General features: G+C 38.6%; 1 protein-coding gene across 1 annotated transcript; it reads right to left on the bottom strand.

Annotated features, from left to right (window-relative positions):
* Positions 1 to 8,364: 8,364 nt before the first annotated feature.
* On the bottom strand, positions 8,365 to 101,646 carry DPY19L1 (dpy-19 like C-mannosyltransferase 1). The gene is made up of 23 exons (XM_043463224.1): positions 101,108 to 101,646; positions 84,154 to 84,178; positions 83,441 to 83,528; positions 80,827 to 80,964; positions 77,972 to 78,092; positions 77,181 to 77,274; positions 63,075 to 63,132; positions 52,396 to 52,487; positions 50,095 to 50,194; positions 47,760 to 47,837; positions 42,544 to 42,630; positions 40,358 to 40,417; positions 39,737 to 39,817; positions 33,648 to 33,749; positions 29,493 to 29,564; positions 28,095 to 28,144; positions 23,810 to 23,834; positions 22,321 to 22,440; positions 21,463 to 21,637; positions 20,619 to 20,718; positions 19,117 to 19,242; positions 10,983 to 11,164; positions 8,365 to 9,638 (listed from the first exon to the last, which is right to left on the bottom strand). The coding sequence occupies exons 1-22, from the start codon at positions 101,403 to 101,405 to the stop codon at positions 11,008 to 11,010; spliced, it is 2,247 nt and encodes a 748-aa protein (XP_043319159.1). The 5' UTR covers positions 101,406 to 101,646; the 3' UTR covers positions 8,365 to 9,638; positions 10,983 to 11,007.
* Positions 101,647 to 121,896: the final 20,250 nt, after the last annotated feature.

The raw sequence follows: 121,896 nt of genomic DNA, 5'->3' as shown, positions 1-121,896 counted from the left end.
TGTTTGTAGAGCTGAGTGTCTGAGTCTCGATTCCAAACTGATTAACTGTTCCCGAGGCCGTGTTCTTTCCACCACACCAAGGTGAATGGGGTGGCTTGGGCTAGGACCTGGAGAGCAACTTTCTAATTTCAGCTTTATTACTGAGTACTGGGCTTCCCAGGTGGCGCTAGTGATAAAGAACCTGCCTGCCAATGCAGGAGACATCAGACACCAGACTTCGATCCCTAGGTCTGAAAGATCCCCTGGAGGAAGGCATGGCAATCCACTCCAGAATTCTCGCCCGAGACTCCCATGGACAGAAGAGCCTGGCAGGCTGCAGTCCATAGGGTCACTAAGAGTTGGACATGACTGAAGTGACTTAGCATGCACACGCATGCCCGGAGTACTAGCATGAACTTGAGCAAGTTGCTTCCCCTTTCAAAGCCTCAGTTTTTCCATTTATATTAAAAAAAAAAAAAAAAATGTTGATTTCAGCCTTGTCAGCAAACCCTTTCTTCTAAAAGCCTGTGGTTTTGGAACCCAGCAGAACCCTGCGCCCCAACCCTCTGCAAGTAAGTACAAAGACCCCTCTATGTTTCCTGCCTCTTGTTTGTAGAAAAGCTGCAATCTCCCAGGCCTCCTTGAGTCAAAAAAGAGCAGCCTTAAGCAATTAAGGATTAGTACAACAGAGTCACACTCACTGTCTGATGCAGTTGTTTCACAGATACTATGACTGCCTTCAGAAGAACCCCTTTTGCCTCGTCACTTTAGCAAAGCTTCACTGTAACTAAACGTGGTTTCAGACACCCCTGTGCTCTGCTCACCTCTGCCCCAGCACACTTTTCAAATCTTTTGATCACACAATACTTTGCCTAACCTGTTGGTTCTTTCTGTAGATCAAAGAAATAGAAATGAAGACTACTTAACAGATGACCAGATCTCTTCCCTAGCTTTCCCTTCAGTAATCTTGTGAACAAACTGTGTGAACAACATAATGTCTAGAGAAAGATTACAAGAAGTTGAGAAGTCTGCATGCAATGGGTTGGTGGCGGGGATGGCCCTGGCCCCTATCTCAAAGACTAAATGAGATGACTTCCTCCTTTACCCTTAAAAGGTTCATGGCCAGGTACAATCTTCAGAGTTGGTTTTGGGGGAACATAAGTCCACCTTCTCCCAAGATCGCTGACTCTCTGATTAAAAGCAACTTTCCTTTCCTCCAACAACTGCCTCTAGGATATTGAGTTCTGAGTGGTGAGCATCTAGACCTGGGATCGGTAACAGATTTTATCAACCTAACTGACTGCTTCTGACCTTTTAAATGAGACGCCTGTCTCCCTACTCCCTCTGTTCCCTTCACATTGAACTGAGGGCCCATCGTGTGCCAGGCACCAAGGGAAGTACCACTTACAAATCATGATTACTGGAGAAATTGAGGATTTTCTCTCAGCCACCTGCCACATCTATGGTGGGTCCTTCTTTACATGTGTATTAGTATCTGAGAGTGTCTATTTTTTTTTCAATATTGAATGGAGAATAATTATAATATATGCATAAAGTATAAATAATTATAGTTAAGTCACACCTTTATACCCACTACCCAATTTCAAAGAACACATAACCTTCAACTGTGAAGACCCTTGTGTATCTCCCATCCTCTGAAAGTCCCTAATTTTACTTAAAATTTACTTGTTTTTCTTCATATTTTACCACATTTTAGTCCCTTAAAAATGTGTTTAACTTTACATCTTATTGAACTTTTCTCTATATGAACTCATATCACATATATTCTACAAATTAGAGGGTTTTTTTTTTTTTTTTTGGCTTAGCAATATTTCCCCAAGAGTCATGCATGTTATTGCCTGTAACTGTTTTACAGTTTTACATACTCAACGGGACGTTGCAGGATGACTATACCTCAATGTCTTTATTCATTCTATGGTTGACTCCAGACACACAGGCAGGTGATCTGGTTGTCTGCTGTTAAGAACACTTGGCAGTGAACTTTGTAGATATGTCTTCTGCTGCACTTGTTTGTTTTTTTCTGGGGTATAAACCTAAGGAGTGGAGAAACTAGGTCATAGTATGTATAATCTCAAATTCATCAGGTAGTGCCATATATTTCCAAAAGTTACCCTCCAGAGGGGGTGAAGAAGACTTCCTGTTGTCCCACCCTTTTCCCAGTACTTTAAAAATCTAATCAATATTGTGAATTATAAATGTTGTCTTATGGTTTCATTTTGCCTTTCTCTGATTATAAGCAGGTCGGATTTTTTTTTTCAAAGATTATGAGCCATCTGCATTTCTTTTTCAGGAAATGTGATGCTTTGGGCCAATTTTCTTTGTATTTTTTTCCTCTTTGTAGGATTTCTTTATTCTGGATGCTGATCTTTATTGTCAGGTAGACAAGTTGAAAATACCTTCCTCACATCATGGATTGCTTCACTTGTTTCATCGTCTTTTGGTGAACAGAAGTTATTAACCACAACAGTGAATCATTCACTCCTTTCCTTTTACAGTTAGTTTTAGAGTTTTAGGAAGTCCTTCTTCGAGGAAATCCTACCTGAGGACATAAAGATAGTATCCTATATTGTCTTCTAGACTTTGTAGTATACTCTTTAGGTTTTCAGTCTATCTGGGATTTTTTTATGTATGATGTGAGGTATGGAAATAATGTTTTTCATATAGATAACCAATTGTCAACTTCATTTATTAAATATATGCACATGCTTGTTTTTGGCTATTAGTCAATTTTGATATTCCTGTGCTAATACTTATATAGCTGTTGTGGTAAATCTTTCTAGATAGTAGGGGGAAATGCCCCTATTTCATGTCCTTCTTCAGATTTGTCTTGATTATTCACCCATGAAAATTTTACATTCAGCTTCTCAAGCTCTACAAAAAGCCCTACTGGTATATTAAAATATAGGTCAATTTAAGGTGAACTAGTATTTTTATATCTTAAGTTCAGTTTATTGCTAGATTCTTGTTTGCATCTTTGTTCATGAATGTAATAGACCTGTGATTTTCCTATCCTGACTTCATCCTACTCTGCTCTTGTTATTTAATGTTACAGTTGCCCAAAAACTGGGGTTCTCTTATTTCCTATTCTCTAGGTGTCTATATGGATTGACATTATCTGTACCTTAAATGTTTGGTAGAAGTCTGCAAAACTCTCTGGATTTATTGTTTTCTTTAAAGAGAGATCTTTAAAAATTATTAATTTGATTTCTTTGCTGGGGATAAGACTACTCCTAATTTCTATTTTTTTCTTGGATTAGTTGCATTTCTCTAGAAATTTAACCATTTATCTAAGTGTTCAAATTTATTGATAAAAAACTTCTCCTCCACCTATTCTCTGCAGCTTCTGTAATTCACCACTCATAATTTTTATGTCTTGTTCTCCTTTCCATTGAGAATTTTTTCAAATAACCAATTTTGGCTTTTTTGATATTTTTATTTCATCAAGTTCTACTTGTATTTCCTTCAGTTTGGGGATGGGGTATTCTGCTGTTGTCTATATGCCTGTCATTGATATTTGAATTCATTTTTAGTTTAATATGTGCATTTTGTACTATATAGGAAAAAAAATATTCCTAGATTTGCTTTAAATATACCCCACAAGCAGTCTGTAGTATATCATTGCTCTATTTTTTCCTCAAAGTTTCATCATAGATTCTTCATTGACTTATGGATTATTTAACACTGTTTTTTAAATATTATATTGATTTCTCACATTAAGGGGTTTTAATCATTACTTCTTTTGATGATTGCCATGCAATCCCATTTAGGACCACTTTTTTCATTTAACCAATATTGAGCACCCATATATGCCAGGTATTGTTCTAGGTGCCTGGGTTACATCAGTGAAATAAACAGATTGAAAATGTTTGACTTCCTGGAGTTCATGCTTTGTCAGTTCTTGGAAATATCCCACATGCTGGAATAGAAGGTGTATTCTTCATTTGTATAGTGTAGTTGTACTATATAGGATCATTACATTAAGATTCCTTTATTACTAAAACCATATATCCCTAGTGACTTTTTTGCCTGCTTATTACATCAATTTCTAAGTCACATTTGTTATACTTTGCTGTTGTGTTTGTGGATTTGTCTACTTCTCGTTTTTAATTACCACCCTAGGAGGCATATCCTTTTTAAAGGTAAGAAGAATAAGTCTCAAATAATAACATGTCTTATCTTATAAAGTTTGCAAAGAATGGATCTAGGATTCTAATTTAGTTGTCTCAATTATGGTAATATGAATTGTATGACTGCTGTCATATGTTTTGCCTAATATCCTTATCTAGTGACAACATGAATCTCTCCCCATCCTATGGGAATCTCCTCCTCCCAGACTTTAATTGAACTCCTAATCAGAGTTCCCAGCTTCCTGGTCAGCAGTAAATGTACACAGCACTGGCCATCATAGTATCCTGGGCCACACAAACCAAATGAGGCCAAAGACAGTGCTTCCTTTGGAGACAGACATAGCCATCTTTGTCATATTGCTTCCCAACAGTTATTGGATTACCAGCCATTTCTGAATGTATCAAGGTAGCTAGCTAGGATATGGAGAAGGCAAGGGCAACCCACTCCAGTACTCTTGCCTGGAAAATCCCATGGACGGAGGAGCCTGGTAGGCTGCACTCCATGGGGTTGCTAAGAATCGAACACGACTGAGCGACTTCACTTTCACTTTCCCTTTCATGCACTGGAGAAGGAAATGGCAACCCACTCCAGTGTTCTTGCCTGGAGAATCCCAGGGATGGGGGAGCCTGGTGGGCTGCCATCTATGGGGTTGCACAGAGTCGGACATGACTGAAGTAACTTAGCAGCAGCAGCAGCTAGGATATGTTAATGATGTTAATTTTTGTTTAATTATTTATGAAAGAAATTTTTCTTCTACGTATGATATTAATCTAATCTGAAGAGATCCTGCCTTTCCTTATCATTTCATCTCCACAGTTAGGATACATAATCTTCCATTTCTTTTAGTTTAAAAAGTAAATTACAGTGCCACCTAGAATTTACTGCAACATTGAATAAAGCATGTTTTATTTTAAAAAAACTATTAAGTATTACCACTTCCTAGGCACTGTGTTAGGAGGAACTGTGGATTTGGAATGGAATAAGACACAGGTCCAGTCTGAAAGGACACAGTACAGTACAAGTCATATTAAATGTGTGGAATTTAGGAGTGATAGGAATGTGGACAGTGGGGACAGTTCACTCTGCCAAGGGGAAGGCAGTTAGGAAAGTCTTCACAGAGGAGTTGACATTTGAGTTAAACTACATCTTGAAATAAAAACTGATCAAGAAAGTATATTCCAGGAAAATGAAAAAATAATCAGTAAAGAGAAGAAACAAGATCCTCCACAACAAATATTAAATTGTCAAAGTGAACTTTAGTTTATTTTTATTATTTTTTTGCTTTTGGCTGTTATATTCCATTTCTCATTGGCACTCAAATCAGGGTTTATAAATATGTGGCATCTATGCTGTCACTATCCCACCTCTCATACCCACCATGGCAATTACCTCTAACTGAACACAAATCTTTCCTCAGAGAGTCTACTCAACACTAAGTTCCATGATTAATAAAGTATCAATAGAAACAGTCAATCGTTATTAATAAAAGAGTATATATGAAAGAAACTTGCTTTCCATTTCTAATTCAATTGGGCAGAGACATGGGAAGAATGGACATCCAGATGTAAGGCAGGGAGGCCTGCATTTTTTAAAGGTCCAAATCTTAGGACTCCTCCCAGGTTGATTAAATTCTAATTTGTGGAGATGGGGGAAAGGCGTCAGTATTTTTCAAGCTTCACAAATAATTTCCAATGTATTGACAAGTTTGAGGATGACTGCCATATAGGGTCTGTGTTAGAAAAAGTCAAATTCATCACAGATTTAAAAGAGCTGGGAGGATTACTGAATTACAACTCCTAGGAAGAGAATGTTCTAGGGCAAGAGGGAGGTCTCTGAATCTGGACTCTGGTTAATAAGGAAATACCAAGAGTGAAGATCCAGGGCGACAGGGCCAGAGATGTGGGCTGTGTCTATAAAGTTGAGCCTGCAGGTATCTTTTTTTAAAGATCAGCTTTTATGGTCTGATGCCAAATCTTAGAAATTGTCACTTATTTTCATTTCTTTTTTTTTTTTTTTTAGAAATGAGTAAGCACTAAAGCTCTAAGAGCAGTCAGCGTCACAACTGAATGAGCTGAATTTTGCTACATTAAACTTTCTTTCAAGGTATTAAATTTGCATATGGGGGAGCCCAGATACTTAAAAAAATCAAGGAAATTACATTATGCTGAATTTAAAAGAACATGCCTGCGTAAACAGAATACTCCATACTGCTACTATTTATTTGAAAGTTCTTTTGACAACTCATTGTTTATTTAAAGTAATTACAATTTTGGGCTAGGTAAAAAGAGTGTAGAAAGCATTGCTTTCAAAGCAGAGCCAATATCAATACTATCTGAATCTCTTACCTTTAATTATAGTACAATGACTCAAAATCTTAAGAGAGAAAGTCTTCAACTCTCAAGTTCATTCAGAATTTTAAAATCGCTCTCATGGGAGGACAGGTAAGATGAAAGAGTTTTCAAGACTTTTCTACACCTTAATGTCCTTTTTAACATTGAATGTAAAAGCGTGTTTGTACTGATACAGTACTGTGAAATAAAGATCAAGTATGTAATGAAGTTCATCCTCTTTTTCTGCACAGGTAGCAATTTTACTGCTTTAAATTAGAAACTTCTAGTTGTGGGGAAAGAGAATGGGAAGGCAGAAGAGAGAAAACAGGTGATCTGTGGACCACAGCTGATCCTTAACTGCTCCCTAATAGAGAGAAGACTGAGGATTTCTGGAGCCAAACAAAAGTAATGAAGTGGAAAATGAAGTTTTAAAATACACACACATCACTGAATTTATCTATTCTCTTTTAGGCAATGTAATTTTACAAAAGTAAATCTGATCTCACATGATTTCACTCTTTTTCAATCTCTGAAAAGAAACAGGTCTAAACCTATAGTATACAAGTTCAAAATACTTAAATGGTCCATACTACCTGTTCAGCACAGTGCAAGTGAGCTATATTAATGTCTGATTAAAAATTACCTTATCTGTTCTTGGTTAAAAAGCACATTATCTGTTCTTTGCTCCTTGCAAGTTCCACTGAAGCATGCTCCCTAAGAGACAAAGAAAGAACTCCATAAAATTCAGTTCCCAATATAGGGACCCTCTAGCCTGTCCTGGTGGGATAAGTACTGTCAGGAATGAAGCGCCCCCTAGAGGCCAGTATTCCAGACAGTCTCTTCCCATCCATTAGAACAGCTTTTCTCAAGAATACTCCCTGCAGGAACAGCCTAGCATTATTTAAGAACTAGTTAGAATGCAAATTCTGGGGTCCTATCTGGCTTACTACTTTTGGGCTACTATAACAAGATACCACAAACTAGGTGTCTTAAAAAGAACAGAAATTTATTTCTTATAGAGGCTGGAAGTCTAAGAGCAAGGTGCCAGCTGATTGAGTATTTGGTGGGAGCCTACTTCCTAGTTCATAGATTGCATCTTGTAGCTGTGATCTCACATGGAGGCAGCAAGGGAGTTTTCTTGGGCCTCTTTTATAAGGGCACTAATCCCATTTATGAGAGCTCCATCCTCATGACCTAATCACCCCAAGTGCCCCACCTCCTAGTATTATCACCTTGGGGATTAGGGTTTTAACATATGAATTTTGGGGACACAAACATTCAGATCATAGCACCACCTTAGGCCAACCTTTGTTATGAATCAGAAACCTTTGTGGTGAGGTGCAGTAGTCTGTTTTAACAAGCCCTCCAGCTGATTCTGATTCTCACACTACCTTTGAGAATCACTCTTCTCAAACATGTCAGAGAATGAAGGTATTACTGTGTAAAAACTTACAGAGGCATGAATTAAGCTAACCTGTCTTGCCTCCTAGCAGATTAAAAAAAAAAAAAAACTAAGTTGATGCTTGTATCAAACTAATACAAGGAGTTATAATTTAGAAAATGTCATGAGGCCAATCTGTGGTTTAAACTACGAAAAGAAGCTTTCAGCAACTCTGGAATTACCCTGAAAATATGACTTTAAAAAATGATTGTGTCCCTTGACATAAACAATAAAGTAATGTAAGTGTATATAATGCCATAAATACGAGAAGAGTGTGGGGAACCTTAACAGCTATTCCACCACTGAGAAAGAGGTTTGAGTAGCTCCATGGACCTTTAATCCTTCCTCTTTATCAGGACTGCAATCTGCCACAGACCAGTTCATGGTTATCTGACTACAGAATAAGGCTAAACATATGTACAGCTAAGAAGGAAATGAAAATAAGAATAAAAAAAAAACACTCTCCATATTTTCATGATCTTTTTTATTTAACATACATAGTACATGTAAACAACTGGCATAAAATTCATAAAAATACGATTCCCGTATGCATTATCAATTTACTCCTGATAACATTCTTTCATTTTCTCCTTAGTATCATTGTCCTATTTTAACACTACACTGTTTCTACTAAGCACTTTTAAGAGGCTTATCTTTTTTTAGGAATACTGTCCCAACTTTTTTTTCCCTTTCCTAATGTCATAGCAATAGCTATTTTTGTCACTGCCCTGCCCATCCTAACCTTCCTCACACTAAAGCAAAAATATTTTTAAATGCTAAAAATGCATAAAATACTGAGCTCTAATACTGTTTATCATGTATATCGAACCTACTACTACTCTGTGTTGCCATAAAAGATATTTATAACCTTCAGCACCGCCTGCTACAGATGTGACCAAGGCCGAGTGTGCAGCGTAGCCCAGGGCGTCTGTTCTAAACTGACTGGCCTAAAACATAATCATAGCTTGCTGGTGGAGCTACATGAATAAATACTGCTATGAAAGGAGTCTTCTGAAAATAATAATTAAAAAAAAAACCCTAATTTGACTACTTTTATCTTTTCCCAGCATATAAGACAGTTATAACACTATTTTAATGTTTTTCCTATGTGGAATTTCAAATAATTACATGTAAACTTACTGGGAAGGGGATTATTTAAAGGTGGGGAAAAATAGAGAATGACTTTAAAAGTAAAGTTAAAAAAAATAGGAACTGCTGGATGTACAAAACACACTTCTGTGAGAAACAGTGGGAAATAGAGCAGATCACACACTTCTCCTCTCCCACCCATGCTGGCTTTCATCCTCTCAGGCCTCAAGTGCCCGCTTCCCTTTTTTCTGCATTGCTGCATCACTGCTTAAATTCTACTCCTAATCCAAACTCCCCAGATGCTTCCTTGTTTTCTAAAACTGGCTGAAGACCAAGACCAAGAAATTAGTCACCCAGTGAGCAAGAAAGAGGGAGAGGCACCTGAAGTCACTGACCATCTCGGCCAGCAGGAGGCTCCCTGGGAAAGGCGGGCTCTGGGGCAGGCTGGGGGCTGCACGTGCCTCCGCCTGGGCTGTCTTGGCAGCTGTCTGTTCTAAGCAAGCTAGTGCTTCCCCCAGACCAGGCTTGTCCTTGGGCTCTGGAGAGAAGGCAGAAAGAGAAGAGCTCTTCAGTGGCTCCCCGGAGCGGGCACCGGAAACCAGCCCCGAGGACTCAGGTCTCAAGGACAATCCACAATGAGGTTAATCTGCCTGCGGTTAATAAAGAGAACACTGTGTAATTAAACGTGTCGTCTGCCAGAGTCATGGTTTGCTAAGAACGTTAAATCTTAAAACCATTTCTCAGAACTATGAGGGTTCACTGTTTTGTAGAATCTCATTTCACACAAATTAACTTCTAAGAAACAAAAATTCATACTAGGAATTTAAAGCAGGTTGGAAAAGTTTCAAGATACAAATAAACAGATAAGAAAAAAGTAAAGAGGAAGACTGAATATATTAGTCCCTCTTACTGAAATGATGGTTTTTGAAACAAAAATTATAACATAAGGTTTAAGGCTTCGTCTTATTAAAGACAGGCAATTTTAAAAGTAAAATATAAAAACTCCATTCATTTATCATTATTTATTTACTGTGTGACCAAAAAACTAGTCATATTTTATGGTATCTTAATAATAAAAGAAAAATTACCATATACTACAGTCTTCCACTATAAATTATATCTACTCACATATACATTAGTTGCTAGATGCATCTGTGGTTGTTCAAAATAGCTTTTCTTAAAACAATTATACATGAAAATTTTTAAGTGGTTTAAAGTTATTAAAATATAAACATTCGAATACTACTAAAAATGAGAAAAATACACAATTGTCATTAAACTTTTTAAACCAAGAATAAGTAACTGATAAGCAATTAAATGAGTAAATAGCACTTATTTGACACAGAATATTGAAAAGAAACAGACAGGCCAACGTACACTAATGCCACATGGTTGGCAGTTATAGGAATCTGGTCCTAATGACTAGGTCCAAGAACTTGGGTTTATAACGGGCAGGAAATGCTTTATTAACAGAGCAACAGAGAACAAAGAATGTGAAGAAGGGAAATAAATTATAGGTCTACATAGCAAATATCCATGTCTGCCCCAGCTATTCTTACTGAAATTGATGACAGGGGCTGACATGACTGAGGAGATTACAATAATCACTGAAATGTTTGAAAGACAAGAGCAAAAGGCAGAGAACAAAGCAAGGGGCATTAATAGTCCACAAACTGTAAAATCAGCCCCTATACAGTTGAGAAGTGACTATATTTTCACATCACCCTTGTTATGACCCATCATATTTTTTTTATATAGGTAGCTTTGCTCACTTTAGGACAAATATTTAAGTCAAATACAAGCATATACTCATTTGCATAGCAAATTTTAAGGGGTGCATTGAAATAGTAACCAACTGATAAAAGTATAAGTATTTTTACATTCAGACTGACCAAATAAGACGTTTTCTATTTGAAAACAGTTACCTATAAAAGTTTTGGGAATCTGAATTAAAAACAAGGCATGAGTTATTAGCAAAACATGGAAACCATTACTGGTGGAATTCTCTGTAGGCAGCAGTCACTCCTCTATAACTTCTAAGACTTTGTAAACACTGTTCTGGAATACAGTGGTGAAGTGAGGCTTGGACTCCTTTACTAAGAGGTTACATAAGGGAGGTTTCCCAGCATTAGCAGGATCTTCCACATCCCAGATTTCAGGCATACTGCATCCAGGCCTAGAAAAATTAAAGTGTAGATTTAAAGAAAATCACTGTACGTTACATAATGGAAGATAAAGGAACACACTTTTTATGTTCCTACCCTCATTTCTTTTTCCACTTAAAATAAATTAGCTTTCTTTAAAAAAAAAAAAAAAAACCCTATCACAGTTATTTTTATTTAAGCTACCATAAATCCTTTCTAGAACAAGGTGAACACAGCAAAGGTGATGATAAAGAAAGAAAAAGGCATATAATATACGTGAATTAAGGCGGTGGGGTAAGAGATCTCAGTTGAATTCTGCCTCAGCTACTTACCAAAAATGTGGTGTTGCGTAGTTCACTCAATGTCACTCTCCGCATTGGTAAAATGGGACATACCCATGACGTAAGGGACTAAGGGGGAGATTGTACCAGCATGATGCCCAGCACAAAGTAAGAGGAATACTGATGCAGATTATATACTGCATATACTGATGCAGGAAATTATACAGGATACCTCCAAGAGATCCCAGCTTTGGTTCCATACCACCACAATAAAGCAAATATTACAATAAAGTGAGTACCCAAATTTTTTAGTTGTATTGCCAAGTGCATGTAAATGTTTTGTTTATGCTGAATTCTATTAAGCGTGCAATAGAATTACATATCTTAATTTAAAAATTCTTTAATGCTAAAAAGTATGTTAACCATCATCTGAGTCTTCAGTGAAAGGCTTCATAATCTTTTTGCTGATGGAGGCTCTTGCCTCAATGTTGATGGCTACTGATCAATCAGGGTGATGGTTGCAGATAGCTGGGGTGGCTATGGAAATTTCTTAAAATAAGACAATATAATGATGCTTGCCACCTTAATGGACTCTCTTTCATGAACGATTTCTCTGTAGCACACAATGCTGTTTTTAGCATTTTACCCACATTAGAATTTTTTTCAAAATTGGAATCAATATTCTCAAACCCTGCCGCTGCTTTATCAACTAAGTTTATGTAATATTCTAAATCCTTTGTTGTTATTTTAACAATCTTCACAGCATCTTCACCAGGAGTAGAGTCTATCTCAAAAAACCACTTTCTGTGCTCATCCATAAGAAGTAACTTCTCATCTGCTAGTTTCATCATGAGATGGTAGAAATTCAGTTACATCTTCAGGCTCTACTTCTAAAGCTAACTGTCTTGCTACTTCCACCACATCTGCAGTCCCTTACTCCACCACAGTCTTGAACCCCTCAAAGTCATCCAGGAGGGGTGGAGTCAGCTTCTCCCAAGCTCCTGCTAACTCTGAGACTTTGACCTCTTCCCAGGAATCCTTCCCAAAATGGTTTTCAATTGACTTTGCCCAGATCCAACAGAAGAATACTGGCTATGGCAGCTATAGCCTTACAAAGTGTATTTCTTAAATTACAAGACATCGAAATGGAAATTAGTTGAACTATGGGGCTGCAGAATGGATGCTGCGTTAGAAGGCATGAAAACAACATTAATCTCATTGTACATGCGTTCGAGCTTTTGGGTGATCAGGTGCGTTGTCAACAAGCAGTCATGTTTTGAAATGCATCTTTTTTTCCCTTAGTAACAGCTTATCATAGTCAGAAACCATATTGTAAACAGTTGTGCTGTCATCCAGGCTTGAAGCACAGGCAAAGTAGGTTTATCATAGTTCAGTAGGGCCCTAGGGTTTTCAGAATGATAAATGGAGCACTGGCTTCAGCTTCAAGTCACCAGCGGCTTTAGCCTCTAATAAGAGAGATCAAGCTCCAGGAGTTGGGTACCGACAGGGAAGCATGGCGTGCTACAGTCCATGGGGTTGCAAAGAGTTGGACACAACTGAGAACTGAACTAACTACAGAGAGACAGCCCATTCTTGGAAGATCTGAAGCCAGGTACTGACTTGTCCTCTCTAGTTATGGAAGCCTAGATGGCATCTTCTTCCAATAGAAGGCTGTTTCATCACTGAGAATCTGTTGCTTAGTGTAGCCACCTTCAATAATGATCTTAGCTAGACCTGAATAATTTGCTCCAGCTTCTACATCAGCACTTGCTGCTTCACCTTGTCCTCTGATATTACGGAGATGGATTTTCCCTTAAACCTCATGAACCAACCTCTGCTGGTTTCAAACTTTACCACTGTGGCTTCCTCACCTTTTCGACCTTTACAGAACTAAAGAGAGTTATGGCCTCACTCTGAATTAGTCATTGGCTTAAGGGGATGTTGTGGCTGGTTTGATCTTTCATCCAGACCACTAAAACTTTCTCCATATTAGCAATAAGGCTGTTTCACTTTCTTATAATTCATGTACTAACTGGCGTAGCACTTTCTTTCAAAAACTTTTCCTTTGTATTCACTATGTGGCTAACTGTTTGGCACAAGAGGCCTAGCTTTTGACCCATCTTGGCCTTTGATATGCCTTCCTTACTAAATTTAGTCATTTATAATTTTTGTTTCAAAGTGAGAGACATGCAACTCTTCCTTTCACTTGAACACTTAGAAGCCACTGAAAAATTATTAGTTGGCCTGTGTTTCACAGAATAGGAAGGCCCAAGGAGAAGGAGAGAGATAGGGGAACAGCTGGTTGGTGGAACAGTCAGGACACACACAACATTCACCCATCAAGTTTGCCATCTTACATGGGTACAGTACAAGGTGCCCCCAAAACAATTACAATAGTAACAGCAAAGATCACTGGTCACAGGTCACCATGATAAATATAAGAATGAAAAAAGTTGAAATATTTTGAGAATTACCAAAATGTGACATGAAAGAGATGGGAATACCAGACCACCTGATCTGCCTCTTGAGAAATCTGTATGCAGGCCAGGAAGCAACAGTTAGAACTGGACATGGAACAACAGACTGGTTCCAAATAGGAAAAGGAGTATGTCAAGGCTATATATTGTCACCCTGCTTATTTAGCCTATATGCAGAGTACATCATGAGAAATGCTGGGCTGGAGGAAGCACAAGCTGGAATCAAGATTGCCGGGAGAAATATCAATAACCTCAGATATGCAGATGACACCACCCTTATGGCAGAAAGTGAAGAGGAACTAAAGAGCCTCTTGATGAAAGTGAAAGAGAAGAGTGAAAAAGTTGGCTTAAAGCTCAACATTCAGAAAACTAAGATCATGGCATCCGGTCCCATCACTTCATGGCAAATAGACGGGGAAACAGTGGAAACAGTGGCTGACTTTATTTTTCTGGGCTCCAAAATCACTGCAGATGGTGATTGCAGCCATGAAATTAAAAGACGCTTACTCCTTGGAAGGAAAGTTATGACCAACTTAGACAGGATACTAAAAAGCAGAGACATTACTTTGCCAACAAAGGTCCATCTAGTCAAGGCTATGGTTTTTCCAGTGGTCATGTATGGATGTGAGAGTTGGACCATAAAGAAACCTAAGCACCGAAGAATTGATGCTTTTGAACTGTGGTGTTGGAGAAGACTCTTGAGAGTCCCTTGGACTGCAAGGAGATCCAACCAGTCCATCCTAAAGATCAGTCCTGGGTGTTCACTGGAAAGACTGATGTTGAAGCTGAAACTCCAATACTTTGGCCACCTGATGCAAAGAGCTGACTCATTTGAAAAGACCCTGATGCTGGGAAAGATTGAGGGCAGGTAGAGAAGGGGATGAGATGGTTGGATGGCATCACTGACTCAATGGACATGAGTTTGAGTAGACTCCAGGAGTTGGTGATGGATAGGGAGGCCTGGCGTGCTGCAGTCCATGGCGTTGCAAAGAGTCGGACACGACTGAGCGACTAAACTGAACTAATCTGACATGGAGACACAAAGTGACCCTTTATTATTTACCAAATCCATTCTTACCTCCACTAAACAGTAACTGATATATTATTTTCAAATCTATTATGTTTCCTGTTTTATAATCACCAATGTATTAATAATAACTGATTCAGGAAAGCATAAGAAGTGGATGAGTGGATGTAAGAACTATCTGGTGAAAGGCTTTGATTATAAAGGACATTTGTCTCCTTAAAATGGAGAGAGTTGGGGACATTCTTTAATCAAGTTACCAAACTTACCAATAACAGAACAAAGTGACAGGTATCTCCCAAAGTGACATAATGGAAAGTACACAACACCATCTATGCAGTGTTCTTGCCAAATTTTGCCAGACTGAATCTAATAATGTGGAATAAGTTAGACAAATTCAAATGTGGGACATTCTTGCAAGACAACTGGCCTGGACTCTTCCAAATATCAATCAAAAACAAAAAAAGTGAAAGGGATTTCACAAATTTTACATTTTTAAAATGTTAAAAAACAGAAAAACCAAGGAAAAATTATAGAGATTGACAACAGCTTGTGTTTTATCATAGTTGCTTCACTTTTCTTTATATGAGAAAACACCATTTCCAACAAGTCCCTTTAATTCCCACTGGCAGCCCCATGACCCTGCTCTTTACCATGAGGCAAGTACTAGACAGGAATGCACATGCTTTCTCTTTTTCAATAACATCTTTAACTTAAAAGGAACCTTCACTCAAAAGGTGTCAAAATATGAACATGTCAAAATAAATAAGTAGAAGCCACTGTCACCTCCAAAGCCCTTCCTCAGAGGTGCTTCTGTAAACAATCCAGCATGCTTTCTGCTCGACCTTTTTTATTCATGTTCAGACATACAAGCACACAAAAACATAGCACAGACATTTATATTCACAGGTGCTCCTGGGTTGCTTTTACAAAACTGAGATTAATCTGGGCCTCCTCACTTAGCAATAAAAAGTGGTCACAGTCTCATTTCATAAAGACCTACTTTATTCTTTTTCATAGGTGTAGTACTTTTATGTATTATTTAATCACTCTTTCATGGAGAGATATCTTAATTGTTTCTCATTTTTGTCATTATAAAACAATGCTGATATAAATAATTTTGTGCCTTTATCTTTCTATAAGCTAAGTTTCTGTTTCTAGAAGCAGTGCTATCACCATGTCAAAACGCTATTCAACTTTCACTATGCGTCTATCAAATTATCTTCCAAAAAGGTATTACCAGTGAGTATTCCCACAAAAGAGTGTTCAGTGCACACTTTTCTTCACACCCTCGCTGATATAAGATTCTACTAACCTATGAAAATATGACTGGGCTTGGGTTTTCTATCTTTTAATTTTCTCACACATACCAAGGCCAAACTGTTATTATACTGCAGGCCAATGATAGTAGAGAATGAAACACACATGAAGCACCAGCTATTGAGTTCAACTGCTTTCAGGAAAAGAAGAGGGCAAAGAGCCGCCTTTGTGAGCTCTAAGTATAATATCCTTCAGTCCTTGTCTGGGTTTTCTAAAGTTTCCTGAGGCCAGTCAGCTATGTCTTTAAAACAGTATTAGTGAAATCTCAATAATTTTCTTCTGAATTAATGTATTTTAATTTTATGTCAACTCTATTATGGGAATTAATGAGAAAGAGCAGAGAACGGACAATAAAAAAGGAGCTAATTAAAAACTGAATCTATAACTTGTATTTGAGTATATTTTCTTACTTGTATTTGAACACAGGGTATCAAGTATTTCAAGAATAATCAAGCACACAATTAAGCCACTTTGTAAATGAGAGTACATATATATAGTGCCCACCATGGCAGATATTAGTTTAAGCTCCAGGTGGATATTAGTCCCTCTTCCTTTTCTTCTCCTATACTATTTCCCTATTTGCTCCCCCTGTTTGGGCATATTTTTCTCTTCCAATCACATACAACTGCCTTAGGCTGGCGTGACAGAATTGGAGAGTGAGGGCCAAGGCAGGAAGGAAGGTTCCAATTCTGGTTGACAGCTCTGGCCTACTGTCTTCTACTGTGACAGTAAGAGTACTGAGTATTAGTCCTTCTCCCCTTTCCTCTCCTGAACCCTCCATTTGCTTCTCTGTCAGAACAGAGAGCACAGCTGGGTTTTGTTTCAAGCTTTGAGCAGAGTGCGCCTGCCTAAGATTTCCTGATACTTATAATCCTGTAGAAGATGGAGAGTCTCGTTACTGAGGGGGAAACCAGATGAGAGGAAGCCACTTCTTCTTTTTCCTCTCCCTCCACTCCTGCTGCCCCAAACAAAACAAGGGTAATCAGTGCAACTGGGGAAGCCCAGCACAATCCTCCACCCCACCCAACTCTCAGCCTTGTGCCTGGAGGTGAGCTCCAAATGCAGATGATCAGAAGTCAGTTAACTCACTGCTGACTTTGTGCAGTGTGCGAGATTTATTGCCATACTTCCTAAATTTGTCTTTTGATCCTTTCTTGTGTACAAAAACCAGTGCTCTGCCCATCAGAACATGAGACTACTACAATTATGCAAATCCAAGGAGGTCCCTCAACATCTTAGAATAAAGAACGCCAGCCTCTGCAATTTTCACATATTCAAATATGCATGGATCTAGGGAAAAATGAAGACTCTTGAATCAAGGTTCATCACTTGCTTGGGGAAGAGAGCTCACAAAACAATTTTTATGTTCCAGTAACTTGCAGGTGTTTCAGGTTGGCATCACTGAACTTGAGAGTCAGAAAGTAAACCCTGAGACAGTAAAGATCCCAATGCTGGCAGAAATCTCTGCCAAGAAACTGAGTCCTTCTGATGGTAAATGTCATTTATTACAATGTCTTCATCCAATTGTTATGAGAGACGCTTACAACTTTTTGTCCTAAACTTATACAACAAAGTTAAAGGTTATGTATATAAGTTTAATACATATCCTTATGTTCATAAAGAGATGGAGCATTTTCTCAGTTATGACTCAGTAACATTTTCTGTAGATCTTGATTAAATTCCAGTCACTTGGGATATATTCACTGGAAAATCATTCAACAATAAACAATTATTTGAGTTTCCTTGTGGGCAACACTTGATAGATACTGCCTCAGAACTATTTTTACTCCTGAGTCAATATTTAATCATTTTATCTTAACACCTTCGTGTATCACTGAAATACACGGTGAATGAGATTGATTAAGCCACAGATACAGCAATCTCCTGAAGATTTGTTTACTTAAAGAGTAATGAAAATTAAAAAAAAAAAATAATAGTGTTCCATAAAATATCCTTGATTTCTGATAAAAACTACTTTCTATATTCCTTATGGGATGATGCTTCAGTATTTTAATAGCAAGCTATCATTTGCTATCAAGTCACCCAAGTGCAACATTTCTAAATAGTCTACTTTAGAATTCACATTTGCTTTTAAAATCTTACCAACTCTTATTGTTCTAATCTGCTTAGTGAACTTCTCTGTGAAAATAGAAAAAATTTAAAATATAAACCCAGGAGAATAGGGGTTGCTGTAATGTTAATCATTTTGCCACTCAAATAAGATACAAACAGTAAGACAGAAGTTTCACTCTAAGTCAGAAGTTGCCCAACCTTTTTGGCACCAGGGACCAGTTTCATGGAAGATAATTATTCCACAGAAGCAGGGCAGAGGAGGGTTTCAGGATGATTCAAGTGCATTACACTTATTGTGCACTTTACTTCTATTATTACAAAGCTCCAACTCAGATCATCAGGCATTAGACCCAGACGCTGGGGGATCCCTGCTCTCAGGTGAAGCTGGGAGAGGGGCCCCTCTGTCCCAGGATATAAGTTGCAGAGATGCGGCATGGACAAAGCTGCTGGACATCATTACAGTGAGACTCTCCACTACTTGATTTTAACTCTACAAGTCTTTTGAAAGAAAATACATCCAACTTTAAATTAGAGTTTTTCAAAAAAACATCAAAGGCAAGTACGAACAATTTGGGAAATTATCAATAAGTACACATGCAAAGGTAATGTGCACATGCAAATCATTATAAATTAAATAGATAATGATATGAAAAGAAAAAAAACTCCAAATAATTATCAGAAAGGTTTTTCGGCTTATACTTCGCTAAATATTATATATGTTTCACACATATAACAAGTAAAGCACTTGCCATGAGACTGAATTAACTTTAATGTCTTATGAATATAAAGTACTGTTGCTGAGTACTCACTTGGATCTTCTTATACACCACGATTCTTCCAGAATGTAGTAATTCACTTGTAACTTTATCAATTCTCGCTTCACTTCTTCAGCTGCTTTTCGACTATACATTGAATATACTATTTTCGTTCTGGCTCTTTAAAGAAAAATAATTGGGCAGAAGATTTTCAAGATCAAAAGAATGCAATCAACCTATTTGGACAGAAGTACGGAATGGAACTAGAAGAAAGACTCTATAGAAAAATCAGGTCAAGAGAACATTCCTCACAAGAGGTCCTGGCTCAGGGGCTTTGGGGAGGCCAACCAAAACAGGCACAAGTAGCACAAGAGTCCTGAGAGAAAAAGGTCAATTTAATGAATCCTTTCATCTCCAAACAGTCTTTTGGTTTGTTTGATTGCTTGTTTTAAATCTTCCATCACTCTATCACAGATAAGAGTATGAGCTACACAAAGACAACTACAGGACTACTTTAAAGGTTTGTTGTTAACTTTAAAGGTATGACAGTCTGAACTTTGATAACCAACAATTAATATTAAATGGCTCTCCATTTTATTCAAAATTAAAACAAAAAACTAAATTTATTCAACACAATTGCCCTAGAAACTAGTTTGCTAAAATTTATTTTTTAATGAAAAAGCTTTTTATTTATAAAAGGTATGCCCCACTGTTACATAAAATAACACATATTAATAAGATTCACCAATCACTTAGGAAATGACTAGCGGACCAACCTAGAAATTATATGAAAATTTAATCTTTTTCCTTTTCAGAAAGAACACGGGCTTCCCTGGTGGCTCAGACAGTAAAGAATCTGCCTGCAATGTTGGGAGATGCAGGTTTGATCCCTGGGTTGGGAAGATTCCCTGGAGAAGGAAATGGCAACCCACTTCAATATTCTTGCCTAGAGAATTCCATGGATAGAGGAGCCTCATGGGCTACAGTCCATGGGGTCGCAAAGAGTTGGACATGACTGAGCACCAAACATTTTCAAAGAAAACACAACATTCTAACTTATGAAAAAATAGTAGAAACAAAAAACATGATCATTCCAGTAGGGCTATATTGGTGAAAATTAGAGAATAAAAAATAAAACCTATCCTTGAATTAGATTCCATTTTAACTGACTCCTCAGAATTCAAGAAAAATATCCTATGAGAAAACCTTAATAAAAACTATAAGCTAATGAATTTTCTGGAGGAACTTAAAAGTAATGATAACTAATAAGGACCTGGGTTTTTTGGAGCCCTGTATAACACAGACACTGTGTGACTTCTTTTTGCTTCCAAGGAGAGAAGAGAACCCCAAAGACTGTAGCTTTATTGTCCTATGGGGCCTTAACAGTTTGTACTGAACTTAACCATGTTATCTCAGTATCCTATGTCCCCAACCTCTATATACTCCAGTTCACCATATCCTTTTTGAAACACTTTTTGTTATACTGCTGGTTCCCTCACTCATTTTGCATTTGTATGAAAAACTTGTTTTCAACAATGTGATAACTGTGTACCAACCTTAAACCTGCATCTTCATAATGTGGATGATTCACAATGGGCCGAAGTGCGGAGAGTTTAACACTTGCCATTGTGGGCATGGCACCCGCAAACACTGCATCTGCAAAGCAGGAACCAAGGTCTTAGGAAGACACCTGGGGAACGTGACAAGGAGTCTCCCTCTGGTCAGCTCAGTTACTTCCCAGGTTAAAAAGCTGAGGTCTGAATCGTGACGTAAAGATTCAGTAACAGAACCAGAATGAATTGGGTAGCTGATAAAAGGGTGGTCAGCAACCAAGTCTGGATGAAATATTTTCAAGACAAAGCCTCATCACTGAAGGTTTCTGTTTCTCTTGGTTGGTTGTTTTTAGTGTCTTTTCCTGATTATAAGAAGAAGTAACACATTGACTAGAGAAGTTTTACAGCACCAAGGAATTCTAGAAGATGATTTAATATTCAGTCACTTGATATTCAGATCACAACAAAAAGTTCCCTTTGGATACATGAATCAAGTATCACATTCCTTGAGTTCATTTCAAGAAGGAATGTGAAGGACTGAGATTAAAAATTAATCAGGAAAATAAGCATATCATAAATCATTTTAAACTGTGCCATGCAAAACTTTGGATATATTTTGAAAAAATTAGAATTTATGGAAAACAGAGAAATAAATTATTAAGAAAATATTTACAACATTTCTTTTGCAAATTTCATAAGCAAGATTAACATCTCTCTCTTTCTGGATAATCGAGAAACAGGGTTTCCTAGAAAGATTAAAACCATTGGAAGTAACATGAGTTGAGGATTGTGTAGTTGTATATAAAACCATAGGGAAAACCACAACTAAATAATAAGACTTTTTTACCTGGTTTAGTACTGTATTTAATCCATTCTATAAGTTCTTCTTGTGGCAAATTGCTGAATTCCCCTACAATATTCCACTGGGTTTGTAAATTTGCAGAACCTTGTATTGACATTGCTGCTAACACAGCAAAAACAACAGCACCAGGATGCACTTTGCAAAAGAGCCATCCAAATAGCTGAAATCAAATTAAGGACACACTGACAATGGTTAGTACAAAGCAGGCTGCAGCCTGAAATAAGCAAAAGTTCTTTCCAGAGAAGAATACAGTCTCTGCTAGCATCCCAGATACAGGACTAATAATTCGAAGGGAAAGTTCCAGAAACAATAACCTGAGGGGTCAAAAGAATTCTACCATTAGCTTTATATAGGTGGGACATGATTTAAGAAATTCTTCTCTCAATTTGCTCTCTCTACTTCCAGGTTCCAGTAAGGTCAGGCCTACCTAAATAATGCGCCAAACTCAGTGCAAAATAAAAACATGGTTTCCTTGTCTGACAATTTTTAAGAAGTTCAAAGCAGCGAATAGCAATCCATCAATCTAGGTGCAGAGTCCTTCTGAGTGTGGGCCCCTGTATAATCACTGCTTTCTGTCAATATCTACATAGTTACCATTCATGAATTTAGCCTGCACTGAATCAGTGTTTATTGTATGCCTAGGACCATTTTAGAAGTTAAATGGATAAAGGATCTGCTTTGACCCTTAACCTTTGGAAAGATTATAACAAAACCATGAAGAACTTCAATTATAACAATTTAAAGAACTATGGGCAATTCAATACTATTTTAGAGCCACTTAATAACAAAGGCTGGGGTAAAATTATCACAGCAGCTATAATACCGACATAACAATCACCTCACCTGTCTTGAGCAGATCAAGGAAGCCATAATGCACATGTGGGGTGTCAAGAAGAGTTTTAGTCTCATAATTAAAACACCAAGGACTGTATATGCTAACAGTTGCAATGCATGATAAACCAGCTGAAAGACAGAGAACATACTCCTAATATTTAAGAATATATTGTTAAATTGGTGAATATACTAGACAAATGTACTTTTTCTTAGAAACAATATTTTGATTTCTGAAATAAACAAGTCTTAAAATTCACTTTCAAACTTCTCCATTTTATTAGAGGGCTAAAATAATAAAATCCTTAAGGCAAGTGGACCTATAATTCCACTCAGAATCAAGCCTGGGGTTAACAAAACCCACACTTCTGAACCAGGTGGAAATATGAAATACAGTGTTAGCACCTATAGTCACCATGCCATTGCTAAGAAAGAGTGTCAGGGAATGTCTAACAGTAGGATTCCTGTGTGCTGTTTCCTATCTCTCTTGAGCCCTCAGTTCCTTATCTGTCCATGTCCAGTGAGAGGAACAGGCAAGCCTCTCCCAGGACAGAGATCAAAGAGATGGGATGCTGGCATAGGATTTCCTTCATTAGCTTTTCCATTTGGTGAAAGGGATTATTTACGACCCTCTTTTGATATGGATCGCCTTTTGGCCTTATGGCCTCTATTGCTCCTTGCTTCCTTGGTAACTTGTAAAGTCTGGTCTCTTGATCTTTATCTGAAGTTACCTTGTATTACAGTATATATACTCTTGCAGAATTCAATAAAGCATCCTTGTTCCACCAGAGCTTGGGTCCCCATGTCTTTCTTTCTCTCTCTCTCTCTCTCTATTTCTGGCTGATTCCCTGGAACGCAAAGGCCGGCTGCATAACTCAGGGAATAGTAGCCTCTTTCCTTCTTTCACTTTCTCATCGTGGACTCTGGACCACCAGGTTTCGGTCCATTAAAGGACCTCAACAAAAGAGGTTCCTAAAAGTCTTCATCACAAGAAAAAAATTTTGAGTAACTATGTATGGTAACAATTTTAACTAGACTTACTGTGGTGATCAATCCACAAGGTATGCAAATTCAAATCATTATGTTGTACATCTGAAACTAGCATTATATGTCAATTATACCTCACTTAAAAAGAAACAGGCTGAATCACCAAGAAATGGGAACAGCAACCAGTCACATCTCTGAGGCCTCTGGGCAAGGTGAACAGAGAGGAAAATGATCTCCAATCACATGAAAGATACTCTGCAAAAGTGCCTAAATGGACCCGAGCAGTGAACTGCTATTACCCTGACGATGATCAGAACAGACCAAGTGAGTTTCCTAGCTAGCTATTTTAACAAATGAATGGTCATGTTTGAAGTATTCTCATAAAAACACATACAGGCCTATTTTGAAGATGATTAGTGACTTACCAATAAAGTCAGAAAATGAACTAGAAAGAAAAGTCCAAGCATATATAAACATTAAAACAAGGCACATTTTGGTAATATTAAGTCTTTACCTCTCCATGATCAAACTGGTGTTTTCTGAAATAGAAAAAGAAATACTACCATTGAATCACCATTGAAGCACTTCAATCATGTGCATTTTTACCTGACAAATATGAGTTTTACAACTTCTATAATATTCCCTCAGGACACATACGTGTAAACCAAAACAACTAAAAGTTATAAACCAAACTAGTGCTACAGTCTTTTAAAACAGTTTATTTTGCACATCCCACATATCTGACTACATGGGTATTTTTAGGCCAACAGGACTCGCTGGCTGCCATGTATCACATACCTCACAGGTAATATCCTGACAAAGCAGGGAGTGGAAAGAAACTCTGAAGCCCTCACAGTCCCATAGCCCTGCTTCCTGTCCCCAGCAGCCCCTTGGCTCCCACGTAAACTATAACTGCCACAGACACAATATAGGAAGCCACACACAAGACTTTTGTACAGCAGCAGTTCTGAAACAAAAAATAGCCACAAAATGCCACCTTTAGTTTTGTTTGGTGGTTTTAGTTTCCTAAGAAAGGATACATCTTTATAGGCCCATCCTCCCCACATCTCACTCCAGTCCTCTTCCCAGCACCCCAACCCTGTGTTGAGTCTCATCAAAGCACTGAGAGCAAATTTCAAAAATGGGAATCCAGATATGCCATTCTTAAGACTTTCTAGTTGGCTGTGGGGTTTTTTTTGTTTTTGGTAATTACACATATTCTTCTTTAGATGGTCTCCATCTTTCACCCCTGAAATTCACCTTCTACCGTGTTCCCTCTTGACCAACTGTGCTCCGTTACCCTAGACTCATTTTATGCCTTAAAACATCAGACAGCTCCTTTGACTTCCATATTCAGTGCCTCCCACCTTGATCACTCACACTCTATTTCCCTGTTTTATCTTCTCATAGAAAATAAAATGTTCACTTATAGGTTTACTTGATTATCCTCTGACTCTCCCTACTGAAAAGAATCCTTCAGGAGGACAGGGTACAAATCCATCCATCCACTCAATTTCACTGAACACTGAAGACACAGCAGCAAATAAGATGGGGGAAAAAAAAAACTGTGCCCCAGAGTTTACATATAAGCTGAAGGAGACAAATAGAAAGCAAATAAGCAAACATTCCATGGCAATAAATACTGTGCAGAAAAAAGGAAACCAGGGAAAAGATGCAGGGAGTACTGGGTGTCCAGGGTGGTATATATTAATCCGTGTGGTCACCAACTGAGTGAACTCTGAGCAAAGCCTTGAGGACCCAAGAATTTGAGCCTGAGGATCCCCAATGGAAGAGCACTTCAGGCAGAGAGAACAGACAAGACAAAGCCTCATGGTAGCAGGCTCCCTCCAGGCTGACAGTAAAGACGGCATGATTAGAGAAGAGGGAGCCAGGAGGAAAATGAGATGAAGAAGATCCAGCAGAAGTGTGCTGACAGGGAAGCACATTCAGAGGCTCAGTACTGCATTCACAGAATTTGAGATTCTTACCAGACACCCAAATAGAGATGACAAACAGTGAGTCTATGTATAAATCTTAAGTTCAAGGGAGAAGTCTGGATCAGAGATACAAATATACAACTTGATAACACATGTGTTCTCTATCCTAAACACTGAAATATTTCAAGACCTAGAACAATGCCTAGCAAATACAGTTCAATCTTTTTTTTTTTGAATGAATGAACAAATGATTCAATTAACCCCCAATCTAGGTAATCTGGGTAGCATAAAATCTGATTGGACGATTTGGTTTCAAAATTACTGATGTACTAGCAAAGAGTAAATATATTAGGCAAACGAAGGAAGTGAATAGGTCCTCCTTTATTCTTCTTTCGTTCCAAGTACAAATTATCCATTACCATTTATTAAGTACCTAGAATGTTAATATGACAATTAACATTACATTAACTCTGATCTTACAACTATTTATTATCCCAACTGACAGCTAAGGAAAGCAAGTCACAGAGCTAGTAAGCAGCAAAGCCAGGTCTGTATATTGACTGGTTTCAGAATCAATACATTTTCTACTTCATCATGCTGTCTTTATCCTCCTTGAACCCCAAGGTCCCTGAATAAAGGAGACAGTGGTACTCACATCTTGAGAATTAAAATGTGTATCCTACCCCTTTCCTTCTTATATTGGCATATGACTTTGGTACTTAATGCAAAACGAAATGTCAATGTGCCTTTCTCCTTTCCAAAAAGCTCTGATCCTACCTAGACTGAAAGCCCCATGAAGCTCAGTGTTTTTCTATAATTATTTCTATAGTTGAGTTATTATTGAAAAGACTCTCTTGTTTCTGTGAAATGTTCTACCTTTCTCTTCCAGATGCATATTATAGTTATAACCTTTAGCCCTTTCCTGAGCTCTTAAAAATTTTTCATCTCAATCGAAGATAAATTTTGGCTTTATGTACTAGAAGCTTTTTCCTTTTCCCCAGCCCTCAAAGGTGTCAGGTAGAAGCAAGGGTACAGTTACAATAAATTGCTTCTAAATGAGAACAAGGATTGTCTCAAGAGTGCATGCAGTAATTTATCACTGGGTGTAGGTTAAAGAACAATATATAAGGCTCTGTGTGTTATAAAAGAAAATATATAGACACACAAATTCAACAATCTCTACTGCCCCTGAAAAAATCCCACAAAAGAATGAAACTAGAATTAAAACTTCCTTTACTCCATCCTCTAATCCCATCCCCTACTAATAATTACAAGTTTTATCTTTCCACATCCCTCCTATATACAAATAAACATATAAAATCTTCAAATTTAAAATAAAAGTATAATCATCCTTTATATGTTTTGTAATTTTTAATTCAAGGACATATGATGAAATATCTCTGTAAAGAATTCTACTTTCTGACTGGGTCATAATTAAACCAATCCTGTACTACTGAATACTTTGGTTGTTTTCATTTTCACATTATACACACCACCACAGTGGGCATCTCTATACCATCACCTCTGCATTTTTATGAAAGTTTTTAGGGGACACATTTGCACTGGTGAAACTACTGGGTTAAAGGACAGGCCCACCAAATGTTTTGCTTTATTGCCAAACTGCCCTCCCACCCTTGGAAGCACTGGATTAATTTTTACAAACCTGACAAGTAAAAAGGTTTCCACATTATCATGGGACTGAGCACTTTTTCATGTATCTATTTACTCATGCACAAGTCTTTATCACTCAACTACTATTCTTTCCTCATATGCCAGGCACTGCATATAAACTGCTGAATTGAACAGAAATGGCCATCCCCCTTTCAGGAGATATAGGCAACAACACAGCAGTTTGTAAACACAGGGTGATAAATGCTGAGAGAAAGAAAAAGGGTGTGATGGTGGAGAATAACAAGCCAGGAGACACGGGATCTACTCAGAGATGATAGGCAGAAAAGGCTTCTGATAGGAGGTGACATTTAAGCAAGGATTAGAGAACTGAGTCATGCCAAGACAGGCTGTGGGAAGCAGGGGCACAATTACAGGCTTAGGGCACAACCACTGCAAGGGCAGGAAACCGATTTTCATGATCAAAGAGCACAAAAGAGATGAGTGGGATATGAGGGTAGTGGGAAAGGGAAAATGGGAACGTGTTTTCTCAACTGCCTGTGTGTACCTTTCACTCATTTTTCAAATGGGTTTTTAGTATTTTTCTTGTTAATTTATAGAAGTTCTTTATGTGTCATGGTCATTATTACCTTGTTATGATCTGCAAATATTTCCAAGTTGTACTTGCTTTGAACAATGCTTACAGTATTTTACCAAAGAATTTATCTGGTCAACCATATCAACCTTTCCTTCTAGCTTATCGGTTTTATGCCGTTCTTAACAAGGCCTCTAACCCTAACATTGTAATAAACTCTTGGTTTATTTGGGAATTTAATTTTTCTCTATATTTAAATATTTGATCCATCTGGAATTTATTTTATGTAAAAAGTGAGGTATGAGTCCACTTTTACATTCCCCTCTTTTTCTGTCAAAAGGCTGTCCATTGGTCCTAAAACCATCAGCAGAGTAATTTGCTTTACCTGACAAACTGAAGCACAAAGCTGTGTCCTTCAAGTAGAAGTAAGTGTAGGGCTACTGTCAGAGCATACGGATGGGACTTAAGAGACAAGCAAGTGATGTGCTTGGCTCTGCTCACAGAGGGAATAAGAATAAAAGCAGAGAAGGGGGATGCCAACAACTGAAACATCAGTTATCAAATGTTGTATGCACAACACATAACTATAAAATTAATACATTATAAATACCTAGTTAATAAACTGGAGGAAGTAACAAAGTCATTAATGCCATATTTACCTTATATGTGTCTGTTGTTTAGTTAAGACAACCCACATGTCACTAATGACCTGCAAATAAATTTTTAAACACTTTATAACAGCTGTATTGGAAAAAAATTTTCAAGTAACATATTTTCTAGACTTTCAAACTTTTACTTACTTTAAAATACAGAAGTATGGAGATAAGAAGTAACTCAGAAATAGTAATTATGACAACAAAATCTTACATTTGCATAGTACTTAATCATATCTCTAACCAACCCTGTTCAGATAGGTTTTATTATCATGTTATGAATGAACAACAGGCTCAGAAGGATTAAATAATCTTCCTGACTAAGAAGGGTCTTGAAACCTGACCTTTCAGCTTCTAATTCACCTTTAGTGAATTCCACCATGTTCAGGGTCTTGGTAGTGCCTCTACTTAACTATACACTATATAGGAATAATAACTATGATGCCCAAAGAGGAGGGTAAAGGGGCCATCTGATTCTCACTCTTCCCTTGCTTTTTAATGGAGATGATGTGAGGCCAGTAACAACCTCTCCGACCTTCCAATTTTGCATTTGCCAAAATGGAAATAATAATATCTGTACCCTAGAATGTTATTGAAGAACCAATTGAAATAAGGTATGTGAAATAGTTAGAAAGATTATAAATATATGATGTGAATAATAATTACAATACAGAATATTCCACAAATACATGACGTTGTACTAACACAGAAATAATAGCTCTGAATTGGAAAACCTTTAGGGTGTGTCATTTATTTTTCAATTACAGACTAATCCAAAGTCAATTACTTAAAACATCTGTAGTTATAAAGTTCACTAACTCTTAAGAAGAAAAAAGAATATTACTCCGCTCTTTGATAAAAATTGGAACTTCCTTGGCCTGATTTATATCTGGACTTAAGATTTCATTATCAAAGCCAAGTTGGGAGTCTAACTATTTCATTGAGTTTAGTAATACATTGTTAATATTTTATTTTTCCTTTTGATTAATAATAAACTCTATCCAGAAGTTAATGAATACTGCACAAATGACTTAGAAAGGCATATGTTAAATATTTTAATAAAATATTACATAAAAGTTAAAAGTGAGTAATAATTTACATAAACAGAAACAATTGTATGTGGGTCAATATGATCTCTCTGATCTTATCTTTCAAAATACATGACTATCAAAATATAAGTGTCCTTTTCTTGGGTTTACTTTATGTTGGTAACTAGCACAACATTTTTTAAGATTTATAAATATTCATCAAAGGCTATTAGTAAGAAAACACAGAATGTGTTTCAATAAGTCTATATAAGTATTGTGTTAGGTTAACATGTCGCCTAGTATATGTAACTACTATGAAGAAAAAAGAAAATGTTTTATTATGAGAAAATACTCATAAGGTAAAGGACAGACTTACCTTTCTAATGATTACAACAAACACAACAAGAACAACTGGAAGCAATAATGTCTTTGTATACCTCAAGGGAGTCTGAAATTCAAAGAAGTGTTTCATTAGAGAAAAATGTTATTTCAAATGAAACTGCAAATCATGAACCAAGTGAATTTTAAAACATGTTAAGAAACTGTGCATTCACCAATCTACCCACTGATTCCCATAAAAATGAAGATACATTTCCATATAAATGAATTTCCCCAAAATGCTGAGTTGAAAACACTAACAGATACAGTTCCCAAACACTTCTAAGTGTAAAATGCAACTAGAAAGATTACTATTCACTTTTGTACAGTACTATTCTAACTAGAGAGCCCAATATTCAACAAGGGTCAGCAGAATGGCATGAGCTTTACTGTGCATTTTATCTGGAATAAAAATCACAAGTATGATGTCCAGATACAAACACACACACACAATAATGATCAATGTTTATAAAAGGAGTAAAACATTTTTACATTTTCTTCAGTAACAGGTAAAAAACTACAAAAAAAAAATTTTTTTTTAAACTAAAAAAGCCCTACACATTGCAATCCTATACACCTCTCAATAATTTGAGATCACAGTCTCAAACAATTCTCGGCCTGAAATTTCTAAATTGCAATCAATTTGCTCATTATGAACACATTCCCTCACAAAAGTAATCTTTTATCATTACATGAAATTATGCATGCTTTCCTCAATCTGTTTATAAACAGAAAGCTAGATTTAACCATATTAAAAATACTGGTACATTTTAATCCTACAAAGCATAAGGTAAGTAGCATTTTCTGATTTCCCTCTCCTTAGTCCAATTTTTTCACTTTCTATTCTGTATTAGACAAGCAATTTTGATAATTTATACAAAGTGCAGTCTTTATGAGCTACAAATCCCAATAAAAACAGGATTTTTACATTTTTATTTTACTATTTACCTTTATAAACATTTGTATATTACTATTTTAAAGTATATATATTTCTATTTTGTAATTTTTAAATTGTTTTAACATGCAAAAACATATAACAAACTATTTTATTATTTCAAAAATTAGACATTTGCTAATAATAACTAACAATAAATATAAGAAAAATAGTAAGATTGACGTTTTCTTTAAAAAGGAAGTATTTTTAAAGACTGTGTTAAAAATACTTAACAAAGTTTAATAGAGCTCAAACAATTTTAACATTATATTCCAAAAGTTTATTAGCATGAAGTTAGTCAGAAAGAGAAAAACAAATATCATGTATTAATTCATACATGTGCAATCTAGAAAAATGGTACCCATGAACCCATCTGTAGGGCTGAAATAGAGATGGAGATGTACAGAACAGACCTGTGGACACAGTGGGTGTGAGGAAGGGGGCGTGGGGTGAGTTGGGAGATTAGGACTGACAAATATACACTACTATGCATAAAACAGGCTAGTGGGGCACCTGCTCTAACAGTGGAGAGCTCAGCTCAGCGCTCTGTGGTGATCTCGAGGGGTGGGGTTGTCGGGGGAGGTCCTGGAGGGAGGGGATGTACATATACATAGAGCTGACTCCTTTGCCGCAGAGCAGAAGCCAACACAACGTTGTAAAGCAATAACACCTCAATTAAAAAAAAGAACAAATGCAAAGGGAAAAACCACAGTGACAGACGTGTGCACATGCTTGTTCTACTGGAATTGTAAATTATTTTATTTTAATATTGCTCATAATTATTGATTTTATTCTAAGAATAAAAGTTACATACGCTCATTGTGAACACTAGAAAATGGAGAAAAAATAAAGGAGATGATGAATTTCACATTTTCATCAGTTATCAGTATTTCCTCCCTGATGGACTGTATATGTTCACGTCCTTCGCCCATTTCTGCATAGGTGGGTAGGGGAACAGCGTGCGGCTGTACTTTTGGTGCTGAGAAAGAGTGAGGGTCCTTGATAATTTTTTATTGATTTGAACAATCTCCTCAACTAATTAATCTCTAGCTTCATTGATTTATTGCAAGAATCATCCCAGTTAGTTATTTGATTTTAATTTTTATAACATTTAGTGTATAAAACTGTACATGTAACAGTTTTAAGTTATATGCAGGCAAATCTATTAATCATTCTCATATGCATTTTGTACTAATATGATGCTCATTAAAATATGAAGTTAAGAAATATTTCTCAAATTTTTCAAGCTTCATTTATATTTAACACATCAACTGAAATGAAGTTTGGCATATGATACAAAGCTTTAACCTGATTTCCCACCCCAATTCAATTTTTCAAATAATATTCATGAAACAATGCATCTTTCATCGTTTAGCTGTGGTGCTCTCTGCTCTCTTCATTTCATACCAAGTACATACACAAAAACATAGTTAAGCACATACACATGGGGTCTACCCAGCATTGTCTGTTTTTGGCCATAATGTTCCTGTTTTGATATCTGTGTACTTTAAATACTGTTGCTTTCCATTTTCATATCTAAAATGCAAAGATCTTCCTCACTGGTTTTTATTATCTTTCAACAGTACAGTTCAATTAAAATATGACTACTATAGAAAATTTAGAAGACGCAAATTACAAAATAAAGTTAATCACTAATTACCTCTTCACCAAAAAAAAGAAAACCAGTGTTAAATTTTGCTGACACTTTATGTGTGCTAATTATAGCTCAATAAGATCACAGCATGTTGCTTACCCTATTATACATCTTAAGTGTCTTTCCACACCAGTATGATGCTGTGTTAAATTGTTCCCTCTTCCCACCATGCGACAGACACCCTCTCTCTGAACCTGCACTGTGCTCTGCCTTACAGCACAGTCCCTGTGAAGACACCTATGGAGATGAGGAATGGCAGGCTGGACACAGCTGTGCCACTTTCTTCAAATTGGCTGAAGCCATGCTAGGCCTTAGTGAACTATTTCTTCTGTTACATAACTGATGATTCACACTCTCAAGGCTATGTAGTGGCATGTTTATTTTCAATAATGTTCACACTGAGCCCTAATTTCTCTGTTGATGCCTATACTTTCTTTACCATCTCCTTGTAGGAGTCTTGATCTGCTATAGGCATGCATTTTAATGTTCTGTAAGATACGTTTCCCTATTTTCTTTCAGCAGGCTTAACATTATCACTTGTACACTTTTTATCAGCCATTATGTGTCAAAACCACTTGCCAGAACACAGGAAATGAAGACTGATAAGTCACTGGAGTAGAGAGTCATCTGCCATGTGGCACACTTTCGTCCAACTGGTCTGCAATTCAGTGGCTTGCCCCGTGGGGGTCAGGGAAAATGACTGTGTCAGCAGAGGGCTGCTGGACAGCTATACACACACACACACACACACACACACACACAGAGTTTTCAAGAAAAATGTCTCAGAGATAATTAAATATCCTCATAAATCAGGGCCACATGGGTATGGCCCACAATCACAGTCACAGGGCCCATATATATATATACACACACACACACAAAAGGCACAAATATACAAATGTCTTTGAACCAAACTAGCTCATAAAGTATTACAAAATAGTATTTAATGTGAAACATCTTAAAATATCAAAGGTATTTCCTAAGTATCTCCTTTCATCCTCACAAGATCTGTTTGTAGCATACTACCAGAAACTAGTAAGCTACAGTTCAAAGAATGAGAGTCATTTGCTCAACAACATAAAGAATATTGCAGACTTCTGTCTCACAATCCACTAAACTACTCTCAGATTTCCTTCTAAACACACGAGTACAGTTTTAGAAAGACAAATGTTGTTGGAATGAAAAACTTGTATTCAATGATATTTCAAATCAATGAGATGATTCAAACAATCACAAAGCAAGTGGAAACTGAAAAGCTTGAGAGTTTCACTGAATCAATGCTATCCTTGAAAGGAAGCAACATGAAATGCTTCTGTGTTTACTCATCCTAAAAACTATTGCTAGGCTGAACGCATGTTTCTAAATTATCAAAATGAGAAGAGATCACGTATTTCATGAGGCTGTACTAATGTAAACAGGAACATCTTGGTGTAAGCTGCAAGGTTTTCCTTTTCCTTCAAACTGAGATAAGAGTACAGAAGTAAGAATCTGAATAACAGGAGCACCCTTTATGAAAATTGAATGAACCAAAACCTAAGGAAAGAAAAGGATAAATCCCATCTTACCTCCTTCTCCATAAAGTCAAACTCTGCTGCACATGTATACAGTAAAGTGTCAAAATCCTTGTAACTGAAGAATTTTGATGTTAATAAGTTGCCAATATGAGCCTAGTAAGGAATAAAGGGAGACACCATTAGATTATGCCGTACATTGCTATAACTCATTTCAATCTTAACAGTACCTAAAAACAGCTTCCATTGCTTTGCAGAACTTGCTGTTCTAACACCCGGCTGTTTTTGGACACTCCGACTTCACAGTCTCTGTTTTTTGGCTGACAAGTGATAGCTCCAACAACACCCTGCCTTCCATGCACCATCAACAACATTCCACAGGCTTTTACCCTTGGGTTTTCCCTGCTCAAGGTGTTAAACCTTGTGAAATACACTACAAGGTATCCAGTGGGCTTGGTAACACACACAGGCATCCATCAATCACAAGGGGACATCATGTTTTAGAGTAAAGAAAAACAAACATAATTCAGAATTTCTGAAAGGCAGACTGAAGAGACTTTTTTGAAAGAAGTAGACGCCAGGCAGACCTTGGAATAAAACACACCTTTTGACAGACAGTCAGCATCTGTGTATTCTTCACATATCACCAAGTTCACACTTATATCACCTCACTTACTTCCCACGAGCCAGATGAGGAAGCTGGAATTATTTTCATTTAACAAAGGAGAAAACATTTGCCAAAGTTTCAATTCATTATTGTCTAAAAGAGCAAGAATCGTAGGAAAGGGGATAAATTATATCCAGAGCAAATCATGACTAAAACACTAAACGATACATAAACGCAGTGGGGCGGGGGGCACTCAGGGAGTGAAGAGGAACTCAATGGCGATGGGATATCCTGAAGACTCTCAAATGCTGTGTCTTGTGGGGAAGAAATGTATGCTGATAAGTTTAAGAAACCAATAAGGAGAACACCTTGGCCTAAAAATGCATATGCAAACCACCAATCCAAGGAAAAGGAAAAGAATCTAAAAGGAAAGCAAAATGGTTGGAAAATCTCAATAAAATGAAAGAAAGAAGTCCCAAAATAATGATAACTGCCATAAATGTAAAGACCTTAAGTTCACTAATTAAAGACAGATGCTCAATTAGAGTTAAGGAAAAAAATTCAGTATCATGTTGTCTACAAAAGATATGCTTAAAAGTTTGCAGAAAGGCTAAAAGCAGAAAAAAAGAACAAGATAAATCAGATACAGTGAACCACAGAAACCTGCATTAGCAAATGTAATGTCTCACAAAACTAAATTCAAACAAAAACATATGAAAAAGACAACAAATGACATTATATACTGATAAAACAAACAACAAAGCAAGATTATACATATCATAAACATCTTTTCAGTGAATGGTATAAATTCAAAGTGTATAAAAGCACAATTGAAAAAGTCTCTAGAAAGAAAAAATAAGTTGACAATATTTGTTGGATATGTGAATTTCTACAATGCAAATTATTTTTTTCTAATCACCAATGCAGCAAAACTGGAAAACAATAACTAAGAAAGACGTTAAAAGTCCTCTCAGCCAGAAACTGAATAACATAAAACTTATCTTCGGGTTAAAAAAGAAAATCACAAAATAGTTCACTTGGAAGATGCCAAAAAGGTACTTCTTATAAGGAAATTTATAGATTTAAAATGTGTTTATCATAATATAAGAGAAGTGAATACAAAAAAGCCAAGCACTTTCCCTCAAGCATCAGAAAAAGGTTCAGAGCAATCCCAAAGAAATAAGAATAAAGGAAATGAGGATGACAGATTTCAGTTACAAAGAAAAATACAATAAAATCAAACAGGAGTTTTAAAAAAGTGGTACTTCGGAAATATTAATGTAATAAATAGAAAATAGAAAACATAGCAAGAAATAAAAGCACCTCTTTATTATAATATTGATTCTAAATCCAAAGAAGGAAAAGTAAAGAACATAAAAGACAATTTCACATATATGTAAAAAATTTCAATAAGAATTTTTTCACTAAGTGAATCCTACAATAATTTTTTAAAAACATGACCCATTTGATGACATATATGAAATGGGTGAGTTTCTACTAAAGCTATAAACTACCAGTAACTTCCTAAAGAAAGTGGATTTGTAGTAGAAAATCTTCCCATGAACAAAACTTCAGATCCTGAGGGCTTCATGGTCAAATTCTAACAAACATTTAAGGAAGACATAATATCAATTCTATATAAATTCTCACTGAAAACAAGAGATTGAACAATTTCCAATAACTTTAGCAAGCACAGCATTACCTTGAAATTAAAACCAGGCAAAAGCATTACAAGAAAATAAAACTACAGATTAATATTCTTAAAAATCAACAAAAGTCCTTAAAAATATTAGCCAACCAAATCCAGCAATATTTAGAAAAACTAATACATTGTAAACAAGTGAGGTTATCTGAGAAACACAATGATGGATCAACACTCAAAAATCAATGAATGTGGGGACTTACAGATATAGCAAAGAACAACGTTAGTCAATACCCTCCCTCCAATAACAACTATGAAATTGGACAAAACTGTCAAAAATCATATTAGGTTCAAGAAAATGATCAAAAGGAAAACAAATGTAGAAAATTCATTTATTTTAAAAAAAGAAAAAAAAATGATGACCTCTGTGTGGAAATAGTGGGAGTTTGTGGCACTGTTGCCTTGGCCATTGGTTTAGTGGCTAAGCTGTGTCCAACTCTTGTGAGCCCATGGACTGTAACCCACCAGGCTCCTCTGTCCATGGGATTTTCCAGGCAAGAATACTGGAGTGGGTTGTCATTTCCTTCTCCAGAGGATCTTCCTGACCCAGGAATCAAACCCAAGTCTCCTGCCATGCAAGCAGATTCTTTACCACTAAGCCACCAGGGATTCCCACTTTGGCCACTAACACCCAGCATTATAGCACCACTGCTTCCCTGAGCTCGGTCAGCCCAACGGTCATAACTGGATGGGGCTGACCATGGAAGCAGAACATCTGCTACTGGAAGGAGCTGACTTGTTTGGGGGCAGAAAGCAAAAAAATTTGTGCACTGTCAGTAAAAGCAGCAAAGGGTTACAGGATCAGTTTGGTGAACAGCAGATTTACAGACTAGCTAGAAATTAAATTAGAGACTCTGCAAAAGAGACAACCCATGAGGGGTAGATAAGTTCTCCCATCCCTGGTGACTGGAAAACTGTCCACAGATGCTGAGGGATCTAAGAGAGCCCAAGCTCTCTACAAATCTATGACCGTCTGGGAGGTGGTGTGAACATTCATGGAAGATCCAAGAAGGTGGGCGGTCACGGCAGAGAGGAAAAGAAGAGACAAACCTAACATTCAGATGAGAGTCAACAGAACAGGTCTGAAGGGTATCCTTTGAAAAACCAGCTTGCAAGGTTGACCCCTGGCTGACATCAGGGAATTAGATTCTGCAAGGACCCCACCACCCTAAACAATACTAGTGGCTTATACTGAACACCTACATGGCTTCTGGGAGTTTAGAATTTTGATATGTGTGAGGCAGAGGGTGCCTGTGTTACCAGTCCCCAATAAAAATCTTGGGGACACCAAGTGCTAAACTTCCCTGTTGGACAACATCAGTTTTTACCAAGGATGAGAAATCCAGGATAGGCCAATAAATGCCTCCTTGGATTCCTAAAGGACAGGGAAGTATGTGCCTTATTATCTTAACAGAAAAAAACCAATGTTTCTCAATAGCTATATGGCCTTGCCATTCTCCTTCCTCTGACCAATGTCAAAATTAAGAATTTATAAGCTGATGTTCCTGATCAATGTTACATATTTCCAGAAATACCAACACTGCAACTAAATTATTTCTGATTTAGACATAACTTTTTATAATATTTTTTTTTTACCCTGGTTCAATACCAGGCTGTGGCAGAAATGACAACAGTCACTTTAACCTGAATTAACAATTTAACTGGACTGTCTTCCCCCAGTGAGTAGTCAGATTCCATAAACCTAGGACTTGAGCTATTTCCCATTTCTTCCTGCTCATTCTCTGTATTCCGGCTGACTCAATCACCTTTTAGCACTCATCTTCACAGCTGACTTTTAGGAGCCTTCCTTGACTCCTCCTGTGTATTTGTGCAGCACTCTGTACCTGTTTGTTTGTTTTTTTTAATGAAGTTTTAAAAATACATTTTGCAGTTGTTAAATTTTTACATATTTATTTTTGGCCATGCCACACAGCATGCAGGATCTTTAGTTCTCCAACCAGGGACTGAACCCATGCCCCCTGCAATGAAAGCTCGGAGTCTGGACTGCCATGGAAGTTCCACTCTTTTTATCACAGCTTCTATTACACTGTTTTATAGTTGCTAGAAATTGTCCCTATATCCCACTAGCCTGTGTCTTACTCAGTTCTGTATCTCTAGGATGCATTCTACTGTCAGGCCCAGAGCAGGTACACTGAATGACCCAATAAATGCATTTTAGGTTATGCTTTTAAACTTTAAAAATATCTTCCCACAGGTTGTAGACTACCCCTATAATAGTCCAGAGGTTCTCAATCTTTTTTAAGCAAACAATTCTGTTGTTCATATGAAAACCTGTATAGATGTCCTCTATGTAAGAGATTAAAGCTAGACTATCCTGGATGAAAAGAATCAAAAAGGAGACTGGAAAGTAGATGGACCTCACCAAAGAGCCTGTGAAGTCCCAGAACGTCACAGAACTCAGTTTCAAAACCACTACTTAAATCTATTACAGGAGGAAGAAAGACAGTCAATTAAAATAAATTACAGAAAAAAAAAAATGTGGTTTACTCTTTCCACATTGGTTAGTGTCCTATTTTAATTTAATTAATGTGTTCACCAAAATATCAAAATAAAATAGACAAAGCAAAATTACAGATAGGGTGAATCTTTTGCAATTATAAAACAAAATTCTTCTCATTATCTCTCCTACCCAAATACCAAAGAAAGTAAAACCAATAATAATAAAAATGTCTCTCACAAGACTAACTTGGATTAAATCATCTATAAAAGCTTATAAATAAAACTTTCATAAGCACTGACCAGAAAACTGGAATAAAAAAGGAATGAATCTATAATATAATTTATTATTTAAGAGGCTCTGAAGGTGGTGTCTTTGTCTGTTGCAAAAGGGGATTATAAAGAAACCAGAGGAAAATAACTGCACAGGTCTTAAAATTTGAGCTTAAGTCTCTGGAGCTTTGACCCAGCAATCCCACTTCTGGGCATACACACTGAGGAAACCAGATCTGAAAGAGACACATGCACCCCAATGTTCATCGCAGCACTGTTTATAATAGCCAGGACATGGAAGCAACCTAGATGCCCATCAGCAGATGAATGGATAAGGAAGCTGTGGTACATATACACCATGGAATATTACTCAGCCGTTAAAAAGAATTCATTTGAATCAGTCCTAATGAGATGGATGAAACTGGAGCCCATTATACAGAGTGAAGTAAGCCAGAAAGATAAAGAACATTTACAGCATACTAACACATATATATGGAATTTAGAAAGATGGTAACGATAACCCTATATGCAAAACAGAAAAAGAGACACAGAAATACAGAACAGACTTTTGAACTCTGTGGGAGAAGGTGAGGGTGGGATGTTTCAAAAGAACAGCATGTATACTATCTATGGTGAAACAGATCGCCAGCCCAGGTGGGATGCATGAGACAAGTGCTCGGGCCTGGTGCACTGGGAAGACCCAGAGGAATCGGGTGGAGAGGGAGGTGGGAGGGGGGACCGGGATGGGGAATACATGTAAATCTATGGCTGATTCATATCAATGTATGACAAAACCCACTGAAATGTTGTGAAGTAATTAGCCTCCAACTAATAAAAAAAAAAAAAAAAGAAGAAAAAAATAAAATAAAATTTTAAAACCTTTGTGATATAGAAAGACCAATAAGAGACTGTGTCAAAAATTAATTTTGAAGAATAGACTATATACTTAGTCACATTTACTTTCTATTAGAGTAGATAGACAAAATAACAGGTGAATAGACCCCACCTTGAATTTAGCTTAAACAGTGGTACTTGGCAACTCTAGTAATTTATTCTAAGCCTGTTTATTTCAAGTCTTTCAAGTTAAAGCAAAAATAAACTTACATCATCTGCAATACCAAAGATTTTAGATGTCAAATACTTTAGTATGACAGTTCCAAATAACCAAAAACATCCTTGGATAACCTACAAAAGAAAAATATAGCAAAACAAAACTAAACCAGTGCATCATACAGCCATTGCATAGACATAGCCTAGGAAGAAAAAAATAAATGCTTTAATCACATGTGAAGTAATCATCTCTATAGCCAAGAGAAAATGCTGAAACACATGCACCTTAAAATAAAGAATGTTACTTCAAAATCAAGGGCTGTCACCAGAAAGAAAAATATATACAATCTTCTTATCAAGTTAATATTTTATAGGAGATTTATACAGCAATTGCAGTTAAATTTCCCTTCCACTAAAAGTTTCTTACACATGTACTGCTCCTCAGAAAAAGCATAGGTAATAAAACACAAAAACTGAAATTCTTTAACTACCTATCCAATATTAATCTTGCTTCACGAAAAGAGTAATTTGGTACATTAAAATTGAGCCCTAATATGTTATAAAACTGTTAGACCGCCTGCATTATATAGATCAATTCCTTGAAAGTAAAACATAAAACCAATGATATATTTTAGAGAAGGAAGAATGTATGCATTCAAATAGATTGATTCCTACCCATAAAGTAAGTTCAGATACATTTATTTTCAGGAAATATGGTTTCATTGCCAGTAAACCCTGCATGGAGAAAATAACATAGCATGAAGTTAATAATTACAGACACAAATTCAGGTACCAAAAAAATACTTATAAATAACACGATCCTCAAGAATCTAAAATTCAGCACAATTTTCATTGTTTCACATAGAATCAATACAAGCTCATTTGATTTCAAGGAGCCCTGTTTTGTCCAGAATATTTTAGGTCAATTAGTCACTTTGTAAAGTTGAAAGAAAAATCTCCATACATAAATTTCTATAACTGACTTCTATGACTGGTTCTGATTTACCTAAGAATCAAGAAATATATAATAATTTCAGAATTTTAGATAGGTGTCTTATAAGATTTTCCTTAAGTTAAAATATTACTAACTCCTTGAATAAAGTATAAATGAGTTTTTAATGAACCAACTAAATAGTTCTCAACCAAATCTGATTTCTTTCCAGATATATAACAAACTTCCAAAGCACAGTATCTATAAAGATCTAAATCTACTTCCAACTTGGCAAAAATATGGTTAGAGATCAAAACATAAATACATGAACCCAAATTAAATCTTTTCAGAAGTTTCTGAATATCTGAAAATACAAAATGTGTTACAATTAAGGTTTCAAAGTGATAACTAGAAACAAAAATAGACAAATGTGCATTTATATAGTTAAATATATAAAAATATGCTACATTCTGTACCTGTTGCCATCATTTATTTTCATACATCAAAATACTGATACATGAAATATGCATAATGCTTAATCTATACCTGAGACATACCTCAGCATCAAGCACCTAGTAGGAAGCCTAACACACTGTAGGTGCTCAATAGAACTGAAGAGAATTTCCTGCAAAATGTACTTAAGATTAGATTTTATTGATAGGCAATCTTCCATTCAATGGCTTTCCTGTACACAAGTACCAACAGTCATGTCCTTTACCCTGAGTAATACCAGGACTTCCCCGTACACACATGTAAATACAGAACTGAGTCTATTGTCACATTTCCCAATTACAAACAGAATTTATGATTGTAAGAACTATCACTAATATCAAAGCACAGCAATTCAGTTAATGAGGGGTGTTTTTTAGACATTATTGAAAACAGAGCATCAACCACATGCTAATTGCTAATTTCTGTGCTGGAGTATACTCAAGTCACACAACCTGAAAAGGATGGTGGTCCAGACTGGGAAGAGGTATTTGGGAAACAGAATTTTTAAAAAAATTTACTTGTAAAATCGGACAAAGAAATAGCAGATTCCAAATCTGTTAATGGGTTCTAGAAATCAAGAAAGACAAAATGATCTGACTTACTTAAATGACTATTCAAGAAGTAGAATGTATTTCAGTTAAGACAGTGCAATATGCTTTCATCTCCAAGAAACCAGTCTAAAACTAAAGCATGTATATGTTAAATATAAGGAATAATTTCTTTCCTCTTAGGTATGCAAAACATTGTAATACAGAAACCCATTGGGAAAAAAAAACAGGAGTAACTACCTCTGCAAGTCTTTAAATTTAGAGAGACATATTTTATTTAGAAAGTCATTCTATCGAAAGTGGCAGAAGGTGTTAGATGACCTGTTACCCTAATTCTGTAAGACTGTCTCTCCATAATCTACATCTGCTCTTAGTGATCTAGAAAAATATAACTGAATCATTACCTGATTTAAATTATCTGAATAAGTCATACAAATAGACATGAAGGGAAAAACTAAAAAAAAACAAGTCCTCAAGCCTCTCTCTGATCACAGTGGAACAAGGAGAGACTGCTGTGAGATGCCAAAAGGAGGAAAGGGGGTTACAAAGTGAGGAAAGAAAAGGATAAACACTGAAAGGAGGGGAGGAAACAAGAAAAAGAGGAGAGCATAGAAACCATTCTAAAATAAACCCTGGGCCAAAAGTCGGGTGACATAAAAGATGAGAGAGAAAGGACAGATTGAGAGTACAAAGCAAAGCACTGTGTCTTCAGGCATTAATTTTTGTTGTGCTTCTTTGGAAGCGAGAACTTAAATACATTATCACATTATACGCATTTAGTAAGACACTTGAAACAGTTCTGGAAAGATAATCCCTCATGAATCTCAAGCCAGTGATAAACTGGTAAACCATTAGTTTCAAAAACAGACATTTACTTAAGGAACACTTACCCAAATAATTACCAAAGAGGAAGCATAATAAGAAGTTAATAACATTGAGTTTCCAAACATCAAAACAAAACAAAGTGCAAGAGAAATCTGAAAAAATCCAAGAAAAATATAATTAACATACAGAAAACCAAAAAAGAAAGATTTTTATTCTGAAAACTGCACATGCCCATGATAAACAAAATTTGGACCATTCAATAGGGAATATACAAGGAAAAGAGCCCGCATTCTATGCCCCACTTCAAAACCCCAGAAATCACCACCACCACCAACTCCCTGTGCATCCTTACATTCACATTTACAAATTCTAGTTTATAACTTTTTTAAAACCACAAATGAAAAGCTGGCCCAGAAGCTATGCTATCGCTTGCTTTTACTCTTAGGTTGTTTCAAAGTGCTTTACGTATCAACTTAAAACAATTTAATTCATTCTGTTGAATAACTGAAAAAAGTACTCCACTCTAGAGATATGCTATAATTTATGCAACCAGTACTCTGAACACTTAAGTGCTTTCCAGTTTTGTCTTGCTGTTAGTTTTGTTTTTCCTATTATAAACACTGCTGAGAAAACATCCTTATGTATCTATCTTATATATTAGTACATGTCAACACATTTATGGGATAAATTATTATCATGGGTCAAGGATACAAACATTTTAAAATTTGAGAAAATATTGACAAATTTCCATACAAAATACCATACTCTCCACCAGTAGGGTATGCAAGTTCCTGCCAATATTGTGCATTATTCTTTTTAAATATCTGCCAATCTAACAACAAAAAAAACGGTTGCTTCATTGTTTCATTTTTTTCTATTCATCTTTCCATTCTTAGGGATGAGACATATAGCATCTTTTCTTCTATTCACTACTTACATTGTTTTGTGTGTGTATGAATTGCCTACTCCTAGTGTCCATTTTTCTATTGGGTTTTCATATTTTCCTAAGCACTCCTTCATATATTATACAGCATAGCTCCTTACCAAGCAAACATATTATAAATATTTTCCCAGTTCATTTTTATCTCTGTTTGTGGTATTTATTATAACTGTTTCCTAAATTTTTACATTAGTCAGTTTATCATTCATTTCCTGTAAGAATTTAGAATTTACCTCCATTATAAGAAAAGTCTTTAAAAATAAAATAATCTATGCTTTCTTTCAGTAGTTTTATTGATCCACATATATAAAATTTACATAAGAATTTTATAATCAGCCTAAATTTGAAAAAATGATATTTGTATTAAAATTGCTTTATTCTATAATGTACATTACACTATATTTTAGCTACATCTGCCCACTATCAAATCTTTAAATTTGAAAATAGTACACATTGTTTCCATTTCTTTAAGTCTTCTTTTACATATATCAATGGTGTAAAGTTTTCTTCATATAGATCCTGCCTATTAAGTTTATTTCAAAGTATATTATCTGTGTTGCTATTATATCAGAAATCTTTTCATATTTTCTGATTTTTTTATATTTAGAAAAATTATGTTAAGTATGAAAAAATGAATATAAACTTCTATTGTTTCTAGTAGTAATTACTTTATTAATTTTGGTTTTTTAAGTATTCAGAAGCATATCAATTACAAACAATGATACTTCTATATCTTCCTTTTCTATTTGAGACTCATTTTTAAGTCAGTTGTATTAGTTAATATTTATGCAACAATGTTAAGAGTGGCAGAAGACATATTTCTTAAATTTCTGGCATTAATGGCAATAGTTTTATTGATTCATCCATCATGTTGCATGATACTAGCTTTTGGCTTAAAGTACATGTATGTATCAAAAGTTCAATGAAGCATCCATCTATTTTCATTTAATTAAGATCTTAAAAATCAGAAACAGATGTTGACTTTATCAAATGCTGTTATAGTATCAAAGGAAAAGGTGTTCAATATCACTAATCACTAGTAAACGCAAATCAAAACCACAATGAGACATCACCTCATAATCTCACACCTGTTGGAAAGACCATTATCAAAAAGCCAAGAGATAAGTATTGGTGAGGATGTGGAGAATAAAAAGCCCTTTTTCCCACTACTGGTGGGAAAGTATCAGTAAGTTGGTACACTATGGAAGACAGTATGGAAGTTCCCTAAGAAATTAAAAATAGAACTATCATATGACCCAGAAAATCCACCCCTGGCAGATACTCAAAGGAAACAAAAACAGGATCTCCAAGAGATATGTGCGCTCCCATGTTCACTGCAGCATTGTTCACAATAGCCAAGACACAGAAATAGTCTAAGTTTCCAATGATGGATGAATGGATGTGGAAAATGTGGCATACACACAATAGACCAAAACTCAGCCACAAAAAAGAAGGAAGTCCCTGCCATTTGCATCAGCATGGATGGACCCTGAGAACATTTATGCCAGGTGAATGACCCGTTCAGGAAAAGACAAATACCACAGGATTCCACTTATATGAGGTACCTAGAGTAGTTAAAAGTATAGACGTAGGAAGCAGAATGAGGGTTTCCAGGGCACTGGGGGGGGAGGGGGGGGGCCAGGGGAGGAAGGAGTATAGGGGGTTATAACTTTGCAGGGTATAGAGCTTCATTTTTGCAAGATTAAGAGAGTTGTGGAAATAGATAGTGGTGATGTTTGCCCAACAATAAGAATGTACTTAATATCACTGATGTGTATACCTAAAACAATTAAGATGGTAAAGTTTATGTGTATGATATTATTTTATCATAATAAAAAATGGAAAAAAAATTCATTTTGGAGGCAATTTCATATTTTTTTCCTTTATGTAACTATGGAGATTCAGGCGTTTGTAAAGCAAAGATAGTCCATAGTATGTAACTGATTCCATAGTTAGTCAGTGACATGATCAAGCATATATCATTTACCCAAGATAGGTTCTACTATAAACTAAACCTGTGTCATGTTAGTACTTTTAAAACTATAACTTTATGTCAAAGTCCTCATCCATAGCTGCTTATGTGATGACAGACTAAGGGCTTAACAATTATTCTAATTTTTACTGCAATATAAAAAAGAAAAAACATATTAAACACTTTGCAGGAAAAAAATCAAGTGCGAAAAAGGATAAGTACTGTCCAATTCCAATCATGCACAGATTTGAAACTCTAACAAAATAATAGTAAGTGAATCCAGGAATATATAGTTTTGCTTAGCTCAGAAAAGCAAGGCCGCTTAACGTAGAAAATCAATCAATGTAATTCTTTATAGTAACATATTAAAGAGGGAAATATACACAGGATCTCTAGACAGATGTAGAAAAGCATTTGATGAAACTGAGCCTTTACTGATTTCTTCGAAAAAGTACTCAAAGCATAATGAGAACAAAGGACAAAGAAGCCAGCAGAAAGTAGCTGGTCAAATCAGGAACAATTCAAGCATCAAAATAAATAATGAATGTACTGGATTACACTGCAGTGAATAAAACAAACGACATTTTTTCTTGGTCATAAGAGAAATTGATGAAAATTTTGAATAGGAATAACACAGAAGAGAAAAAGACAAAGGGCCTATAAACATACCAAAACACATTCAACTTTACTGAAAACCAGAGAAAAATGTAAATTAAGGTCATAAGATACCATTTTATATTCTCCAGACTGACAAAATTAAAAAAGAAAAAAAGATACAGAACAACAAGGACTGTTACATGTTACTGGTCAAAGTAGTCTAATCACTTTTGAAAAGCAATGTAATATTAAATTGTGAAATTGAACATGTATTTAATTTACCACCTAAAAATTCTACTACAAGGTAAATAGCTTAGAGAAACTCTATATTTATGTTCCAGGAGGTATGTGGAAAAATGCACAGCATTATTCATAAAAGGAGAGAGAGAGGGAAAAAAAATCTAAACATCTTTCAACAAGAACATGGATAAATAAATTGTGCTTAATTTATACAATAAGAAACATAAAGCAAAGAAAATGTCTGAACTCCAGTAACATACAAATTTCAGAAATCTGAGTGAAAACATATTTTACACAAAAAGGAAACCATTTTATAAACCTCAAAAACAATACAAAAATTTAATTATAAAAATCTATTATCTATGCATAAGTATATGTATATGGTAAAGTCATAAAGGAAAACAATTATAATTTGAAAGGTCAAGCTCATGGTTATCTCCAAGAGAAGTGAGGCAGCTATATTCAGGACACAAGGGCTTCAAAGTAATGATGGTTCCAGTTTTCAGCTGGAGGGTAGGCTCATGATTGTTCATTTTATAACTCTGTTCATAATTTATTTTATAACTGTCCTTTTATATGTACCAATTATTAGACAACAAAAAATATATGGCTGTAGTATAAACCCTGACAGTTGGGATTTTTTTTCTTTTTAGTAATACAAGTGCCTGACTTAAGCTTTTATTGCAATCCACTTCAAATATGGCTATCTCTTGAATAAACATACTGCCAGCCACAGAACTAAAGTCAGGTCACCTACCCTTACAGAGGCTCCTTTGTTTTAGAGATCTTGGTTAATTTCAATACCTGACCTCTGGGCCAGTCTTTTCCCTTCCTGTGATTTAAATTTCCACTCTTATGTTTTAAATCCACCAAAAAGGAGGAGCCCTGAAAACCCTATGCCCTCATCCTAGAAGCCAACAAAGGCAGAATCCCAGATGCACACTTGCTCCCTACCTCTCCCATACCTCCCCTTGTCCCCGTGACATCTCAACCTCCCATCCACTGACAGCTGGCCCTCTCTGACCTCCTCGGGGTATCATGGCTTGTCCTTTTCTATAGTCCATACCACCTTCCAAAATACTATATAAGTTACCAAATTACTATGTTTATTATTTATCTTCTGTCTACTAGGATGTAATCCACATACATGCTGGGATCTTTGCAATTCTACTCACTGATATGTCCCATGTGCCTCAATAGTTGGTGCTCAATAAACGGATATTCCACTTTATTTTAACAGAAGGTTCCTGGATAACATACCATTCCACGGTCTCTTTCACGAATTATCTTTTTTACTGATAACGTACAAGTTGGGCACAAACTCAAATCAGGTAATATGACCCAAAATAAAATTTTCAGGGTGGCCTATTTAAAACAAGATCTGTTAATTATATTACAGTTTTTGAGTAACACTTGTTTTAGTTATGGAACTTTGTTAAAACTAGTTTCAGCCATGAATAAATCAAATATTAATCAGGAGCTTTGTTTTAAGGTCAAGATACATGGGAAAAAACAAATTCAAAAATCATTACCATGTGCATATAAATGATCTTCCGTAACTTGCTTATGTCAATGTATCCCACAACATAGAGTGCAAATAATGATGCAATCTGAAATTTAAAAAGTTATGTGGAAAAAAAAAAGTTATGTGAAAATTTAAAATTATACATATATAATGAATAGATTAAAAAATTAAGAAAGGAATTATCTTTATTTTGCCTCAAATTTATATTTATATAGAAGGTTCTTTAGTTTCCCTCTTACCTGCTAATTTATTATTAAACATGGTGAATACATTAATATAGCAATATCGGTTGACTATTCTCTTCCATTCACTTCTCTCTCAAGTAACCATGTAAATTATCTGCTTTGCAGATTATTCAAAACAATATTCCTTTTAATGTCAGAGTGACTCTACTGCCGACATGTACAATTACAAAGTGCCTTGCTTGAACAATATGAAAATGCAATTATAATGTGACAATTAATACATAATTGGGAAAGATATATTAAAAGCTAAAAAATAATTATTTAATGCATGTGTGTGTGAAAATATATTAAGTTCTGCTTGTTAGTCACACTTAAAAAGTATCTCCATTAGTGTTCTCCTTCATACTTGTACAAATATTCCAGTGTTGGCTATAATCAAATTTATCAAATTTCAAGCTAGAAATACTTGTATTACAAAGGTATTACATTTTTTAACAGTTTTAAAGAAAACTGTGAATGTGTTTTCCAAGAATTCTAAGAGTACTGGAGTTATTCATATGAATTAATTGATTATATGAATAAACTGATTAAACAATGTACCTCTTAGTAAAATGGCTCAGCTGGTAAAGAATCCGCCCGCAATGCGGGAAACCTGGGTTCAATCCCTGGGTTGGGAAGATCCCCTGGAGAAGGGAAAGGCTACCAAGTCCAGTACTCTGGCCTGGAGAATTCCATGGACTGTATAGTCCATGGGGTTGCAAACAGTCGGACACGACCAAGCAACTTTCACTTTCACTTTCACTTTTTTAGTAAAATAGAGAGGTATTCAAACAGTGTCTTTCTATCTTTCTTCATGGAAAAAGCAATTCAAATTAAATTCCATGCTTCTCTTACTACACAAATATGTTTTAAACAAACAGCAAAATAGCTGAATACTTATAAACATATGTCTTAAGTTCTATTCATCAAGTTTTTAATCTCTAAGTAATCTACAATAAATTTTCCTAAAAGCAAGAAAACAATGTTTCCCTTTACCCAGATTTCTCCATGGGGAACACGTCATTGCTGAAGGGTGACTGATATGACACAACAACTGTGGGCAAGTGTGTTGTTACTCAGTGTAAGCCCCACAGAGAAGCATATTACTACCTCCACTCACTCCATGCAACTCCCCCCACTCCCCACTCCCCACTCCCCAGATAAAAAACATAAAGCTGACCATCTCCACTAACTGGAGGGTAGGAACTCTCCCTTTCCATTCCAGGGGCTAAGCAATACACAACAGGCCACTGGGTTTTAAGGAGTGACCCTCACGGACATTTTAAACCAGAAACATTTAATATGTCATCAAACTAAAGAAGACAAGAGAATCTAAAAGGTAAGCTCAAATAAAGAATTAAGTACAAATAGAGCCGCCTGCAATGCAGGAGACCCAGGTCTGATCCTTGGGTTGGGAAGATTCCCTGGAGAAGGAAACAGCTATGCACTCCAGTATGTTTGCCTGGAGAATTCCATGGACAGAGGAGCCCGGCAGGCTACAGTCATGTGTCACAGAGTTAGACACGACTGAGCAACTAACACGCTCACTTTTTCAAAGCGTCTCTTAAAAAAAAATATATATGATAGAAACAGCTAACCTGACATCCTGTTAAGCAGTGGTAATGTGTTAGGAGTCTTATAATACATTCATGACCCCATCTGATCCTAATCACAACCCAATACAGTAGGCTATTTCATTTTCTCTACTTCATATATGAGAAAACAAACTAAGAAAAGTTAGGCTGTCTGTCCAACAGAGTGAACAGAGTTAGGTCTCAAATCCAGGCTTGACTTCATTTCTCAAGCAAGACATTTCAAAGAACATTAAAAAACAACTCAAGTTGCTTTATATGAATAGGAATAAGGCCAGTATAAGAAAGAATCCAAGCAGTGGGGGCAGGGAAAAATAAGCACACATTCTACTCCCCTTTCTCAACACCCATTAATAAATAAATCTTATTTATTGCCCTATCTTGAAACTTCTTTCAAAATATCAACTGAAAAAAACATTTTAGGACTTAGAATCATGTAACATATCAGTTCTATAATTTTAGATAATTAAGTTCTTGTAATCAAATACACTAAACTTAATTCAGTTTAAAAATATAAGCACCTTACCTGAGTAAGAAGTACAAACTGAGCAAACTGCCAGGGAAGCATAAAAAATACATTGGAAATGCAGAGTGCAATCAAGCTTCCTCTGTAAAGTTTCGTAGCCCTTAAAAAGATAAAATAAGTTTAACCAGAAAAGATCCCCTGGAGAAGGAAATGGCAGCCCAGCCCAGTATTACTGCTTGGAGAATTCCGTGGACAGAGGAGCCTGGCAGGCTCTGTAGTCCACGGGGTCGCATAGAGTCAGATACGACTGAGTGATTAACACACAACCAGAAAACATTCTAGCATGGCTCCAAACCACTACAAATTAGAATCTCTAAATATAATCAGTTATAACATATAAAATGAGTCAATGAATTAATAAATTATGCCTACTGACACCCAATTACAACAATTTCCTATGAAAAGTAAATACCCAGTATAACTATAACAAGGGCTTCCCAGGTGGCTCAGTGGTAAAGAATCCACCTGCCAATGAAGGAGACACGGGTTCAATCTTTGGGTTGGGAAGATCCCCTGAAGAAGGAAACAGCAACCCACTCCAGTATTCTTGCCTGGGAAATTCCATGGACAGAAAAGCCTGGTGACTACAGTCCATGGATTTGCAAAAGAGTCAGAAAGACTCAGCAACTAAACAACAGCAATAACTGTAAAAAACAAAGTTGCCGAAGGAGAGAGGGGGAAATCAGAGTCAGTGTATCCACTGAGTTTTTTCAAACTATATTTTGGTGAATTCACAGCCCAACATATATATGTAAAGCTGCATTCAATAGATTAATTTGGAGAGATAGATGATGGCTATGAAAAAAATCACAGAAGTAGCAGATTCTAAGCAATAAGTATTCTGCAGACAAGCAAGCAAGTGTTTAGGGTATGGGCTGAGCAGCTGACAGAGGTTTCCTGGAGGAGTTGAGATAAAAGCTGGGTCCTGCATGAATAGGGCACAGAAAAGAGAAGAGGAGGAAAAGGCAGGGGGCGTTTGGGGCTCTGATCTGAGCAGCTGTGGACAATCAGAGCATATTAGCAAGGGAATGAGAGGAAGAAAAAGTTTGCCAGCACTGGATTTAAGACAGAGGCAGAGAGAGGGAGGTGAAAAGCAGAAAATGGAGACGGATGGGCAGTCTACTGTGTGCACTGTATCAGAGAAAAAAGCCAAGATCAAGACCGTGGTTGTGGAGACACAGCACGTGCGGTGGACAATCAGGTGTTCATACAGCACCTCACTTCTTCCCAAAGTGTGAGAGGGAAACGTCTATCACCGTGCGCCAGAACTAAAGGCTACGAATTCAGAGTTCAGCTTTCTTGAAGATGCTAAAGAAGCTCTAATTTCCATAATAAAAGAGGGATTTAAGGGAGAGCAATCAGGCTGGAGTTGCAAAGACTTTAAAAGCTAATACAAAAGTTACCACCCATCCCATATTCTGTGAAAGGCCTGTCTAAAAACACTACCTAAGAGACAGAGCCCATTGGCTCTATTCCTGCTAAGATCATCATGGGGAAATGGATCACCCAATGGTTTGATGTAACAGATTTCAACCAGTTCTCCTGAATTCTGCATTGAACAGAGTTAGACTAGTCTGAGTCATCTTCAGATTTTCATCACGCTCTGTTCTACTGTTTCCTACACTCCATTTTATCTTCACCCTCTGAAACAAGGCAGCATCCATCTAAATTCTGTATCTGTCAATAGAAGGGGAGGGAACTGTTCTCCTTTAAACTCTCTTTCCACCAGTGTGGTGCCTGCATCTCTATGAGGTCTCTAATTGAAGGCCAGAGAAACAGGGAAGAGCCCAATCCAATCCTAAATGTCTAGGAGGAATTCTCCTAGCGTATCTTTATCTACTCAGGTTTCTTTCTACTCCTGCTATCCAGTTCTCAGGGATGCTAAACAAATGTACAGAAAAGAACTACACATATGCGAGTTCCTGACCACACCTATTCTATGAACTGTTCTTGTGTAGGATACTGCCACCAGCTTTCCCACTTCTTTCTATTTTTGGAAGGCTGCTGTGGTGGCAGAAAATGGAGATGGCAGAAGAAGTGGAAGCAGATTTGTTGCTCCTCCAGCAGTATCTGTGGACCACTAATTAAAGGAAAGAAGACTAAAGGGCAGATAAAGAAAATGTTTTGGGTAGTAATATGTTTTGAAGTTATATTCTTAAAATACCTTTATGAAATCAACCTAGCAACAGCATCATCTTAATTATTTTATTACATTGTTTTTATAGCAGAGGTTTAAAAAATTCCAGCTTAAGTTATTCAATGCAAAACAAACAACAACCTCTAAAGATAAGTCAAAATTACCTGAGAATATGAGTCACAAGCAACATCTGAAGTACAAGGAATGGATATGAGAAGCTTTCACGAAGAGGAGGTGTCCACATCACACGGGTACACTGAAAAAAAAAAAAAAATTCATAGTGTATGGTACCTTTGCTAAATGTGTTGAATAAGACATACCAATTGAAAGTTGCTATTAAGCCTTTCTCACAATGTAATGGCGTGTCAGAAAACAAACTATTGATACTAACATTTTTACCAATAGCCAAATTAGGAGGAAGGCACACAAAGCATAAGACCTAGTGAAACACTAACATCATGAATTGTCAACAGCGAAGTCCTAAAAAGCTTCACCTGCAGCTTAAAAAGAAAAGAGGGAAAGCACCAGCAAGAAAATGTTCTGCCAAAACTAAAAACACTACATTTGAGTTGGCTATGAAAATTAACTATATAGTTTGTCTTCTTTCACATGAATTTCAGCAAAACTATTCATAACTAGTTCAATAACCTCCGATTTATCCTCAGATATGCAGATGACACCACCCTTATGGCAGAAAGCGAAGAGGAACTAAAGTGCCTCTTTATGCAAGTAAGAGGAGAGTGAAACAGCTGGCTTAAAACTCAACATGCAATAAACTAAGATCATGGCATCCGGTCCCATCACCTCAAGGCAAATAGATGGGGAAACAATGCAAACAGTGACAGACTTTATTTTCTGGGGCTCCAAAATCACTGCAGATGGTGACTGCAGCCATGACATTAAAAGACACTTGCTCCTGGGAAGATAAGCTATGACCAACCTAGACAGCACATTAAAAAGCAGAGACATTACTTTACCGACAAAGGTCTGTATATTCAAAGCTATTGTTTTTCCAGTAGTCATGTATAAATGTGAGAGTCGTACCACAAAGAAAGCTGACGCCGAAGAATTGATGCTTTTGAACTGTGGTGCTGGAGAGGACTCTTGAGAGTCCCTTGGACTGCAAGGAGATCAAACCAGTCCATCCTAAAGGAAATCAGTCCTGAGTATTCATTGGGATGACTGATGCTAAAGCTGAAACTCCAATACTTTGGCCACCTGATGCGAAGAACTGACTCATTGGAAAAGACTCTGATGCTGGGAAAGATTGAAGGCAGGAGGAGAAGGGGAAATGATGAGATGGTTGAATGGCATCACTGACTCAATGGACATGAGTTTGAACAAGCTCCGGGAGTTGGTGATGGACAGGGAAGCCTGGCGTGCTACAGTCCATGAGGTCACAAAGAGTCAGACATGACTGAGGGACTGAACTGAACTGATTCATAACTAATATTTCAAAACTCTCTGGGGACATCACTGTTTGTATTTTTATTGGTAATACTGCTTAAAAGGAGCACTCCATTTTTGTTTTTACTTCTTTGACCTGAGCTGCCAAGCATTTATAAAAAGTGGTACAGGAGATCAAATAAAATAACAGAAATTCTAAAATAGTTATCAGTCTTTCTGAAAGCTAACTTTGGATTTGATTAAATAATATAATAGTCCAGTTTTAGCACTCTATCATGTTTCTGCATATATATTTAATATATTAATAAGTCCATGTTTCAGTTTGAAGAAAACAGCACTGGATTAAATGTAAAACAATTAGATATCACTACTACTAAGCTAGTCACACCAGAGGAAATCATTGCATCTTTCAAGTCAAGCAGGGTAAATTTAAGGAATATATAGAATGACAAAGATCATGATGGAAACAAGCCTTTATCTTAGCTCTGCTTTAGACTATTAGACATCTCTACTACCCCTATAGAAAGTTTGAGTCAATTTATTTTTTTTCCTACCAAAACTCACCATTCCCTATGAAATTAACATAAACATATATTTGTAAATGAACTTACATGCAAGAGAATATGAAAAGATTGAAAAAGTCTTTAAAAATGCATGTTTGTTGCTGAGATGCAATTTTTAAAAATCAGTTTATTAAATTAATTAGTTTATTAGAGATTTCAGTATGATTGACAGAGGAAATGTATAACCAAAATTTATAAAGCTACCAATCTCTATGCAAAAACCAGTAAGAAAATACTTAAACTATATAAAACACAATTTGAAAATTTTCCTTAGACTGTTCACCTACATTTATTTCATTACTAAATTCAACAATGTTGTCATCTCTTAGAAATTCATTTCTCTTAATAGCAAAAGTCACTCAGTTTGCTAAAACTCAATTACATCCTCTGTAAAGTATGGATAAGAAAGCTCAATTATAAATTATAACAAAGAGCAAGGTTTTCTCCTTCTAAAATGTTAAGAGTGAATGAATTCAAATGTATGTGAAAGTGCTTCTTATTGTTTCTCCAATAACACAAGGTGCTTTTCTAGATCTGATACAAACATAACTGCTGATCCAAATGATACCATATAACATGAAAATTTAAAAAAAAAAGATTTGTCTTAATCATACCTTAAGTTACAATAAATAAGTATTTTTATTTAACTATAATTCTAAGTGGAAAGTAAAAATCTATAATTCTCTTTATAGGTTGAAATGTAAGAATTAAAGGAGGAAATATACATGTGAACTGCTTCAAAAAGGATCACAGAAATGTATTCTGCACTCTGACAAAGAATAAGAAATTCTTTAATTGTGAAAATAAATTCAATAAAAAAATCTTGCACTGTTTAAACTGTCCTCATCCACTACATAATTTTTAACCTATTTTGGCTTGGTAAGGGCTAAATCTTTTAGTCATGTACTCAAGAATCAAAAACAAAGGAATTTCAGCAACAAACAGCTTCATTTTTCAAACTCTCTTTTCAAATAGTTGACTTACATTACTAGAGATCTGAGCATAATCTAAATGATTTCTTTTCATAATTTAAAAATAGAAATAGAACTGACTACTCAATTACAACTTATAGTTAGTATCAAATAGATTATGTTTAAAGCTTGTTCCAAGAGTTTTAATTAGAGTTAACATATAAGGTTTGGGCTTAAAACAAATGATCCTACCTCTTGACTGAGGCACTGCTGTATTAGCTACAATATTACTTTAAACACTATACAAGTGATTCCAAAATGATTCCTGACCTCCATGGGTTTGGCTACTCCTTTTCTAAGAATGGTACCGGTTTAAGGATTCAACTATTCAGATGTCAACCATAAAAATGCTGGATGCAACAAAAAACGCAACAGCCACACCACATCATCTAGCTGTTACCTGGGCAGCCCCACTGCTTAGGCAGGCCCTTAGCTTGGCACTGGCTTTATGAGGCTGGTGGGACCGCACCTTTATAAGTCAGGGAGGTTTCTTGGAGCTTCTGTCTCTTTCTGTACCATGTACTGATACGCTGCCCAATTAAACCGTCAGTTATTGGTACATACGTCAATTTGAATCCGTAATACAATTCCGGCTCACACAAAAATCAATGCCTCAGTGACACAGAAGTGCTCCGAACAAGCGTTGTGTGCCTGTGTGCTCAGTCGCTCAGTCACGTTCGGCTTTCCAAGGACCTGTGCGCTTCAGCCTGCCAGGCTCCTCTGTGAGATTTTTCAGGTGAAGGTTGCCATTTCCTCCTCCAGGGGATCTTCCCAACCCAGGGATCAAACCCAGGTCTTCCGTGTCTCCTGTACTGCAGGCAGATTCTTTACCCACTGAGCCATCAGGGAAGCCCTTACTCTCTTAATAAAGTATTTCTATTGGTTCTATGGAAAGAAATGTTTATTTTTGTCTCTGATCTTCCAGGATATCAGCATATCCTACCATAAAGTTTGCAAAAAACTTCTGTGAAATGAGTCAGCCTTGTTGGATAAGAAATACCTTACATCTTCAGGACTCCATCCTTTGCAGCAGTAACTCAAACCTGACCTTTCCTTACGTATTTAAACACAGAAAAAATGTCTGACAAGGTGTTATCAACTCCGCCACCTTTACTATGTGGTTGTAAACCAAACTACTCAAGGTTATCAACATGCTCAATATTCTGTATACAGTATGAAAGTATTCGTCATGACACAAAAACAATATAAATCTTAAAATGAAACAAATGATTCCAACTGCATTAAATGGTAACCTAACAGAGAAGCAAAAATAATTTAGGTATATATTGAGCTATTTTACTTTTGAACTCTGTACTCCTTGGCAGATTATGATCTTAGGAAACAAAGAACAGCAAAGAAATCTTAAACTTTACTTAGTAGGTTTATGGTTAGTAATCATGTTAGTGTACTAATTTTGAAATTATTTTGTATATACTACGGAATAAAGCAAATACATAAATATATTTAGATTATGGGGAGGGAGAAGATACAAATATGAAGTAGGGGAAGGCAGAGTTTATAATACTAGATGACTAGATTAGAATTAATGGAGGAATCAGTGTGAATTAATGACTTCTGCTGAAAGAAGCTAAAAGTGATTACATCCAAGCAGTAATAAGCACACCAAGCACCCTGCTTTTGGTCTCTAAATACCATTTTCCACCAGCAGGATCTAAGATTCCTTGGAAAACAGCTGATTCCAAATCTAGGGACAGGAAAGTACTAAGTGATTTTGAAACAGCTTTTTGTGCAAGAGAGTAAGTGTTCAAAGAACACTGAGGGAAATAAAGAACACTGGACATATCCAAAGGGCAGAGAATAGTACCAAAATACACATGCGTGCCTACACACACACATACACAACTTAGGAATTAATCTAACAAAAAACTACAATATATAAAACACTGCTGAAACAACTGAAGATTGATATAAATGAAGAATAGTTATGTTTACAGATGGGAAGATTTGATATATTTAGAATGCCGCTTCTCCCTAAATTGATCTAGAGATCAAGGCAATAACAAAAGTCCCAGCAGGTTGTATATCTGCTGAGGGAAGGAGGAATCATGGAAAACTGATTCTAAAATTCATATGGAAATACAAAGAACCTGGACTAACTAAAACAACACTGGAAAAAAAAAGTTAGAGACTTTTACCACCAGATATCAAACTTTTAAAGCTATAATATTTAAGATAGTATGATACTGACTTAAAGATAAACAGCCAAACTGGAGCAGATTTGAGAGTCTAAAAACCAATCTACCGATATTCAGTCACTTGATTAATGACAAAAGCATCAATACAATTCAATGGAAAAAGAATTGTCTTTGCAACAAACAGTACTAAATTAATTTAATATTCAGATTTAGGGTGACGAAGCAGAGACAAGCAGGAACTTTCCCTGGCAGTTCAGTGGTTAAGACTTCACTTTCCAATGCAAGGGTGCAGATTCTATCCTTGGTTGGGGAACTAAGACCCCACCTGCCTCATGGCCAAAAAACCAAAACAGAAAACAGAAGCAGTATCGTAACAAATTCAATAAAGACTTTAAAATACAGTCAACATCAAAAAAAAAAAAAAAAACCACCTTGAAAAAAGAAGAAGCACTGAAGAACAGTCAAGAGGCAGAGACAAGTCACAATCTCATGTTGTGCTTAGCTTCCAGAAAACTGCTGAAGTTGAATCCAGTGACTGATACTAAAAAGCTAAAAATTAACCTCTTCCAAATTCAATTGCTTGTAAGACCAAAGAGATCATACCTTGGAGTTAGCATCTGAGAAACTGGAGATTGAGCCACAGGGCAGAAATCTCCTTCATTCATTTGAAACTGGAGGAAATCTTAAATTAAAACTACAGCACTGCCCGGCTTAGCAAGACTCATGGTGGGATCCAAGCTCTTGGCCCTTACCCTATATGCCCAACACAGGAAAAGATACTCCCTCTCGGACGGAAAAAAAAAAAACGAAACAAGCAAAAACAATTATTTAGTTCAGGCTTTATCATTCTGTTATACAAAATATCTTGCATTAAATAGAAATGTATGAGACATGTAAAATCAAATATATAACCCACAATCAAAAGTAAATTCTAGTCAGAAAACTTAAATCCACAGAGAACATTAATGTTGAAATTAGCAGACAGGGAATTTAACTGTAGTCATTGGGTTTAAAAATTCACAGAAAAAGATGGATAAAATGGGTGAACAGATAGGAATTTTCAATAGAGAAATAGAAGCTCGGGGAAAAACTGAAATTTATAATATCTAAAATTAAAAAATCACTGGATGGGCATTAAAGCAGACAATGTATCAGAATAAAGTATCAATGAACTCAGGGACACAGCAAAACAATATATCCAAATAGAGACAAAGACAAACAAACAAACAAAGATGAAGAAAGTACCAAAAACCTGTGGGACAACATCAAAAGCTGAACATACATGGAATTGGAATCCTCAAAGACAGTAAGAAAGAGAATGGGGAAGACAAAATATCTGAACAAAAGATATTTGCTAAAGTTTTCTAAAAACTGATTTAAAAAATCAACCCATGGAACAAAGATATTCAGTGAAACCTAAGCAGGATACATACAAAGAAGACCACATTTAAGTTCATCACCATCAAACCAAGAGAAATCAAATACAAAAAGAAAGCTTCAAACCACTATAGAAAACATATTACATTCAGGGAAACAATAGTGTGATAGATGACTTTTCAAACAATGTAAGCCAGAAGACAAAGAATGACATTTAAAGAGCTTAAACATAAAGCTTTCAACCCAGAATTCTTATCCAGCAAAAAAAAAAAAAAAAAGCACTTAAAAAAAAGAAGGAAAATAAGGATGTTTTTAGAAAGGCAAAAGCTAAGCGAACTTATTGGCAGCAGATCTGCACCACAATGCTAAATAAAGTTCTTAACACTGAAGAGAAATTACACCAGATGGAAACCCAGATCTGCAGGAAGAAATGAAGAACGCCACCGAAACCCAAATTGAAACATCCAGCTATGAAAGATGACTAGGAGTTAACCAGGCATAGATTAGGAGACACAGGGAGAGGGAAATATGCAGGACACAGGAAAGAGCATGTGCAAAGGCCCTGAGACAGGAAAAGGAGCAGTCCTTTCTGGGAACTAGAGGAAGGAAGGACAGCAGGACTGAGGCAAAAAGAAAATGCTCTAGAGTGGAGAGACCCAGAAGGGGCCAGGTCATGAAAGATGTTGTGGGCTAGTTTTCTACCACATTAGAAGCTATTACTAGTCTTCAAAATACATCAACAGATTCATCTCCAACTAAGACTAGCACACACTCTGTTTTTGGATTTTTGGAGTTAAGTTTCACAAATACACACAGCACTCAATAGCCTGAATAAATAATACATCTTGCATTTACACTATCTACCAAACTAACATAAAAAATATTTAAATCATGTCACTCATCTGTAGGTAACCCTCCACGGCCTTTCCATCTGCTCCAAATGAACCTTACAATGACTGATAGGACTACAGAATCGGCTCTTTCCACATCCCACCTTCTACCTTTCACTGTCTGGCCTTATACCTTCCACTCTCTGCTCCTCCAAAATGGCCTCCTTGCTTTTCCCCAAATAAATCAGAAGACCCCCCCTCAACCCTCCCCACCTTTAGCAGAAGACTGTTCCACCTTCACATCCACAAAGGACCTTTGCTTTCCTAACTGAAACATTTGCAGCCTCTACAGGTCCTGACAGGGTAGGCCCTCAGTATATGCTGTTGATTTTTCCCTATTTATTTTTTTTGAAGTATAGTTGATTTACAGTGTTGTTAATTCCTATTATACAGCAAAGTGATTTGGCTATATATGTTGTTTTAAATCAGTTGAATAAACAGAAGACCCAGAACAAATGTCCTTACCATCATTAGAAATCAAAGGGAGGAAGGAAGAGGAAAAGAGGAAAGAAAAAGTTCCTTAAATTGGCAAGAAAAAAATCTCATCATAAAAAGCTAAACAAACGTATTTTACATAAAATGAATTTTTAACAGTCAAAAACTGGAGAAAAGTACTGCATTTAGGTTTTTTAATGTACCCATCTAAGTGCTTTTCAATTAACATGCTAAAAATCAACCAATGCTATACACATCTTATAATAAGAAAACATTTTAAAAGCAAAGCAAAATTGTTAGTTTCCATCTTAGCAAAAATTCTCAATAGGAACAAAATTAACATTTAATTAAAAAGTTGGATAAGTAAAACATCTGCATAATTTTTATTATAAAATAAAAATTTTGTATATAGCCTCAATATTACTGATCATTACTATGAGCCACTAACAGCTTCTTTATTGTGTTTTCACATTTTTTCAGATTTGAGGGTTTTAAATTTTCCTTTTAAATAATTTGATTAATCATTTATGTGACACAATTTATAGTTCTTCTATTAAAGCAAAAATTTCCCCTTGTAAAACCATCTGAGAAAGGAATACTTCAGAAAGTACATCATATAAAGAAATGGCAACCCACTCCAGCATTCTCGCCTGGGAAATGCTGTGGACAGACGAGCCCCGTGGGCGACAGTCCACAGAGCTGGGAAAGAGTTGGGCGTGACTTAGCAACTAAACAGCAGCAACAATGAAAACAAAAATACTACCTTAGACTCAATTACAGAGCAAATTAAATAATGGAAATAGAACTTAAAAGCAGGAAAACAATTCACAACTGTTTTTTCACACATAAACCACTCACTCACATGATTTAAATAACTCTTCTAAGAAAGAAGGGTACCACTTAGAAAACAGCCAGATGTTCCAGTGGGACACACACCGTGATTCTCTGGAAAAGTTCACTAAATACATGAGTAGTTGCAACCAGAGTAGATGCTGGGCCCCCCCCACAACACAAAAACTGTGTACTTTAAACAACACTTTTAAAAACCAGAAGAAAACAAGGGTCTGGAAATCTTACAATCTGAAAACCAAACAAAAAATAATAATAAAATAGTTTTCAGTTACTTGTGATCTCACAGTTATTTTACCCAAAACTATAGTTTATGTTCTCAATTAATATCATTACTCAAAATGGTCACTTACACACTTTAAAGCTATAGTCATTGATATAAGTACAATTATTTACTTAACTAATTCAGGAAAACTACAGTTTTAATTCTAATCTCATTTAGTTAATCTTTTCCTAAGTAGAAAGTAAACCCTAGGTATGTTTCAATATATCAAGTAGCTAAAAAGTGTTAAAAAAAAAAATCCACCAACCTGAAAAAGGAACTGAGCTATCTATTTCATCGTTAAAAACTGAAAAGACTTTGCTAAGAAAGATGGTCATGCTACATGAGTATCAAAATTATTAGAAAAACATACAGTCAAAAATTAATAACCCCTAATTTACACTGAGAATAACACAGTAGACCTTTTTGCTTAAGAGATGGTAATATTTAAAACTGTGCCTTGGGTTCAAAATTTTCAACAATCTCTTTCTTCTCAACATCTCACTGTGAACAGCCAATGCTCCTTCTTCCACTGTTAAACAATTATTTCCTATTTCTTAGGGCATTCTCACAGATTTGTGCTTCCAAATGTTTTATGGTCCACACCAAGTCACTAAGCAGCATCGACAGTCAAAAAGTCAAATAATTCTTTTTTTCTTTGTTCAAACTTCAGAGCAAATCAATTAATTGTCATATTGCAATCAATTGTGAAATAACTTTAATCTATAAAGTCACTCTAGCTTTAAATTTCTATGATTTTAAATACTACGCATGTGCTAATTTAAGTTTCATTAGTAATGCACTAAATAATAGGAAAAATAAGTCCAACCCTTAGTCTACAATTTAGTTTTTGTATGACTACCCTCAGAGCTTTGTAACATGTATATATTCAAATATTGTAGGCAGCATGGAAACACTTAAAAGGATTCAGTTACTTCACACAAAGCAACCTGACCTTTTTATATGAGAATTCCCCTCATAGAAAACTTTCATGAAAGAAAACTAGACACACACACACATATATATATATATTACTATACATTCATTTATAATTATAATTAAGTTAGTGGAAGGATTTCATTGGCATCTTGAATTTATATTAAAATTTAACCTAAAATAAGTTACCAATGACAATATAAACAATTACACAAGTTAATAATTACTTAGTAGCAACTATGTGTCAAACATTGTTCAAGACATATTAGAAATATGAGCGTATTTTATCTCCCAATAATCCAGTGAGACGGATCACATCATTACGACCTTACAAAGAGAAAATGAGGGCAGGTGAGATCAAAGGGCTTGCCCAGGTCACTCAGCCACTCAACGGCAGAGTCAGGCTTCGAACACAGGCAGCCTGGATGCAGAGCCTCTTCTTTTTACAACGCTATTCTCTTTAGAAAAGAACTTGGATACACGCACAAGTTTATAGACACAATAAAACATTCTGCAAAGGACACTTAAAAGTATATCAAGATTCAATATAAATGCATTAAAACAGAAACATATGCTATAGCTCCTATATCAAAAAGCTACCCCCCACAAGAAGTTAATGGATACATGGCTAGCTTATTTTTACTACAGTTAAAACAAGAGTTTTCAAAATTTTAAATTATATACAGAATTAACACAGACCCACTATTTCTTTAAGCCACTAAGAGATGTAGCAAAAGATACAATGGTTATAAAATTTAAGATAAATGCTAGTGTTTAAAATTTGAATCAAAATAAGATTAAACATTTAAAGACTGCTACTATAGATTAAATTTAAAGAAATTAAAGAAACTTAAATGCCTATATATTTCTATATTATATATTGGTAAAATTTTGTATTAGCAAAATGTCTCAAAATTTTAAAAAATACTTAAATGAAAATCGTATTTCTAGAAGTAAAAACCACTAAACAGTTTGAAAATATTTGTTTACTACCTACCTCTCCATGATTGAAAAAGAAGCACAACACTGTAACCAAGCCTCCTAAACGGCTGCCGCTGGAAAAGAATATAAGAAAATGTAACTCCAGTAACAGAAACCAGGTCAATCCTAATAAAACCCTGAAATAACATAGCATGATAATCTGCTAGTACTATAGAAAGTTTTAGTTTAGCCACACTAGAACTCTATTGTTTACAAAACAGCTTATTTCCTCTAATGTATCATTAGTTTAAAAAAAAAAGTTTTGTTTTTTAAAAAATCATTTTCCATCCTCAAAATATACAGAAAAACAGAAAATGACAAGGAATAAAAAAATTCTTATTCATCATGTTACTGTGCACCATGCAACCTGATCTTTTTTCATTTTTTAAACTTTTTTAGTACCAACTATTTTTCTTTGCATATAATATACATTCAGGAGAAAGGATGGAAGCTAGTACAGAAAAGTGCTTTATGGTCAGAAAGCTGGAAATCACCACACTGCCTCCTACCCTTGGAAATTCACAAAGTGTGTTAGCATGTTAAAGATTTAACTAATTCAGTACTTCCCAAACCCCATCTCCAAGCTACCTTTATACATGCTTAGGAAACACTAGTTTACAGATTAAGTTTTATCATTCGTTTTCAAAAAATTGGAAAACATAACACAAACATCAAAATATGAGAATCTGGCTTATACCGCTAGCTAAGAAACCACAATGGTATAGCTTGACAGTCCTAACAGTTAAAGCTTCATTTGCTCAGGTAAAGATGAAATACGTCCCCATTCTCCTCTGACCTTGACCAAAAGCATCTGCGCAAGGGAAAGGAAGGCTGTTTTCAACTTTGTTTCATCATTTCTTTCATCTCTACTCTTGAGGTCTTTGAGTTCTCTTTAGCTCATGTTGCTTTCTTGTAATTTTACCCAGATATCCTTCCTTCTTTCTATCCATCCAGAAATACGTGTATATCACAGAAAAGCAACAAAGAATCAGACACAGGTATTCTAGGCCATTATGTTTATTCTTCAGGGTGTACAAATGAGGAAACACAGAGGCGATATGTGAGATGGCAGGGATAATTCATGTACCAAGAACATCTACCCTCCCCAACATCCCCAGAAGGAAACAGGTAGGGCTGGGATCCCCAGCACATAGGGACAGTCAGCCTTGGCTCAAGAGGGAAGTGGAGTCTGCATGTTTAGTGGCAAGGAGTTTACAGAGTTGCTATTTTCCCCAGAGTTAGGGCACAGAGCCACTTGCTGCTCAAGAGAACAGGGAGCAGTGCTAATGGTCTGAGGAACGTGGAGCAGGAGGTGTCTGAATACCACTTGCACTCAGGAGAGAGGTAAAGAGGGAAAACAGAAGGGCTGTAGAGCCCTCTTTAAGGGATCAATAGAAGTTCAAGATCACAAATTGTCACAGAGACACTAACAGTAACAGTAATGCTATGTGATCTTTCTCCACTGGTTATTAATGTGGACCAGCACAAATGAAATATAAAGGGGCAAAGAAACAGCATGCTGGCCAGACAGTAGTGGAGTGATGGATTACAGAAATAAGAAAGGCAGATAAAGGAGCTAGAAAAGGTACAGGACAGGGGTTGGAAGTTTGGGTTCTCTCCTCAAAAGGCATAACATGGCTACTTCAAAAGACCAGTAAACAGGCAAACTCCAGGCTCACTGCAAGTGATGAGACTTTAGGAAGCTTAAGAATGCATTATGGGGACTTCCCTGGTGGTCCAGTGGTTAAGAATCTGCCTGCCAATGCAGGGGACACGGGTTTGATCCCTAATCAAGGAAGATTCCACATGCCACAGGGCAACTGAGCCCGCGCCCCGCAACTACTGAAGCCTGCCCACCCTAGATCCCTGCTCACTGCAACTAGAGAAAGCCTGTGTGTGGCAATGACGCACCACTGAAAATAAACTTTTGAAGAAAAAGAACGAGTTGTGGATTTAAATAATTAGATGTTTAAATACTGGGTATTAAAGAAACAAATATGTTTGAACAATTTGAACATATTCTAACAAGACAAAAAGCCATAGATCTATATATTTTTAAAAAATGGTTTCCTGCCAGCAACCCTCCTCCAATCCTATTCACCAAAGACAATCAGTAACAACATTTGTTCTGTGTCCATCCTTCCAAATCCTTCTCTATAACCATACAAAAACATGTTTTAGTGTTATTATACTATTAACATCCCTCCAAAATGTCCCTTTCCTAATCTGTTATTCCTAATCCATACATTTAACCCAAAGCATTCTTTTCAACAGATGTCATATATTGCACAGTACAAACACTTTGCAATTTGTTCCACCCTTTCCCTGTTATTGGTCATACAGATGTTTTTCAGTTCCTTGTTATAATTTTTAAATGATAAAATAACATCTCTGCACATGTAAAAAATAGTGTTTTTACTTCTATCAGATAGACCTGTGAGACTGTCAAGTCAAAGAATGCAGACGTTCCAAAAAAGCCACTCCAGTCCATACCCTCACCAGTGTATGAGGGGTTGATTTCGATATAACACAGAACCCAATGTGCCCCGACCCTTTTACATTTTGCCCATAGGAAGGGTGGAGATTTTTTCTGTTATTTTGATTTGTTCTTCCTGCCTATTTGTAGAAAGCGTTATGTCGGTGGGTTGTTTCATTTTGCTTTCATTTACTCTTCTGTGAATTGTTCTGTTCACATTCTTATCTGTTTTTCTATTAGATTTTCTGTTTTAGATTATTTATTTAAAGATTCAGTTCAGTTCAGTTCAGTCGCTCGTGTCCGACTCTTTGCGACCCTGTGAATCGTAGCATGCCAGGCCTCCCTGTCCATCACAAACTCCCGGAGTTTACTCAAACCCATGTCCATCGAGTCGGTGATGCCATCCAGCCATTTCATCCTCTGTCGTCTCCTTCTCCTCCTGCCCTCAATCCCTCCCAGCATCAGGGTCTTTTCCAACAAGTCAACTTTTCCTTCACATGAGGTGGCCAAAGTATTGGAGTTTCAGCTTCAGCATCAGTCCTTCCAATGAACACCCAGGACTGATCTCCTTTGGGATGGACTGGTTGGATCTCCTTGCAGTCCAAGGGACTCTCAAGAGCTCCAACACCACAGTTCAAAAGCATCAATTTTTCAGCTTTCTGAAAAAATTTCAGCACTCAGCTTTCTTCACAGTCCAACTCTCACATCCATACATGACCACTGGAAAAACCATAGCCTTGACTAGACGGACCTTTGTTGGCAAAGTAATGTCTCTGCTTTTTAATACAGGGATATACATTTTTTACTGTCATATATGTGACAAAACCTTCTGGTATAACTTATGGTTTACTCTACAATAAAAAATTTAACTTTATGTAGCTAATTTTATAGTAAAAGGTCAATATTTTTTTCTTTTTTCCTTCTGCATTTCCTGGCTTGTCTGTGAAGGTCTTCCCCACCTCAAAATTTTACAACGTTCTCCTATAATAAGATTATAGTGCAGCATCTTTTATGATTACAGACAGCTTTGCTTAACCAGGCAGGAAGGCAGATTTTCTGGTATATTGTGGCTCTGCATAGACAAGACCAGAGAATAAACTTTGCTTATCTACAAGGAATGTTCTAAGTTCCAATCATTAGGAAATGATATGACTTGCAATAAATCCAAAACAGTGTTCCCAGTGTTTAACTTCCTACCCTCTGATGCTTAAAGACTATCACATAGGTCATTTTTATTTTGCTAAACAGAAAAAATGTAGCAATCACTATATTTAAAATTAATTTTTTTTTTCCATTACAGTTGATTAGTTGCTATTTCAGCATTCCCTAGTGGTTAAGAAAAAAAAAGTTTCTTCTGCAATATTACCACCAACTGTCAGAAAATATGAAAGCTCCTATTGTGCAAATTTTAAAGCATTCTAAGCTTGGTAAACATTTACCACAGTTATTCATACATCCCAATTAATCTTCTGGACCTTAATTTCCTTAGATATAAAATAAAAGGATAAGAACATAAAAAATCTTAAAAATATTTATCAATTCTAATGTTTAATAATCTTATAATTTTCTTCTTTCCCAAATCTTTCTGTAAAGTGGATTTAAACCAGTCATCACATTTTGGTAGGCTCAGTTAATCATTGTGGTTTTTACCTCTATATACCAAAGAATTACGAAACATGCAAAGTTCAAAATAAAGAAACAAAAGTAATCATTGTTGTTTAGTCATTAAGTGGTGTCTAACTCTTTTCCGACCCTACGGACTGCAGCCTGCCAGGTTCCTCTGTCCATGCGGCTTCCCAGGCCAGACTACTGGAGTGGGTTCCCATTTCCTTCTCCAGGGGATCTTCCCGACCCAGAGATCAAACCCCCATCTCTTGCATTGCAGGCATATTCTTTACCGCTACGCCACCAGGGAAGCCTGATATTAAATTACACTTGTATAAATGCTTAAGAAAGAGAATATGAAAGAGTAATCTAGAAACAAATCAATCAAGAGGATTTCAAGTCTGGAGTTTGAGAGGCAAGCCTCAGCACCTGCTAACCCGCCAACCTGACTGAGAGCTGAGCATCCTTCCTTGAACTTTTTTATTGTTTAGTCACTAAGTCGTGCATGCCTCTCTGCAGCCCCACGGACTGTAGCCCGCCATGGAATTCTGTCCATGGAATTCTCCAGGCAAGAATACAGGAGTGGGTTGCCATTTCCTCCTCCAGGGGATCTTCCTGATCCAGGGATGGAACCCGCGACTACTGTTTGGCAGGCGGGTTCTCTACCACTGAGCCACCAGGGAAGCCCTCTCTCAGGGGCAGGGATATTTTGAACATTAAGAAAAGAGAAAATAAAAGGTGAGAAAGAGAATGAGAATCAGGAGGGCTGAGAAAAGTTCTCAGCTTGGTCCTGCCAGTCTGTTATAAACAAATAATCAATGCCTTTAATTTAACTCTTTGTCTGCTAGGACCAAGAAAAAGAGTTTTATTTACAAGATTGTGAACTTCTTGATACATCACTGCAACTGTTGCAGTGCCAAATACCGAGCCTCTCCTAAGCAGAGATTCAAAAGGTATCTTTAGAGTAAGTGAAAACATGAAAAGTCTTCAATCAGAACACTGCTGGCATTCATTTTGGGGAACCTTGTGGTTAAACATACATTTCCTGTCACTGGTACTGGGACCTCCACTCCATGATGCACAACTTCCTCCCCATCAGCTCAGCCTCTACCCAGAGGCTTCCTTCCCCTCCTGCCTTGAAACCTCACTCTGCTGGGAAAGGCACTCTGTCAGGCTCCTACATGGCTCCAGGCCCAGAGGTGAGGCCAGCAGCCTCCTCTATTGTTATCTTCATTAAACGCTGCTCATCAGAGCTCATTTCTCTCACATGCTCTCCTCAGAGCTGTCACCTCCCAACAGTCTAGCTCATTCCCGTTATTCACAGCTTTCTCCTACCTCAAAGGCACACCGAGTTTCTTAACCCTCGGCCGAGCACCACTGGAGAATATTATACCAATGTGCAAACCTGTGCTGTCCTAAAATTATAAAACAAAACTTTTAAAACCTGTCAATCACAAATCCTCATGGACTATGCCTCCCAAATATCTCGGAGACTGTCCGCTTCTCTCCATCCCACCCCCACTAAACTAGCTCGGGCCACCACCCCCTTCCCCATGGGCAGCTGCAACACCTTCATGCACAGCTTCATCAGGCTGTGCATCCATGCTCACTCCTCCTACAGTACATTCTCCACATTATGCCATCGTTACAAATAAACGAATACAATGACACTAACTATCCACTCAATCCTTCACTGGCATTCCATTATTCTCCGGAGGAAATTCAAACACCTAAACATGTCTAGGATGCTGTGTGGGATCTGGTTGTGCATATACCTCCAGATCCCTCTCACTATTCTTCCTTCTACCTCAAAACCTGTGCTCCAGTTGCACTGTACTTGTTATAGTCCCTCAGATGAAATCACAGTGACTCAGTGAGTAAAATAGCCTGGCGGGGAACAGGACTGATGGCACAAGAGATTCTAGGAAGCGAGATGCCTAAGAGAGAATACCATGGTATCCTAGTAAGAGTGATGCTGGGGATCCCAGAGAGAGAGAGAGAGAGAATGTCAGACTGTCCCAGGGAGACAGAATGCTGGGGGGAAAAGAAAGAAGTGCAGGGATGCCAGAGATATTCTGAGGAAAGAAACCAATGGGATTTTGTGACTACTTGGATGTCAGAGGTAACAAAAGGGGATAGTTATGGATATCTTCTCAGGCTCAGACTTGGGCAACAAACAGTGTGGTTAGTGTCATTTGCTGAGATAATGACACAAGAGGAGGCAGATTTTGTAGAAAAGACACCAATATTTTCAACTAATAACTTTCATCAATTTATGCATGCTGAAGAGAAATACTTATCTTTTAAATATTCATATACAACTGTTACACCAAATGATTAAAGATGTGCTAGCCCACCAAGCTAACAGAATATTCAAAAAAACAAACACAAAAAAATATGGAACTGGAAAAGTTTGAGCTGATACAATTCACAGTCTATTTAAGACACATTTTTAACCAAAAATTCAGCCTGTGTAAACAGTAAATGCTGACTTATTAATGAAGAACAAAAACCGTCAAGTAAAACAAAGCAAAACTGGCATGAAGGATAAGAAATTCAACTTTTCCTTAAAACAGGTGAAGGGCTAGGGAGGAGTAAAATCTTGATATAAAAACTTAGTTCTGCCACAGAGCCTAAAAAGAAAAAAAACTACTGTGACTTGGGTTGGGTCATTAGAAGGACATGTACAAAAACTGGTTATATTAACTGTGACTATTCACTTCAGGACAGAAAGTAAAAGTGAAAGTCGCTCAGTTGTGTCCAACTCTTTGTGACCCCATGGACTATACAGTTCATGTAATTCTCCAGGCCAGGATACTGGAGTGGGTAGCCGTTCCCTTCTCTGGGGGATCTTCCCAACCCAGGGATTGAGTCCAGGTCTCCCACACTGCAGGCGAATTCTTTACCAGTCAAGCTACCAGGGAAGAAAGGAGGGCATTAAGCAAAATTAAAAGGGAGGTCTGACTACAGACTAATCTTCCAGGTCCTCAAGGTGTCTGGAACCTATTTAGAAATAAATAAAGTAGTTCAAAAAAAAAATTCTAGTATCTAGGAAGCCACTATGAATCTTCAATGGCCAAAGAAGATAACAGAAGAACAGAAAACCAGAAGAGGATTTTCTTTGCACTCTGTGACTGGTTGGTTCCTCATGTGAAAGAAAGGGCATTTTCTGATGATTAGCTATGATCTACAAAAGAATGGCCAGGCTTTTCTCACAATACAAATTGAAGGAGGATCTGCAGGTGAGAGGCAGTGGAAAAAAACAAAATAAAACTTCAAGCTCAGAACTCTTTAGAAGAGCTGGAAATTTCATAGAAAGTACAGTAAAACATAAAAGGTAAAATAAGGGAGGGGAGAAAAAAACAGAAAATTTTATTTCAATCCAAGAGTCCCCTATCCAAACAATAGGATTTTGAGGAAAAGAGACAATGGAGAAGAGAAAGTCATCAAAGAAATAATATACAAAGTTTCCCCCAGAAGAATGCATATGTGCAGAGGAAAAAAGCCTTTAGAATTTAGAGTATCTGATATAAAGAATGAAACAAAATCTACTACATCATGACCTTTATTTAAGACATGGAAAAAAGAACCCAAAAGCTGCCAGAGAGAAAAAATGAACCAGGTACAAAAGGAACTGATGTCAGAACAGCACCTAACTTTTGAAAAGCCACAGGGAATCTTAGAAGACAGTGGAATAAAGTCTGAAGAAAACTAAAGTACTGAGTTGGCCAAAAAGTTTATTCAGGTTTTTTAGGAAAAACCCAAATGAACTTTTCTAAAACCAGTGATTAAACTAATGACCAGTATAGTGTGGAACCAAAAGACACAGGGGTCCAGGAGAGAGGCCCCAAGGTTTAGGAGTGGGAGAACTGAAATGGTAAATTTTATATATTTGGCAACATATAAATTGTTTTACAGTTTACTTATGGTTTATAATTAATCGGTATACAAAAAGTGAAGGAAAACAAAGTAACAGATGACTCTTAATTACAAGAAAAAAAATGTTTCCACGTAAACAATTATTTAACCTACCAGACTCAGGGCTTCCCAGGAGGGACAGCAGTAAAGAATCTGCCTGCCAATGTAAGAGACACAAGAGAGGCAGGTTTGATCCCTGGGTTGGGAAGATCCCCTGGAGGAGGAAATGGCATCCCACTCCAGTATTCTTGCCTGGAAAATTTCATGGACAGAAGAGCCTGGCGGGCTGCGCTCCATGGGGTCACAGAGAGTCAGACACCACTTAGTGGGCCAAGCACAGAGCCGAACACGTAACTAAGCAGCGTGCGATATTTATATGGTCATAACAACATAAATATGGACTACTGTCTGAAAGTGATTTCTCTGGACAAAAAAATGGATGGGCAATGGGGACAGACAGGGCAAGGGACTGGTGCTTCATTTCATCACAAAAGCCAACACAGAAAATAACGACAATTAACTTTAAAAATCACACTAATAAGTCTCATACCCAGCTATAGAATAGAATAAAAAAAAAAATAGCTCAATAAACTTATTTAGGAACTTGCTGATTTTCACTGGACAAAGAACTAAAAGTAAAACAATCATAAAAATTTCCCAGGTAACATGAAAACAGACATTCTTACTCATCACCAAAGGAAATAAAATACTACATCTTATTACTTTTTTAAGTGGGTACTAGAGTAGATAATCACAGAGATGCATGAAACATAAAATAAGGGGTTTCATATAGCTGTTTCTTATAAAACCCTAAAAGTAAAGTTCAGTAAAAGTATTTTCCATGGAGAACAACAAACAAAAGCCCAGGGTGACAGCAGGGTCTGGAGAGGTAACAGGCAGCACAGGTGGCCTCAAAATCAGCTTTACTCACTGCTCACTGTTTTCTCAGAGGAGGCAATGGCACCCCACTCCAGGACTCTCGCCTGGAAAATCCCATGGACGGAGGAGCCTGGTGGGCTGCAGTCCATGGGGTCGCTAAGAGTCGGACATGACTGAGAGACTTCGCTTTCACTTTTCACTTTCATGCATTGGAGAAGGAAATGGCAACCCACTCCAGTGTTCTTGCCTGGAGAATCCCAGGGACGGGGGAGCCTGGTGGGCTGCCGTCTATGGGGTCACACAGAGTCAGACACGACTGAAGCAACTTAGGAGCAGCAGCAGCACTGTTTTCTACAGAAGATCTGCTCAGATGATGCTTAATCTAGAATAGAAAGCCAAATGCTGAAAGAGCCTCAAAACCAAAAAGAGATATTTTCTGGGCACCCTGGAGAACACTGAATGGAAAAGGGCTCAAAGATTCTATAACATGATCTAAAAATCATACTCAAAATTAGGTGCTGTAATGATTCTATTTCTTGTCTTATGAATTATGGGGAAAGGATTTTTATCCATCCTTCAGCTACAGTTTCTATACCTCTCTACAGAAACTCTAAAGATGGTGGCAGCCATAATCATAATCAGTGAGAGAGTAAAGAAAAAATTAAGCACAAAAGTGCTGGGCACAGCACTTCTCTGTGAAAACCTGAATGGCTTCATGTCATTATTGTACCATCCTTAGACTAAAACCAGACAAAAGAATGGCTTGGCCTGGCTGCCAGATAATCTCCATAGAAGGGGCTGGTGATACAGGTGGATGGGACCACATTCTCACCATGGTGAGGCCAGATTGCAGTAGAGGAAGGAATAGGAGCTTTAAAGATTAGACTGGGGGTGACAAGGACACCCAAGCAGTAGTTCAATCAAAAAATCTTGTTTCCATTTTGTCCTCTGAGAGGAAAATGAAGAGACGTTCCTTGGCAGAAGGGAAGGAATCAAGAAAAAGACAGACCAAAGGATAGTGACAAATAAAGAATAACTACTTTGTACAAGTAGGGATGAACTCAATAAAACCAATAGGGGGATGAGCCCTAAAACAAAAACACATCTTCTAAGGGACATCCCTCTTTCAGGGCTAATTCTGTCCTATATTAGTTTTCCACTGATAGAAATATTCAAGGTTTGTTTTGAATTCCTCTAAACTTCAAAGGAAAGCAAAATGATTAAAGCCAACAAGCTTGTGAAATAGATGTACTTCTGGAGCACACACACACAGCCAGCCAGACAGACAGACACCTCTATCAGAGACGTAACAGAGACAGAAGACAACCCAGTAGGAGTGAAAAGGAGAGTGAGATGATACGGACAGGCTAGGCCTCCTTGGGTAAAAGGCCTTTCAAATTCCCAGCTTCAGTTTCTATTAAGCCCAAATAGTTGGTTTCCTGTTCCCTAATTCCACAAGATCTCTGTATCCCAGGACCACATCCCTCTTTCATTTCACTAGTGAGAGTATCTCTGGTGAGCTATTTAGAAAAAAGAAAAAAGAAATCCTGTTTAGAAACTCTCTTATTATTTGTATACATCTTTTATATCAATAAAATTTATAATAAATTTTATTTAATATGTATTTTTTTCCAGAGAGCTGCCTGTTAAACATTTACCAGCACACCATAACTTCAGGGTGAATAAATAGTTATATATGCCATCCAAACTATTCTTACTTAACAATCTCAATTTCCAGAATAATACTAAAATCAAACAACAAAGAAAAGGATTAATATTATAATAATATACTTGCATGACATCCGCCCTTCAGGTCCAAGAAGAAAAGCTTTTGGCATTTATCAATAAGAGAATTCCATCTCTCAGCAATGAATGAGCTTCCCCAAGAAGCAATGAGGACTTTCCTAACTGCCTGCTAACTACTCTCACATGATCCAACCTCCCTGCAGAACAGAGACATGTGGGGTCTTGAAAAACTGGCACCCAGAAACTGTTAGTCTGCAGCTGAGAAATATCAGATTATCTTATGAAATACATAACTGTAACTATGACTTAACAACACAGCTTGTAGAAAATAATTAACAATAGGTATTTTGAAGAAATACTAAAATACTGAGAATTCCAGACAAAAAGGTATATTATGAATAGGTCATGTTTGCAAAAACATCTTACTTCATCTCCTCAAGTCAGAGCTTGGCAGCCCAGCCCCATTTCACTGCTTGTATATGTTTTCTGTTTCCCCTTCCACTTCCATTTCTGGTGAAATGAACTGGCTTACTTGACTTCAGAAAACTTATATATGTATTATTTTAAAACAAATATACTTCTGGATTTAAAAACATCATACTCAATTTGCCTATAAATTTCTAATCTGCTCAAGAAATTTCAACTTTCATTTCTCAATAGAAACATAGTTTTCATAAAAAGATTCTAAATTCAGTTGAAGATATCCTCCTCTTTATTCTTAACCCACTTGTTAACAAGTCTGCAGCTTTATCCCACTTTATAAAATTAGAAGGGTGACAAACCTAACAATCAAGGAAGGAAACATTAAGAACTACCTAGTAATTTGAGACTTCTAAAAAATATTCATGTCAAGAATATTTAAAAATGCAATGAAAAAACAATCATAGAAAAAGTGATAGGAGACTTGATTCACCATAATATAAACCAAGGCTCCCTACTAGAATATAATTTACACACCTGGGCCCCCAGGGTGCAGTATAAGTGTCAAGAGAATAAAAGTGACTCCACAATGCTCAGTTGGGGATGGCTGAGGCTTCTAGATTTTAGGATGTGTTTGGACAGGACTAAAGAGATTATGCAGGGAAATGAAAATACCTAACACTAGTGTGGTCTCTACCCAAGCACAGCTCCAGAGGGTAGGCCACCAAGTACAAGAGTCAGACCACACCAAAGGGGCCAGCTGGGCTCACAGCAGTAAAATGGGTGCGGCTGAAGCAGGACCCAGCACTCACAGCTGGGAGAAGAACCAGAGACAGCTATTTGGAAAGACCCAAATCCTCTTAAGGTAAAGTCACTCCCTCCTGCTATCCCAAGCAGTGAGTGGTCTACAGATTTTTTTTTTTTTTTTAGCCTAAAACTACAGTAAGAAATAAGACTTTACACCACAACTCAGCACACATACATGTATATACACATATACAATAAGTAACAAACAGAAGTTTCTCTAAATGACACCTATTTTATAAAGTATGGTATGCGTTATTATTTATATTTGTATTCTTTTTTCACCTAAGTAGGAATTGCTGGTCCCAACTCACTAAACTGATCTTAAAATCCCCTACGAGGTAACACCCTCCTGTTTGACAGACTACTGAATTGGTCACTGGTTGACTTTGGGGTGAGGTGGGTGTCAAAGGTTACATGAGTTCATAGCTCAGCTTTGAACTTGTCCCTTGTCCCTCTATTGGTCACATTGCTGATTTCCTGCACTTGCTTTGGAAGAGGTTTCCAACCAGTCTGGCATTAAGGTCATTCATCAACCAGCCCAACTCTTTGCTCCAATCTGATCTTCCACAATGCCTCCTCAGTCACTTGTATCCCACGAAACCTGATCTGCTTTCTACCCACCCCCTATCCCAAAATGTCCACCTTTGCTTCTCCCCACGGTTCTTTTCTCCTCCACTTATCCAAAATGCTCTGATCCTCCAAGACAGAGCTAGATCGACTGCTCCACACAGAACAAATTTCTCCTGCCTCCAGAACTGAAAGCACTTTATCCTTGTTGTCTATCTCTGACTGACACACGCCCACCCTGCTGCCATCTCCAACCTCACCCCACCACCATGCTCTCAGAACCCAAACGTGCAGTCTCAGAAAGGGACCACTTAGTATGCACTTCAGGTGCAGACTGAACAAATGAACATGGAGGGAGAATACTGCTCTCTGCAGACTAAAAAATTTCTGGCCAGGGCCCAAAGTACCAAAAATCCCTCAACCAAAACCAGAGTCTCATATTCACTGCAGCAGATATTGTGTCTTCAACCTCTGATATAATTGTTATAGTAAGCATTATAAGAAAATGATACTGCATGCTTACTTTTAATGTTTAGAAATTCTCCTTTCAATTAAAAAAACAGCAGAACTATAGGTTAGCAATTTTGTAAGAATGTCATGTTCCATGTTTTAACTTCTCTTAAACTCTGATTTCCCAAATGCAATAAAGACAGCTGGGTACTACTCAGCAAAATGAATAGATCCCCCCAAACTCATCCAACTGTGGCTTCTCATGAGACAAAGCACCCTGGCTTTGCTTTCCTTCAAACGTCAGCTTCCTCTCCTGCTTACCAGATAATTCTGTTAAATTAGTTCTGTGTATCTTGTTTCAAAAACAAAATTCTTCACATCATCTTTTAATCACGAATTTTCATTTCAGTCTCCCCTAATTACATAATTCAAAGAACTTACTTAGAGCAAAGTCAGAAATATTAGCATTAAAGTATCTTATATCTTTATGCAAATATATCTAATAGCTTCCTCATTTGACAAATATTTATCAAGCAACTGGTATATACTCAGACACTGAGCTAGGATGCAAGAGATCTTTGAGGTACTAAACTGAAAATGCCACACTTCCAAAGCAAAGAAGACAACAGGATAATAGCAGATTCACATGCGTTAACCCAAATTGAAAATTACATACGTACGCTATACTCCTGGACCTCAAAGAATCAGGAAGAAGTGAAAAAAGAAAATTCCAAAGATACTCTGAAGCTAAAATAATTCAAACAAGTAGTAGTAGGAATGGTCAAAAAAAGGAGAAATAGACACACAAAACTCAGAAAATATGCTAATCTTTTAGTTTTAGAAATGTTGCTGAATTATGAAATGAAGTCAGTTATTAATATCTGTATAGACTATATTTCTATTTAACATTAGCAGAATAGTCACTAACACCATTTGACAATAAATGGTCCTTTCCCTTATGTTCCCAATATTTTATGTAACCAATATACACTGCTTATGTACAAAAGCCCACGAATATTTAATATTTATCAAATATCCCCACCCTGCTCTACTTAAGCCTTTAAAATTATTTTAAATGTGGCTCGCTATGCCAATGGTGAAATCATTCAAATGGGAAATAATTTTGTATCTACTAATAGATATATTAGAAATGACACTGTCATAAAACTGAACTATAAGTCAATCATTATCTCACTGTTCTTACTATTCTAGTATACAGTATAAACCATACATATTAAAAATGAATAGTCTTACCTTAAATATGTGCCATATATGAAGAACAATGCCATCATTAGTCCATTTAAAATAAAAATTACAGCAACATAAAAGCAAGCAGGATCTCCCAATCCTTTAAAAATTAAAAAAAAAAAACAACTTTAACTATAGATTACTTTATGTGTCTGACAATTCACATTAATATGTGACTATTTTGAAAATGGTTGCCAGATACATTAAATGGTTGCCTTGGTTCCCATATGAACACATGGCACTAGTGTAGAACATAGGTAAGACCAGAGAAATAGCTATAGTGGTTATAAAACAGGGCTGCAAATGCATGGATACTCCTCCTGTAGAGGTCTGGGGTCTGTGCCCCTGCTTTTAAGTCTGGCTGGGCTTGTGACTGCTTCAGCAGACCATGGCAGAAGCCATATGGAAAAGGACATGCAGTATCCAACTTGGAGCCCTGAGCTACCACATGAGAAGCCTAACTACCCTGAGATACTATGCTATACAAAAGCAGAAGATGCATGAAAAGGGCACTTGTAGGTGTTCCAGTGAGGCTCAGCTGGGCTCAGCCTTGCAGGTACCCCAGTCAAGCAGCCAGAATGTAAGTGAAGTAGCTCCAAGTTAATTCCAGTGTTCCCAGCCACTTGAGTCTAGCAGAGTTCTCTGACATCGCAGAAACAAACCAACCATGCTATACCCTGCCCAAATTCCCTACTAGCAGAAACCATAAACATCATAAAATCGTTGTTTACACCACTAAGTTTGCCGTAAATTTATTATACTGCAACAGACAACAGGACAGTATCACAGAAACTCGCCTTCACAGCTTTCAATCGGGCTGAGTCCTTCTCCTCTGGTAACCGTCCAACATATCTTGGTTTGAATACCAATCAAATCCATTATTTTGGTATAAATCCTGTACCAGCTGGCTAAGATTACCTAATTGAAAAAGAGAAGGAGACATTATAAGAAAAAAGTATCCTCAACAGTTTCCTTACTAGAATATTTTTGAGATATTTTGATAATTGACAAATTTTCCCTTCCTGTACCATCCCCATCTGGGTCTCTTTAAATCTAGTAAAAGGAGCTTCACAGTCCCCTATGTAGATTCTTCACTGGTCAGTCTTCACCTGTTCACCCATGGCTAAGAATAAAATATAACAAAAGATATACAAATCTGTAATCTTCAAAAGCTATAAAATTCAACTAAGGGACATAAAAAAAGAGTTGAACAAACAGAAAGATATTCTATCTTCCTGAACAGATTTAATTTTTCAAGATGTGAATTCTTCCTCAAATTAATTCATAAACATAAAACAAAGCTAAGCAAAACCTCAAGTGTCTACTGAGATGTGCTATATGGAAAAATGACAAAATGGAGATAACTGAAGAAAACGTCCTAACAGATAATAAAATTGCTACTTATATAATTAAAATAGTGTGACGCTGGCACAAGAATAGTCAGACAGATCAAAGTAACCAAGGCAGAGGCAGTGGAGTGCCACAGGTCTCTCTTCAGGGCTGAGGCACTCATTCCCTGAGCAGCTGGGAGGGCTGGTGGCTGACAGCCCTCAGCTGGTCTCTCTCTGGGAGCTACCCTCTGCAGTAGAGGGTAAATTCACTAAAGGTCACCCTCCCCAAGGGTAACTGCAGCCATAACTAGTCAACAGTGGGGGAATATAAAGGCCAGAGGTCCTTGCTTCAGGTAGGACAACTCTGTAGGGTCATCCCAGTTCCAGAGCTTCCCCAGAGATTGGCTGAGGCCTCTGCTGTGACTGTATCACAGCTCAAGTCCTCTGCCTGCCTCCTCCTAATTCCTTCATCCCCCTTCAGGTATTGCCCCCAAGGGAGTTCCCCTATATACTTCAGGTACAGATCTCCATCTTAAAGCCTATTTCCCAGGACCTCAACCTAAGGTAACACTGAACAGAAAGTCCAAAAGTAGTTGAAAGCGTATGTGTACAATAATTTTGGAAATAACAGAAGAAGCAGACAGAAAATGGACCACTCACTCAAGTGTTAGGTTACACAGAAAATCATTTTGCAAAAATAAAAGGTTAGATTCTTGTCCCAAAACTGAGTATTCAAGAAAAATTAAAAATGTAAATCTCAAAAACATAACAATTAAGAATGAAGTTTTTTAACATATATGAATGAATAAAAAACATAAATCTAAAAGATTCATAGACATGATAGCTCTGAAGAGAAAAAATACATTCACATCATACTGTACCAAGCTAAAGCACAAACAAAAAGCTGGAGAAAATGTCATATCCATATAGTATAGTATTAACCTCCTACATATAATGAGCTCTTAAAAACGTCAATAAAAATATAGACAAAGGGCATGAATAAGCAATTATTTTCAAAAGTGAAAATGCATTTAATACAAAGCACTGAAAATATACATGTACATACACAAATATATAGCAATGAACGAAACACATCATGTGATCTTAATTTTTTTAGCCATTAAATTAGCAAGGATGCAGAGAAACAAGCATTTTCAAAAACACTGCCCGTGGTGAGTTTCATTAATAAATCCTATCTAGAAAGCATTTTGGCAACATGTACCAAAATCATTAAAGCCTATATTCTGTTGAACTAAATAGTTCCACATCCACAAATGTATAGTTTAAAAAAAACACATATATGTGTATCCCCATCCACAAATTTAGAGTTTAAAAAAACATATGGATATGTGTAAAGATTTTGCTTCAAGAATGTTTATTGCAGCTTAGGATATTTTAAAAGTTGAAAACAACCAAAATTTTCATAAAGGATGAACTAAATAAACAATGGCAGATTGCATTACAGCCATAAAAAATGATGCTGTTGAAAAAAGATGATTTAGGAAGATGGTTTTAAATATTCTTAAAAGACAAAAAGCACTTATAAAAAAAAAGTGTTGTGTGATCCCATTGCTGGAAAAGTAAATGCAGACATGCATAGAAAGTACTCAAGAAGCACTTTGGTGGCTATTTATTGGTCTCTATCTCCTCCATAATTAAGCAGGCTAACTCAGTTCATCTGGAAATTAGACTCCTTTTACTCAATGGGAAATGACCAAGAGCCCTGATTAGTGCTGATACTGAGCCCAAGCTTGAGATCTCACAGCACCAAGGCAGCCATGGCCCTGCTGCATCAGGCAACATAGCAGCATCAGCATGCTATGAAGGGGGCGCCAAGGGGAAGCGTGCTTAACAGAACCTCAAGAAGGACGACACTGAGGAAGTCACATCCCAGGTAGGTCCTGGAGAATGCCTAGGGATGCATTAAATGGTTACTGATAGCACTGCCTTCCTATCTCAGCTCCCTTCTTCCACTCCCTCCAGGGGAAAAACGCATCCAATTAAATGAAGAATCTCAGATAAGGAAGAAACAGTATTCGGCAAATGACATGTAAAGGTAATGTAATACCTATAAACATACCAAATCTAGTTTTCACATTTTCTAAACCATGCAATCATAATACTCATTTCCATAAAATCATTAAAGACCCCAAAAATTAATAATGATTTTTTTCATATTCCTTTGTAAGAAAAGATACCCATTTACTTTTTTAAAAAAGATAAAATTTAATATATTGAATTAGATCTTAGATTTAGAATCACCATTTAATATAAGTAATACTTTATAAAGTAAAAAAATTATAATTGAAAAAGTATCTTACCTCAGGGTAAAGATTGAACCTTTTTAATGTATTAATAACAAGGGGATATTCAGTCAGTTTATCATTCATAATCATCCATACTCCATTCAAAAATGAGGGTGCTTCCACAATAGTCTTAAAGTAGGAATAATACAGTCCCTGAAACAAGCACATGTTATAATAAAAAGTACATAATTACTATGCCTCGAATTAGCTTAAAATAAACCTTAAATGTACTGTTTTTGCAAAACAAAGCAATCACACACATAACAGCTACAATTTCTCAGGTTTCTGATCACTAATAAATGCTCAGGTTGCAAAAAACTTACATATTTTAGCATAACCTTGTCTTAATTGAACAACTGATCTTAAAACAGCTTCAAAAATAGCTTTAACCTTTAAAAAGTCATATAACAGTCACATGCTCATTTAGGAAACCCCTATAACCCTTACTAATTGAGGAGTTAGAAAAGGCTTCTTTCAGTGTTAGAAAGGGCTCTTCTCAGCTCAGCGTAAGGTAACAGCCCTACAGAACCAGGGCTGTGAAGACAGGAGAGAGGGACAGTGGTAGTACTCCCATTTTGAGGAAAAAAATGTTTTACCAGTAGTTACAGATGGATGTGAGAGTTGGACCACAAAGAAGGCAGAGCACCAAAGAACTGATGTTTCTGAATTGTGCTCTTGAGAGTCTCTTGGACAGCAGGGAGATCAAACCAGTCAATCCTAAAGGAAATCAATCCTGAATACTCATTGGAAAGACTAATGCTGAAACTGAAGCTCCAATACTTTGGCCACATGATGTGAAGGGCTGACTCCAAATGAAATATAACTGGTATCTTTATAATAAGAGGGAAATTTAAACAGAGATATAGGGGAAAATGCTTCATGAAGACAGAGGCAGAGATTGGAGTCATGGTACCTACAATGCAAGTCAAGGATTGCCAGAACCATGAGAACCAGAATGAAGTCTCAGAGAGAACATGTTCCTGCCATCACCTAGGTTTTAGACTTCTGGCCTCCAGAACTGTGAGAAAATAAACTTTGCTTCTTTAAGGTACAAGTACTTTATTATGACAGCCCGCCAGGAAACTACAACCTACCTTGTTTATAGGTTTGATTTTGGAAGCATGTAGATATCTTATATAACTAAAATTTAAAAACAAAAAATTTTATATTCCTAAATATCCAAAAATATATATAAGAATTATTTATTAAATTGGGAAAGGACTTCAAACAAATTTAAGATACAGTAATTTTACTGTACACTCCTAGTTGAATATACATTAAAGTCAAAACTAAAACCACAAACAAGTTTTAAATTATTTCTAGTAATCATTTTTAACAATATACTTGATACTTTTATTCCTCAAATATAGGTAATATGAAACCAAGATTCTCAGGCTGACAGAAGAGATACAAATTTAGTATCAAAAAAGTAATTAATCCTAAATTTGAATTTAGAAATATAAATTAATTATTTATTTTTCCTTTTTAAAAAATTGTTTCCTAATTCTATCTACTAAAAAGGCCTAGACACAATGGCCAATCCAGTATAAAATACTAGCAATGAGCACCTCTATCATCAAAATTGTGGCCTCTAAATACCATTTGCTACTGGAAGGAATTAGGGCTCCTTAGAATACTGGATGATTACAGGTCTGGAAAGGAAATGTCTTGCAGTACCAGAAAGTAAGGAAGCTACAGAATACTAGTGAGGTCATATAAAGGAGAGTGAATGTGTGTACACGTGTGTGTGTGTGTGTGTATGCACACACGCGCAATCATTTCCAACTCTTTGCAACCCCATGGACTATATAGCCCACCAGGCACCTCTGTCCATCAAATTTTCCAGGCAAGAATACTGGAGCAGGTTGCCATTTCATACTCTAGGGGATCTTCCCTAGAGGAAAGGGACAGGGATCAAACCCAAGTTTCTTACATCTCCTGCACTGGCAGGCAGATTCTTTACCACTGAGCCATCTGGGAATCCCACCCATATCAAGGAATCACAGAGCCAACTGTAAGGGCTCTCACCAGTGAAAGACAGGTAAGTTTAAGAAATCTGTTAAAATCTATCAGGTCGTAAAGGTACACCCAAAGACAGAACTCTGCTTTTCACCATTAAAAGATGCTAGAGAAGCAACTTACTTTTCTGAAAAGTTGTAACAGAAGGAAAGCATCAAGCATTTTCCCTTCTTTCCTGTATAAAGTGTAGCTCAGAAAGAACACCAAAAGTTCTTCTTTATGGAGTTATATGGTTAGTAAATGCCCATTCCTCCAGGTCATTTAAACACTGATTGATATTTGATGATATTAAGTAACTGTTCTTCAGTATTTTCAAGTGTGACAATGATACTGCAGTTAAGAAAAAAGTCCTTTCTTTTGAGACATACATGAAAAATATTTACAGATGAAATGATATGGTATCTGAGGTTTCCTTTAAAAAGAGATGGGTATATGAAAATGTAGATGACAGAAAAATGGCTGTGTGTCCTCAGTTGTTGAAGCTAGAGGAATGGGTAGGGGGAGTTGGGTCTACTCCTTCTACTTTAAAATATCTTTGAAAATTTCCATAAGAAGGTTAAAATATTTAGATTGTTAAACTACTACAACAAAATACTACATGAAAACTAACCATTTCAGTGCGAAAAGCCATCTCTCTTTCCAATGTTGAGAGGTGAGAAAAATGACGATCATTTTCAAAGAGGTGTGTTATATGACTCCTGTAAAACAAAACCGTAACAAAGCAACAGTATTGAAACTGGTACTAAGTATAATTTTAAAAGAAACTCTAAAAGCAAAAATAAAATATTAATACTCTACATATTTGCACTTAATTTTGTGATAAAACTCAAACACAACAGTATCCATATTTGCTCTTCCATTCAATATATCTTATACTTCCACTAAAATTTCTCTCTATAAGAAAACACATTCAAATTAGATTTTAAAATTAGAATGAACCAGAATAATGATATTATAAGCCAAATACAATAAAATTGTAGATTAAACTATAAATGTCATTGGGTTACTATTTCAGAAATGTCTGATTTATGAAATTCATATTTCTTTCTATCCAGATTAAAAAACTTAATCTTCTCAATATGAACACTATATTAATGTTAAGCAGAGTTTCAAATATAACCTCATTAATAATAGATCTCTTTTTTATTAGAAATTGCATTATTCTGACTCTGATTTATCAATTAAACTACATTTTCATACTAGTTTGCTGCATATAATATATATTCATCCTTATACTGGAATTATTCATATATATATCTGAGAAATAGGACAATAGGCTGTAAACATCTGCCTAAAATATACCAAGGAGAAAAACGTTCTTACCAGTGCAACACTGCTGCAAAGGCAGCTGCAAAAAAAAAGAAACGTAAACCATTATTTTAGCATTAAAAGTGTTTTCACCTTACAGAAAAGCATTACAAAGATAAACATGATAAAGTCTGGGAACTGTAAACCCTGAACTCTTAGGGAGTGGATAAAGAACACGGACTCTTCAAAAAAAGTCCCAGAGCTCTGCTTAAAATACCAATGGAGTAAATTATAAAAGAATTAAGCATATAGCTATAATTTTCATTCACTCAACAAAATAAATGAGGAGCTATTAATATTATTTGCCAACAACCATACAAGAAATCTTCAGATGGAAAGTTCCACAAACTCAACTGCAAGAGAAGAATAGAACCAATGGTGAGAGGCAAAAGAATAAAGATATAGTAACTTCAGGGAACAGGACTGGAGAAGGATAGAAAAAAGCAACTATCACTTCGATACATGCTGCAATATCTGAATTTTTATAATAAGTTTTAATGTTTTTAAACAAATTTAAAATAAAACAGGAAGAAAAAGAGGTGAAGAAAGAAAATAGGAAAATAGAAAAACTGGTAATAAAACCAGTCTCATACAAGAATCAATAGTTTGCCTTCTGTTCAAGTACAAAGAACACATTAAAAAGAATCCGGAAGTATTCTTATATCACAAGATTCATCTTACTGTAGGTTTCTGATTAAGTAACTACAAGGAAACCAACTATGAAATACTCTTAGAAATGAAAGACAAGCAGCTCAGATCTTATTGTCTTACTTTTATACAGGTATTTCTATCTAAAAATTTTAAAGTTCATTTTACCTAGAAGATACTAATGGTTACAAAAGACAAAGAGTTACTCTTTCTAGATCATTGAAACTACAAATATTTAACTAGGTTTGTCATTTGACATTTGTTTGTCAAGCGTTCTTTGATCTTTTGAAACTTTGATTTCTTGTTGAGCAATCTACTATCCACTTCCTTTAAAGACGTCATACCACCATAATAAAATTTGGGCTTTATTTTCCTAATGACCTAACTATTATGTCCTGAATAGATTATTCTTCTGTCATAGAATGTAAATACCACCTTTATCACACTGAAGAACTGTTACACTTACACTTTGGTAATCCCTTAGAGATTGTAACTTTTATTTCATTCATAAATAAATATGGGAAGAATCTACATGTTTACAGCACATATATGTTATTATCCATAAACATATGATTCAATTATTCCAACTCTCTTTTCAATTGCCCCTGACAAAACTCCTATCAGTAGAACTAATAATATAAATTTAACTCATATTTCTTATTAAGTCTTTCCTGGGAGTTTTAACACTTTTTCCCCTGCTAATAAACATGAAATTTTGTTTTCATTATACTTCACTGGATATTGTTAATGTATTTATTTTTGAAGTGTATTTATTTGTAATGTATTTCCTTTGCTATACAATTGATTCTTTTAGTTTTTTTTTTTTGCTTATCATCTCTAATTCTCCATTTTAAGTAATATTTTAAAGAGATAATTTTGTTCCTGTTTAATAATTTTACTATTAGTTTATTCTTCCCATCTGACAATAATGATAAACTTCTAGAATAATACTAAGTAATTCTGGTAAAAGAGGGCAAACAGTATTCTGGTGACTTTAACAGAAACGCATTTTACATTATGCCTTTAAATTAGCCTCTGACCTTCACAATTCTGCAGTAATACATATGATTTTTCAAGATCATCAGCTCTCAGCTCCCTCAGAATACTATAATTCCTCAGAAGGAAGAAGACACAAAGTCCTTTTGGTGCCTTCCTTTAATTCAATCCTTGCAGCACTAGGCAATTTGTGGATTTCTCAGCATCTGAATGACCCTCTTTCAGTTTCCAAGGTTGATTCATAATCTGCCCAATGTTTTAAATTCCTCTTTTCATTTCAATTTAACAATAACAATAGCTAATTAGTAGCAGTAGTAGTAATAAAGCAGCTAACATCTGAATTCTTATTACCTGCCAGGCATTTTTAAGCGCTTTACTTGAACTAGCATAAGTCCTCACAAGCATCTTATGTGTTAAGTACCAATGCTTCCCAGGTATACAAATAATAAGGGCTTCAGGTGACTCAGTGGTAAAGAATCCACCTGCCAATGCAGGAGACTCATGAGGTGCAGGTTTGATGGGGAAGATCCCCTGGAGGAGGAAATGGCAACCCACTCCAGTATGCTTGCTGGGAAACCCCACGGATAGAGGAGGGCTACAGTCCATGGGGTCACAGTCCAAGGGGTTGCAGAGAGTCAGCAGGACTGAGCGACTTAGCATACAGCACAGATATAGATAATAAGTTGATTCTCAGGGAACTTTAGAAACTAGCCCAAGAAACAAAGCAGATAAACAGAGAAAGGGAAGTTGGAAGCAGGAATTCTGACCTAAGACCCCTGTACTGTGTGGCCTCTTGTGGAGGACAAGAGGGGCTGCAACAAAGGCCTCCTTACCCTAAAGTATCTTATTCCCCTTTCATCATTCTTTTATTATTCAAAAAAAAAAAAAGAAAAAAAAAGCTACAATTCATCTGTTGATAAGCGCAGCATATTTTATAGAAGCTATTTTTATATAAAAGTATAGAATTATGCTTTAATTTATTCAATTGAGATAACTTCTATGTATATGTCATCTGAAAATGAAAACCCCAGTAAGTAAAGCAGATACTGCCTTGTGAGCACATAATTTAAGCATAAAGACATAAAATGACAAAAACTTCTTAAAGCATCCCCAAAGAGCTTTTCATGCCTTCTTGCCTACAGAAAAGATTATGATTTTCTCTAAATATATTCTGGTGATTATTAATCCTGTGTATAGTCTTTTGGCGGTGTCACAAAATTGATAACCAATTTTTCCAGTTTAACACATATATTATTTTTGTCATTCTAAAAATCAGAACATAAAAAAAAATTTTCAAAAATCCAAAACTATTCTATAAGAAAAATGGTGTTCAAAGAGTGAAGGTTTGCTTTGTAATCTAACTCAAAAGACTGCAATCCTTTGGCTGAGAATTCTGTAAGGCTCTTAAGTTTTGCTGGAAGCACACAAATTACCAACACTCTGAAACTAAACTGGCCACTCCTTCCATTTTCTGATTAAAGAAATTTCGTACCAGATTATATGTCACGTTACATCAATTTTCAGCCTTACAAGATTTGAGCTGCTTCTTCATTGAAAATTATTCTTCTTCAGTTATTAGAATCCTGTTTAAACAAAATAGAATGTAATTCCCTGAGGGGAGAAACAATGTTTTACTGAATTCTACCATAGTAGTACTTAGCAAGAAGCTGAAAACAAAGGCCGACTCAAATGCTGAATTAATGCATATAAGGGGGAAAATTAAATAATCCTAAATCATGTCCACATAATAAACCAAAGTTGAATATACCTTGATAGCTAGCTACACACACACACACACACACACACACACACACACAGTGTGCATGTAATTGCTTTGTTTTCAAAAATAGAGTCCTTGTGATCAGTGTAAATCGGACCCTTTGCCTAGGTGCAGCCTGCTGCCTAAGCCTCCAGGTGGTTAGGGGTGCTCTGAACCCCAGCACAGTAGAGTTCCAGAGGCCCGCCCGGCTCTGCTCCCACTGACACGCCTGTGTCCAGCCACAGCTCAGAAAGTGCAGAGGAGGTGCCTCGTGTTGCTCCCCACTGCATGCATAGCCTGCATCATTTCACTGCCCTAAGGAGGGCAGAAGGAACGGCGAAAGAAACAGAACAGGAGGTTATTCCACGCTGTTCTGCTCAGTCCTCAAGGGCTCCTAAATCCCATCCCCTCTCCAACCAGCAGATCCCCCGCATCTCTCTCCCCAACTCTCGCAGTCTCTCCCTTCCTCCAGGTCGCCTTGCCCTAGCAGGTGACTCAGAAGTCCTGGTCTCTTCCACAGACCCTCCCGCCCACCCACCCAGTTAGGATTCCAGGGAAGTGGAGCTCCGCGACCTGCTTTCCTAAGGTTCCTCAGCCAAGTCTTCTGCACACTAAAGTTGGACACCCACCGTCCTTTCTCTTCCTCCTTCTAAGGCAGAAAGCGGGAACTGTGAAGCCATGAAGCCAGGTGCCGTGGCCCCCTTCACCCCTCTGTGATAACCTGCCAGCCACAGAGCTCCAGCCACGACTACGGATGCCCACCTACCCTGCACCGAATCCCTCACACGTGGACCTCATAACTAGGACTTGCCTCAATTCTCAGAATTCCTTCACAAGCTCTCTCAATTTGAGTCTCACAACAATCTTGTATTTATTCTCATTTTACAGATGAAAAACTGGGCCTCTGAGAGGGTATTTCCCCCAAGCAAGAACTTGGACCCAGCCTCCCTCTCAAGCCTCAGTTTCTCTCCACAGTGACAGAGCTGCCTCCCTTTCGATCTGCATGCATTTGATGACTTCATCTTGTAACAATATTTATACGGAGAAATACACTCTAAGTCCAAAATGACTTGCAAAATTTAGAAATACAACTTATTCCTAAATTGAGGTTAATCTGTACTTAAAGCATTCTGCAGTTTTGGCCTCCCTAATGCCCAAGTGACAAAATGACATAAAAAGAAGTTAAGGACTCTTCTTAAATCCACTGGATGAGATTTTCAAATCAATCTTGACAAGTTCCATATTCAACCTCTTCCTAATATTACTAACAGTTGTTTTCAAGGGACCATCAGAGTTTACAAGTTTCTTTTCAGAAGCTGAAGTCACTAGGAAGTAGTCTACCAGTTTCACACCAAGACTTTCCTGGAGAAAGAAGTCAATTTCTAAACGTACAGATTTAAGCATCTCCTCCCCATGTCTGAAGTCCCATTGACTTTCCCATGGCTCACACCATGGAGCCCACATTCTGGCCTTTTTCTGGTTAATCCCACCACACACCCTTCACACAGGCTGCATAGGGCAACGATCCTCCGAAATACCTAGCATTTTAATGATGCTTCCTGATAGCTTCCCTGATAGATCAGTTGGTGAAGAATCCGCCTGCAATGCAAGAGACCCCAGTTCGATCCCTGGGTTGGTAAGATCCCCTGGAGAAGGGAAAGGCTACCCACTCCAGTATTCTGGCCTGGAGAATTCTACGGACTACTGTCCATGGGGTCGCAAAGAGTCAGACATGACTGAGTGACTTTCACTTTAATTATGCTATATGCCTGAAAACTCTTAATTCCTCCTTCAAAGTTAAAGGAATTCAAAAGTGGTATTTTGAGAAGCCTGTCCTGCCAACATACCTATTAAACCTTGCTTGTTGTATTGTTGTTGTTGTTTAGTCGCTAAGTTGTGTTTGACTCTTTGCGACCCCACAGATTGCCCACCAGGCTCCTCTGTCCATGGGATTTCCCAGGCAAGAATACTGGAGTGGGTTGCCATTTTCTCCTCCAGAGGATCTTCCCGACTCAGGGATTGAACCTGTGTCACCTGCATTGGCAGGCAGATTCCTTACCGCTGAGGCACCAGGAAAGTTCATTATACCTTGTTAGGGAAGTTAAAATGGAGGAAGTCTTGTTCAGGCTTCAGAAGTAGGAGAGCAGGACTCTGATCTGCTTCTGACCTCCCTGGACACTGCCCAGAATCCATGCCTGCCTGCAAGCACAGCAAGTCTGGAAGCACTTTAGGGAAGAAAGGGAGTTAGGTCTTAGAATTTTCTTGAGCCCCTGAGGGTCTGGCCAACCCCCTCTTCCCTGCTTCCAGGGTCTAAGATGTCTTGTGACTCACAAGATGAAACAAGCAACACTGTAAAAGACGGTAAAACCAGAGCTGCTTTTTTGCATGCTAACTGATGATGGCACCAGTTTGTGTATTGGAATTATAAGTGGGATCCCTCAAAGCTGCAATTTGAAGTCTCACCAATGGTCTGGCCACTGCCTGGGACCTTTTCCCAACTGGGACTCCAGATTGCTGTCATTCAGGACTCGCCAGCACTGTTCAAGTCTGGATGTTGGTGATGTATATGCTGTTACACATGTATGTTTCACATATATGATAGTGAAGGACAGGGAAGTCCGGTGTGCTGCATTTCATGGGGTCTCAAAGAGTCAGGCACAACAGTGACTGAACAACAATGCTGTTACTTCTATTGTTTCTATTTTTTTTCTTTTAATGACTGTATGTTTAAATTAAGTCAAATAATCTATAAAAAGTTGAAATTGTTTATGTGTTTGTAAGGCACACTTTCTTTTGTTAATGAATCCTTCAAACCTAAAGCGAAAGTAAAAACTTTCCTCCAAAGTTACTTTATCACAGTTCTGTATGCTAGAGTACTTGAGACTGAGCTTATGGTTAATTCATCTTAATATCCACAACTTCTAGCATCATGCCTGGCACCTCAATGGGTTGAACTGTTAAAAGACTATCACCAGGCAAGAGAAATTAGAGAATGTACTCAAGTAAAGAATCTGAACAGCTAAGGATAATATCTAAGCATTCCTAACTGCTCAAAAGTTTCCCATTATGTGAAGGTAAAATGGTTAATCCATCTTAATATCTACATCTTCTAGCATCACGCCTGGCACCTCAATGGCTTGAGCTGTTAAAAGACTACCACCATATAAGAGAAATTAGAGAATACACTCAAGTAAAACACCTAAACACCTAAGGACAGAATCTAAGCATTCCTAACTGCTCAAAGGGTTCTCATTATGTGAAGGTAAAATACACATAACAAAATTAATATACTGAAAGAAATTATGCTTCTAATCTATAGTACCTAGAATAAATCAAAGCCCAGTTTCCATGTAGTAAACTAATAAGTGAAAAAGACATTCTTTAGAACCCAGTCTGGGAAAGAGAAAACAGTCATGTATACCTCAGGCTCAGCTCCTTCCTTCTTTCTAGCACCTATTTTGTATGTCATAAAATGCTTTAAAGTCAACAAGTATCTAAATACCACTTAGGTGCACAACACATTTTCCTAGAAACTGAGAACATTAAAGAAATATAAGCTAACATCTGCGGCTTTAAAGATAAAATCTTTGAGAGATAAGATTTAGGTACATAAAATAATGAGCGAACACCCGCATCCAAGCAAATAGCACAAAGTCTATGAACTGTAAGAAATCTGAGAAGGCAGATCAATAATGGCCACTCAGGGCAAGGTTTATTAAAGTGGGATTGGGTGGGCAGAAGTGGGGGGAGAGGCTGGATTTCAGAACATGATTACAACTGAGGTGAGGATTTATGTTGAGTAGCCAAAAGACCGCTACAATAAAGCTGGATGTGGACTCTGATCCAACACAGCAGAAGAATCCCATCACTAATATTGATGATACAGAATACTCATGATATTGACAATAATGAGGTATCAGCTGAAGGCTCACTCGCTATATATACAGGGTGCCTGGCTCTCAGAGCTCTATGAACACCAGGGGTGACGGGGTGAGGGGGGTGGGGGGCAGGCATTGTCATAGCTGCTCAACCAATGGTACCAAGAACGGGAGCCAGCAGAGTGCCCCCCTGGGCCAGAAATCTCTACATTTTTAAGAGGTCATTTACTCTCACACTCACGCCACACAAACATTATCATTTTTTATGTGCACCACGACATACAAAAAAAGGTTCAGAAGCACTTTCAGTCAGTAAAGAAACAGAGCAAGATTCAGAAAGAACATCATAAAGCAGCAACATAGAGCAAAAGTGATCTAAACCCTGGGATTGCATTGGAATCATCAGTGTTGCTAAATAAAACTAGAGATGTCTGGGTATTAATCCAGGGCTCCTAAATCTGAAACTCCAGATTTTTTATTTCAATACTTGAATGATTCTAATATACAATCAAGGTTAATTATCACTGGTACAGAAATGGCTGGAGCAAAATATTCATACTTGTTCACAAAATGTAAGAATTGGCTGCTTTGTACTCCACATGTTTTCTAGCAATAATTAGGTCACCTGGGAGCTTATCAGGAATTCAGACTCTCAGGTCCCATTCCAGATCCCCAGGCCCCTGAGCTGAGTTATAAACACTTCTAAGGGCAATGCCTCAACACAGAGCACGCTGGAATCATCTCGGAGCTCTGGACACTGCTAGGTCCGGGACTGGGGATGATTCTCACACGCAACCACGGATGAAAACACTGGTGGCGGTGGGCATGTTAAGCCTGCATTCCTGAGCCCCCACTCTCAGGGATCCTGATGCAATAGATCTCACTTGGGGCTTGGAAAGCTACATTTTTAACAGTTTTTACTATGAAAAGGGAAACATGAATTCAAAAGGTATTCTGAAGGAAAAATTGTCAAAATCCTGACAGCTGAGAATTATAATTAAGAAAGGGAAAGAATTAAAATTAAGAATCAAATTATTTTTTACATTCTTAAGAAGAAATATTCCTTGGATTTCATATGACTTATTTAGCCTCAGTCTCACTTTCATCAAATGTGAAATGAAGGTTTTTACTTGGTTATCTCTACTCCTAGCATTTAATAACTCTGCATAGCTACAACTGGGGGCATCCCTGGTGGCAAAATGGTAAAGAGCCGGCCTTCCAATGCAGGAGACACAGGTTCAATCCTAGGTTGGGAAAATCCACTGAACAAGGAAATGCCAACCCACTCCAATATTCTTGCCTGGGAAGTCCCATGGACAGAGGAGCCTGATGGGCTAGAGTCCATGGGGTCGCGAAGAGTCAGACACAACTTAGTGACTAAACAGCTACAGCTACTAACACTAATAAGGACTTCATATTCTCCAAAGGACCTCCATGATTATTTTGTTTTTCTTTTGGATCTTTCTGCTCCCCAAACTAAAAGCCTTGGCAGGTCTGACCCTTTTAATTTGTTTTCTTGGTTCAGTAGGCAAAAAATGCACTCAATTGATTAATAAGACATTGCCTCTCAAAGTGAGAGGCAGGATTATTTTAAAATTCAGTCATGACTGCAAGAAAACTATATAGCTCCTAGATAAGATCAAGAATTCACAGTGGTCTATGTAATTATACTTGTAAGGTTGACCATAGTTAACTTGAATCTGCTCCACATATTTGACACTGAGCAAAATAGTATCTTACAACAGGGAAAAATTAAGAAATCTCAATTATCATAAATAAACCTAACAACTATTTATCAGTTGTAGTTCACTGAGCACTTTCAAAGATTAAGCAAAAAGATCCAGAACTCCTTTTGAGGCAAAAAATGGCTCTTATTTTCCCATGAGGCCCTAGGTCACACGACTGGGATAAATCAAGGCTTCCAGGAGAGCCTGGGTTTCATGGAAGCTCAAACAGAAAAAATGCTAATAAGCACATTTAACCAAAAGGATGTACTGGCATAAAGGAGAAAACTCCTGAGGAATAATTTAAAAATCAAGGACAAAGGTTTACTTAGAAGTGAATGAAAACAGAACATGGAAAGTAAATACCACCACCCCCAAACAGTATAAAAATTAGACTTCTAAACAGAGAATTATACAATGTAAATTTTCACACTTTAAAAATATTTATGTATACACATATATTAAAGTGTGTTGGTCGCTTGATCATGTTTGACTCTTTGTGACCCCATGGACTATAGCCCACCAGGCTCCTCTGTCCATGGAATTCTCCAGGCAAGAATACTGGAGTGGATAACCATTCCCTTCTCTGGGGGATCTTCCCAACCCAGTGACTGAACCTGGGTCTCCTGCATTGCAGGCAGAATCTTTACTGTCTGAGCCACCAGGGAAGATGCCAAATATTAAAAATATTATGTATATACATATATTAAAGTAGGTAATACTTAATACAACAACTACCCAATACATGTGTTTTTAAAGCAATAAATTCTAACTTCCTTTTAAAATCATATCCTCACATAACATGGACAAAAATATTTTAAAAATCAAACAGTAACTTACATTAGCAATTTTAATAAAGTAACTTTCTCTTGACTGAAAAAAATGCATTTCAGTTTTTAAAGAACAAGTAGCGATAAAATATACACCTGAAATAATATGGTAGGCTCACTAAATGCTTCTGAGCAATCATAGTGAAACTGTAAAGCTTTAGTAAATCTAACGGGAAAAAATGTAGAAGCTGCATCTCTTCCCTAGAGAAAAAAAAAAAAAAAAAGATCCATATATACACCGTACACCCCCAGGCCCATCATATGAAGCAAGAGATTTTAACAAGTTCATTAATCAATAAGCCATTTAAGTTTTAAGGTTACAGCTATGGATTCTCACCGCTTTGTATTCTCTCCAAATTTCAAACTGCCCTTGGGTAGCACATTTTGCTTATCTGTTAAATGATTAAGAAAACTATGACACTGATTTTTAATATTTTGCTCTGCTTTTTTTAATGACAATCCCAACCAATCAAAAACAATTCAAAATTTAGTAGTTTCCAAAAAAAATAGTTATGCAAACACAAAATGGAGGCTGACAGGTTGACCATAAGGATTTAGCAAACAGAGCAATTCCCTAAATGAACATAAGCCACCAAAGTAGAACTCTTGCTAAAAAAGTTATTAGGTCTTGGAATATATGAGATCATCTTCCCATTACAGTATCTTTGACAGCAGCCTTAGATTGTAGATCTGAAACCTACAATTCAACAGATGTACCAAACAAGTCAAGATCATTGTTGTTTAGTTGCTAAGTCATGTCTGACTCTTTGCGACCTCACCAGAAGGTGACTCTGTCCATGGGATTTCCCAGGCAAGAATACAGGTATGGATTGCCATTTCCATGTCCAGATCTTCCTGACCCAGGGAACCTGAGTCTCCTGTCTGGCAGGCAGATTCTTTACCACTGAGACACCCGGGAAGCCCCAAGAAGCCAAGATACCTTAACTTTAATCTCAGGCTTCACTCAGTGAATTCACAAGAGATGTCAGGCCATTTACCTGTCTAACTTTAGTTTCCTCACATATAAAATTCCAGGAGTTAACTTTTAAGTTTTAGATTTTCATGAAACTTCCAAGGAGATCAAAGATGAGAGAAATAAGAAATCAGGTCTTTTGTTAGGGACATTAAAATGGAGGAAGTCTTGCTCAGGCCTTGCCAGGCCTCTGACCCGCTTCTGAGCTCCCTGGATACTGCCCGGATTCCATGCCTGCCTGCAAGCACAGTGAGTCAGGAAGCACTTTAGATAAGAAAGGGAGTAGGTCTTGGAACTCTTGAGCCCCTGGAGGTCTGGCCAACCCCTCAGTGTCTAATGAAATCCTATGTCTCACAAGGTGAAACAAACAGCATTGTAAAAGTTAAACCAGAGCTGCAATTTTGCACGAAATCAGTTTGCAGCCTGAGATTATAAGCAGGAGCTCCCAAAGCTGCAATCTGAAGTCTCACTTGTGGAGAGGACACTGCCTGGGACCTTTTCCCAATTGGGACTCCAGATTGCTGTCATTTGGGACTGCCCAGCACTGTTCCAGTCTGGGTGTAGGTTGGCCAAATTTGGTGAGGTATACGATGTTACTTCTTTCTATTGTTTCTATTTTTCTTTTAATGATTATACATTTAAATTAAGTCAAATAATCTAGAAAAAAAAATTGAAACTGTTTGTGAGTAACAAGTGGTTTCTTTCGTTAACGAAAGCTTTGAACCTAATATGAAAGTAAAATTTTGGCAAAACGGTCTTATTTAAAAAAAAACTTTTAAACATACTAGAAAACAGTAGCACTCTGCTAGTTATGTTAAGTACTTTATGATTAGTATCAAAACATGGGGAAAAGAGTCTGAGCTGTGACATTTGCAGCACTGAAAGCCTGCAGGGCAAAAAGCAGTGGTTACTGTTAGGAAGTAACAGGAAAACACGACGCAGAGCAGTGGCTTCTTAGGCAAATCTGAGCTGGTGTGAAAATAAGAATAAATCCTCATCCTTCTCAATTAAAACAATATTCTCAAATTAAAAATCTGTCAAGATGGCAAGTTTTCAAGTTATTGGCCAAGTGATTTATAAACTGCATTTTAAGATATAGTTGGTGCTACTGTTCATTGGAAGGACTGATGCTGAAGCTGAAACTCCAGTACTTTGGCCACCTCATGCGAAGAGTTGACTCATTTGAAAAGGTCCTGATGCTGGGAAGGGTTGGGGGCAGGAGGAGAAGGGGACGACAGAGGATGAGATGGCTGGATGGCATTACCAACTATATGGACATGAGTTTAAGTAAACTCTGGGAGTTGGTGACGGACAGGGAGGCCTGGCGTGCTGCAATTCATGGGGTCGCAAAGAGTCGGACACGACTGAGCGACTGAACTGAACTGAACTGTAAACTAGAAGATAAATCCTTGGTCACTACAATGAATCACTCAGAATTTCTGTGACTGATTTTGGTGACTATGCTACTAGGTTAACATTTGCTGCTATGATTAAAATTATAAAATGCCATCCAAGAATCAATTACATGCAGTGAAAGTACTGAAAAACACACTTGATAATTTGTTACTTTGGAAAGGAAGTCAAATATGATGAAATATGCCAGGCAAACATGAAGATATATGACCTCTTAAATGCACTTGCGGCGGGGGGGGGGGGGGGGGGGGGGGGGGGGGGGGGGGGGGGGGGGGGGGGGGGGGGGGGGGGGGGGCGCGGCGGCTGTGTGGCGGGAGATAGTAATAATGCTAAGAAAATTAGTATTAAAGCAAAAATAAAAGTTACAATAGTTGTAGATTTATGTACTCTAAAAATTAATTCTTCCAGTTTTTAAACTTGTTCCTGCTCAATGATTTATGAATAATGAAAGATCATCCATGGAGAACTGATCTTCCCTATGAAACAGGACTGCTTTTTATGGGATTAACTATAATGTTTATAAGTAGTGTTTAAGAGCATGAACTCCGGAGCCATATTGCTTGGGTTCAAGTCCTGACCTTTCCACATTCTAGGGGTGACCTTGGGCAAGTTATTTAACATCTGTGTGCCTCACATCCCCCATTTGGTAAAATGGGTATGATGATCAATGTCACAGTAAAGACTGAGTTATTAGTTAAATGAGTTTGAGATAAGTCAGTTAATCTAAAGTATCTGGAACTATGCCTAGTACACAGTGAACCTCACAAATGCAGAAATGCTATCATGAATTCCCAAGAATTTTAGTATCACCCATTTGCTGAAGACTCCCTATTTAGGTTCCCACTCAGCCCTTTTATGTCCCTCATCTACTTTACATTTGTACTTGGACTTCTCACAAATGTCTCAAAGGTAACATGTCCCAAGACAGAATGAAATCTTGACCTTCTCCCTTAAATCTGTCCTCTCACCACATCCCTAGTCTTCACCATCTCCATGAATCTCCAGTTAATACAACAGACATATCAGATGATAAATGGCAACCCACAGTCCATGTTGGGAAAACAATAGAAATTAGAAGAAACCTTAGTAAACTTTGTTGTCTGTGTCCACATTTAAAAGAGGGGCAGGGCAGTTACACTAGTTCCAGGGGACTGCTGCCAAGTAGGAATGTCAGCTCTGTGATGAGGGACATAGATACTTAGATGCTCAGTCATGCCCGACTCCTTGTGGTCCAGGGAAGCCTGTGATGAGGGACAGACTGTTCCTAAAGGGAAGCAGAACATGATTTTAAAGCTACTGATGCTTCCTTCCATGTCATCCCACCCCATTCTGGTTTGTCTGACCTGTGGCTTAGCTATCAGGATTTTTTTTTAGTTTCCAGGTGACACCAGCATACAGCCAAGATTGAGAACTAGTCTAGTCCAGTCCAGACCTCCCATTTTAATATCTGTACAAACTGAGACTCAGAGAAGCTACATGCTTAGCCCAGGCACCAACAAGTTCGAAACAGGTACAGAATCAGCAAACAGTTCTTCTAAGGCTGTTTACAAACAGCATTTTTGAAAAAGGACAGAACAGAAAATAAGGGTGTACTGTATATTACAGGGTGAGTAGAGTACATGACCTTTTAACTTTAAATATTGTGTACATACTGATCCTTAGTCTCCACTTACCTTTTCAAATTCATTCTCCTCCCTTCTCTGCCTTGTTCCCAGCCCCAGGAGGCTGACTCTATACAATGATTCAGCTGGGCCCCTTGCCAAAGTTGGTCAGCCGGTGAGAGGCACCAGTGGGAGACCAGAGGGTGGGCAGAGTGTCTAGGATCCCTCCTCGTGGGTGATCCTGCCCCCACTGCACAGCTTTCCCTGGGTTCAGCTCCGGAGGGAGCTCCCTTTCCACTTCAGGTCCAGAAGTGGTGGCATCTTCCCACTGGTGACAATCCCTGGATGCTTCAGTGTCCTTTGCGGGTTCCTTAAACCTGCTCATACTTCTGAAAACAGGCCACTTATTAAATCTGCTTCCTGCCAGGACACTGACATACACAAATAGTTTGACAGCAGACGCATAAATGTACAGGGTTGGATTTTCACAAGTGTGAGCAGGTTTAGTGGAAATTGTGTTGCTTACTGAAGGTTGTGGTCAAAAAAGCTGGAGAGACAGTCATGGTTTTTCCTACTACACCACTGCCTCCCCTGGCTGATAAAGGGAGCTACTGGGTTAAAACTTCTAAAAATAAACACTTCAAAAACCTTCTTTATGACTGTAACATTAAATAGTAAACAGTGCCTAAAAGAAAGACATGTTTAATAAAATGAATTTTAACAGAGCTTAGACTGCTGAACAGTGGAAAGGGCCAGTTTGACAAGAAGTGAGTTTCCCACTTCTGGGAACCCCAAGTCAGTCTCTCTTTAAAGGGTGTGCTTCTATCAGGGAGCCCCAAATGGTTAAAATTTCTTTCAAAACATAAATGAAGCAATTTTTGTCATAGCAAAATACTGTACTAAAAAAACCACATCATGTCAGCTCAACTCTCACTGATTTGTGGGGGGGAAAGAAGAGTGAAATGAGACAGCTTTCAAAAATGCCCAAACCCTGCTCCTTTTTATAGGATCTGAAAGAACAGATCCAGAGAAAGAACTAAGCATCCCAGGTCTGACTATTCTCCAGAACCATCTTTCAAGCTGCCCTATGGCCTCACGTAAACAGCTACCAAGGACAGAAAGTCTCTAGACCTTGGTCTGGTCATCCAACCTCCATCAATCTGATGGCCAGTGCCCAAAGTACATCCAAAACTATGGGACCTTCACTGTACCTCCTTCTAATACCCGAAGTGCCACATTGCTATAGTAATATAAAACTGTACTTAGGTCTGAGCATTACTAGATCCAAATATAAGCCATCCAATATAAGATTCAAAGGAAATGCAATTAGGAGCAAAGAAAATATGCACAAAAATGGCAACAGATTTTCTATGGTTTGTTACCACAACCTCCCTGAAGGAATGATACCATTCCATATTTTGCTACGAAGTGGTCAATGTTTACAGCAGCTAGTGGAGGGGATGCAATTTCATCCTGTTGTGCATGTGTGCTAAGTTGCTTCAGTCCTGACCAACTCTTTGGGACCCTATGGACTGTGGCCCACCAGGCTTCTTTGTCCATGGGATTCTTCAGGCAAGAATACTGGAGTGGGCTGCCATTTCCTCCTCCAGGAGATCTTCCAGACCCAGAGATTGAATCCCAGGTCTCCAGTGGCTCCTGCATTGCAGGCAGATTCTTTACCACTGAGCTACCAGTGAAGCCCCCTTCATCCTGTCACCAGATATCAAATCAGTATCATGCATGCGCTTTTATAATAGCAACTAAAACTTGTTAAATGCGTTGATACAATGTGTCTAGACATGCTGTACCCCAGCTCCTTTGAGTTCTGCTCCTCAGGACATGCCCTGGAGTAAGGAGGGCAGGTGATAAACCCATGTCACAGAGAAGGCAACACTCACAAAGGAAATAACTTCAAACTTAACGAACTTAAACACCTTGAGCTGGATCAGGAGCCTCTGTCTCATCCACTGTACCATGCTGCCTCCCCAAGGTGAATTTATCTAACCTGCACGCTGACAAGATTTTTCATGCTCACTACTGAAAAAAGAAACATACTGAAAATACTGAATTTTTCTAAGCTTGAATCTATCATAGAAAAAAAAGTACCCCAATAGTAATATCAACCTATCTGCACCCATTAAAATATGTGTGTGTGATGTCTGAGGCTTTTTATAATTTAGTAGCTTCTAGTGATGCTTTTGATCTCAAGGGAGGCTGATATGTTATATTTTACTCCCTGATCTATACTGAACTCCAAATTCTCTGATGTCACTAAGGGAATTAGAAAGGACAAAGAGTTAAATAATTCAGTAGCCAAAGTCCATTAATGACATTATATAAGAAAGGCAGTGTTACAGCTTTTTACTAGCTGACTTAGAAAAATCAGGCCTATCATTCAAACTGCTGTAACTTGCCTTATCAGAATGTCAATCAGGAAACAAAGGAAACCTAAAGTCGTTCCACAACACGCGAATGTTTCAACTTTATTTTTTTCAACACATCATTTCACATTATCCGTTCGGTCAATGTAGTGGATGAGGAGGAGAGCCCTCCATACCGATCATTGCTAGGTCAGAAGGGTCCCAGCTTGGGCGCCCCAAACACAACGCGACCTGAAAAGTATTTGCGAAGGGGAATCACAAACAAAGTGCCGTCGGCTGTGCTTGCAGTCAAGACGAAAAAGGCACGCTAAAATTTAATGATAAGTTTAGCAACTTTATAGAACAGCGGACGAGCTTTTGCTTTGAGCTCAGCAGAATCGCTTCCAACCCAAAGCAAACCATCCTCCCGGACAGGGGCCGAGATAACGGGAAGGCGGCCGGTCCGCGCCAATCAACAGCGCCTGAGTCTGGTTAGCGCAGACCTGCCAGTTCGCAGCCAGGCCGGGCAGCTGTTGATCTCGGGGCCATTTTTTTTTTTAAAGCAGAGCAAGTAAGAAGGGAGTGAGGAAGGCTGAGCCTGAGGGAGGGGGAGTGAAAGAAGAGATAAGAACGTCCCAGGAAAAGTCGAAGAGGGTTGCAAACTGGCGGAGACCGACCGGCGGAGCTCGGCGGCGCGGAAGCCGGAGGAGAGAGGAGAGAAAGGGTAGAGGGGGCCCGCGCCTCAAAGTTCCGCGTCCCGGCGGCGCCCGCGCGCTGGGCTGCTCACCTAGCAGGAGCGTGGTCCAGGTTCGGCCGCGCCCCGAGCGCCGCAGGCCCAGCGCCCCGCGCAGCCCGGCCGCCAAGCGCCCCCCGAGGCCGCCCCCGGCGGGTGGCGCGGCGGACTCGGCTCTGGGCCCCTTCCTGCCCGCGGCGCCCTTGCGCCGAGGGGACGGGGGCGCGCGCTCGGGCCCGGGCTCCCCGGCGCCGACATCTGGCGACCCCCTCAGCGGTGACTGCGAGGCGCGGGGCGGCTGGGGCGGCTTAGGGGCCGCCTCCCGGTGCTTGTTCCGCGCCTGCAAGACCATCTTGGCATAGTCGCGCCCGCTCGCTGCGCGCGCCCGGACGGCGGCCGGGAAACGCCGGGCTGGCGGGGCGGCCCCGGCGCCGCTCACTCTCCGGCAGGCGGGCGGGCGTGCGGAGGGCGGGCCGGTCCCTCCCCGCGAGCGGGGAGGCGGGGAGAGCTGCAAGGCCGGGCGGCGGCTGCCTGCTGGCGGTGCGGCCGGGAGGCGGCGCCGGACTCGAGCGCCTGCCGCCGTTGCCGCCGCTCCGGTTGTCACGGCGACCGCGGAACGCCGGGGGGCGGGGGCGGGGACACTGTGAGCGGCCGCGGCCCCGCTCCCACCGCCCCTCCGCTCCGGACGCGCGTTCCCGGCCGGCCAACGCGCACGCGCGGACTTCCGGCGGGGGCAGGGGCCGACCAGGGGCCGCCCAGCGACCCATGCCCTGCTTCGGACCCGCGTGGGGCTAGGTCAGGCTAGGGCACGAACCGCCCTCGGGGAGCAGCTGTCCCTCCCATTGGGAGCGGTCGGGAAGAAGAAAGGGCCCTCTGGGGGAGGGGGCCGCTGGTGGAAGTTTCGGACCCGATTAAGGCTGAAAGTGGAGCCCGGGGAAGCCCGCGTGGCACTAGCAGCTCGTAGCGGGAGCGGCTGGACCGGAGTGGGGAGACGGGGGCGGGCAGGCGCTCGGGAATGACCACGCGGGGGCGCTGTGCGAGCGCTCTGGCGCCTCGGTGGCCCAGCCGCTGGAAGAAGAACGGAACAAAGTAGAGCCACTGGATCACGTTACTCCACGACGTATGGCCTCTCAGTTTAAAATGCTACCGAAAGCAGCTCCCGCGGTAACTGATGCGAGAAGCAGGGCAGCCTGATTTAAAATGGCATCAGAGTATCTCCAGGGGAGCTGATAAGGATCGAGACCCAAGTGTGTGCCTGACATTAAAACTGAAGAACCGAGGTAGGAGGTGACAAAATTTAATGGACGGAGAAGAAAAAATTATCAACAAGTGTGTTCTGTTAGTTTCAAATGCTGTCACCTTGTGGCTTGAAAGAAAGCAGAAAAACTTTCAGTCCAGTCGCTCAGTCGTGTCCGACTCTGCAACCCCATGAATCGCAGCACGCCAGGCCTCCCTGTCCATCACCAACTCCCGGAGTTTATTCAAACACATGTCCATCGAGTCGGTGATGCCATCCAGCCATCTCATCCTCTGTCATCCCCTTCTCCTCCTGCCCCCAATCCCTCCCAGCATCAGGGTCTTTTCCAGTGAGTCAACTCTTCACATGAGGTGGCCAAAGTATTGGAGTTTCAGCTTCAGCATCAGTCCTTCCAATGAACACCCAGGACTGATCTCCTTTAGGATGGACTGGTTGGATCTCCTTGCAGTCCAAGGGACTCTCAACAGTCTTTTCCAACACCACAGTTCAAAACTTTACTTGCTGTTTACTTGCTGTTAAAACACAAAACTGTAGTTGAAAACCCATTTTTCTTTCCCTTAGCAAGCGGCAGGCATGACTGGAAGGGAGCCTAGGAAGACTGGGAAAATTAGGCAGATCCCAGTCATCCTTCTCCTGCCACCCCGCCTTTGCATTCTTTGCACAAAACCCTACAGCCGTGTGGATAAGTTCCTTTCCTTGCAGTGTCCGGTGGACTTGTTCCAAAAAGTTGTCCTTAATTCCCAATTTTGTAAATCAAGCCACATTGTTATCTCCGTTGTAATTCCAGGTGCTTCACGTGGCTATGTATCCTTGCCCTTAAGTTTTTTTTGTCCAGTGATTTTGTTATTTATTGTCCTATTTAGCTCAGTCGGTAAAGTATCTGCCTGCAATGCGGGAGACCTGGGTTCAATTCCTGGGTCGGGAAGATCCCCTGGAGAAGGAAATGGCAACCCACCCCAGTATTCTTGCCTGGAGAATCCCACGGACAGAGGAGCCTGGCGGGCTACAGTTCGTGGGATTGCAAGAGTCGGACACGACTTAGCGCTATCTTTTCGTTATTTAAGGAAGTTAATATCAGCATTCATTCACTGTTACTCCTTTTTAAAAGCAATTATTTTGTAAAGGGAAAAAAACTGCCATGCTAATTAGTAATCCCTCATATTCTATATTTTGTGAGTTTAAATTTTCACTTGTCTTTCATCGAAGCAGGGAACAACTATTTTTAGACACTGGTTTTTAAAAATTATTGAAGTGAATGCTTAGATTCTGAAATAATGTGTCAGGTGGATCCAGTGTGTTACCCTCTGGATTCAACTGGTACCGTTTTTGCCAGAGAAAACACTTCTTGGATGAATAAATGAGTGAGTGAGGGAATGGATGAGGAGATAACATAACCAGATGAAGATTAATTATGCTGTGTTCTGCACTGCACCTGGCAGTTACTTAGTTCTAGCCCTCCTCTCCCTTGGTCTCTTAATTTCTAGAGGACAAAGAAGCTTTTCTTCTCAGCTTCACTTTGGCCCACAGAGCCTGACTGTGAAAGTTTGTTAAACTGAATTGAAAGAGGAACACCTGTTGTTTAAGACACACCCAGTGGGTTTTGATCAGTTCCACCAGTGCTGAGTCCTTTTGCCAAGTGGAGAATCCTAGAGAAGGGCAGTCTAGTCTATTAGTCAAGACACATGCTGATGATAAGCCTGTATTTCAGTCTCTGTTCTGACATGTACCAGCCCTGTGACGTTGGCCAAGTTACCAGACATTTTAGAGTCTCGATCTCATCCCTAAAATAAGAGTAATAAATATGTCTACCTTACAGATCTGTAAAAAAGAAATAAATATGACAGTGTATGTAAGGTATCTAACAATTACTTCCATCAGAGTAACTGCTCAGTAAATGTCCAAAGCGGTGGATGCTGTATATGGAGGATGGCAAGTCCTCTGTCCTTCCAAAGCCTGAGGCTGACAGTCCAGAATAGATGTGAAGATGCAGGGGAGTAGAGTGCTGTAGAACAGGGACAGCTGTGTGATCTTCCACCCTCTCTGGGCTGCAAGTTTCTCAGCTGTCTGAGCAGTTGCTCCTCCCCTTAAAGTTCCCTGCTTCCCACATGTGCTTTACAAATAAGGACCATCTGATGGATCCTTAAGCTTGTATAAAATGGTAAGCAACTCCTCTTACTTCTCTCTCCCCTCCCCCAAGAGAAAAGGATGCTTCACACAGGGAGGATGGTAGAGCAGAAAATGGAATAGTCATGAAGGTTATGTGCCAGATTTCATTTTGTTGAGATGCACAAGAGCAGGCAGTGCAGTTTATTCATATTCATATCTTTAGGCTAAGGACTGCCACATAGTGGTGAATGCTAGAGAGAGACAGAGAACTAAAAGCTGCACTTAAAAAAAAAAAAGTGTTGCATGCAGATGATCCTATGAATTAATTCAAGATTATAATGAATATAGATTAAGTATTACAATTACTGACCACCTTTAATGCCTTTTTTCCCAAGGAGTTCCAGATATACCAGGAAAGTACTTCCTTATGTGACATTATAGAAATACTGGATCAAAGCAGACAAATTCTGAGGAAAGAAACCCCACACAGCAGGACTTCCTGGTGGTCTAGTGACAAGAGGGGCCTGGGTTCAATCCCTGGTGAGGAAACTAGATCCCACGTCTGCAACTAACACCTGATGCAGCCAAATGAATAAATAAATAAGTTTTTGTTGGTTTTTTTTTTTTTTTAAAGAAAAAGAAACCCCACAGAACAACCACACGTGAATTCCTCATCTGGTCACCAAGGTACAAGCCCAGTCCTTTCCTTACTAAAAGCTACATTTTGAACATTTGAAATAAAACTTTTAATCAAAAAAGTTATTTTGTAAAAAATGTTGGGGATGGAGAAATAAGAGATTAAAAGAAGGAAATGAGCATAAAATAATAAAGACAAGTAAATGCCCCCAAATAAAGTTTAGCAATATTATAGAGACCAGGGAAATACTGTTAAATGAACTACAGAACCTAAAATTTGGCCAAAGGAAGGCTGCTGGGAACCAATTCTCTTATTTGTTTCCATTGGCATTTTTAAAGCCCTATTTAAAACTTCCAAATTTCCCCCTTTTCCTCTCACTCCCTCTCCTACCCGCAGAGTGACAGCAAAAGGGGAATCTTGACGTGGTATCTACTTCTCATTTCCTTAGAGTAAGTCACTTGATCTCCTTATTGCAAAAATGTCTGGGGCTCAAGTTGTAGATTCTGACAGCTGTGTCCCTCCGTGGTTGCTCATATCAAGGAGAGGAACCTGTGTAACCAAAGCACACTTTACAGAAACCTAAAATGGGAAAACAGAGTACATCTGTATAACATTCAACTTTCTACAAAGCTCCAACATTAACTTGTCACTGTATTATAATGTACTCCTTTAGACTCTGGTGAGAACAAATGTAAATTGCTACTTTATTGCTTTTCAGATTTTAACTTCTGTCTTTCTGGTAGCTGACCTTGTAATTTAATCTGTTCATGCTCCAAAGAGTGTTCCTGAGAAACTCAAAAAGTTCATTATTAGTCCTAGTTTTAGTGCATCATTCAAGAGATACTCCATTACAGAGGGGCATGTCTCTCTAAAATGCAGTTCCTGTTACTGAGGGCTTACTATGTCCTTGGTGTTTTAGTGGATTTTAGAGACAGTAAAAATTCACGTAAAGTCTTTATCCCCAAAGGGCTTGCAGTTTAGACGGAGAGGCAGGGTAAGCTAGGAGCACATTTGATTGTTCAGGAGAATGTATGATTCAGAGCGTAAGTACTGAAAGAGTTCCAAAGAGGAGAGACCACATCTGACACGATTTAGGAGTTTTCAGGGAGGAGATGAAACTTGTCTAGGCATTATGGGAACAATAGATCTTGTTTAAACAGAAGGAAGCTTGGAAAACACATTACAGAGAGGGAACAGCATGTTTCTGAAACCCTTGTGTGCCTGGCCCATAGTAGGTGCTAATAGGAACATCTTAAATCCTTTTCAGTATGAGGAAGGGAAGAAACAACTAATTCGAGGAATAAATAGATGAAAAAGACTGGAGCATGAAATGCTTAGAGTGCTCACACATGGATCCTGGGTCTCAGAGCCCCCAGATCTCTCTGTAACTGAGGAGACTACTTGCTAAAGGATGCTGAGCATACCTGACCTTGTCTACCCTCCCCTCCACTGCCCCAGTGCCCCACAAACACACCCAGATAAACTTAGAAACACTGGAAGCCAATGAATTCCACCATTAGCCTCTAATTTGGGCAGAGGCTTGTTTGTATCCAGCAGGACTTTGCTGACTCATAGCCTGAGCCTCATGCTCACCTGCCTCCAGACGCAGATAAGGTGGGGGATGGATTCATCTGGTTACTGAATGGTCAGTGCTTGAGCCCATTCTCCAGGATAAGCAACTGGATATATCACACAACTTATCTGCTCCCTGCTAAACTGTTTCATTGACCCAACCTTATCTTGTGCTCCCTGGGGCCAACAATCCATCCCTCATACACTCAGCTCATCTCAGTAGTGTCTAAATCTTGGCTCTTTTAAAGGCCCTTTCTCCCATAACAGGTTCATTCCCTCATTAACTCCACCCCCTTGTTTCCTTGGATCTCCTTTCTGCCTCTGGAAAGCTCCTCTGGGGCCCTTGTCATCTTTACCTTTCATCATTGCTGTTCTCTTCAGGCAGCACCATTTATTCTAGTCCTGGTCCCCAGTCCTCTTAATTCCTACCATTGCTACAACTGACTGGAGCACCTTTCTAAAACTGAACCTCTGACTCCTTGACATCCTCATCTCTGGTGACCTGCGTTCCTACTCTATGTGATCCCCCACTCTTATGGCTGCACCCTGCTCTTTGTCATCCCCCAATCTGGCTTTACTGCTGCCAGTTAAAGCTTTACTGCTTTACTGTTAAAATTCAAGCAACCCACCTCCAACACCTCTAAGTCTCCTTGTTATTCCAACCATCTTGTCCTCTGTTGTCCCCTTCTCCTCCTGCCTTCAATCTTTCCCAACATCAGGGTCTTTTCTGATGAGTTGGCTCTTGGCATCAGGTGACCAAAATATTGGAGCTTCAGCTTCAGCATCAGTCCTCCCAAAGAATATTCAGGACTGATTTCCTTTAGGGTTGACTGGTTTGATCTCTTTGTGGTCCAAGGGACCCTCAAGAGTCTTCTCCAACACCACAGTTCAAAAGTATCAATTCTTCGGTGTTCAGCCTTCTTTATGATCCAGTTCTCACATCCATACATGACTACCGGAAAAACCATAGCTTGACTATACGGACCTTCGTCAGTAAAGTAACGTCTCTGCTTTTTAATATGCTGTCTAGGTTTGTCATAGCTTTTCTTCCAAGAAGCAAGCATCTTTTAATTTCATGGCTGCAGTCACCATCTTCAGTGAATTTGGAGCCCAAGAAAATAAAGTCTCTCACTGCTTCCATTGTTTCCCCATGTATTAGGTATACTTGATCTCATATATTAGTTACAAGCAGAGAGTCACTAATATAATATTGTATATCAACTACACTTCAATTAAAAAGAAACCTTGTACAATTAAGCAAGTTAAACGAAATGTTTAAAAAAATTAGTTCATCTTACTAATAGCTTACCATGTTCTAAATTTCTTTACTTTTGTGACTATCTGGACCAATGTATGCATTTCAGAAGCCATTGAGTGAATCAGTTGGTTGAGGAAGAAAGAGTATGGTGAGACAAGAATTGTTCCAAGGAGTATGATCCTTGGAATGGAGAGGAGGCAGAGGCAGAAGGCGACAAGTCAGGGAACAGACAGCTCAGTAGAAGCACAGAGATAGAGACGACGCTGATGTTAGGGGCCCTCCAAGCAGCTGGATGCAGCAACTCTGGGCAGCTGCCCTGAACCCCCAGGACAGGCCACCTGTTGAACTCCAAACCTGCCTCATCAATACTTTCACTGGAGGAGTTCACCTTCACCAATTTATTTACTGGAATTAAGTGCACAATTTTGTTTTAGAGATAGCATTGCTGCTTTAAAAAGTATAGTCAATCAAAATACCTAGGAAATTTGTTTTCTGGTTTTTTGGGGGGCTATGATGGGTCTTCAGTGCTGCACAGGCTTTTCTCCAGTTGCAGCAAGTGGGGGTTACACTCTAGTTGTGATGCATGGGCTTCTCATTGTGGTGGCCTCTCTTGTTGCAGAGCACAGGCTCTAGGACTCTGGCTTCAATAGTTGAGGCCCATGGGCTCAGTAGTTGTGGCTCCAGGGCTCCAGAGCACAGGCTCAGTAGTTGTGACCCGTAGGCTTAGCTGCTCTGTGACATGTGGGATCCTCCCGGATCAGGGATCGAACCCAGGACTCATGCATTGGCAGGCAGATTCTTCACCACTGAGCCACCAGGGAAACCTGGAAGTTTGTTTAAAATGCAGATGACTGGCTCATGCCCCTAGAAAGTGAGAAGTTGGAGTGAAGCCACAGGTAGCCTGTGTGTCTAGCCAGGAGGCTTCTGACAACACCTTATAAAACCTGGCCTAGGTGATAGTATAAGATTTATTTACTTTATATGAGTTCATTCTGAGTGTTTGGAGGTCACACTTCCCAGTAAATTAATTGTTTTGCTTCTACTTTGCATTTTTTGATGACAAAGATTTTCTCAAATCCCTCTATTAATATTTATGTTATTAGTATTTAAGAATCTATTAGTATTAGTATTTAGTATTAATAGTAATACTAATCTAATAGTATTACTATTAGTATTTAATAATCTGTACATTTGAGAAGGAGAAGCAAACAAATTGTGCCTATAGAAAAAAATGGACAAAGCCATAGAGATTCATCTTCATAAAGTTTTTTCTTCATCCTTCTTTTTGGGGTTATATTTTGGGTGAATAGCTATTAATGTCCATAATAATTCTTCTTTAGTAGTTTAAGATGGATCTTGGAAATAAGTCTTGAAAATACTGCCCAGAAAATGAGTAGGTAACAATAGGCTATGTACTATTAATAAAACTTTGCTGAAAGATTACACAATATATTATTCTGAGTCCTGCCAGAAGCATCTTTGGTGTCACCTGACCCTTTTCTGGAACATGAGATGGGAGGAAGGAGGTACCGGGAATACCCACAGGCACTTGGTGTGGACCCATAGGCCTGCCAGGTCGCACCCTGGAGCTCTGGCAACATTAATGTTACCTGGGAGCCTTTAAAACGATACCAAAGCCCAGACCTGACTCAGATCACTGAAATCAGAAAGGATGAGCATCTGTATCTTTTAGCAGCTCCCTGATGACTGCCAAACAGTGAGGCTGAGATCCAAAACTTTAGGGAAAGAGGAAACCGATCTCTGTTTTTATTCCTTAGCTGCATGACAGATAGCATATATTAATTTATCTTTATGCAGGGTCTCTGCAGTAAAGGGGAAAATGCGGGCATTCAGAGAATGCAGGATGCTGTTCTGATCAAAACAAAGTGGCTTTCCCGCATCAGAGGCATCTCTTGTCCACGACACTGGTCTCCACGTGAGTCCCTCTTCAATACTTAGATCAGCTCACAAACGTTCGTTTAATCTGCAGAGAACAGTAGTACACAGCACTGGTTGGAAAACTCTTCGGAAATTCAACCTGGAAAGCCAGGGATTCATCTGCTAAACTCCTGCTCCTCTGCTCAGCCCAGCCTTGGCTCTACTTCAGCTTGGAAACCTTGAGCAGGAATCTCCCCTTCTCCCTGCCCCATCCCCGGACCGGGCAGAAACAAAAGAGCCTGAAAATGATAGATGTAGGGAAGGAGAAATGAATCAAGGTACAAGTGTGAAGAGCCAATGAAGAGAGTCATGAAGTATTTTGGAGAAAAGCTCCTTGTGCCAAATCTCATTTTTCCTGGAGCTACCCAAGCCCAAGACATATTTCTGGAGCCAGCCAAAGAAGAGGCCCATGGAATTTTAAGTATCTCGAAAACAAAAGAAATCCAGGCTGAGATGTCCAATGTATTTATATTCAGGCACAGTGCAACACAGTAATGATATATTTGTTCTTCACATCCCAAAACAACATGACTTACAAGACATTGAGGAAAACCCTCAAAAAAGGAAAGGGCTCACAATAACAAATAATAGTAGCTGCTATAAAACTAGCCTTGGCCAGATTTCAGACACTGTTCTATGTCTTTTATATACATCATTTAATCCTCCCCTCAGCAACCTACAGGGTGCATGCTTTTATTATCCTCATCTTGAAGGGTAGCAATCACAGAGAGGCTGAGTAACTTGCCCAGGGGCAGAGCTGGTTAGAGGGAGCTGGGGTAGTAACCCCATGGGGCCACCCTGCCTCACTCTTGAGTCCATGCAATCTTGTGTTGTGGAACATTCTTAAAAGACAGACACCATGAATTGTGGTTTCCTTTAAGAGCTAAAAATTGCTTCCTTCCAAATAAAGGCTATCCAACAATTACAGGCTTTCACAAGAAAGGATGTTCAGGGCAACTGAGTGTGGCAGATCACGGGGATTAACTTGAGTTCTCTTTAATTTGTATATTGTTTTCAATATAAGTCATTGGCAGACTTGGGAACCCTATTGTTAGTAACAGATGACTTGCACCATCGCTGACAGCCCACTGCAACACCCCAGCGGGTTGTGACACCACCACTGTGGGAACCGCCAGCCTGGAAAATAGGCCTAAAGAGGAAGATATTTATGTGACTGAGTTGGAGAAGGTAGCTGGAAGGTGGGTGAAACTAGACATCAGCAGTTTGTGTCAGGCCTCCCAGCGCAGTGCTTTCTGGAAAAGTGGACAAGAAAAGGAGCTGGCTTTGGAACATGCACATCACATTGTTGCAGCTGAGCCTGCAGAGATAGGCTTCGGGGCATCCTGCCACCTGCCAAGAATACAGGACAGAAGCCCCAGAAGCCACAGTATTTATAATCTAAGATAAAATCACTCCTGGTTGAGAATTCTCCCCTTTGACACAACAAATGATAGGCGCTGGGGGGCTTTCCTGGTGGCTCAGTTGGTAAAGAATCTGCCTGCAATTCAGGAGACCTGGGTTCAATCCCTGGGTCGGGAAGATCCCCTGGAGCAGGAAGTGGCAACCCACCCCAGTATTCTTACCTGGAAAATCCCTTGAATAGAGGAGCCTGGGGGCTTATAGTCCATAGGGTCACAAAGAGTCAGACACGACTGAGCACACATGCATTGGGGGAAGAATAACCACTTCTCCCAGGCATGTGGAGGCTTCTATTTGGGCATTTTGGCCCCTTGACACCAGGTCAGCTAGGTGACTTTGGTCATGAGTTCATCTGCATTAGCCCCATTCTACCTCCATTCCCCCAAAAAGAATCTAGCCAGGAAGTATTATTATTCCCATTCAGTGTGAGGAGAAATGAAAGCTCTGTGGAGGTTTCAATGCAAAACTGTATATTCTTTGATGTTCTTGCCATGAAGACGAAAGATCTATATTCCCTCCCCTAGAACAAAGGCATGACTTTCCACACCTCCTTGAAAACAATGAACTGTGACCTGTGAGCCTGGGTCACAAAAGGCCCTTGACTTCTGCTTGCCACTCTCCTGGGACAAGTCCACTTGGAGCCTGGGCCTTGGTATAAGAAGTCTAGCTGCCCTGAAGCCACCGTGCTGAAGAGTCCATGTGGAGAGATCATACTGTTAGGGAAGAGTATCCTGAGGAGCCCCAGATGAGATCTTCTAGTCCCTAGCTGTCTAGGACTCCCCAGGCCAGCGACCAGACATATGAATGGAGTAGAGTTCAAGAAAACTGGAGCCCAGCCACTGTGCAACTTTGTAGGACCAAAAAGTTCCTCACTGGGCTCCATCAGCCCCCACACAGTGAAAGATAATACGTGCTCACTTGTTTTATGCCGCCCAGTTAGGAATGATTTAGCTGTGCGACAGGCTCTAAGAGAAGTCGCTTTCCAAGATTACTAAGGAACTTCCCAGTGGAGCTGGGGCTGGAATCAGTTCATTCCATTCAATGCAGTATTTAATAACCTGAGAGGCGTGGCCCCTGGGGACCAGACAAGAAGAAGATACTGCCCAAACCCTCTGCAATCAGGGCCTCCACCTTCCGCGGCCTCCTGAAGGCAGCTCCTCCGTGCTGGAGGTGGATGGGGTAACTGAGCCCCACTGTCGCTGGTTTCTAGAAGGAACTGGCTCCAGGGCATTCTGGCTATTTCTCTGCAGCATGTTGTGTACAGGTGGCTTCTGGCATGAAGAGGTGCCAAGCCTGCCACCAGCCTTGGCTTTCCCTCCAGCCCTGCTCTGATGAGCTGGTTGGCTGTGTTTACAATTGAAAGCAGACAGCGTTGCAAAGGTAGGAAGTTACCACACAGCCTGCCTGCGGAGTGTAGCTTGGCTCTGATGAATTATGTCCAGTCCCTGGTCTCACATTTGGCTGGATCTGCAGGAAAAATATGTGTGTTCTGGGCCCCAGCTGATCTTTTAATCTAGCTTCTGTTCTAACATAAACATTCTCTGTTAAAATTGTAAACTTTCAACTGCTTTTTCAAAATAGATTGGTATAAAGGCATAAAATACATAACAATCATTTTTACTTTGTAATGCGCTCAGGGCTTTTGGGTGGCCAGCACTCACTCAGCCTCCTGAGGTTGTCCTGTAAGTCAAGGGGGAGGCATTTACAGCAAAAACCAAGGGAATGGTGCCCCAACCCCAGGGTACAGCAGTCCTATGGTATTCTGTGCTAGGCAAAAATAGTACTCCTTTTAATTTCTGAGGTATATGTAGTGTATTTTCATTTAATCTTCACGATTCATGAATGAAATCAACAAATATTGATCAAGTATTGATTTGATTAAACACCAAATCAGTTTTGTTTAAAAAATGAGAACTAGCTTATTTTTGCCTGTCATAAAATCAAAGTCCAATTAAAATGTATTTGCCAAATTTATACTGCTGCTTTCTAGGTCTCCTTTAATCAAAGAATTCCTAAACATAAAGAAGAAGAAGAAAGGGGAGGGGAAGAAAATGAGGGAGAATTCAACATTGTGATAAGGAGTAAATATTATGTTTAGAATATTAGGCACAGTGCCTGGCCTATGATAGATACTCAATAAATGCAATTATAGATCTTTATTATTCTGCCTTGTCTCTCCAAGGCCTCTTCACCAGGAAGATACAAATGAGGTCAAACTCAGAGGGCTATTTAAATTTCTTTTACTGCTTGGCTGGCTCATATCGGCGGGACCTTTGAGCATCCTGCACTGTAAGGTTCACACCAGCATTTCTGGGACTTTACAGACGTGTCTATCAGGTGTATAAGAACTAGCCTGCTGACTGCCCTGCACATCTGCCTATGCCTTGCCTGTCACCAGCACACCCTGCTTTCAGTTGCCACAGCCTGGAAGCTTCCCCTGCTGGGAGAAGAGAGGTCTGGTTTCTCTGCCACCCACCTGCTCTGGTGACCTGAGCCAAGCTGACAGCAAAGTGTGGGGAGAGAAACATCTTTGTGTTAACAGCTGTGGGAGGGATGCTGAGCAGGGCTTCTTGTGACCTCCTATGTTAGAAATTTACAGACAGAATGATCATTTTTAAATAGGCATTGATTTTTTTTTCCTCTCCCCAAGAAACAGATAAGCACCTGCATCTCAGGGGCTGGGCTGGGTGGGGACAAATAGCTACCTTTACACTAGACTTGGATTCTTCACTGTCTTCAGCAGTGAAGGCTATGCTAACAGGGCCGGTTTACTGCCCTCAGACCTCTTCTCTTTGACGATCTACCCCCACCCCGCCCCGGGATCTGCCCATGGTGGGCCCAGCCGGCATCTCTTCCAGCATGCTCTTCTCCCTGTGCAGACAGGCTGCTGCAGGTCCACGTCTCGTCTGCTGGTCATTCACGCTTAGCCTCCCACCACCACTGCTTCACACCTGTTCTGTGGAGCACTGCCTCCTGCATCTTCATCCTCCTCAAGGAATGGCCACTGTGGCTGCCACAGGTTCTGCCCAGCTCCCATTGGACTTGGCTATTCCTGTCCCAAAGTGACAATTCTGGCAAGTGAGAAGCCTGGCCTCCCAGGTGGATGGAAAGAAACCAGTATGCATTGAGCACCCCACTAAATGTGAGGGTGTCTGGCCACATCTTTCCTGGCTGTCTAGGATTCCCCTTTTGCAGCATGTGAGAAGAGCTTACTTTGCCATAGCCAGGAGCCTGACTTCGAAACCAACTCTGGCTGAATCAAAAGTTCATGCTTCCCAGAACTTTGCTGTCTCTGTGTCCCCTGAGGGAATCTTTGCCTGTCAATGGTCACACCTCATGGTGTCCTGAGAGTTATTAAAAGCCCCTCAAGAGCTAGGCTGAATATGACTCGGAGTAACAATTCTGACCACCATGTCCCTCCCACATGGCCCCTAAACTATCCATGGACCGAATCCCCATCACTGGTTACACTAGCACCTTTTTTGGGGTCTGCAGTTACTGTCCACAGCCCCTCCTTGAGAGTCATCCTAAGCTCCGAGGTATTGATATCTTCCTCCAGTGAATCTCCAGTGTCTCCAAGGGACCTGGGTCCCCTGAGAACATGGGGCCCCTGGTTGGCCTTCCTAGTGATGTCTACTCTTTCCTTACTGATACTGGTAGTTTTTGCTCCCCCACCGCCCCTGTCTGTTAATTTAGCTGGAGCTTTATGCATTTTGTTGATATTTCCATTGACTTTGCTTATTGTTTTTCTGATTTCACTTTCATTGATTTTTGCTCTTATCTCTATGTATTCTTTCCTTCTGGATACTTTTGATTGAATTTGTTTTCTCTTTTCCAATTTTTTAATGTGGAAGCTTAGACTATTGATTTGAGACTTTCTTTTTTTAATATGAGCATTTAATGTTATGAATGTTTTCTGAAAGCACTTCCAATTGTTATACTTTTATTGTTATTCATTTTAAAATATTTTCTTATTTCCCTCCAAACTTCCCTTACTTCTTTGACCAATGGACTATTTGTATAGTATTGTTTAGTTTCCAAATGTTTGGATGTTTTCTAGCTCTTTCTGCTATTGATTTTTTTTCTTTAATTCTTTTATGGTCATACATATTTATTACTATCTACATACCTGAGTGCTTTCAATTATTTTTTTTAATTTAGATTTTATTTAATGACCCAGAACATGCCCATATAGGCACTTTAAAAGAATGTGACTTTTGCTATTTTGGAGTAGATTGGCATCTGTTCAAATCTGCTGGAGATTTTTGGAGTTTTTCTCCCCTGAAATTCCTGGATAATATTGATTTTTGTTTGTTTGCTTTAGCAACTAGATTAACCTGATTAGGTACAGATAAAAAATTCTGTGGAACTGGTTTCACCTCAGGTCAGGTCTCAAAGTGGCTATGATATAGTTTTAGGTCTGACTCATTCATGTGCAGCCTGGGCGGTAAGCCCAGAGCTATGTTGGTTTGTACACAGAATTTAGATCATTTGTTTCCCCAGTTCTGGCCTCTCCAGGGTTTCCCACACACTCTCCAGTTCCCAGGGTCACTGGTACCAGGTTCCTCTGGCCAGAAAAATGGGCTCCTCAGAGAGTTTATTTGGATCTGTTCTGCAGTTTTATGTGACTGGCACTACATTCAGGGCAGAGTGGTGAGATAAAGGAGAGGAAACAAGAATGGAGCTTCCCACATCATCTTTGGAATGCAGAGAACCCTTTTTGCCTGATCCTCTGACCAGAGAGACTCAATTCTTTTTCCTCAGGGCTTTAGGTGTTCATACCACAACCACTGCCATGAAGTTCCAGACTGGGGCTGCTCTTGTGTTACAAATAGAAAAAGATGAGGAAAAAATTGAGATATGCCCCACACTTCTCAGGTTGCAGGGGGCCCCCTTTCTTGCTTTGGTTGACAAAGGTAGGTTCAGAGTTCTGATGTCTATGACTGCTGTCCAGTTCCATAACTGGGGCCACTTTCCTGGGAGAAGGGTGAAATAAAGGAAGAAAAATGACCCCAAATACTGGTTTTTCAATTTTTTACTTTCCTCTGCTTACTTTTCAGATTCCTTAAGTATCTGAGTTTCATTGCGTCGGTTTTAGCCGTAGTTAGAGAAAGAGGGTACAAAGGGCTTACTTCATCTTGGCCAACAACAGTAGTTGAGTAATATTAAATACCTAACAATTACTGAATTCTATATACAATTTGCATCTCCCTGTCCTTCCCTTTCTGGGAAGGCTTTTTAAAATGCTGAATGTGTGGGGATTTTGGAGATGCTGTGGGAATCTGGCTTCTGCTTTCACTGAGAGGAGCTGAGAGCTTCATGGGTGTGTGTGGGGGGAGGGGGGTTGTCCGTTAGTCCCCATGCAGCTCTTTTGCAAACTGATAACTTCAACCTCCCATGAGTCAGTATGATCCAGGGTCCCATGCAGTGTTCATATGTGTTTCTGTGTTTATTTTCACATTCTGGAAATATATGGGGCCTGTAATGCTTGGTATAACAGTCGGTTTATTTGTCTGTCTCCTCCTGAGGGTCCTCGAGGGCAAAGAATTCAACACTGCCTTCTGAGCATCTTCCATTTTCAGAGGCATGGCAAGCCGGTGATCTTTGTTAAAAATTGTCTGATTTTGCCTTGAAAGTGACTTTCTTGGCATGAGTGCCAGCATTTTTCTTGTCTGTTAACCATGTCTGAGGATAATAACCCGTCACACATCTCTGAGAGCTATCCTGTAATCACAGGCTCTGCTCCCTGAGAGTGGGTCAACACTTCACAAACATCAGTGTTCTTCAGCTATCGGACGTGGTCACACTGAATATTCTCTACTTCAGGGACAGGTAAACTAAACCATGGCAAAGCCAAGTGTCTTTGGACTCACCCTAAAGTTACTGATCACCATGAAGAAGTTGAAATAGAGAATCTGCGTCAACCCAGACTCATTGTAGTAGTTCTGATCTCAATTGCCCTCAGCTGCCTAGTTGACAGCTCAATATACACTTAAGCTCATTTTTACTCTTGTATTAAGACATCACTTAATAGGTTTTCTGACTTCCTCTGTATCTCTGGCTGCGTGGACAACCAAATGCAGCAGATGCCATGCTTCACCCACATCGTTGTGCTCCCCCACCGCCATATCATTTCCATCTTCTTGTGGAGCAAAAGCCTTAAAAACATTTCTTCGTTTTTTGGTTTTTTTTAAGTTTACATTCTGCTAGTTTGAGTGCAAGGCAATTTTGTGTTATTTTCCAAGTCTTTTACATACTTGGGGAACTTTGCCTTCGAGAGGGATCAGCAAGATGTCACATCAGCCATTCACCTCCATGCTCTAAATTGAGCACCCACCCGGTCTGGCTGAATGCGCCATTCATATCACTGGGGATAGCTCCACACCCTCAGGAGCTACTCGGGGTTTCACACACACACCTCACACCATCACAAAGTTGCCTCAGATGAGAATTTGATTTCCTCCAGAGCATTTTAAATTCCAGCAAATGGGCTCTATTTGAAAACAAAAACAAAAACAAACAGGAAATGCTGCGAAGGCCTGTGCCCTTGTCTTTTTTTCAAGGCTAATCTTGTGCTTGACCCAGCAAAGAAGCCTGTAGTGTGGGCAGCAGAGACCTGAACTTCCCCAAGAGCAAACAGGGTCCTAAGTCTGCCAGTGAGCCTGGCGCTGGGTCAGCTGTGCAGCTCAGTGTCTCTGCAGCTCCCCATGGAATCACTTTGTAAAAATATTTTCTTCCTTTTCTATTGAGATATAACTGACCTATTATTGTGAGAACAGAAAGAGCAGGAGCCCTGCTGTGAGCTGGAGCTCCTGGGTTTCCAGAACGACCTGTGTGCCTGCCTCCCTTTCCCTCCCCACTGCTGCACCAGCCAAGACTGGCTCCCCACCCCCAGGTTCAGCCTTGCCCTGCACCCCCAGGCTATACCAACACTACCACTGCCTCTTCTGTCACCAGCCATGAAAAAAATGCTTACAAAGTACTTAACTGAATTAAACTGGATTGAATTCAGGGTCCAAGTGTGTTACTAAAAAAACCATCAACATAAAGTTTTGGAAGTTCTTTCTTGAAAACATATGAATGGAAACTTCCTTGCCTTTCAAATGACTGATAGCATATGCTGTGAGACAGTCTATTAGCTATCCATTTTCACTTTTGTTTTGCAACAATAAATATTTACATTATTTCATCTATCTTCTAAAATTTCTTATGAAGGTAGAACTCTAGAACTCCAGTGCTTACATATCTCTCACCTGAATCTAAAAGTTTCTGCCATTTTCACGTTTTAGTGTAAACTGCTTTGCTCTTCCCCTCCTCCTGAAATTAAGGTGTCAGTGGCAATGAGTCTTCTCAGATCGTGGGCTTTTAAGAGCCAAAGGCCTCACAGAGCATCTGAATTAGATGGAACGGGGATAAGAAGCACGTGTTCAGTCGTGTCTGACTCTTGGCAACCCCATGGACTGTAACCTGCCAGGCTTCTCGGCCCACGGAATTCTCCAGGCAAGAATACTGGAGTGGGATGCCACTTCCTCCTCCAGGGGACCTTCTCAACATAGGGATTGAACCCATGCCTCTTGTATCTCCTGCATTGGCAGGCAGATTCTTAACCACTAGTGCCACTTGGGAAGCCAAACTAGAGCGAATTGCATGCAAAAGAGACTTCTGCTGGTCAGGTAAGCGAGGAGTAGCTGCAAGCAGAAAAGACAGACATCCATCATAAAAGAGTAGATTTCAGCTAAGCAATATTATAATATGCTTGGTTATTTTTTTTAAATTTCAAGACCCATTGATTTCCCTTATTTGCCCTGTCTGATTCTCCATGGAAACCATGCACACAGAATCTGTTTGTATATATAAATTCATCCTGAAAACATTTACCAAGTACTTACGAAATCAGGCATTGAGTTAGGTCTTGGGCATGCAAAGGAAGGCTCTTCTATGAAGGCCTGTTTTGTACTCCTAGGGAAAATCGTCACCAGCAAAGCCCACTGGATACCCAGGAAAAATGTTAGTAAGATGTAATCTAGGTGATAAGGCCTAATCTCTTCTTTTGTGCTCATTCCCACTTACCTATAGGTGGCTGTATGCAGAGGCCTTGTACCTAACACGTCAGATTAGAGTTCCCAGTGTGAGCCGCCGCGCTGACAGCTCCACTTGGCGGGCCGCCTGCAGAGACACTGCCCCTGAAACTGCGAGCTGGAGCCCTGAGCAACATGTGTCTGCCCCGAGAAAACGCCTCACCCTTCACCTCCAAAGTCTATAAAGCAGCCCTTTGGGGAGAGCGTGTGTCTTGAACATAAGCTCGTACCTCTGCATTCTCTGATCAAAGGATGAAGCTTTCCTTTGCTTCTGTACCAGACTTGGTTTTATTCTATTTGTGCAAGCAACACTGAGCAGGAGAATCCTTGTTGGGCCCCAGCTCAAAAGGGTTGGAAACCAAATGAAGGTTAATAGAGTGAAAGCCACTGAAATGTTGATCCTGCAATGGAAGTCTTTATCCTACAGTGGAGGCATAAAGGAGGAAGCAGAAATTTCATTCCTATTTTTCTGATCTGGAGAACAGAATAGGTGACCTTGTGAAAAGTCTTTGTATACTTTTATATTTATCTCATATTTATCTTCTGAAATAGACTCAGTTAAGAAAACTGTTATAATTGCCAAAAATGTCTTGCCTTAATAATGACTACATTTTCCTGCAGGAGGGGGTGGTTCTAGAGAAAGCAATGTCTTTTCATCGAGGATCTCTTTCTACTTTTCTATGAACTTGCTTCTGACTCAGGAGCTCTGTGGATACACACAATATGAGGATGGTTTATGTGCATGTCAGAAGATTTGTAAGTATGAAAGTATCTAACAAAGACTATCAGTTCATACAAGTGTGTGAGAATCCATAATTAAAAACCACCTAAGCTGAGAAAGTGGCATTAGCTAAAACATTGTAAAATCAAAGTTTATTTTCTCTTGAGTGCTAGTAATAGTAGGAAAATAGTGCCTAGGGGAAAAAAAATAAATCACCTGTGGAGGGGAGCGGAGTGTGGAAAAGTCGGCTGGGTTGAGATTGAGTCCCCAGTCTAAGTAGACAATCTGAGAGATTGGTCTGACAAGGCAAGTTTTATACTATGACTGTCCACCATCATGGCTTTATCCAATTATGTGAAAAAGAGCTTCTGAGAAGCTGCTCCAGACAAACCAGATAGCCACTATCATCTACCTCAACCACCAGCCACCTCCTTCCTTTCCCTCCACATCTTCCCCTCTTCCACCATCCCTTCCCTTCTCCAAACCTTGTTTCCAGTAGCAGGAGTGAGAGGTAGTGAAAAGAGAGAGAACCACTTGTTAAAGAACCAAGCCACAAACCCTTGCCTCTGTTTACACTTTTTTGTATTTGACTCTCTTAAGGTTAACTCATCTGTAAGAACAGGAATTTAGAAAAATATTTGCAAACTCCATCTAGAAGTAAAGTGAAACAGCCACTTTCACCCACCTCTACCCAACGAGCCTGTGACATCAGGTAAAATTCGTACACAGGACATCAACTCCCTTGATGGTATTCGTGTCCTCTCTAAAAGCAGTTATTTTTCTGTTTCAATTTGCCTTGCCTTTACTGGCAAGAAGCTAATCAGAAGCTAAACTTTGGAGACCTGAGATGGTTGGGTTTCTTATTTTATACCTAAAGGGAAAGCCAACTGAGTAAATTCTAAGTTATTTTAAAGGCAACGTGATCCGTTACACTATAGTTACCACCTTTTGTAGAATAAGCCGTAAGTGAGAGTCGCTCAGTCGTGTCCGACTGTTTTTAGCAGAATGGCTTTTTAAAATTAAAGATATGGAATTAGCCCTGATCAGAGAAACAACACAGTAGTAAAGCTTCTGCAAATTGACATAGAGAAATGCTGACATAGACTCTAGAGGGGGCAGAGTCCCTAAGGAATAAAGAACCCCCACCTAGGCAGCAGTCCTCTGTGCTCATGTTCAGTCGGTTCCTGGACTTTCATAAGAACAACAACGAAAAGAACAACAAGCAGCTTAACTGGACACTTAACTCTGTTTTATACTTTTTACATGTGTTACCTCTTTTTCTTCAAAAGGCCATTTTGAGGGATATACCTTTATTACCTCCATTTTGTAGATGATAAAATTTAAAAATGTTAAATAAAATGCCCAGCTAGTGAGTGACAGAGCAGGGATCCAAACTCAGTCTTAATTTAGATATTGATATTTTGAACTTCATCCTCAGAGCACCTAATACAGTGTTGGATACTTGAAAATAATTAAGACTATGTTGATCCATCTGAGGGATAATTGGCTCAGCAGGTGAAGAATCTGCCTGCAATGCAGGAGACACAGGAGATGCAGGTTCGATCCCCATGTTGGGGAGATCCCCTGGAGAAGGAAATGGCAACCCATTCCAGTATTCTTGCCTGGAGAATCCCATGGACAGAGGAGTCTGGTGGGCTACAGTCCATGGGGTTGCAAAGAGTTGGAAATGACTGGCACACAAGCAAACTAATAACTATAAAAGAGGGACAGCAAACAGGAGAAGAGACCTAATGGGATCACTCACTACTCAATCTTCTAGTTATTCTCCACATTATTCCTTCATACAGTATTTACTGAAATTTTACTAGGGAGTATCTAGTGTACCTAGTACAGTG

The sequence above is a fragment of the Cervus canadensis genome, chromosome 3 (assembly GCF_019320065.1).
Source record: "Cervus canadensis isolate Bull #8, Minnesota chromosome 3, ASM1932006v1, whole genome shotgun sequence".
Classification (NCBI taxonomy): Eukaryota; Metazoa; Chordata; class Mammalia; order Artiodactyla; family Cervidae; genus Cervus; species Cervus canadensis.
The sequence above is the reverse complement of the archived record's forward strand: the minus strand, read 5'-3'. Positions and strand labels throughout refer to the sequence as shown.

Coding starts and splice junctions, on each gene's coding strand:
- DPY19L1 (XM_043463224.1), bottom strand. CDS start 101,405: ATGGTCTTGCAGGCGCGGAACAAGCACCGGGAGGCGGCCCCTAAGCCG. Junction 50,195..52,395: donor CTTGTGACTCATATTCTCAG/GTAATTTTGACT, acceptor TATCTTTTTAAG/GGCTACGAAACTTTACAGAG. Junction 47,838..50,094: donor AGTTTGTACTTCTTACTCAG/GTAAGGTGCTTA, acceptor TTTAAATTTCAG/ATTGCATCATTATTTGCACT.